This window comes from Salvelinus alpinus, chromosome 32 (assembly GCF_045679555.1).
Source record: "Salvelinus alpinus chromosome 32, SLU_Salpinus.1, whole genome shotgun sequence".
NCBI lineage: Eukaryota > Metazoa > Chordata > Actinopteri > Salmoniformes > Salmonidae > Salvelinus > Salvelinus alpinus.
In genome coordinates this window covers 13,344,024-13,488,202 of record NC_092117.1, presented here as the reverse complement: position 1 = coordinate 13,488,202, position 144,179 = coordinate 13,344,024, and the positions used below count along the sequence as shown (strand labels likewise).

At 43.0% G+C, this 144,179-nt stretch overlaps 2 protein-coding genes and 1 long non-coding RNA gene across 4 annotated transcripts in view; all 3 read left to right on the top strand.

Moving 5' to 3' along the window:
- Window positions 1-48,362, top strand: part of LOC139562656 (uncharacterized) — a 49,013-nt gene extending 651 nt beyond the window's left edge. The window contains exons 1-3 of the long non-coding RNA XR_011672422.1: window positions 1-105; window positions 4,596-4,665; window positions 48,317-48,362. The exon at window positions 1-105 is cut by the window's left edge and continues 651 nt beyond it. This is a non-coding gene — a long non-coding RNA (uncharacterized lncRNA). The remainder of the gene's footprint in view (window positions 106-4,595; window positions 4,666-48,316) is intronic.
- Window positions 48,363-56,462: 8,100 nt separating this feature from the next.
- Window positions 56,463-110,012, top strand: LOC139562655 (collagen alpha-1(XIII) chain-like). The gene is made up of 39 exons (XM_071380530.1): window positions 56,463-56,496; window positions 60,156-60,191; window positions 63,076-63,102; window positions 66,896-66,946; window positions 71,610-71,645; window positions 72,403-72,429; window positions 72,721-72,747; window positions 74,510-74,536; window positions 74,675-74,701; window positions 74,865-74,891; window positions 76,973-77,038; window positions 78,796-78,888; window positions 79,042-79,083; window positions 79,162-79,179; window positions 79,803-79,829; window positions 80,311-80,346; window positions 81,781-81,807; window positions 82,454-82,480; window positions 92,198-92,233; window positions 92,324-92,377; window positions 93,201-93,287; window positions 93,391-93,417; window positions 93,603-93,638; window positions 93,736-93,792; window positions 93,891-93,914; window positions 94,144-94,242; window positions 94,396-94,530; window positions 95,418-95,489; window positions 95,677-95,721; window positions 95,880-95,930; window positions 96,057-96,083; window positions 96,242-96,328; window positions 97,759-97,794; window positions 98,871-98,924; window positions 99,064-99,117; window positions 99,587-99,622; window positions 102,132-102,218; window positions 108,204-108,242; window positions 108,476-110,012. Exons 2-39 carry the CDS (start codon window positions 60,171-60,173, stop codon window positions 108,476-108,478), a joined length of 1,752 nt encoding a protein of 583 aa, XP_071236631.1. The 5' UTR covers window positions 56,463-56,496; window positions 60,156-60,170; the 3' UTR covers window positions 108,479-110,012.
- Window positions 110,013-116,399: 6,387 nt separating this feature from the next.
- LOC139562082 (cGMP-dependent protein kinase 2-like) lies at window positions 116,400-138,267 on the top strand. 2 transcript variants are annotated; one of them, XM_071379402.1, is made up of 19 exons: window positions 116,400-116,620; window positions 117,323-117,866; window positions 119,202-119,368; window positions 119,819-119,932; window positions 120,787-120,892; window positions 122,273-122,336; window positions 122,433-122,510; window positions 122,702-122,796; window positions 123,182-123,250; window positions 126,343-126,441; window positions 126,626-126,776; window positions 128,729-128,865; window positions 130,265-130,354; window positions 130,475-130,616; window positions 130,712-130,875; window positions 131,171-131,293; window positions 131,928-131,990; window positions 135,037-135,103; window positions 135,212-138,267. In XM_071379402.1, exons 2-19 carry the CDS (start codon window positions 117,397-117,399, stop codon window positions 135,305-135,307), a joined length of 2,295 nt encoding a protein of 764 aa, XP_071235503.1. In that variant the 5' UTR covers window positions 116,400-116,620; window positions 117,323-117,396; the 3' UTR covers window positions 135,308-138,267. The 2 variants fall into 2 exon arrangements, with proteins under 2 accessions (XP_071235503.1, XP_071235504.1); XM_071379403.1 differs by having other exon boundaries at window positions 116,400-116,639.
- Window positions 138,268-144,179: the final 5,912 nt, after the last annotated feature.

The window sequence follows — 144,179 nt, the reverse complement described above, 5'->3', positions numbered from 1 at the left end:
ATCCTAAACTTGGAAAAACAGAGAGATACGCAGCTCTCCGCGTGGATCTCACTCGAGCAGGTGGAACCAGTTATCTTTGGCCGAATAGATCAGATTCTGGAAGAGGTAAGGGTTATGGCCAGATTATTCCACATTAAACATGTATTTATCCACATTTTGTACTTTTGTAGGCTTACTTACTGTAGCATTGTTCAAATTATTAGGCTATAGGTTATGCAAATGTTTTTACACACCTGTGGGGAAACATATTTTAAATGACTATTTATCCATTCCGTTAGTCATGCTACTGAAAATATTGATGAGCCTACTTTCTAAAAATCATATTGTGTATTTTGTTTACATATCTTATTTTAAAGGGCATGGATAGGATGCGTAGCCTACCCCGCATATCGATGTCTCTCACTCATTCCATAAGTGGTTGAAGCAGCGGCAGTTCCGATTGGTATTAGACCAGCTGCTCATGTTAACATGCACGAGAATGTAATGTCCAAAGTTCAAATAAGTTTGTTTTTAATACTTTTTTTAGCAAGAAAGATATTCATTTTCGGATACATATATTTAATATTGCATTAAATCACATGCACTCTCATTGGCTACCTCTAGACTCCGATGGAATAACACATGCATGGAAAAGCGCGTCACATCCATAGCGCGCTGGCTTTAGTTCAAAGTCTAGTTTATCCCTAAATTGAAACCGAATGGGAGGAGAATTTGCGTACGTCTTTGGGAAATCACCATGGTTTAGATAACAGGACTGTGAATGACCCTGGGACCCCGTCTGTTGTTTTAAAATCTGCTTTTCAACGCGCCCTTGCGCTGGCCTTTAATTGACCACTTCCACAGCTATACCAACAACCCCGTATCTTGTGATTGAAGTCCCGCAGTGCCCCTGTTTTCCCTTCCCTTGTTTACTTTAGCCTACCTTTGTTTGTTATGTTCCCCTCCACTTTTACTCGGGACATCATTGTAAATACACTTATTGTAGAGACAGCAGTGCACCTCAAGGGTACTAAATTGCATAAGAATGCAATTTATGCATAAGAAGATACTTTTTTTCCACTGCAATCATGGTCACCACACTATTTTTAGGATACAAATGTATGTGTTCCTATAGAAAATTAACAACACAGATTGTATCCTTGAAATCCAAGATGAATAAGAGAGAAACCTCTCACGGTGCATTAGACGAGATGAAAGTGAAAGTGAATATCAGCTTTTGGAATCTGCCGACTTGACATTGTGCATGTCACAAATACCCAATGATCTTGTAGGTTTGATACATTGCTTATCATTATTGTAGTTAGTGAATATCTGCTATGTAGCAATGAGCTGGTGGGGCCCATAGCCATAATCTTCCTCCAGTCTTTCTGTTTAGATCTGTTTATGTAAATTCACATTATTAATGTGAAGGAACAGCAGATGTGAACGCTTTTAGCTGACAGCTTTTGCCTGTTTCACACAACACATTCCAGAGCCTCCAACTGTTTTTTATTAATTTAGTACAAGTTGAAATCCTCTCTGGAAAATGTAGCTGCACAGGCCTAAATTATTACTCACTATTCACATTCAGATTTTTGAGGTAATATTGCATACATTATTGGATAATGTATGTGGTTCATGTTTTTGTACTCTAATTTTTGTAGCTCAAATAATATACATATTTCCTGCTCTGTATCTCTGTATTGCACTGAAAAAGCACAGCTGTATGGTAAAAATGAATTGTGAGCTTCTTTTCTATGCAGTTTAAGCCACTCCTGTAGAAATATAACATTTATTCCACTGATTGAAACACAAATCAAGAGTCTTGAGAGACACTCATTCCAAAAATTCTCTGACACCCCCTGAACACATCATTATGTCACCCTAAAACTGGCCTGTTCAACATTAAAATTGACCACAAAGTGTTCTCCGTAGGCTTGACAGAGGCCTAGCGCACATTTCTCCCTCTTCAAGCTCGTGTGAGTTTCAGTCCAGATTCCGAGGTGTAGAAAAGTGAGAAATACGTCTCCCCTTGCCTTGGTTTCCTCGCTCTGTTCCCTGCTGGTCTGTCACCCCACAGTGTGTAAACTAGATGTGGTGTTGAGGTGCTCTGGGCAGCCCGACCATTGCTGAGCACTGAGCAGACAACCACCTGCCATCTCTCTGCATGCAATCTACTGCTGCAGTTCGATAGAGCAGAATGCGCGAGCAGAGTAGTGGGGATAAATGCTCCATGTACTAATAAGACAAGGTAATAAAAACAACACACTCTGTGCTTTCTCAGAGTAAAGTTGCATGATAGAGTCAAAGCCATATACTGTAGGGCTGAGGCCGAGACCGGAGCTCAACCTCTCACGGTGATTTAGCAGTAAGAGGGTTCGGGTCTAAGTGAAGGATCGGGGCTGAGACTTCTGTAGAAGTGGATAAGAAGGAACTCTCTACCTTTCTGCATTATGGAATCACTTGACAATTCTCTTCTTGTATATCAATATTTTGGATACCAAGCCATTTCCAAACAACCACAGGCTCCAAGGAAAATGTTGTGTATTGTAGATGTGTACTCTTAGGGGGGGAAAAGGTGCTATCTAGAACCAAAAAGGGTTATTCAGCTGTCGCCATAGGAGAACCCTTTCCACAGAGGGTTCGACATGGAACCCTAAACAGTTCTACCTGGAACCAAAACGGGTTCTCCTATGGGGACAGCTGCATAACTCTTTTGGAACCCTTTTTTCTAAGTGTGTATGGTAGAGTTAGGGTCCTTCAGCAAGCAAAGAAGTTCCTTTACAGCTCATTTAACAATCTACACCTGTGGATCTTCGGCGTGTCCGTTGTGTCCGTAGGGAGCAGAATTTATAGAGGGCAAACGAGTGTGGAGATTAATCTCTTTATGACACATGGAAACAACGCAACGATTGTTGATTAGAACAAAATGATCAATAATGTACTTTATGTCCTGGTGTTAAATGATTTAAGACCATGTGACTGATGATACCAATGTGTTAATGGCACGTCTGTTAGAGAAATCATTGAGAGTCAAGTGGGGTATCGGTTTCACAGCAGAGCTATGGAGAATACGCCCCAAAGTCCCTCAGTCCAGTAACAGAGATGTAGCCACAGGACAGGGGGACAGCGCTCATTATAGTGCCTCCATAGCAGGGCCCCTGGGCAGCAAAGTCAGAGGGTCTTAATATTAATCTGACTTTGGGATTGTAAAATGTTCTGTCATCCTTTTTAAAATAGAATATTAAAACCAGATCAAAAACTCTGGCATCGGGTTACCATTAAAGTGGGGAGGCAGAGAGGCGGAGAATGTACCTTCCTCTTTACCCTCCCTTTCTCTCTCCCCTTAACCCAAAAGGAGCGAGAGCCTCAGCTGCCATGTCTGCACCATAACACCTCACCATCCGTCTATCCACGTCATGATGCCTGTTATCACTATCAAGTCAGTCAGCTAGTAAAGAGACCACCCTATTCATTCTTAATCTAAATAAAGATATGCCTGTAAATTTGGTTAATATTGGTAATTTGAAGCCCTGTAATTACAAATTTTTCTTCTCCCAGCAGACTTCTCTATTCATTGAGATTTAAAGTGGCTGTGGTTGTCAACTGTGATCCTTGATGTGGTTTCGGAAGCTTTTAGTGTCACGTGACAGATGAGATTCAGGACCATCAGCACTACGTATTGTCTTTTTTTCTTTCCATTATCCAGGTGGGAGAATTCTTTAGAAATGTTGGTATTTCGTTTATTTAAAGTTTTACTTGGCATTTCAGAGATCAGTAGAGAAAATGCCTGGAGAACATGTATCTCTCATTATGGCTGGTCTTTTTTTAAAGAGATCACCAGCTGAGTCTGAGAGAAAGGCTTGCCAGTATCAACTAAATACATTACTGGACCCATTCATGATTAATTTAAAGTCGGTTTAGAGAAATATGTCAAAAGCCAGTTTGAGATTGATTTCGCATGAGAGTTTTGAATGACGGGACCGCTTTACTTCCAACCCTATGCTATCTGGAGCCAGCCAGCCACATTTTAGGAGCATGTCTGGCTGGCTTGACATGACCGTAACAGCGTATTCCCATGCTGACCTGAGTCAGTGATATGTACGGAAGAGCTATAACACATTCATAAATTTTAAGTTGATACCAAGAATGGATTCCCTTTTCCATGACCAGTTTACTCCACTCCAGAGTCTCTAGTGCAGTATCTTGGTTAGAGGCCGGATAGGAACATTGAGGTAACATGCACAGTACATTTACTGTACCCGATGCTTAGAATGACAGAACAGTCATAACTATACCATGTCAACTTCAGCACCTGTTTGAGGCCTCTAAGCAGCACACGTGGCATGCCTCTGATAGTAAGTACTATGAATGGCCCTGACTGCTATGCAGTGGGACAGTACTGGAAGTTCTGTGTTCGTTTAGGGTTGAAAAGCAAACGGTGTTTGTTCATCTAATGAGGTCAATTGTCCAACTTTGATACCTTGATTAAAGATGAGAGGGGTCTTTGTCATTTGATAATTAGGTCGATGTGCTTTTGAACTCTGATTCATCACCATCCACAGGCTAACATTCTCTTCCGTTCCCCCCCCCCCCCCCCCCCCCCCCACGTGCAGAAATTGGCGGCTCGACTTCCCAAAACACGAGAGGCCAGAGAAGCACCCCATAGCTGCGTTTGTCCACCAGGTAAGCCTAAGCCTCTGTCCCGCCAACTCTCATCTCTGATCCCTCACACTTGACTGATTCGAGCACACCTCTACAGCTGTGCTCAGGCGTAATCAAGGGTTTTATCCACCGCGACTAATCTGTGCTGATCAAATCCTGCTTAAATGGGTCACTACCCTGAATATGTAAGCGTGGGAGGGGCGTTTACATTTGGCAAACTGCTGCTGTAGGGTGGAGGGTTGAGTAGGGATAGTGAGATCTGTGTGGCCTGGTGCCAGTCTGCTTCTGCTCTCTTGCCAACTTCTTATGGAATTGTAGACAATGACAATGGAGTAGGCAAAAGCACAAACAGATCTGCGTTCAGGCTACCATACAAGGATCTTTAAACTAATTTCTAAAAGCATACATTTTTTGTGTATAATGGTGTTCAATGTTTTCTTTATTAGTGTGACATAATTGATTGTGGTCATTCACTGCACTTAGGTTGTCAATGGGAACAGTGTGCAACACTCATGCCATAAGCGGAAGATGAGAGAAGGAGTTTAAATGAGATTATCTCAGTTGCCTAATAGCACTCTGTGCATGTAAGGACACTTTTATGATTCACTGCTGATTGATGTTGGATACTGATACCTTGTGTGCATGTTTGTGCATGCTTCTGTTGTTGAACGTGTGTAACTGACAGCCATTAGAGATACGAAGCAAACCATGCAAACACTAAAAACGTCACAGCAAGGTTGGAGGGTGAAAAGACAAACAAGATCAAAGCAAGTAAGGGAAGATTTTATAGATGCAGAAGCTATGGCACTACCGCACAATGCAGGATTCATTGTCTGAGTTTTAGGAGGGGCAACAGATGCAAGGATTCAACAGGTTTTACTGGTATATACTATGTGTACACTTGATACTGTACATGCCAAATCTTGCCATCCTTTTGCACGTGCCCTCAGGCTAGCTTCATTATGACGACAGGTGTATGTGTATTTTGGGCACAGTTGGCAGTGGTTGGCGGCGTAGGCATTTTGTGTCACATTGGGTCATGATGCAAGCTGGTGTGACGAGGGCATTCCTAGGCCGCACGACAGGGCACGGCAGCCCACTGATAACTAGCCACATCCGCTACACAACTAACCCTGTAGTTATGGTATGGGTGGACTGAACGGAACAGCAATGACTGTCAAGAAAAAGCATTCATATGTCTTCCATTGGAAAACCTATGCCACAGAGAGTTGTGCACCTACGGCATATATTCCATTAGTACCAAACATTCTGGAACATCTTAATTGGGGCTGTTAGCAAACATGAAGCATTGTGACTGACAAGGAAAACTTGTTGTTACGTGGAGTGGAACAGGGGAACCCAAGAGCAGACTCAGACGAGGAAACTGGGATGAAGTAACCAAGGTATTTATTGAAACACAGGGGGAAGATGGAGTGCAGGTCAGGGGAAGCTTGGGTGGGTTGCAGGGAACCAGGTGCAGAGGCTGAGGCTGGAACAAGAGGGGTTGGGACAGGGTAAGCAGGTCCGGATGGGAATCCAAGGGAGTAGTAGAGTGGTGAATCCAGGACAGAGTAGCAGGATGACGAGACTTGGAACTGGAGACAGGGACCAGAGTCAGAGTCAGAGCGGGCGGAACTGTAGCGGAGAGGAAAACAGCGTGAGGCAAGGAAAACAGGCACAACAGGATCTAAATAGTAACAAACGGCTAGAATCGTAGACTGACTGAGCAGAGATTACGATCTGGCAGCGTGGAAGTGGCAGAGCTGAGTATTTGTAGAGGTCTTGATTATGGAACAGGTTGCAGCTGGTGGGGATCTGCTCTGACTCCAGCACACCTCTCGCCGCCCACACACAGAGAGAGGAAGAGAGTACTGGGGGAGTGGCGGCAGGTCAAGGAGACACAGGAGGAGCAGTAGAGGGTGTGGCAGGAGCAGATGTAACACTTGTATTGGTAAAGGTTCTTCTGTCACTAAGCCCACCTGCTGTTTCTCTGCTCAAGCCCCCAGGTGTCAGTCATTAAGTAGTAAAGAGTGTGTGTGTATGTGTGTGTTTGTGAATGAGTGGGCCTATGCGGAACAGGCCTGTGAGAACCAGCGGAGGTGAGAGCGTACACACATTAGTGCTAATTGGTCTTGTCAATAGGATGTCAGGGTCTTAACTGACCGGTAAGTGTCTTCGGAGGTTCCGTGAAAACCAGTTAAGGTGGACGTGCTGTCAGAGCTTCTGAGAGCAACCCTTTCTTTTCAGGTGTGAGAGCCTTTTAACTGGAGCCATCCCAGATGGCTTGTGTTTTATGGCCTGGGCAGACTGTTTGGCAGTTTCTGGTCATTCATTTCAAAAACTGCTGTTAAATGTACATCTGAGGCCTTGTTTCCATTTTTATTTTGGAAGTTTTTCAAAATTTTCTCAAAATGTATGTTTTCTAAGTACATTAGGCTAACCATTCCTGAATATACTTAATGTGAAAATGTACTTTTGGTTTGCTGACCTAAGCTGTCAGTGTATGAAGACGACAGTTCCAAACAGTAGCATAGCCAGACATTTGTTGGTGGGTGGGCCTGCAGAGATTTGGCTGCCCCTCCCAAAAATTATAACAAAATAAAGATAATTAAAGCTCAAATATAGGTGTGTTGACTGGGATAAAGGCACTGGATCATGAGCTGTCTTGTTTAATAAATGAACAAATGAAGTAGGCAGTGGCATGTCTAGTGGTTAGGATTCTGCACTCTCATGGCCATGGCCTGGGTTCGATTCCCGGTCAAGGAACTAATCTTTGGGGCGGCAGGTAGCCTAGTGGTTAGAGCGTTGGGCCAGTAACCGAAAGGTTGCTAGATCGAATCTCCGAGCTGACAAGGTAAAAATCTGTCGTTCTGCAGTTAACCCGCTGTTCCTAGGCCGTCATTGTAAATACATTTTTGTTATTAACTGACTTTCCTAGTTAAATAAAGGTTACATTTAAAAAATGTAGCATATAGCCATATAAGCACCATGACATATGCCTCAATACAGTCATATTGGGGGTTTGGCTTTCAGTTAGTTATTTTTGGCCACCCATCCCATGAGACAGAATGTCATTGCAGTTCTGCTGGAACCATGAGGCAAATTCTTTCCTATCCAGGATGAATGTGTCAACCGCTCCACACTTCCTGCCACCTGAGTGCAGATGTCCATAACCTGTAATACATTACGTAGATGGAAGGGACTTCATCACCTACTGGAGAATTGAAGACAGAACCTCACCCAGAGAGCTGTGCGTGTCAGGGTGTTAAACAGACAAATCCTTAGATTTGGGCAAATATACCATAAAAATGGAAATGCCATTCTAGTTCTGGTTAGACAACTGAAGTTGTAATCTACACACAACATATTTTGATTTGTTAAGGTTAAGTGTAGGCAATCAGTCTTTATAAGCACATCAATATGATATTTACATCAGAAAATGTTTTGTCTTTGTAACACGAACACATCCATACATTTTTGTTGTTGATGTATCTACAGTCAAGCTGGACGATGTTTGTGTAATGTCCACATGTAGCCTACACCTATAGGGATATTAGTTATGGGATTTGTCTTCCGGGAAAGATCTAACAGTGGACATAAGGAGAGACGAGACCAGACAAACTAGCCAGCATATTGTGTTGTAGGACAGCTGAGCTGACTGAGGACCGCAGGCATTCAACTCGCTGTAGTTGATATCGTTTCCACACTAACATGTATTTACATGACATGATGAAACGTTGAAACCAAGTTGCTAGCTACTTTAGTAGCAATGCGTTGTAGAACGCGTGTCTTATGAAACACATTCCAGACACCGACTCTCGCTATCTTGCCATAACTCAATTGACAGAGAAATATACGCGAGATAGGATAGCCAGCTGCAGCTATCACCAAGCTATGCTAGCTAGCTGCTGTCAGCTTGGCTAAACACAAGGTCAGCGCAGGCTTTAGCCTACACATGGAACTGAATTAGCTGGCTATCTCGAGATGGTGAGTCTGTCAGGAGGGGAGAAGTCCTCAACTTGAATGGCAAATACACACCCAAGAAACACCCACACCAAACCACACCCCCAAGACCACTCTTGTTTGCCTTCAGTAATGGCTGCTAGCAATTCTTAATGGTCATTGATGAAAAACAAGGCCAAATCAGGAAGTGCAGTCGCCCTTTAACAATAAGAGACGCCCAGGTTCGGTTCATCAGGACAGTGTGGCTGTTGTCCCTTTGCAGCCTGCCACCAGGATTCTGAAGCAATGCATTGTGGGATATGTGTATGTACAGTGCCTTCTGAAAGTATTCATACCCCTTGACTTATTCCACATTTTGTTGTGCTACAGCCTGAATTAAAAAAAAACATTTATGGAAAATTAAATACAGAAATATCTAATTCACATTAACTATTCACACCCCTGAGTCAATTGTTTGTATAATTCCCTTTGGCTGTGATTAAAGCTGTGAGTATTTCTGGGTAAGTCTCTAAGAGCTTTCCACACCTGGATTGTGCAACATTTGCCCATTATTCTTTTCAAAGTTCTTCAAGCTCTGTCAACATGAAGCAGCCACCACTGTGCTTGGAAATATAGAGAGTGGCACTCAGTAATGTGTTGTATTGGATTTTCCTCCAAACATAGCACTTTGTATTCAGGACAAAAAAGTTAATTGCTTTGCCACATTTTTTGCAGTATTACTTTTATTCCTTGTTGCAACAGGATGCATGTTTTAGGATATTTTTTATTCTGTACACGCTTCCTTCTTTTCACTCTGCCAATTAGGTTAGTATTGTAAGTAACTACAATGTTGTTTATCCATCCTCAGTTTTCTCCTATCACGGCCATTAAACTCTGTAACTGTTTTAAAGTCCATTGGCCTTATGGTGAAATCCTTGAGTTGTTTCCTTCCTCTCCGGCAACTGAGTTATGAAGGACGCCTGTATCTTTGTAGTCTGGGTATATTTATACACCATTCATGACTTCACCATGCTCAAAGGGATATTCAATGTCTGCTACCAATAGGTGTCCTTTGCGAGGCACTAGAAAACCTCCCTGGTCTTTGTGGTTGAATCTGTGTTTGTAATTCACTGCTCAACTGAGGGACCTTACAGATAATTGTATGTCTGGGGTACAGAGATGAGGTAGTTGTTCAAAAATCATGTTATACACTTATTGCACACAGAGTGAGTCCATGCAACTTATTATGTGACTTGTTAAGCACATTTTTACTCCTGAACTTATTAAGGCTTACCATAATAAAGGGGTTGAATACAGATATTTCAGCTTTTAATTTTTAAATCAACTTGTAAAAATGTCTGAAAACATGATTCTACTTTGACATTATGGGGTATTGTGTGTAGGTCAGTGACAAAAAAATCTAAATTTAATCCATTTTAAATTCAGGCTCTGGCACAACAAAACGTGTCAAGGGGTGTGAATACTTTCTGAAGACAGTGAAAATATGGCTATACAGTGCTCCCAGTGTCCATCCTGGCCCTGCCAATCAGGGCAGCACACAGTGTCCATCCTGGCCCTGCCAATCAGGGCACCACACAGTGTCCATCCTGGCCCTGCCAATCAGGGCAGCACACAGTGTCCACCCTGGCCCTGCCAATCAGGGCAGCACACAGTGTCCATCCTGGCCCTGCCAATCAGGGCAGCACACAGTGTCCATCCTGGCCCTGCCAATCAGGGCACCACACAGTGTCCATCCTGGCCCTGCCAATCAGGGCACCACACAGTGTCCATCCTGGCCCTGCCAATCAGGGCAGCACACAGTGTCCATCCTGGCCCTGCCAATCAGGGCAGCACACAGTGTCCATCCTGGCCCTGCCAATCAGGGCAGCACACAGTGTCCATCCTGGCCCTGCCAATCAGGGCAGCACACAGTGTCCACCCTGGCCCTGCCAATCAGGGCAGCACACAGTGTCCATCCTGGCCCTGCCAATCAGGGCACCACACAGTGTCCATCCTGGCCCTGCCAATCAGGGCACCACACAGTGTCCATCCTGGCCCTGCCAATCAGGGCACCACACAGTGTCCATCCTGGCCCTGCCAATCAGGGCACCACACAGTGTCCATCCTGGCCCTGCCAATCAGGGCAGCACACAGTGTCCATCCTGGCCCTGCCAATCAGGGCAGCACACAGTGTCCATCCTGGCCCTGCCAATCAGGGCAGCACACAGTGTCCATCCTGGCCCTGCCAATCAGGGCAGCACACAGTGTCCATCCTGGCCCTGCCAATCAGGGCAGCACACAGTGTCCATCCTGGCCCTGCCAATCAGGGCAGCATACAGTGTCTATCCTGGCCCTGCCAATCAGGGCAGCATACAGTGTCCATCCTGGCCCTGCCAATCAGGGCAGCACACAGTGTCCATCCTGGCCCTGCCAATCGGGGCAGCACACAGTGTCCATCCTGGCCCTGTCAATCGGGGCAGAACACAGTGTCCGCATGGCTCCAATTCCTTTGTTTATTTAAGTAGTGGTTGCTGTGTTGACTGAAGAGGAACGCTTTCGTCCTGAAGAGCTCTCCAATTGTCCCTCAAACGTCAACAGATGGAGTATTTGATTGATTGTGACCTTGTTGTCAGCTTCACTTGACTGAAAGGAACTACTGTTGTACAGCTTCACTTGACTGAAAGGAACTACTGTTGTACAGCTTCACTTGACTGAAAGGAACTACTGTTGTACAGCTTCACTTGACTGAAAGGAACTTATCATTGTAAACTCTGCATAGTTGTCCCTTTGGTGCAAAGGTGGTAAATGCAGTATGTACGGTGTGCTGTTGAGTGGAATCTTTTGAACTGTGGTCAGAGTGAGTACTTCACTCGAAGGACACTAGGCATTAATTACGGCTTGACATGTTTGTGAGAAGTTGTAAAAAAAGATCCTCTCGTGGGACATGCTAAACGGAGCTGGGTAGTTAGCATGCTTTAAACATTTCACTTTTCATTTATGCTAAGTATCATGATTATGCTATATTTTTATAACAATTTGTGACTCAACTCCTCATTGCCGTTATAACACTGACGACTCTCTAATGTTGTCTAATACCAAGTTCCTGGTTATAAAAAGTCAGACATGGCCGATGGCTGAATTGTGCCCATGAATCGTCTGGGTATGCGGAGATGTGTACTGTACATCCCTGAGTGTCTAATAAGCATCACATGCTGCCATAGCGAAATATGGCGAGGGGGTCAGTAAGACCCTCCATGTGTCACCTTCCCATTACCTCATGTTAATGGTCACATGTTGACCAACGCCAAATAGAGCGATGGTCGTATTCTTAGCAGCATGGATTAACGTATTTCACAAAGCCTTCGGCTCTGAGACTGTTGTTTTGGTTGGCTGGACATTCACAAATTGTTATTTTTAATGGCTTGGATGTTTGTGGTGTTTATTCTAGATTTTGGAAATGTGTTAGCTGAACTATTTCACATAACTGTGGTGAATTGATTATCACATTAAAGTCCCCAGTTGCATAAATATGATTTTATGAATATGAAAATAAAACATTCGCTAATGTATGTAAATGTATAGGTAATTCAAGGAGAAATGCTCATAAGCATAATGATAATGTGAGATGATCTTGGTAACAGGGACAGCAGGAAGTTTCATGTCACAGTCAGATAAACAGAGAGACAAAGGGAGTGAAGCATTTGTGTTGTTTCATGCGTGGACGATACAGCGTGTGTATGTTAGCCCTCTGATTTATGGGTGTAAAAATGTGTGTGAGTATTTATCGGCTCTGTCGTCAACGGTGTTTACATTGATGTCTATGCCGTCAGAGGAGTCGCACATGGCGATATGGGGACTTTGTGCACATTTGTAGCAAATTAATAACATTCATGTGTATATATACAGTATACATGTATATCAATATTTCAATAATTATAACTATATTGTGTATATATATATTCATATTTTGTACCGAATGAATACAAGTAACTAATAATCTGTCAAAGTGTAGGAAAATGTCTGTGACAGGGAGATTGATCCAGGCCCTTGTTCCAAGAGTTGACTCCAGAGCTGACTTGAATCAACACATTGTTGGCACTTTCTTGGATCTAACGTCCGCAAAAAGAGAAAAGAGAGAGAGCGAGCCCACCCCTCCCCCTCTTGTCATTTGCATTTCCGCTTCATCAAAGAAGCTAACTCCCTGGATTTAGCTGGTTTGTGGCTTGAAATCACAACAGTGACCAACATTGAGCTAGGAGGGATGGGAGGGTGTATGTATGGGTAAAGGGGGGGATTCTATCTTTGGAAGAGCATGTCACTGCCACTGGTTGGACAACATCCTGGGACAGGCAGGCCAGAGTGGATCTATCATCTCCACATTGCTTTGGAAAAGAGCAGGGCGCGAGCTCTTGTCCCATCCATCTGGGAGGATTAATCCGGTGAAAAAGGGGGAATGGGGGATAGCTGGAAGGCGGCAGAGGATAAAGGCCTTTAAAGTCTGCATCCCGAGAGGGAGGAAGCGGGCTTTGACAGTTTACCTGGCCGGGGTCCGAGGGGAATCCATATCCAGAGACAGAAGAGGGTGTAATCAGAACCCCTTGCCACAGGGCGGCAGCCTGGCATGGTTGGCATAGCTGACCCCTGCTCTACCCCCTCACCACCCACGCCACCCACAGAATCCAGGGCAATGAGGGAGCCAGCCAGGCAGGCAGGCGCTGTCACCCACTGTCCCTCACACAGCCACTATCTGGCCTGAGGCTGGGCATGAAGACAAACGCACAGCACTGCACGACACACACAGAACTCTCTCCAACACTACCCCCATATGATACATTAGCATAATGCATATTCTTTATTTCCTTGTATTATTTTGTTTACGATATTAAGAGAGAGTTTATTTGTATTTATATTGTTGTTATTTTAGTCATTCTTTTTCAGATGTTTAAAGTACAGTTTTAAATGCAGATGTTAATCTTGTGTTAATCTTGTGTATCAAAATGAGTCAGCGTTCTGAAAAGACAGTCCATTCCTATTGAGTCTACATTAGCATGCTTGTCCATGAATCTAAATTGGACTTGTTTAGAGGAGGTGAAGGACCACTTGGGGAGATAACGCTATGTACAAACATTGTGACTTTTTTATTGCCCAAGGTACAAACACTTGTCAGTGTTGCTCCAGTGCCAGTTTCTCTGCAGGGTAGTGGCGCTCATTGACTAACTGGCACGCTGGGCACTCAGCGCATGCCTATAGCACGCTCGCTGACAGACCATTGCAGCTCCTGTGTGTGTGTGTGTGTGTGTGTGTGTGTGTGTGTGTGTGTGTGTGTGTGTGTGTGTGTGTGTGTGTGTGTGTGTGTGTGTGTGTGTGTGTGTGTGTGTGTGTGTGTGTGTGTGTGTGTGTGTGTGTGTGTGTGTGTGTGTGTGTGTGTGTGTGTGTGTGGGAGAGATCAGCAGAGAGTGTTCAGCAGAACGAGAGAGAGAGCAGCAGAGAGTGTATGTGTGTGAGAGAGAGATCAGCAGAGAGTGCTCAGCAGAACGGGAGAGTGTGTATGTATGTGTGTGTGTGTGTGTGTGTATGAGAGAGATCAGCAGAGAGTGCTCAGCAGAACGGGAGAGTGTGTGTGTGTGTGTGTGTGTATGTGTGTGTGTGTGTGTGTGAGAGAGATCAGCAGAGAGTGTTCAGCAGAACGAGAGAGTGTGTGTGTGCATGCATGTATGTATGTGTATGTGTGTGTGTATGAGAGAGATCAGCAGAGAGTGCTCAGCAGAACGGGAGAGAGAGAGTGTGTGTGTGTGTGTGTGTGTGTGAAAGAGAGAGAAGCAGAGAGATACAATATGTTTTTTATGTTGTTTTTTTAACTTGCTTTTTGCCTGTGTAACCTCTGGTGGCAGTGCATTCCACAATGACATGGCTCTATACATAACTGAGCGACTCATTAAATCTGTTTTTGGTTTTGGTACCGTGAAGAAACCCATAGTGGCGCATCTGGTGGAGTATGGATGTCTGTTTGAAGTGTATGCAAATAGATTATACAAATGGTTAGGCATTTTCAACACAGAAATGTTTCTTAAAAAGACTAGAAGAGAAGTATTACATTTCTTCTCAACCCTCAACCATGAAAGACTATCAAGAGTAGCGGCCCAAGACAACTGCCCTGAGGGATGCTGCACTGTTCCATTTAAGAATACTTTGAGTTCTATTGGATAAGTAACTCTCCAACCATGTGATGGCCATAACAAGTGAGTTTTAGAGCGAGAGTGAGCAAGTGAGAAAGAGAGCAGCAGAAAGAAAGAGAGCGAGGGCGAAAGAGCGAGACGCTGGGAGTGAGCACACATGGCACCTAAATTAACACGGTGCAGTAAAGCCAATGAATCCAGAGCCTCTTTTTTTTAAAATACTCTCCCTGCAGATGATAATGTAGTTCAACAAGACCCCTGTTTGCCCTGATAAACAAGAGGTTTCCTCTAATCTTTGCGCTGGGGTGGGGGTGAAGAGGTCGTGGGGCTGGTTATTTAAGGAGTCCCCAAGTTCACCTTGATATCCCTGCTGACAGGAAGAGGGGTTGGCGGATCCACTTTCTTCGCCTGTGATTAGTTTTCAGCGCAGCTGCCAGTGTGTGGCCAAACTTGGGGAGGGCTGTCGCCTGCTACAGACAGAGACTAGATGAGGGAGAAAGGTGGACAGAGAGCAGTCAGAGCACAGTAGAGCTAGCTGACCATCTGGTTTCTACATAAGTCTGGTCCTGACCAAAGAGCTTGCTGCCACTCGATCCCCCTCCCACTACTCCATCTCCAACAGAACACTCACATCCTAAACTTGTTAGCATCTTGTTTGTAGAAACATCACAGCCAACCTAATGCTCCAATCAGGTGGACACGCCTTTATGGCTATTTGCCTTCCTACCAGTTATTTCCGTATTGAATTTGAGGAACGATTGAGCAAATAGAGAGAGTATGCTCTCTGCAATATTTGAAGATTGTTTTGCTGATATAAATACCAGTGAATCAGACTCTGAATTAGGGCTGGTGCTATGTACATATAGGCCTACACTGTATGTATCCAATTTCACATTGGCTTTTGGTCTGTATGTTGTGTGAATAGGCTTTAAGAAATGCATGGTCATTCAGCTCGAGTTGGCCACCAAGAAGCGGACAATTCTAGTTGGATAGGAAAGCAGAAATGCACCGTCTTAGCATGGAGAAGTTTAGTAGTGGGTAGAAAACCCAATACAGTACAATGCCATTCTGCTACGATCTGACCCTAGATGATTAATTAAGGAATTGTTTACATGAATGTATCTCTGTATGTTTTGTTTTGTTGGAACATGCCAAGGGCTGTAGACTGTAAATGTAACTGAGCTTGATAGCCAACTCTGCAGCGTGCATATTTTGCATTGACTTTGACAAATAAACAAAGAAATGGAGGTGGCATTAGATATGCAAAAGACCCAGCAGTATACCTAAATAAATCGCCCCTCTCACCGTTTCAATTATCCTTGACCATACAATTTTCAATCTCCTGTCTTGCATTCTCAGAGGAATACTGGAATACCAGGGCTATTTTCCGGTGTTCCGGAGAACATTACAGAAGTTTGGCCTGTGAACATTCATGCACTTATGCATGTGAAGATCTAAAAATGTAAAACTGAGCAAGAGCAAAGAATTTGATCATTTTCTTTGGATGGCGACCAACCAACACAAACATCTATGTTTCAATTTCATTTGAAATGTGGAGCGGGTTCAGTAGCTTTCCAGATGGCACAGAAGTTAGGAAGAACTCCCAATACAATACAATGGGACTCCAGTCTGAACAAAGCACAGATATCCGATAGAAACGCTCCAAGATTACTTCCATTGATTTTGAAGCAGACATCTCAGCCATGTTTGAATGCCAATATCGCAAAATAGCTGGCACTGGTCTGAGCTGAACTTATAAGATCTTTTTGGCTCACCGAACGAGTCACTCAAACTACAGTGTGTGTGTGTGTGTGTGTATATATGTGTTTCTGCTGACACATTGGTCACAACCACAAACCTCCGACATTTGCCACCGATTTTGAGTCCCTGTGTGTCAAACTTGTTTCACTGTAACTATTCTAGCAACAGAAAATCTATAAAATGGAAGCCACATTCGATATGACAATACAGTACTTCTAAAGTCAGGCTCTGCTCGGAAAGGATTTTTATGGGACCATATCTGTTCTATCATCTGTATATGCAGAGGATTTCGTAACTTCATCATTTTGAGTTATGCATGAAATATAATAGCGCCTGAGAACTGCTTAGAACACAGAAAGGCTGCTGTCTTGGAAAGCTAATCATGTCCTAATTGGCGTCACGGCCAGACCCTTTAGGTGTGGTAAGTCTCAATGAAAAGTTATTGGTTGTTTAAACAACCCTGTGTTTTCAGTCATAGTGAGACGTATTTGTCAAGTAATTTTACTCTCCCTGTACGATGGAGATTATCCACATTTATCTAGATTTATAGAGTTCTTGCTGCCTGTTGCATTTGACAGTTTTAATGCTTCTGAGAATTTGCTGTGTCATGAATGGAAAATATCAACTAACCACCTCAACAGTTCGCTACTTCAACGTGACATATATCTTTCAACAATAACAACAAAATATTCCCCTTGTGGCTGTGCAGATAGGTTGATTATACCTACCTCATTTTATGAAGATACTTTATTCAATAATGGGCCAAAACGTGATACCATGTGTAATGTGAGTGCGTGGCCCCAGGCCCTAAGGGGCCCCCCTCTGTATGTTGGCACCGTTCACAGTGGCCCCTTCGCTCGCTCCAGACATCCTGTGGGTATCAGAGCAGACCACAGCCAGAGTACCACAGGGAGCACGCTCTTATGTTAACAGAGCTGGGACGCCTGCCAACAGCAACATATTTCATTGAAATTTAGGGAAAACTGTATTTCCCTATTTCTCTCGTCGGCTACGGAGGGCAACGGTAGTTGGAATTGCAGTAGCTCATTTGCTAAAGGTCATGTATTACCTTTAGGAGTTCAGGCATAATTAGGGAGTTGAAAGTTTGGGCAAGAGGGGACACCGTACACTGGCGCCCCTCAGAATGGCTTCCTGCCACCTCCTGCAGATGGATCGCGTGAATTGACGTCTTTAACTGGGACAGCAGATTGGCCAAATGAAAGCGCTTGAGTGTTGATTGTTAATAAGGGCTATTAGGAGCGTGGATGAGTCTTCCTCTTGTCTAATGGGGCTGAAGAAGTGGGACATCTGCTTCCCATCACACTCTGATTGGGCGAGGGACTGGAACCTTGAATAATATTATATTCTGGTGGAAAAAGTCTCTCTAGAACTATCCTCCAATACCTCTGTTTGCCAGTATCCCTTCAGCTGAAACATCAACATCCAATAGGGGGGAGAGGGTGGTTTATTTACCATTTTGACTATGATGGATGTTGCCCTTCTCCTGAGGCCTGGAGAAGTTTCACATACGACTTTCTGTTTTACACTCTCTTGTCTGACACGTCTTGGTAATGATGATAGGATAATATACAGGATGAGAAGGCTGTGTCAGTGAATTTATTTCAGTGGTTGTTACCGTATTAGGTTCTGTTGACATGTGTAAACCTATCGTTCATTACCCATTCACCTCAAACCAAAAGTGCTGTGCTTTGAGTTCTGGAAAACCTGTGGAATGTTGAAACACAACTTCTGGAGTACTGCATATAGTGTACAGGATATGATGCTAGATCTGGGCCAAAAGTACACTGTTGTCTGTAATGCTTTCCCCTCAACAAACAAGAGATTTAATGGTTGCTAAGTTGCACCATACAGTCAATACGAACAGACTTTGTGTACTCTCTCCACTTTTCAGCCCATGGAACAGGAGGCCCTCAGAAAGCTAGCAGCACTGGGAGTTCTTTATTTTCATATCCCGAAGAATAAGGCTTTTGGGAGGAGCTTGCTCTTATGTTAGAGGTGGAGCTCTGTGGAAATGTAACTCTTCAATGAATGTGACGTGACACCCTGATACCCTGTGTTGAAAATAGGATTTGAATGATCGACTGCATATTAAAGGGATCCGAATCAGCGTGATCCCTCTAATTTTAGGATTATGTTTCTTTTGACTGACTTATTCCAGTGCCTGGTGCTGCATATGCTGCATTTAAGCATACAGGCGAATGGTTTTCGAAATATATAAATGGCTAAAAGTATAGATAATGGTGGTCACATCAGAGAGAGCTATTTACGTTTCTGAAATTTCAGGCGTTTCAAAGTAAGGTCAAATCAATGACAGCACAAACATTGGCATAGACGCACACACACACACACACACACACACACACACACACACACACACACACACACACACACACACACACACACACACACACACACACACACACACACACACACACACACACACACACACACACACACACACACACACACACACACACACACACACACACACTATACATACACATGGATTAAGTACTGTAGATATGTGGTAGTGGTGGAGTAGGGGCCTGAGGGCACACAGTGTGTTGTGAAATCTGTGAATGTATTGTAATGTTTTTAAAATTGTATAGACTGTCTTCATTTTGCTGGACCCCAGGAAGAGTAGCTGCTGCTTTGGCAGCCTTGGTGCTTGGCTTATAGCTATTTCCCCTTATGTTCAATTACCTTTCGATATGAAACCATAACCCACACATCCACTTCATATGGGTGACTTTAAAAAAAAGTGATATTGCCTGGTAAAAATGTGGCCTTCTTCTTCTTTTAATTGCAGGACTGTAAACTTAGACAAGTTAGAGAAACGATTGTCAATGTTACCTGCTACAGGGAGGAGTACTCTCTCTCCCTCGAATAATGTCTATCTACGTGTCTACAGTATGCAGAGTATATTAAAAAATGTTTGAATCAGACAGATATCAGATAGTGGTTCACTCACGCACTCACTCACTCACACAACTGTCATCATTAATCTACTGTTGGTGTCTCATCCCCCTCATAAGAACATTTGGTCTGAAGAGAATAATATGTCGATAAAATAACTCAAATCTGATCTGGACAACAGTGGATCTGTTGTCTGCAAATCATGATGCTTTTGTACGTGTACCTTATGGATGTTAGTAACTACAAGTACAAAAATATACCTGCAGAATTCAGTCAAGTAGCTTTGTTTTGTTGGTGATCTGAATTGTGTGTGAAGTCGGTACAACTTGTTACTGTGTTCGAGCTGTTTTGTGTAAAATGTTCACATTTATCTAAATTCAGGAAAATGCTTTGGGTGAACGGTAGCTATCAGTTGGCCTATCCATGGACTTCCGAGAGGCACAATATTAGCGTTTCCTCTTTGGAGTCAAGGAGATTGAAGGAAAAGGTCAGGTCTTCATATTTCTCTCGAATTTAGTTTACTCTGCAGGTCTGTCACCCTTGCTCTTGACATTCTAGCCTTTTCTGGGTTCCTTATCGCTGAATCAGTGGAAGGAATAGAACATGTTTTACATTTCTCCTGCAATCATAATACAAAGATATTTGGTTTCATTCTGAGTTACACCTATGAGGTGTCATGCTGGATCCAACTGAAGTGCACTTATTGGAGTACTCTCAGTAGAGAGGTCAAGTTTGTGTGACGACTTCAATTCAAATAAATGATTGTAAGTTCATTGGTTTTATTCACAACACTCAATTATCTTCAAAGGTAAATATCGGAAGGTTCGTTTACAAAAAAGGAGTTCATCTCAATCCGTCTTAATCCATCCCTTTCTCATCCAGCTATTATTTTAGTTCCTTAAGGAAACAATCATCTCTCCACCTTCAATGGAAGCTGTGTTGCTGTTTTGACTTGGAAGTAAGTCCAGAGTGCTTTGGATTCCTCTCAGGTCAAAGAATGCTCTTGCTCCCACGTATGAGCTACTTCTCCCCCTTTGTCTTGCAAATACGTTAGAGCCTCAAATCTCTGAGGTGAGGAGAAAAATGTGGAAGAGCTTTATGCGTTTAACAGGGACACTGGATCTCGTCCTGGCTGTTGATCCACCACAAGCACATAGCGGGGACCCTGGTTGACTAATAGGGTTAACTGAGAAACGCTATTGCATTGCTGGGATTCCATTGTTACATGAGATACCAGTTACCTCAGAATTCTGCTCAGGCACAATTGGAGACAAAAACTGTATCCAGGCCTCATATTTTGAGTATAGACTATCATTGTGACTGCATTATCAGAGGACCTGTTAAGGCCATCCCTAGCGGGGTCTGGCTATCTGTCCGTCCATCCATCCGTTTGTCTTATAGTGGTGTAGTGCTTTTTTTTTTTTGGTGTGGGAGCGCAAAAAAATATGTCGACGACGTCATCATTTCCTCAATCAAAGTTTGTACCAACAGATGTAGCCCATTGAATAGCCTATCTTTACAGGGCACTCCAACCCTGTTCCTGGAGCGCTACCGTCCTGTAGGGTTTCACTCCAACCTACAGGCTAGGCTGGTAGCTATCCAGGAACAGGGTTGGAGTGCCCTGTTATAGAATATGCATAAAATGCATCCTCCAATTGCAACATCTGCCTATGCCCACACATATTGTCTCAAGAACATGTTCTATTTTTAACACCCTCAAACACCAAGTTAGGTATACCTACTTTTAAAATAGGCCACCATCACTGTCCATCGTGAATGATAATTCTTCACGTTTTACCAGTGAAACTGCATCTGCGTGTCAATCATCTGATTGATCTCCATCAGTTTCATGGGAATAGCCTATTCATTTCCATCTACTTGAATTACTGTTTTGTGAGCAAATTAGAGCATATGGTGTTCACAAACCTATTAGCCTTTCTTTGTTTAGTGGCTCTGTTGAGTTTTAGTGCATGATAATATTTTGACTATTCAGCTTCAGCTAACCATCCTATAATCTCATTAGAAATGAGGAGGTGTTTTTGGTGTAAAAACTTTATAGGCCTACTATGCTATGCTATTATATCCTGTTCTGTTATGAGAACTAGACGTTTATCCATGTTTCTCAAATGTCAAATTTAGACGTTTTTAAGGATAAGTTTAAGCATTAACTGCAGAATCTTAAGGTTAGGCATTAACTCCGAATGGTTAAGGTAAGGGGTAAGGTTTGAGATAGGCTTAAAACAATACTCTCAAACAACTTTCTATCGCTGGATTCGAACTTGCAACCTTTTGGAATCAGAGGTAGATACCCTAGCAACACAGTAGCATAACCAAAACCTACTTGAAGGTAACAGCGATTACTGTTGCCCCTAGTGGCCAGTTTCCACGTCATCTCCCGACGTCCTCAGGCATTGCTCAGACGTGGATGGACGTCGAATACTGACTTCTATCACAGGTGACCTGGCTGCTAACTTTACTAAAGGAACCCGATTATGAGAAATCTTCTATTTGTAATAATAATAAGGGATGGGTAGGACTATTAGTCATAGCCAACAGATCTTGATGACTGTTTATTTATTGGAGTGCTAAATAAACTTTGATTTGATTAGCTTGAACTCATGTTTACAATATACCCTATTACAGAATACAATTAAAAAGATAGGTGAACTATCAATTCATGTAATTTATTTACGTGGATTAAGTGATCAAATCAATTGACAAGTAGAGAACATAAATTATTAATATGTAGAATGGCAGGAAATTTGTTTTAAAACAGCCATAAAATCAAGCTTTTGGTGTGGTGTATTAATGCATTCCCAATCTAAATTCCCAATCTGGCCCTCAACCATCACGGTCACCTAATAATCCCCAGTTTACAATTGGCTCATTCATCCCCCTCCTCTCCCCTGTAACTATTCCCCAGGTCGTTGCTGCAAATGAGAACGTGTTCTCAGTCAACTTACCTGGTAAAATAACGGATAAATAAAAATAAAAAATTAAAAAATTAAAAAAATTAATGCATTGCAATAAACTATAACCTAAAGGCATTATTACCTCCAACTTGGCCCAATTCACATTTCCAATTTCCCACCCTCACATACCAAACTAGAAGGGCTCTAACAGGCCTCTGCAGTGCGCACACAGCCTACAGTTCTTCATCATTCTCGCCACCGCCAGAGAGAAGACAGGGACGAAACCACAATTTACCTATCTCTAGGCTGCTGTAGCCTATATATTGGATTGATTTGTCATTCTATCTTTTTTCATGGAATTTTTGTGGTAATTAAATAAAATGAATTTAAAATTGATGAGAATACATTTTCTGTGTTTTTTCAAATTGAAAAAAGGGAGGTAGCGCCGCTCTCTCGTGCTCCCCCAGCACTACACACCTGATCTGCTAACAAACTCAAAAGGGAACTATTTGGAAACAGGACAGGACAGGCTATGTGGCGGAGGGCTGGGAAAGCGTAGCGCGGGAGATGAGGGTAGAGGTCAGAAACGTAAAGCGAGGTTAATCATTTCCCCAGTCCGTCTTACACACAGCAGAACATATAACGGGCTCTTATCAATTATAGGACCTAGAAGCCCTAACCAGGGAAAGAGTTGTTCTGTCAGGGCTGCAGGCCTGTCAACAGAGCTAAGGCTTCCCAGATACCTGCCATCAAACCCACATCAAAAGACGGAGAAAATGCCTGGTTCGACTGTTAAAGGCTCCATGCTCCTTGTTGGAAAATTACATGAAACAATTTGTGAGATCGGGAGGTCACAATTGACTTGGCGATTACAGAAAAAGTAACTCAATAGTTATGTTGACTGATCTCATATAATTTGTCAATTTTCCAATTCAAAGTAATTGGATAGATATTGGCCTGCTTTTTAGCATGGCAGTAGTATTTTATAACTGCAATATGTACATTTTGACATCTTGTTACCTATGTTTTTTTTATTGTGTTTGAAACCTCCCCTGCTTAGATAAATGGGTATGGGAAGGTGGAACGAGACAACAACGACAAAGAGACAAATTGACTTCCTAGAGGGTCTTCACACTTACTAGACTTTTCTCAATAATACCCTCAGCTACACATCCAGTACCTTTAGTATGTATTCACACCCCTTGAATTTTTCCACATTTTGTTGTGTCACAGCCCGCATTAAAAATGTATTAAATTTTGATTTTTTTTGCCACTGGGCTAAACACAATACCCCATAATGTCAAAGTGGAAATATGTTTTTCAAAAATAAAGAAAATGTATTACAAATTAAAAGCTGTCTTGAGTCAATAAGTATTCAACCTCTTTGCTATGGCAAGTCTACAGTGCATTCGGAAAGTATTCAGACAACTTGACTTTTTCCACATTTTGTTACGTTACAGCTTTATTCTAAAATGGATTACATGTATTTTTTTCCTCATCAATCTACACACAATACAACATAATGACAAAGTGAAAACAGGTTTTAGATTTTAATGTAAATAAGAAATACCTTATTTACATTACTATTCAGACCATTTGCTATGAGACTTGAAATTGAGCTCAGGTGCTTCTTGTTTCCATTGATCATCCTTGAGATGTTCTACAACTTGATTGGAGTCCACCTGTGGTACATTCAACTGATTGGACATGATTTGGAAGGGCATACACCTGTCTATATAAGGTCCCACAGTTAACAGTGCATGTCTGAGCAAAAACCAAGCCCTGAGGTCGAAGGAATTGTCCGAAGAGCTTCGAGACAGTATTGTGTTGAGGCACATATCTGGAGAAGGGTTCAACATTTTTTGCAGCATTGGAGGTCACCAAGAACATAGAGGCCTCCATCATTTTTAAATGGAAGAAGTTTGGAACCACAAGGACCCTTCCTAGAGCTGGCCGCCCGGTCAAACTGAGCAATCGGGGGAGAAGTACCTTGGTCAGGGAGGTGACCAAGAACACAATGGTCCATCTGACAGAGCTCCAAAGTTCCTCTGTGGAGATGGGAGAACCTTTCAGAAGGACAACCATCTCTGCAGCACTCCACCAATCAGGCCTTTATGGTAGAGTGGCCAGCCGGAAGCCACTCCTCAGTAAAAAGCACATGACAGCCCGCTTTGAGTTTACCAAAAGGCACCTAAAGACTCTCGGATGATGAGAAACAAGATTCTCTGGTCTGATGAAACCAAGATGGAACTCTTTGGCCTGAATGCCAAGCACCACCTCTACGGTGAAGCATGGTGGTGGCAGCATCATGCTGTGGGGATGTTTTTCAGCGGCAGGGAATGGGAGAGTAGTCAGGATTGAGGCAAAGATGAACAGAGCAACGTACAGAGAGATCCTTGATGAAAAGCGTTCAGGACCTCAGACTGGGGCGAAGGCTCACCTTCCAACAGGACAACGACCCAAAGCACACAGCCAAGACAACGCAGGAGTGGCTTCCGGACAAGTCTCTGAATGTCCCTGAGTGGCCCAGCCAGAGCCCAGAATTGAACCAGATCGACCATCTATGGAGAGGCCTGAAAATAGCTGTGCAGCGACGCTCCCCACCCAACCTGACAAAGCTTGAGAAGATCTGCAGAGAAGAACGAGAGAAACTCCCCAAATACAGATGTGCCAAGCTTGTAGCATCATACCCAAGAAGACTCGAGGCTGTAATCGCTGCCAAAGGTGCTTCAACAAAGTACTGAGTAAAGGGTCTGAGTAAAGTTTTTACCTGCTTTGTCATTATGGGATATTGTCTGTAGATTGATGAGGGGACATTTTTGAAAGTCCATTTTAGAATAAGGCTGTAATGTGGAAAAAGTCAATGGGTCTGAATACTTTCCGAATACACTGTAAATAAGTTCAGGAGTAGAAATGTGTCACATAATAAGTTGCATGGACTCACTCTGTGTGCAATAATAGTGTCTACCATGACTACCTCATCTCTGTACCCCACACACACACAATTATCTGTAAGGTCCCTCAGTCGAGCGGTGAATTTCAAACACAGATTCCACCACAGTGCCTCTATTGATAGATGGGTAAAATGTAAAAAGCAGACATTTAATATCCCTTTGAGCATGGTGAAGTTATTACAAACACTTTGGATGTTGTATCAATATACCCAGTCACTACAAAGATACAGCTGTCCTTCCTAAATCAGTTGCCGGAGAGGAAGAATTGGTGACTTTAAGGCCAATGGTGACTTTAAAACAGTTACAGAGTTTAATGGCTGTGATAGGAGAACTGAGAATGGATCAACAACATTGTAGTTGCAATACTAACCTAATTGACAGAGTGAAAAGAAGGAAGCTTGTACAGAATACAAATATTCCAAAACATGCATCCTGTTTGCAACAAGGCACTAAAGTAACACTTTGAAAAATGTGGCAAAGCAATTCACTTTTCATTCTGAATACAAAGTGTTATGTTTGGGGCAAATCCAACACAACACATTACTGAGTACCACTCTCCATATTTTCAAGCATAGTGGGTTTGCTTTTAATAGTTACGGATAAAAAAAGAAATGGAATGGAGGTTATACTTTTGAATCATCTGTCCATAGAACATTCTTCCAAGAGTCTTGATGATCATCCAGGTGCTTCCAGGTGCTTTTTGGCAAACTTGAGTGAACTTTTTGGATAAGATGAGTCCCAATATGTCTAAAATAAGGTGTTTTCTGCATACAGTACATCCACGGATGAGCCAGTCACAATTCATATGCATTGTGGGATGGGATGGTAGCTAGCTAAGTGCACAGACGCAATGCACACAACACTAAATGCTTCCTCCAAATTAGTTAACCACTGTAGCTAGTATTGACATTATGATTAAATCACAATGTATTAGCTCATTTCCATGAAACAGTTACATTGGCAGTATGGGATTATGAAGCATAAATTCAATTGTTTTTTTGTCATCTTCAAAAACACTGAAATATTTACTACACAACAAACATAAGAGGATAAAAAATGAAAGAATAACAATAAAAATGAAACTACTAAAAAGCATCCTAAGGAAAAGCAAAGCTGAAAAGGTGTGTTTTACGATCTCTTTTAAGTACAGTCAAAAGTTTGGACACACCTACTCATTCAAGGGTTTTTCTTTATTTTTACTATTTTCTACATTGTAGAATAATAGTGAAGACATCAAAACTATGAAATAAAATGTGGAATCATGTAGTAACCAAAAGTGTTAAACAAATCTAAATATGTTTTATATTTGAGATTCTTCAAAGTAGCCACCCTTTGCCTTGATGACAGCTTTGCACACTCTTGACATTACATTTTACATTTTTTTTACATTTTAGTCATTTAGCAGACGCTCTTATCCAGAGCGACTTACAGTAGAGTGCATACATTTTATTACATTTTTACATACTGAGACAAGGATATCCCTACCGGCCAAGAGCAGACGCTCTTATCCAGAGCGACTTACAGTAGAGTGCATACATTTTATTACATTTTTACATACTGAGACAAGGATATCCCTACCGGCCAAACCCTCCCTACCGGCCAAACCCTCCCTAACCCGGACGACGCTATGCCAATTGTGCGTCGCCCCACGGATCTCCCGGTTGCGGCCGGCTGCGACAGAGCCTGGGTGCGAACCCAGCCCAGCCTGGGTGCGAACCCAGAGACTCTGGTGGCGCAGCTAGCACTGCGATGCAGTGCCCTAGACCACTGGAGACCCGGGAGACCGGGTGGCGCATTCTCTCAACCCGCTTCATGAAGTAGAAGTAGTTGATTTGTTTTACACTTTTTTGTTTACTTCATGATTCCCTACGAGTTATTTCATAGTTTTGATGTCTTCACTATTATTTTACAATGTAGAAAATAGTAAAAATAAAGAAAAACCCTTCAATGTGTAGGTGTGTCCAAACTTTTGACTAGTATTGTATGTCCACAGTTTCGGCCCCCCTCAGGTTCTCTGGCAGGCTATTCCAGTGGCTGGGGCCTAATAACTAAAGGCTGCCTCTCCATGCCTCTTGGTCCTAGGCTTTGGGATAGTTAAAAGGCCAGTTGCACAGAACTTGAGGGATCTACTGGGTACATAACCCAAAAGCATGTCTGACATGTATTGGGGTGCACAGTTGTGGATTGATTTAAAAACCAATAGAATAATCTTAAAATGAATTCTAAAACTCACAGGCAGCCAGTGCAGATACCTTAAAACTGTTGTAATGTGTGCTCTTTGTCTGGTCTTGGTCAGTACCCGTGCTGCAGCATTCTGTATGTTTTGCAGTTGACCAATGGTGTTTTTTCTTGCTAGCTAGTTATCTAGCTGTGACAATCTGGGTAGTATCAACAACGGCTTTCTACAAATAGCAACTTTAGTGCAGAGAGCTTTGAATCTAGACCATAAGCAATATAAACAGAAGTGTTGCCAAACAAAACATTCACTGCCACCTTCTGGTTAGGAGTATTTTAAAGCTGATTGGCTAATGACTTCCAAGGTCTTTGCTGTGTGAACAGAAAAGAGATTCACTGCCGGCATTCTGTTCAGAGGTGATAAGTTCTGTCGGCACATGCTTGTGGATTGTTGCATTATTCAAGAGTGTAATATGGTTTGGTTGCAATATTCAATATTTTTTACATGTTTTAGAAGAAAAGTTGCTCGAATTGTGAAATAGTTTGTGCTTACTGGCTATACTTATGGTCAATTTGAACTGCGGACCAAAAATGTTGCCTTGCCAGCCACAACGAAAGGTAAGGTAAGGATGTCATGTGAATTGAAAGTAGAAATGTCTTTCGCCACTCTGCTCCTATCTTTCATCTCTCATAGTGGAAATAGGGCCCTAGTTCCTAGCAGTTATAATGACACATTCCCTCAGATATCAGAGGGCATTGTCAGTTGTTGTGAATAGAGGTTATCTGGCTCTGTATCTCTGGTACCTGGCGGCCCTTATCAAGGGGTCAGAGGTCATCCCTGCTGCTGTGTCCCCTGGGGCTGTGAGAGAGGGGAGATGATGACACCAATCCGTCACAATGACTTCCCCAGCTGTGAAATGAGAGAGCCTGTGCACCGAAAGCAGGGAGGAGGGGAGGAGGGTGAGAGAGGGGTGAGAAGGGCGACCTAACAGAGGCTTGCCAGTCGTTGGGAGAAAAAGGCCCCCGTCCAGACAGTTGGTTTGCTCATCTATCCATTAAACAGCCATTTGATGTCCCGAAGATAAACAAGGATATTTACAGTGCTGGAGACCTGTGACGAGCCAGCATCGGTGGTCCATCTTTACAGAACAGCTCCCCGGGTTGTTGTCTGGCAGATGTGTGTTTAAAATGTTTGTATTAGCAGTGTGTGTGTGTGTGTGTGTGTGTGTGTGTGTGTGTGTGTGTGTGTGTGTGTGTGTGTGTGTGTGTGTGTGTGTGCCTGCGAGACAAAAGGAGAGTTGGTGTTCTCGGTCATGGTGTGTCTTCAGATCTGAGGGTTAGTGTACATGTCACATACGCTGTGTACATTAGTGTCCCACAACTGCTGTGACCCGAGTCTGCCCTTTTGACCTCACGAGGCTCTGTTCCACTGTACTTTAAACTGGCCACTCTCCCACACACCACGTTCACAGTAATGAATAAGATGGTAGCTAACTGCTTAATTGTTAGAAGTCCCTTTTAATCAGAGTGATAAAGACGTTTCTGGAGGTTTGAATCTCTTCTCTCTTCTCAGATGGAGACCTTCTAATTGCCTAAAAGGAATCTGTGACCAGGGGAATAAAAGCAACAACGTTACTTCAAAGCATACTCAGTCATAGCCTTTTAAATGTATTTTTGAGAGCGGAAGTCTTTGTTGCTGTTACATAATGAACCAAGGCAGATATTGTTCTGAATATAAACTATACTAAAATTCTTCAAAGACCTGTTTTGCTTGTTTAAGGTCCACCTTGGGCCTCCTCTCTCTTTGTGGGATTTTTTCTGACACGGAAGTGCCAGCGTGATGGCTAGCTAGTTGATATGGTCGGTGGTTTCCCCCTCCATGTTTTGGTGCCAAGAGCTGGGCCTCACAGTGAAATGTAAAACACCCTCCGGATAAAGCACCCCCTCTGCTCTCCCAGGCACAGACCCACCAAACCTGATATCATAATTTACTGTAGTTCACTACATCCCCCAGCTCAGAGCCAGGCCAGGGGGGCAGACAGGCTTTCACAGCCAGGTCGAGGTGGTGATGTTGGGGACGGGGGCTGCGGGGTAGGGGGGCAAGTAGTGTTCTCAGCCTGTCAAGGCCCTTCATAGTAATCCAGGATTAGATCCCCCGCTGTGTGTGTGTGTGTGTGTGTGTGTGGAGGTTTTGTTTGTGTGGGTTGCATCCCCCCCTGTTTACCCGTCATCAATATCAGCTCGACAGGGAACTTATGTTAGAGTCTAATCCACTGGGGGTTGGTCGAAGAGGGGAGATGCGTTTCGCTCCCCCATGGTAACAGTGGCCATCTAGAATACAGCCAACAATGTATGGGTCATTCAATTACCGAAGATGCTTAGATGGTAGAGACATGCCAAAGACAGACATACTGTGTTAAGTTTTGTGTTAGAAATTGTGAACTATCCATAAATTATAGAAAGGAAAGGCTGTGGATCTGACTTTTCTGGACCCCTCTTCCCGACAGCTAAAGGTCCCGAAGCTTCTGTGCATGTGTGGGATTCTCTACTTTACGCACATTCTCTGCTCTACTTGTAGAGAACAGGCTACTCTGGCAAATTATGTTTGTTTAATAAAGTTTGAACAAAGCTGAATCAATGTCTGCAAGGTCACATAATGATAGTATTCTACATAACAGAACCGAATATAATAGCATAGTATAACGTTACTGTAAGACAAAAAATACCACCTATTTTCTTATTCGATTTTAGGGTGATTGTGCAAATGGTCAAATTGTTTAGTCATGTGGCCAAAACTCAACAGTGTGCGCCACTATACAAAATACAGTTGAAGTCGGAAGTTTACATACACTCAGGTTGGAGTCATTAAAATTAGTTTATCAAGCACTCCACAAATTTCTGGTTAACAAACTATAGTTTTGGCAAGTCGGTTAGGACATCTACTTTGTGCATGACACAAATCAAATCAAATCTAATTTTATTTATATATATCTAAGATTATTTCACTTATAATTCACTGTATCACAATTCCAGTGTGTCAGAAGTTTAAATACATTAAGTTGACTGTGCCTTTGAACAGCTTGGAAAATTCCAGAAAATTATGTCATGGCTTTAGAAGCTTCTGATAGGCTTTAGGCTTTGACATAATTTGAGTCAATTGGAGGTGTACCTGTGGATGTATTTCAAGGCCTACCTTCAAACTCAGTGTATCTGCTTGACATCATGGGAAAATCAAAAGAAATCAGCCAAGACCTCAGAAAAAAATTGTAGACTTCTACAAGTCTGGTTCATCCTTAGGAACAATTTCCAAATTCCTGAAGGTACCATGTTCAGCTGTACAAACAATAGTACGCACGTATAAACACCATGGGACCACGCAGCTGTCATACCGCTCAGGAAGGAGACGCGTTCTGTGTCCTAGAGATGAACGTACTTTGGTGTGAAATGTGCAAATCAATCCCAGAACAACAGCAAAGGACCTTGTGACGATGCTGGAGGAAACGGGTACAAAATATCTATATCCACAGTAAAACAAGTCATATATCGACGTAACCTGAAAGGCCGCTCAGCAAGGAAGAAGCCACTGCTCCAAAACCGCCATAAAAAGCCAGACTACAATTTGCAACTGCACATGCGGACAAAGATCGTACTTTTTGGAGAAATGTCCTCTGGTCTGATGAAACAAAAATAGAACTGTTTGGCCATAATGACCATCGTTATGTTTGGAGGAAAAAGGGGGAGGCTTGCAAGCCAAAGAACACCATCCCAACCGTGAAGCACGGGGGTGGCAGCATCATGTTGTGGGGATGCTTTGCTGCAGGAGGGACTGGTGCACTTCAAAAATAGATGGCATCATGAGGATGGAAAATAATGTGAATAGTTTGAAGCAACATCTCAAGACATCAGACAGGAAGTTAAAGCTTGGTCGCAAATGGGTCTTCCAAATGGACAATGACCCCAAGCATACTTCCAAAGTATGGCAAAATGGCGTAAGGACAACAAAGTCAAGGTATTGGAGTGGCCATCACAAAGCCCTGACCTCAATCCTATAGAAAATTTGTGGACAGAACTGAAAAAGCGTGTGCGAGCAAGGATGCCTACAAACCTGACTCAGTTACACCAGCTCTGTTAGGAGCTGTGGGAAGCTTGTGAAAGGCTACCTGAAACGTTTGACCCAAGTTCAACAATTTAAAGGGAATGCTACCAAATACTAATTGAGTGTATGTAAACTTCTGACCCACTGGGAATGGGATGAAAGAAATAAAAGCTGAAATAAATCATTCTCTACTTTTATTCTGACATTTCACATTCTTCAAATAAAGGTGTGATCCTAACTGACCTAAGACAGAGAATTTTCACTAGGATTAAATGTCAGGAATTGTGAAAAACGGAGTTGAAATGTATTTGGCTAGGGTGTATGTAAACTTCCGACTTCAACTGTATGTGCTTCAATTGAAACTACACACAGGCAGGCTATGCTACAATTTGTTAACACCGTCTACTTTAAAATTTGCTCGCTGTACATATTCAAAACAACACTGTAGGCTACTTCGAAACAACACTGTAGACTACTTCAAAACAACAACATCTCTACGAGTAGAGCAGAGACGTGTGTAAAGTAGAGAATCCCACACATGCGCAGAAGCTTCGGGACCTTTAGCTGTCGGGAAGAGGGGTCCAGAAAAGTTGGATCTGCAGCCTCGGCTAGTCCTGGATAGACTATTTTAGCTCGTTTTGACGGCAAGGAAATATAGCCAATTTTCAGTGTGGCCTTGAAGACCAAATGCGGCCCTCAGGAATGAGCCATGTGGGATATTTCATCAGAGAACACTGGACGCAGCATTTGTCCTAGGAAGCCTGGGTAATATGCAGCCTGTCGGAAATGTTTGGCTGTGGGTCATGGGTGTCCATGCCTCCGATATGGAATGGACTCAGGAGATGCAAACACCTGTGTTCGGCAACAGGTTGAATCTCCCTGGCCCAGCGTGTGATGTGTGTCAGTTCTGACCTAGTTACCAAAGTTTGTTTCCTTTTGTGAAACAGGCCTACACTACCACCATAATATTGACTGTATAAGAGAGAACTTCAAAAGGCTAGTTATTTCAGTAGGCTTGGGTACAACCTCAGTGAATTGGAAGCTTAAAGATAGGCCTCTTTATCAGTATTTGCCGTCACGCTTGAGCCTCCTGTGATTACTGGTGCGTGGTGACATGGATATCCCAGATTATGAGGGCTAACAGAGAGCTGTGTTGGACACCACTGTGTAGCCATGGTGGACTGGTCTCACTCCAGCGAGCCAAAATGGATTCCATGACTCCCTAGCTTGCAGCACCATATCTATGTGGTTGTAGTTTGTAGTGGAGGTGGGCACTGCAGTAGTGATGGGGGAGTTTGGTCAGGGGTTCTGCTTGGCTAATCTGAGATGCAGGGCTGAAGAATGGCAGGCGTTGCGCAGGGGAACCCGTTTTGTTCTGGGGATAATAATCAAACAGCAGATGGTTTGGGGGGCCAATGTGGTCACTAGCACCAGCAATATCAGAGAAAGGCCCACTTCTATATCCTGGAGCTTCCTTTGTCCGGAAATGTCCAGATTTGAATTATCACCCTAAGGAATCCGGTGCAATTCGGTATTGTTTTATTAGAGTCCATTTCTGGCCTGGGGTCCATATTTCATGTTTTGAAGTCTATAATTCCTGGTGCATGACCAGAGATCACCCCAATGTCATACACCCCCACTCTTTTCACATTGGGAGGTTTTACATTAAAAGGCCTTATTTTACACAGTCATGGATGATGACTGTGGCCAGATGAATGGTAGCCATGGATACGCCAGACAATCGTCATAATTGGATCTGGTGAAGTAGGGAGAAGTAGTTGGAGACTGATTGGACAGGCTTGATGCACATGTGAATGATGTAATACTTCTATAACATGTCTCGAACGTGGGAAGGCTGTTCTTGAGCGTAATCAAACACCCATGCATTTTGATGTTAAGCAGAGAATTAAATCATCCTCATTGTCCTCATAATATACAATAGGTAATATTGTAAAAAAAACTCAACATCTAGCATCTAGATGTTCTCAGCGCAATTCATTTTCTGACTGATCAATTCAGAATTCCCTGAGCTTTTCTTCCTCTTTTCAGAAAGCCTGAGGCTGTACCTACCTGAAGTCTTCTCCTTTGGCCTGTGAGTGGAGCCTGTTGAGCCCCTAGAGTAGAGCGTGAGATGGAGGCTGGACATGTTTTCTCTGAAGAGCTGACTTCCCCGTGTTTTGGAATGCCCCGGAGCAAGTGTTCCTTATGGGAGTTCTCTGAAATGAGACATGCCTAATTTCTGCTGTGGACTGTGAGAGAGTCCACATGCTCCAGTTAAATGGGATATGGAGACAAACAAGGCCTGTTCCCTGTTTATTGATGTTGTATAATGTGTTTTGAGTGTGCGTGTGTACATGGAGGGGGTCACTACGCCACAGAGGTTTATTATGCTGTGTGTAACGTGACGGGTCTCTTCAGACTGTCGTGTATGTGCTTTACGCAGCTATTCAAACCTATTAGTTAGACAGTGTTTGGACATCCATTTCGTAGATCCACTTTAGAACATCACAACACGCTTTTGATTGAATCAATACACAAATCATTTATGCTTTGTGGAGCCGTGAACTTTGTTGTGTGTGTGTGTGTGTGTGTGTTTAAACAGAGCCATTTCAGTCCCTTTCTCATTCTCTGGCCTTTTTTCCCACTTTGCATGCATCCTACAATGGAATAGGTTCCCAGGTGGAAACAGATCTCGGTCCTGTCTCCCAAAGGGAGGGTGAGCTGGAATCTATGCACCTTGATTGACTCTCCTGGAATGCAAAATCTGATTCAAACCTATCCACCTCTTTGTCCATGTCACCCGTATCCATGGAGAACAACTGCTGTTGGCAGGGCAGGCCCAAAGGCCCATAGCAGTCCTACCTGCCAGTCTGAGACCAGCGCCAGCAGTGTTTTTGAGAGAGACCAGTAGGCAGGTTTAGGGCTTGTTTGGTCTATGGGAGAGATCCAGTCTCAGGGGGACTCTTGGAATAGACCAAGTTTGGGTTTCAGGGGTTCACAGCTGGGGTGGCATGTGCGGGGTATAGGGGGGAGTTGAGGTTTGCAGAGGTTAATGCCTGAGCATTCAGTGGATATGAGAGGCAGATGAAGATCACAGCAGGTCTGTCTTCTGTGTAGCAGCGGAAGACATCTGGAAAGAGAGAGAGAGAGGTGGATGTTTGTATTGACAGAGCAGGTTCTGGGAACTGACTCTGGTCAGTGTTGTCTGTAGTTACGGCCAGACAGGGACAGATGAGACTGACGAGAAATTCAGCTTTTAAAAATCTCTACCGATTTAGAATGAATGGCGCCTCCCCTTTGACATCCCCATGACGATGTGACGCAAATATATAACAAACCCAGAGATACTCAAAAAGATTCTGCCGTTCTCAGAAATATGAACACGCTACCGTCCCATTTTCATTATGGAGTCCTCAAACTTTTTTAACCTAAAATATTGAATCCAATAATAACCTGATAATACCCCCCCCCCCACCCAAACACACCACCTTCAAGTAGACATGGTCACCAACCATATTACTCACTGAAAAGGTTAAGTTTTATTTGGTGCCACACAGCTTATCTTTATTGTGGTCCTTTACTCCAGTGTGGTTGTACAGGATTTTATTTAGAGATGCAACCCAGAGGGGTGAAGAAAATGTTATCATGTCCCTGGCAACAGTCCTCAACTAAGCAACAGGGATCGGTGCTAATAGCGGTAACACTTTACAAGCAGCATTAGGCATGGTTCATGTTTGATCCTTTTTGTTTTATGAGACAAATCTCAGAACCTCTGTTCCAGCTGAAAGGGGGCGAGGGAGGAGTGAGGAGGGGGGAGATGGGGTTCAGGGGGGTTGTGGTTGAAGGAATGTAAGAATGTCTTGTCAGTCATAACTCCACTCAGCTGAACGTACGCTTGTGTTTGCGGCCAAGTCTGTTTTTCCCATTTAGGCTTCCACCTTCTCGAGGACGAAACCTGATGCTTTCGTGTGATTTGGGTTTTCACTTTGTTTGTCTTTGCAGTTGACATGTCATCCTTCATCAGGCCTGTGTTTATTTTGATATTCTGTTTGGGGGGACAGAAATAGACAATTGATTGGGCACAGTCTTGATATTTCTCAGGGGAAGTGCAGTGATATCCTGTGGTCTGAAGTCCTCCATCTTGGTCTGAATGTGCTTGGTCATAATTCGTGGAAATTATATAGCAGCACCAATAAACATTCTTTATGGGAAAGTACAGAGTGACTGACCCTAGCTTCGTAGACAGACAGGACATAATTCTTTATTTCTCAGAAGCCACTCTAGACCACTTTTCTTTGCGCAGTTCTTATTTTCATTCCCTCACAGGTATGTCTCAAACTCAGCATCACTTCACAACGAGATTAATGGAAAACTCCACCCAAAAACTATCTTTTGGTATTTGTTTCATTAGTCCATTGTTGACATAGTCCCAAAATGTTTTGCTTGTCAGCAATCAAGTTTTCAAAATACAGAAATCATCCCCGTAAGGATGTATTTTGCATCACATGCTGCTGCGTTTTGCATCATATAATGAAAAATGCATCATATGGGGAGGATTTCTGTATGTCTTGAAAACTTGATTGGGAATATGTCAACAATGGACTAATGAAACAAATAGCAAAACATTGTTTTTGGGTGGAAATTTCCTTTAAGCGATGAAGTTAAGTGTTGCTGCATTGTTTTGAAATGTTCGTAGATTGTTTACAGCCATCACAGCTCAGTGTGTTTGATTCATTTGTTTGGCCACAGGATCCACTGCTTTGACTAATGAGCCCGGTGACAGTTTCAACACATTTCCAACACATGAGCCTCAACTTGTGACATTGCGGTGTCCACGCTAATGACAAACAGCAGACTTAGTGCAATGGACCTTTTCTCAGCTCCTGACATTGTAACATACTGTAGATGTGGCTGCATACCTGTGGTTGGAACACTGGATGCTTTCCTAATTCTAGCTCTTTTCTGACTTTCAGGGTCCTCAGATAGTGAGGCAGGGGACATGAGGGACCATTAGGGAGGGAGAGAGACGGGGCAGTTTGTAGACAGGGTATTATTTCAGAGTATCTGAAGGCCAAGTTTTGCAGCCATTTTTCTGTGAGGCAAAATAGGCCCGGCAGGAGCTTAGATAGAATCCCAAGCTCATCTTACTGTTCTCCGAGCTGCAGGAACACTTCAAGGACTCGGTGCACATTGGTGTCCAACTGGTAATAACTCTAGCAGCGGGGCTGGATACATTCTGGTGTACATGGAGATTACCCCAGGCACTGGCAGTTAGCTTTATTACCTCTGACAGTCTTTACTGCTCAAATATCAAACACATAGAGATACAAATCTTTTAAGACATGGTCAAATATTTTTGCTCGTACACTGTTTTTCCTTTCTAGATTTGTAGGCCTACAATTCGGGGTTGTTCCTCTTATAATCAAACTCAGGCCGTGTTTTGGTCCCTTTAAGCAGGTAAGATTTGGTTTGTTTATACCACTGCTGGCTCTGTTTTTCTAATTATCCAACAGCCAATACTCATTTAAAGCCCCTTTTAACACTCTGCTCGGTGTGTAGTGTAAAGCTGGCCAAATGCCAACCCTTCGGCACACATGGTAAAGACATTGAGTTCTTCCCCATTTATTTCAGCAATGCAACCAATGTCTGCTCTCGGAGCTTCTGTTTTAATAACTTCAAGCACGGCAACCCTATAGGAAGAGGCATTGGCTCCTAAAATCCACATTGGACCTCATTTTTGCTCTTGGCAGCAGAGTCGTTGGTTATGAATTGAAGTGGGGATTGAGCCTCCAACCCGGTGGTCCTAGGAGAGTTCTGATGTCTGTGCTATGTCACATTACCAGTGAGTCTTAGCTGGGTGAATGCATGTGTCTAACTCAGCACTGAAAGATGAGAGAAGTCGTTATGGAAGTGGAACCTCAGGGAACCTAACAAGCTTGTTTTGGTTGTTTAAGAGCTGGAGAGATTATGAATAAGACTAATTGTCATGTAGAAGTCAAGCTGTGATTTGGACCAAATTATGATTTATGTCAGCAGCACACTGAGATATATGGCGCACTGATGTCATATATAATATGCTAACTGCAGCAACCCTTGGTGGTCACAGCCAAGAAAAGGTTCTTAGCAGTAAATCCATAATGTCAGCTTGAAAAAAAGGATTATAAGAGTAAACAACCAAACTGGAAGGTCTTACATATTCATAACTCTTGAAACACTAGAATTGTATGCATAACACCCATTTGCAGACATGACAAAATATTCCATAGATATGTCTTGGCGACCTGTTGATATGGTTTATGGACCTTACCCTGTTTGTTTTCGTAGGTCTGTATTTACAGGGGTCAACTGTTGATTCATTCATCAGATTTTGAAAACAATAACACACGCCTAGATCATGTCGCAGATCCATCTCTCAGCAAAGCCGGCAGTGGATATGCATATACATTAGCCCTGAAAGGATGAATGGAGGAATGCTAGCTTGCATAATGCATTTACTGTTGGAAGCATAAAACATTCCAAAGTGCTCAAATGTTTTGTCCCCCGTTGTAGAGATGTTGTTTTAACCTGACCCACGTTGCCATTTTTCTTGGGTAAATAATGTGTTCGTGGGTCAAGAAGTGCTGGGGTTTCCTCTCATTGACGCCTCCTGCCTGTGTGGACAAGGGGAAGAGCATGGCGCCTTGTTGCCGCTAGCTACGTACTGTAGCTAACAGTCGTATGCTCTATGGCCCACCATGCACATGTGCCAGGCCTATTATTAAAAGGCTGTAAGAGAGGAAGTACTGTAAATTGATGTTGTTGTTCCTAATCCAAATCTAGGTACTAGCATCGAGGTAACCTTTCGGCGGCAAACTATTTGGACAGATTGACGTAAGCTTTCCCGAGGTAATATCAAGACCTAAGCATTTTATTTGGGGAAGTAGTAAATAATCGCAATTGCTCCATCAGACGAGAGGAAATCAAGAGAGCCCTAACACATAGATTCCCTATCATCTATCATGGGCTGTTTGCTCCAGTAATGTTTTGCTAAGCATTGTATTTCGCTGTACAGTACCATACCAAATCCCTCCCAATAAACCCTAGCAAACAGAGCACTGGGTCTGCCCTTAAACCTCTCCACCTCTGACAAAACTAAACTCACCCACTTTGGGCCCCGGTCCAAAAACCACAGGATAATGTCCAAATAACTCCTGATGTTTTTAAACATCAGCAAATGAAATGTAGCTGCCACGTGCTCTCCCAGCCACGCATTCAAATCACTCCAATGGGTTGTTTCCTTTGGCCGATAACAAACAGCTTAGGAAGTGCGCAGTGCATGACATATTGGTTTTCATGACAGGCCCGTGGACTTGTGAAGGTTATTTAACAGCTACATTAAGGCCTTCTAGGGTTACAGTGGGAGCATCCTTGAGAAGGCGTTGAGGAGTTCGCTGGTAAAACCTCCTGAAACACAGCACGTATTTGCTCGGTGGACTTTCCCTTTTCCCGCGGTCCCTCCCTGTTTTAAAGTAAGTAATAGCCTCATTTCTTTAGCATCTGCCAGATTATGCAGGTGTTAGTACAATCCTCTCCCTTTTGATCATAGCTTTATTTGTGTGAGCCTGAACTGCAGACCAGTAGCTGTGGTGTTTTAAGAAGGTGAGGTTGCCCTCCATTTCACATTGCTGTCTTTTCAAAGGCCTCCTCTGGCAATGAAGTCAAATTGTTTTTTTCCCCCCTGTGCCACTTTTATGTCCTGTTAATTCATGGCCTTAAGGTCCAACAACAGCTCAGTCTGTACAAAAGAAAATCATGTCAGCTTGAATGAAACTTCAGTGCAATTTGAATGCAAACCCGCTATTAAGTCAATGAAAGAGGAGACAGGGTGAACCCTCATTAAAACCAATGCTCAGTTGCAAAAGCCTGATGGTGTATTTCCAATGATTATGTGAATTAGCAAGTCAGGGAATTGTAACCTTGTATCCTGCAGCACTGCTGTTTAATCTAATTGTCTAATGACATAGTTTATGCTTTAAATGTATGTTTCAAATGCTCTGGGTACAGTGTTAGTTACATAGTGTGGCAGCCAGTGGGGAGTTGTACTGCCACTGACTAGAGTGGTATACTACGAAGCAAGCTAGATCTACTCAGGCCTTTATAAAGCTAGCCAGCTTCAGTTAGCTTCACATTCCAGGTCAGGCTTCATCCATACTACGGTGATGGATATTGCTCGTCCTCTTGCTGCCAACTCTAGCAGGCTTGCATTGTCGCACATGGCTAATTGAATGGCACCCTCTTAATTGAGACAATGCTGGAACATCAATCCATGGGCGAGTCAGTGCCACGTTTTCGTTTGTGGTGAATGAAAGAAAGATTATCTTGCAAATTCAGAAGGCAATGGTGTGAAATAGGCTTTTAGAAGTGCCATTGTTAATGCCGTCTTTGGTGTGCTTATCACACTCCTATTGCACCTTCTGTGGAACAGCTTGTTGCGTTGTGTCCAGACATACAGTAGAATCAATAAAAGGGTTTGGAACCTCTTATCCTGGCAATTTGACTGTTAAACTCATGTGTATACTAACAATGGCTGCCAGTCTTGACTTGAATGGGAACTGCCATCTATGGATTATGTTTCTACTATGGTTGGTTGCGTGACGCTACAGAAGGTAGTGCGTATGGCCCACTACATCACTGGGGCCGAGCTCCCTGCCATCCAGGACCTCTATACCAGGCGGTGTCAGAGGAAGGTTTTAAAAATGATCAAAGACTCCAGCCACCCAAGTCATAGACTCTTAATTAAATATTTAATAAATCATATTGCTCAAATTAAGGAGATGTTGACATTCTTTGCATGAGGGAGGGTATCTGATTACTTCGGTCCCCAACTCGTGGTTTAGAAACTTCTTTCAGGATAAATGTATTAGCCTACTCCAGAGCAGGTTAGTTCTGAAGGATTCGTTGCCATATAAATGTGCCTGGCTAAAAAGTGAGCTACTTTCGTGGTACCGTGAACTCAGTTGACCAAAGTTACCTCGCTAACTCCTCAAACCTGATTTGTAGGATTGGACTCAGAACAAGGTTTATAGTACAGAGGCTCATGATAGGCAATAAAAGCTCTGTTTTGAATTTACCCTATAAAAAGGTTACAACCTAAATTAACTTAAAATGTTCAGCAAATAACTTTCAAACAGAGCTACCTGCTCTCTCAGGCCTCACTCTCATGCGAAACCAGCAGCTGATAAGTGTGGTGGCTGATCGAGTAGCAAGCCACACCCTTAATGAGCCTTTTGAAGTTAGCTGTGCCTGTGTTCTCATGCCAGTGGGTGCATACCAGGCTGACTAAATGGCTTGTGGTGCTGGTGCCCCTCACGGCGCCACACTTCCTTCTCATGAGGAAGGCTCGCAGATGACCCATCCCAAGGCTTCAAGCTGATGGGCGCATTCCAGGCTGACCACATGGCTTGTAGTGGCGCCCCAGTAGTAGGGTAGAGGATTTGTTCTGTGGCAGCCCCAGTGGCACAGGACTTCTTTAGGACATGAGGGCAGTGATTGTGCAGGCGCTTCTGGTTGACACTGAACAGGCCAGCAGCGAGTCAGTTCCAGCAGGCCACCATGGAAGGAAAGTCTTCTTCTGCAGAGTGAGTCTGATAGAACTTGCGCCACGTCCTTAACGATGTTTTGGTGTGGCCACAACTATTGTAGCAGCGTCAATCATCTTCAGTAAGACCGCATGGGCCTCAGGATCCATGGGATGTGGGCATAATTTTCACTGTTGTCAATCCATTTCACAGCTGCCACACCAGTCATCACGACAGTAAGGGCACAGAGTCAAATGGTGTGTGGTTTCTCCACACCATTCCCACCATTCATACAGACCAGGGAGGTCTTCAGGGACACTAGTAGACTTATTGTGAAAAGGGGGAGATCAAAAGTGCTTTGCTGTTCATCTTCAGCCCACCAATTCTTCTCCTAAGGTAGAAGCGCATGACATCAACAGCCTTGAGTGACCTTTTCATCTTACATGAAGTCCAGAAGGTACCTTGCACCATTTTCTTCCAGCCACTCACACACCCCTAGGTACAGGCACCATACTTGCAGTTATCTTGTCTTTGCCATCTAAACCCCAAAACAACTCACCATGCCTCCAGGGAGCGATGTACCAGAAACACAACCTAGCTCAAAGTCATCCAGTAGGCCTCTGCCAGCATTTTCCACCAAATGTGGAAGCCAGTGGGGAGGTGTGGTGCCACTGACCAGAACTAGGCTAGGTTTCAAATAGAGGGTAAATTCAAAACAAAAGCACTTTTATTGCCAAGAATTTTACAACCTAAATGTTCAGCAAACAGAGCTACCCACGCTCTCAGGCCTCTCACTCTCTCTAGTGAGGGAACCAAGCAGCTGATAAGTGTGGTGGCTGATTGAGTAGCCAGCCACACCCTTAATGAGCCTATTGAAGTCAGCTGTGCCTGCATTCGTTTTTCAAGCCAGTGGGTGCGTTCCAGGCTGACTACATGGCTTGTCATGCTGGTGAGGGCATGGACACTAGTGGCTGCCATTCATAGGAACACCAAAAATAAATACTAATGTACAGCAGCCTACATTTATAGTATCTTTCATCACTAGACATGCAAAACCATTAATATACTGCAAGTACATACAGTACTCACAAGTCAAAAGTGGACGGGAACAGCTATCCGAGGGTGTTCAAATAGATTACATGTGTCAAACTCATTCCACAGAGGGCCGAGTGTCTGCGGGTTTTCGCTCCTCCCTTGTACTTGATTGATGAATTAAGGTCACTAATTAGTAAAGAACTCCCCTCACTTGGTTGTCTAGGTCTTAATTGGAAGGATAAACCAAAAACCCACAAACACTAGGCCCTCCATGGAATGAGTTTGACACCCCTGAACAGATCCTGCTCTTGGAATTTATCCAGAACCTGTAATTGGAACTAGATTCCACTGGAGCCACAATTCATTTGTTGCTGTTTCAAGTCCATGATTTAAATAGAGGAAAATATGGCGGTTGTAGAAACAAAGGCAGATTTATGCACCTCTCCATTAAACCACTCACTTCAATGGAGTGGAGGAAGCCTTTCTGCCCAGTCTGGAGGGCTGTTCAACTTTTAAATGTATTGCTCTCCCTCCCAAGAGCAATTTGGGAGAATAATGGTAAAGTCAGATTAATGGTGGCTTTTCTGGCACAAACACAATGGCGTCTTTGTGGTGATCTGCTTTAAGAGGCACTGTGTAATTATTTAATCTCAGGCTTAGTGACGTTCTCTGGTCCAACAGTTGTTTGGGAAAATATTTCAGTCTCAACCAAGCCATTCGGCATAGGTGCGCTCCCATTTTCTCTCTTTCAGACATTCCAGGAATGGTGATGGACTGAATCAAGCTGTTTTATTTGTGTGCAGAAAGTAACAAAGCTACCCATGCTCTGATCAAGGGGTTTTCAAACTTTTCAAACTTGCAACCAGGGACTCCCATCATATGTTAGTAAACAAATGAGGTCACGTCTTGTCAGCAGGTGAATAATAATTGCAAAGAGAAGTAATCAACATTTTAAAATCAATAGATTTGTTAGACAGTTTCATTATTTTGACCTCTACATTTAATTGGACAATTATGTGTAAACATAGTATATTAGCTAGAAAGGTATCTTGGCGGTGTAGAGACATTCTTTGCTGTAAAGCTCATTTCCAGCAATTCTACACAGTTTGGCATGGAGCTGAGAGACAATTTTGCAGTTTTAAAGCTAATTTATTGAAATTCTATACATTTTGCCATGGCTATTGTTGTGTTCCTCTGCTCAAACACAAAATAAATGGTCATGTGTCCTGAATGCCCTTTTTATGCTTGATTCTACCAGACTGTCTAGCTTTTATTTGATTGTTACTTCTCAACGATGGTATTATTTAACGTATATATATATTTATAGTTCAATATATTTTCTGCATGCTTTCTATCTGGTCGTTTAAGTTGACACTGAAACTGTTTTTCCATCCACTTAGATGGCCAGTGGTAATTTAGACAGGCCTACTGTGATTGGTGTTACCCTGCTTTGATAACCAACAACAGAAAGTCATTCTTATTACAATGGTAATTTACTTCACAGCATTTGAAGATTTTCTCATGGTCTGATATTGCAGTGCTTATACATGTATCTATCAATCTGGTCACTTCTCTCTGCACATTGCCTCTGAAGCCAGTACAGTATGTAAACCATTGAAGGAGGCAGTGGAGGGGGTGGGGCATTTAAATGGGGTACACCATTTGGTTCCCCCACTCCCCCTTAGCTTATTGACTCTTTATCTAAAGTTATTTTCCAATGACTTCCATGTTCCATGGTAACTAATGGAACCATTCCACCATGCATCTACACCCACCTCTTCGCCATGAACAAGCTTATACACTAAATGCCACATAGAAAATGTGTCTGGATGTGTATGTTTGTGTTCCATTGAAATGTGTACACAATATTCTGCTTTTGTTGGACGGCCAAAGCAATATCACTCGTGGGGTTTAAAAGTAATTTCTCAGTAGTAGTATAGAGCATCTTTTCATGAACATTGGCCTCCCCTCTTTTCACTGTGACATTTTCTCATAACATGACGTCAGCGAAGCATGAGCCAAAAAAATTGCTAGCGCCTTTAAAACTATGAGCCGTGTTTAACGAGACAACAAACCTACAAGGGCTCCTTGTGAACGGGTCTGTGAACTGTCACCTTTGGATACACTGAGAGGATGGCGGGACCTCTGTCTGTATTGGATCTCTCTGCTTAACATTGGCTCCCTCTGGCTTGCTGTCTACTGTTCTAGACATGCTGTCTTTTCACAAGGACTCTCTCCCCAGGACCAGCTGAAATGAGCAGAGGAAGGGATGTGTGATGAACTGTTGATTTGTCTAAACGTGATATTTTTGTGGAGCGCTGGGAACCTGATAGGGCCGTTGTTAGCGTTTATTGGTTCCCTGTGGATGGCAGGAAGGCAGAGGTGCAGAGGTGCAGGGAGAGGCCAATCCCATTCTTTAAAAGAAGTCAACTAATCTCCCTCGCCTTTTGGACCAGCCGCATATCCATATTTTTATTTGGAAGCCGAGAAAGTTTATATATATATGACAAGGTTATATATAACCATAGTGAAGAAGCATGAATTTTGCAGAATGATTTTTCCAGATTTCAATAAGAGGTGGAGGTTTTTCTCTCAATGACAGAGGTGCAAAAGTTCAGTCCCTTTTTATTCTTCAACAGTTACAAACCCCTGAGTAAATCCTGTCCTCTGTTTGCATAATTGTAACTGAAAATGTGTAAAAGTACATTTGCAGAGAGCAAAATCAATTGACTGTTACTGCAAACTATTAGTTTCCCCTAAAAAATCAGGAAATGTGAATGTTTCGTGGCTTGAGCATTATGCGATTTATGATAGCCCCTTCGGTGTGTGGTAGAGCAAGTTCTGTTGATAATGAAATTTGACCCTTTTTCTGCCTAAAATAGCATCGTTAAATGATCACCTGGCTGTGGCACACACCCTGTTGTACTTTTGGCTATTGAAAGCAGTGCCCCCTACTGGTCCCTCCGACACCACTTCATCAACCTGTCCTGGATGATCTTTAATAAAAGTGCCGACCAACCGTACCCAACCCTGCTGTAAGATGCAACAGGATGAGAGCAGCGTGTTCTATTTCAGCATTAGCACTGCCACGCTCCATTCAATAGCATGGCTCCAGACTTTCCACTTTTTCGAATGCTGTAAGGTTCTCACCCTAAAAATGTCCAATGAGACTGACCCCTTGGTATTGGCTATATCTTACATAAGGCTAAAACACACAGTGTCCTTACACTGTAGCCTATTCCATATCACCCAGTGGTTTCTCCGGTCTGGTCTAGTGTATTGGAAACTTTCTACTACCCTTACAGTACATTTCACATTTGTGCCGGCCACTTGTTTACAAGGGCAATTGGAGAAGCAGGGAATCCAGGAGATTGGCTCAGGAAGAGGGGGTTGGGAGGGTATTTTCAGCACCGGAATTCCGTGGGTTATTCCTGGATATATATCGCAGGACACGGATCGTCTCAAGATGGTAACCCACCTGCCCATAGGCCTCTGATCCAGTGTACTCAACCGACACGAAAGGTCATGTGAATTTAGCCTCAAGCTAGGGATATGACAGCCTTTTTGAAGTTTTGAGTTATTGTGGATGGATATGAAAATGTCCCCCACCCCTAAAAAAAAGTATGTGTTTTGGTTATTAGTTTTGTAGGAGGAGGTGACGCTGAAACTCTCATTGTGCAGAGAGAACAATCTTTGTGTCTGTCGTGGAGTTGAAGACAGACATAACTATCACTCAAACCAAAGCTCATTGTCGCCTGGCGGTCGGTGCTGTTTAAGATGAGGGAGGACATTTATTATTTCATTTGCATGGCCTTTTTTCTATTACAGCATATTGGATGGCTGTCATTCACATTCCATTCACCCAGTTCAACGTAACAGTGATAGGTTAAGGCTACATGATATTCAAATTTTCCCTATACTCATCATGAGGTTGCTACAACCTAGCCTATGAATGAAAGTTTACAATGTAGGTCGAGACAGACAGTGACACATTCAATTCCGCCTTGCACACTTTTGCCTGCATCTAGCTGATCTAGGATGTAATCATCATTCCAACAGTTGCAAACAAGAGTTTATATTGGACAAATTCAGGTATGTTTATCCCTTTTTCGTTCCATTTGCTTCCATTTAAGAAACGTTTTTCAACAGAATTGGTGGAATGAATACACCCCTGATTACACGTAAACACAGTTCACTTTCATAGCAGCCGCGCTGTATTCCTTCTCGCATCTGTGCACTCTCCTCCTCTCACCTTTTCCCTTCGCGTGTGGACTTTAATGCACAATACATCCACTTTATTTGAGCAGGCTAAAAACACTTTCCAAGCCGAATCATATCATAACCGCTACACACAGCCTACATCGTCGTCAATATATACACTAAAGTAACGTCATAGTCAACATAGTTAATAGAATTAACTCGTTAGTAAACCCGCAACAATCATGCAGTAACGTTACAGTGTACAGTCAGTAAGGAGTGACAATAAATTAGTAAAACCAAAAGCTTACCGTGACTTGGAAGTGTTCCAGTGTTGTGTCTGATAGTCATAGCCAGCAAGCTAACATAGCATCCCTCTGTTTGAGCAGGGTGTTTGAGTAGGCTAAACTAGCTAGCTGCATTTGCTAGCTAAGTAAGTGAAACTGAAAGTGAACAAAAAGGACAATCTCTCTATCTCTCTTGCTTCTCCTTCATTTTGGAAGAAATTAATTTGCTCAAAACTGTTCAACTATTGTCTTTCTCTCTTTTTGAATGAACTACTCACCACATTTTATGTGCTACGGTGCTAGCTAGCTGTAGCTTATGCTTTCAGTACTAGATTCCTTCTGTGATTCGGATGGACATCATTTCAGTTAATTCCGCAAGAGATCTGATAGGTTGGAGGACGTCCTCCGGAAGTTGTCTTAGTTACTGTGTAAGGGGGTGGGAACCATAAGCCTCCTAGGTTTTTTATTGAAGTCAATGTATGCAGAGGAGAACGGAAGCTAGCTGTCCTCCGGCTGCACCATGGTGCTACCCTACAGAGTACTGTAGACCTTCATTGCAAAAAGTGTGTTTTAATCAATTATTTGGTGCCATTTGAATATATTTAGTATAGTTTTATCTAAAAAGGCTAACTTTTTAAATGTTTTACTATTCTTATTTTTATGAAAGTCACTGAGGAGGATGGGCCTCCCATTCCTCCTCCGAGGAGCCTCCACTGCTCAGTGTTGGGTAGATGCTTGCCCTCGAACTATGTATTATAAGTGGTGACGGACGGGGACACGCCCAAGAGATTGCATGTAAACATGCAACATTAGACATCCATTTCCTTACATAAGCAGGACAACAGGTGTCAGTGGTAGTTTGACAGCATTTAGCTCGACTGAAGAGAAGCTTGGTGCTTGGCTTGCTCGATATCATTTCATCGAAACAACTTCCTCTTTTATGTGTGTGTCTGTCTCTCTGTGTTGCATGTGTCGCCTTTGGCCCGTAGCGTGTAAAGCTTTGACCTCAGCACCCCTGCATTGTATTACTGGAGTTGTGTGGGCACCATCACATGGGCTATATTTGCAGTGCCATGCCTTTGTACCAATGTTGTCTATAGATGTCCCAGACCTGGCCAACGGGATGTGATGGTGAGCCCAGAATGCTGCTTTAATCAGAGTCCATGCTTGCTTCCCCCCGCGCAGATGGTTTAGGCTTTTGCGTCTGGGGCTGCTCACCCCCACAATAATTATCGGAGCACCCCAAAATGTTTGCTCCGCCCATCAGTGACTCCGCCTTTGCTGGATGGGCGTGCTTTGGCGAGCATCCCGTCTCTTAGCGTTGTGCATGAGCTTGCAACGCAATGCTTAATTTCTGGCTTTTTTAATTGAATTATTCCTGTTTTTGGCTGCATGTTGAAGACTGGCCAGCACTTCCACACACAGTTCAGCACAGTTTCTGTAGTTTCTAGTTTCATAAGCTGCCACTATCCCTTTCCAGGACATTCAGAGCTGCATATACACAGTCAGTACAGATCTAGAATGACTGTGCAATATGTGAAGATGTTGGCTTGGTATGAGTAGGCCCAGCCTGGGTAAAGGGATATTGCTTTAGTGGGTATGGAGTGTAACCGGTGACTAACTGCCGGTTGTTTCTCAACCAGGGCGTCCTGGGTCGAGGGGAAAGAGAGGTCGCAATGGGGATCCAGGTAGGTTTACAGTACTGTACCTGCCCTCCACTGTCCATTAGACACCTATAGGCCTGTAACACAAAACAGGTGAAGAAACATCATAAACACACTAAATTCAATGAAATCAGCAATCTCCTCTCACATGTTTATGCTGACAATGACCTTATTTGAGAAAGCAATATAATAAGTGTGTGTATGTGTTTTCTGAGGAATATATTGTGGCGAGGATATTGGTGAATGTTCCACCAGATTGAGTTTAGTGTGAAAGCAAAACGTGTCAGCCAGGAACGCGATCACCGCCCATTCTGGTGTAACCAAACATCTCCTGTGGGTCTTACCCACTCAGGTTTGAAATTCCTTGCACCTAGGTTTACTATAGCCGAGGGTAGCGTCCAAAATAGTCAGCAGAAGTTGAGAAAGAATCCTCCTCAAATACTAGAAAAAAAGCCTCACAAAAAACAGGAAAGGATAATGCAGCCCCCAAAGGGAAAGTTTTGTCACCCCTGACCAGATCATCTGTTATTTCTGGATGTTATTGCTCATGTCAGACTGATCTCAGGCCTGTAGGAGAGGCCAGACAGTCTCCACTCCCTCTGTCCGTTTGGAGAGTCATTTGGGTAAGGGCGGCTACCTCTTTTAGAGCTGTTTGTCTTATGTCTGTGACAGCTTCTTGCAGTATAATAAGTCAGGTTTAAGAGTGACCTTTAGACTCTGGCCTCCTTCATTACAGTGTGGCTCCATGTCAGGGTTCTCAGGATCCTGAGCCCCAGGATTCTGTCTCCTCCTCACTGAACAGAATACTTGTCGGGCTCCAGACCATTTAACAGACAAACCATCATGTGCCTACTTCCATTCCCATTTTTCACAGTGTTTTTAATGCAAACAGTCTGGAAAACCCTCATTGTCCTATTTTCTTTCTTCCAGTTCAGGCATTTATTTTACTCATACAATCCTTAACTAGGACCAGACAAATATGCCATTGAGAAGATAATGCTGGTGATTTGATGTGACGTTAAAGGGAAGGGATTTGTCATCAGTGATTTTCCTCACTGTTCTGTGATTGATGTGACGCCATCTTTTGTGACCCTGTCTTGATTTTGCAGTAATTGATTCTGTCTGGTGACTGAGGTCTTTCTGATTAGCCTTCTGAAAGGTCAGAGAGGGGGCGTGGTCACAATGTAAGACATATACCTGCTCCTAGGCTGTGATTACTAGTGGAACATTGCCTCTGTACCTACCATGTTTTTCTGATGAGAGTTTTAAAGGTTTATGTAACCGATCAGGCGGGGCTCATGGAGTACAACGTAGGAGTAAAATAAAATGTTAATTCAGGGAAGTATTTTCAAAGAGCCAGTTTCTAGGATTTCGAGTAAGCATGGTGAGAAGAGAAACTCCATTGAAAGTGCTTTTTATTCCAGGAGAAAGGATGTCTCTCCGCAATGGAAAAAGTCAATGCAATGAGTAGTGCATTAATCTTAACTGGGTGTGGAGGAAGCTCTTGAGGAGCGACGCCGGTTTGGCGTTGGGCTCAGGCTACAGGCTGTGTAGTGTCATCTGGCATCTTCCTGGCACCAGTTTCCCTTTCTCCATCCCTGTTCTCATCAATCCAGGAATTGGTCGGCAGACTATTTCCAACACTGCCAGGGAGGGGAAACGTCTCAAGGCTAGGAATGACCATCTTATGGGAGGGCTGAGAGCGATTTTGGAGTCGGGCTCCCAAAATGAATATTTCGATTTATGCACCAATTTTCTTGATGTGACACATGGAAAATATGACCTGCCTATATGTGCACAGGTCCCGTATCCACAAAGAGTCTCAGAGTAGGAGTGCTGATCTAGGATCAGTTTTGCATATTAGATCATAATGAATAAGATTGTACTACGCTGCTTCTACTCTGAGACGCTTTGTGGATACAGTACTCCCTTCTATGCCTTTTTAAAGGTGGTTAGACAAAGAGTTTGGAAGAGCTCGTTTTCTCACTGGTCTAATGAAGTCTTCCTTACCTTCACGGGGCTGGATGAGACGTCCACCTTTTGTTATTTGTGTTTTGTAGATGGAATTGGCGAAAACACCTTCTCATAATTGAATAGGCATGTTTGAGTCATGATATTTACTATTCTATAAATCAGTCAATGGCAGGAAGGCTTTTAGGGTGAGGCATTGTACCGCACCAGAACAAATCCTAAAGCAGACAGCCACTGTAAACTGAACTTCGGAACACTTGAAAAACTTTCCAATTCACATTGACTTAACTCAATTTGATCAATGTTTTTCTACACTGTATGACTAATTGAATCTTTCTCCCCCTCTTTTGCAGGACCTCCTGTAAGTAGACCTGATGCCTTGTGTGACCATGCAGAGAGTGGTAAAGTGACTGTGTTTTTGTGTTTGGGAGTGTTTGTACCATGGATAAGTCCTTGAACGTCAAGTGAAATCTCTGTTTCATAGCACCCCCCCCCCCCCCCCCCCCCCCTCCCATCTTACATGGATGCACCCTTTTGGTGTTGCTGTGCGGTGTGTTTGCAGAGAGCTTGTAGAGTGGTGACATGATGATTTTCAAAGCATATCATTGAGCATATCAAGGCAACTATTTACTATTTAAACGTGGTCATTATAGTTGCTCCTTCTTGCAATGTTTGTGGGGTGGAAAAACTTTGCGTTCGTAAGTTAATCAGTTATCCTTATTCAAATATACCTGTGAAGTATCTCTCCCTTTAGTGCACGGTAATTACATTATCAGGACTGCTAAGCATTTCACTGGTTCGGCTCAGTGAAATATCAAGTGGACTTGACATTATGAATAGCATTGGGGATGTTATTAGGCCTTTAACTATGTCACTCCTTGGAAAATATGAATCATAGGACCACTGAGGAGTCTTTAACGGTGCTTATGAAGTCAGGAGCCCAGGCGTGTTTTCCACTCCCAAACTCCTCCATCATGCATCTATTTGAAAAACTCAAAGAAGCTTTCCGATGTCTGAGAGCACGTCTTCCCTGTCTCCCCTGTATCCTGCCAATACTCAGGGATCCTTAGCCATGTCAGCCTTAGCATAGCATCTCAGAGCTAACCTTCTGGTTCTGTGGGAGGGCAGTATGGAACACCTTGGGCAGGGCGTTAAAATTGGGCACAGCTGCGACCTGGTGCTAAGAGAGGGTGAAGGTCGTGGCCTAGCTTCGGGCCATGGCAGTGATTGATCAGTCAGCAGCAGCCAGGCAGGGATGGGCATCCAGACCAGGGCCAGGTATAGCCAGAGACAGCCAGGCAGGGATGGACATCCAGACCAGGGCCAGGTATAGCCAGAGACAGCCAGGCAGGGATGGACATCCAGACCAGGGCCAGGTATAGCCAGAGACAGCCAGGCAGGGATGGACATCCAGACCAGGGCCAGGTATAGCCAGAGACAGCCAGGCAGGGATGGACATCCAGACCAGGGCCAGGTATAGCCAGAGACAGCCAGGCAGGGATGGACATCCAGACCAGGGCCAGGTATAGCCAGAGACAGCCAGGCAGGGATGGACATCCAGACCAGGGCCAGGTATAGCCAGAGACAGCCAGGCAGGGATGGACATCCAGACCAGGGCCAGGTATAGCCAGAGACAGCCAGGCAGGGATGGACATCCAGACCAGGGCCAGGTATAGCCAGAGACAGCCAGGCAGGCCAGGGAGGAGTGGGTTTGTGGGTTGCGGAAGAAGACACTCCTATCAGGTTGGCTGCGTTGCACACTTGATGAAAAGTTAATGGTTAGCTATTACATAATGACAAAGTTGATAGCATGAGGATATACAGTAGATGCACATTTCACTGGGTAGGCATTGCTGTCACTTATACTTTCATTACGTGAACAAAGGAAGGACCCTTTCCAAATTATTTAGTGGAAGTTTGAGTTCTGGTTGGAATCGTTTTGGAAGTTAAGTGCCATTATGTACTTTTGTGTTAAACCTTTCCACTTGAAATGCATTAGCTATTCATACTATTACATAAAGAAGCACTTACACTACATGACCAAAAGTATGTGGACACCTGCTTGTCGAACATCTCATTCCAAAATCATGGGCATTATTATGGAGTTGGTCCCCCCTTTGCTGCTACAACAGCCTCCACTCTTCTGTGAAGGCTTTCCACTAGATGTTGGAACATTGCTGTGTGGATTTGCTTCCATTCAGCCATGAGCATTAGTGAGGTCGGGCGCTGATGCTGGGTGATTAGGCTTAGCTCGCAGTCTGCGTTCCAATTCATCCCAAAGCTGTTCAATGGGGTTGAGGTTAGGGCTCTGTGCAGTCGAGTCAAGTTCTTCCACACCAATCTCAACAAACCATTTGTGTATGGTCCTCACTTTGTGCACAGGGGCATTGTCATGCTGAAACAGGAAAGGGCCTTCCCCAAACTGTTTCCACAAAGTTGGAAGCACAGAATTGTCTAGAATCCTGTAGTGTTAAATTTTCCCTTCACTGGATCTAACGGGGAGTGGAAGGGGGATGAATGAGCCAATTGGAAGCTGGGGATGATTAGGTGGACATGATGGTATGAGGGCCATATTGGGAATTTAGCCAGGACACCAGGGTTAACACCCCTACTCTTATGATAAGTGCCATGGGATCTTCTAGAGAACACAGAGAGTCTGGACACCCGTTTAACATTCCATCCGATAGACGGCACCGTACACAGGGCAATGTCCCCAATCATTGCCCTGGGGCAATGGGATATTTTTTTTAGACCAGAGGAAAGAGTACCTCCTGTCTGGCCCCCCAACACCACTTCCAGCAGCATCTGGTCTCCCATCCAGGGACCAACCAGGACTAACCCTGCTTAGCTTCAGAGGAAAGCAAGCATCATGATGCAGGGTGGTATGCTGCTGGCCTAGTTCAAACCATGAAAAACAGCCCCAGACCATTATTCCTCCTCCACCAAAATGCACTGTTGGCACTATGCATTCGGGCAGGTAGCGTTCTTCGGGCGTCCGAAAAACCCCAGATTAATCCGTTGGACTGCCAGATGGTGAAGCGTGATTCATCACTCCAGTGAACGCTTTTCCACGGCTCCAGAGTCCAATGGCGGCGTGCTTTACACCACTCCAGCCGACGCTTGCCATTGTGCATGGTGATCTTAGGCTTGTGTGTGGCTTCTCGGCCATGGAAACCCATTTCATGAAGCTCCCGACGAACAGTTCTTGTGCAACTCGATAGTTGAGTGTTGCAACTGAGGACAGATGATTTTTACATACTACGTGCTTCAGCACTCGGCGGTCCCATTCTGTGAGCTTGTGTGGCCTACCACTTCGCGGCTGAGCCACTGTTGCTCCTAGATGTTTCCACTTCACAATAACATCACTTACAGTTGACCGGGACAGCTATAGCAGGGCAGAAATTTGATGAACTGACTTGTTGGAAAGGTGGCATCCTATGACGGCGCCACATTGAAAGCCGAATCCACTAATTTGAAGGGGTGTCCTCATACTTTTGTATATATAGTGTAGCTATACACGAGAGCCAGAATTGCGCAGGTCTCCCGGAACTTACCCTGCGAGTGAACTTTCACATAAGGAATAACACTGTGATTTTTTTTAAAATCAAGTTAAGTTTTATATCACTGCTTAGATATGAAAAGGGTATTTTAAGAAATGTCCTCTGTGTTTGATTAATCGCCTCAGCTTTTCTTAATTAACACGCTCATCCATATTGTGGCCTTTGACAATTGAGTGAGGAGTTGAGGACAGACGATTTGTATAAATAATCTTAGCCTCTATTCAAATTGGGATGTTATGCTAACACAATTACCCATGTGATTGCAACTGTAAAACGACATGAAATTGGTGCTTTCCTGTTCCCCGAAACCGAGGGCTTTGGTCCTTTTAAAAACGTAATAGTCTATAATTTTTCATAGGTCACATCACAGGGGCTTGGCCTCCTGCCCTCCCTGTGGCCGTGTGTGTTTAACACACTCTAAAACAATCAGCGTTGATGGGAAACACCGTTAGACTTAAATGAAACTAAACAGCTTAAAAGCTCTCCAAGCTCCACCGTTCTCAAGCTCAGATTCAGGTTCAGCATTGCTCAACACACACAGTTGACCACTATAAAGTGTACATTTGTCTGAGAATAACATATTGTTGAAATTGAATTGCTAACAGACCTGTTTTTCAGACCCGTTTTTTAGCCTTTTCTGGCAGCCTTATGGTTAGATAACAATCAGCTTCAGATCGACAGTAAATCCTGCTGCTGCCAGTGTCTGAGGGAACTAATGAAGTCCAAACCTCTCTCCCACACCTCAACCCTCACTACTAAGGTTACAGAGAGGCCCCAGGGGCCACGGAAGCCCCTAGCGGAGGCCCTCTCATTCGTCCACTAGCTCCCGGCCCAAATGGGAGCCACATGTGCCAGGTTACAGCATAATTCCAATGAGGGGTTTCTTCCGGAGGTAGGGCACCCCTGACCCCTGCAGACGGCCCCTAGAGGCCCTGTAGCAGGCAAGCAGACAGACACCCATGTGCAGTGTGTTCTCACTCAGTACCTGGCCCTGCACCTCACCTCACCTCAGCTCTGCCCCAGACCTCCAGGACCATGCAAGGTGCTCCACAGAAGCACCAATCATTAGGCTTTCTAACAGCAGCCACTTGATTCACTCCCCAGATCTATAAAATGTTGCTTAACTAAAGAAGATTAAATAACATTCTGAGAGGAGATGGGGCGTGTGATAGCATGTCTTCCCTTTAGGATTTTCGATGGATTGTTGATGCAAGATGAATGACTTCCTGTCTGGAACGGTTGGCCAATAGTGGCCCACACACTCAGTATAGGAAGCAGACACAGCTGCTGTGAAGAATAGAGTCAAAATGTCAGTCTGTATGCCCTAGAACTCCTCCATAGAGATGACATACTCCTCTGTGGACAAACAATGGCCAGTGGCTTTGGGAAATGTCAAGGGTTCCTGTTCCGTCCGACCAGTAATTAGTGCTGTGTCCTTTGCTGAAACAACACAGACATAAGGGCTATTGATTTATGTTTCCGTAGCTCACTGAAAACAAAACACACAATATTGGAGGAAATGTTCCTTTGGCAACATTGAACGCTGTATCGGACATCCTTATGGCTTTTGTTGGTTGTTCAAGACGCTAAGCCTAAGGGGATTTTTTTTTTTTTCGTTCAACTTAGCCACCAGCTGAATAAAGAACGTACATAGATGAATCCATGGCATGCCTTCTTACAAGACCTGTCTTTGCATGCATTTACATGCTGATTGAAATGCATTGATTTTATGGTATGTTCTTTAATGTTGATGAGAATCTACAGTATATTATAGATAAGGAATACCTTAAACTTCAACTGCTATGGTTTATGATTCATTCTCAACTTAAATAAGCATGTTATCTGCTCTTTAACCTGTTCAACTCTGACGCCCTCTGGTGGCATTTTTTAAATGATGCATAATATTGTATACTACCCTCATAAAGTACAATTCAGTTAAACAAGTCCTACAAACACATGCTTAGTACTGTTAGAAAGTTAAGAAATGTGGGATTCTGATAACGGTGTCAGACACAATGTGACTATTACAGAGCCTGAGATATAGCAGCCTCAATTGTTACATTTTGGAGAATAAGAGATTTGAAAATCTAGGTTTGACATAAAATATGTCACCAATTACTGTTCGAAAAGGATGTAGCTTTCAAATGATATGTCACTTTCTATTTTCTGACTATCTTTTTGGGGGGGCGGGGGTTTAACTCACCGTACCCGATACTTTGAACAAAACAACTGCTCAGAGTTAAACGGGTTCAAATCAATTAGGTCTATCAAACCAAATGAAATGATGTATTGTTTGATTTGTTTCTTCTTTTGTGGTGGAATGGTGTGTTTTGTTTTATTTTATGGCTGCTTGTTATAACTGAACCTGCCAAAATACAATGAGCACTGAAAAACACATTTTTTAAATAGAGTATTAGATCAAATCCAAATACTCTGCAATGAGAAAGTTAAATAATGACATAATACTGTAGAAAACTGTCCAAAAACAATTGTCTTTTTTGACCATTTTATTCTGGCCTGGATCAGTGTGATGTGAACTTTTTCTGTAATAATGTCAAGTTCACTTTCTATTTTGTATCCATTTCTCTCACCCCTTTTCAGGGTCCACCCGGACGATCAGGCTTTCCGGTAACTGTCTTTTAACTGTCTGTCTTTCGTTCTGTCTGTGTGTTTTGAGATCTCTCTGATCGCTCTAGTGAGAAGTTGTTTTTGTCCCAGGATAATATCCAAATTCAATGTATGATCATTGGAAAACACACATAGAGTACAATCAACCCAGGAGTTTGATGACTTCAAATGAATCCATCTGTATTTACTGTGATTGACAACTTCTCAGCTAAGATACCTCGGAGATATCTGCTCAACAGAGGGACTGAGTGCATTATATGCACAGTTTATACACTCCTTTGTGTGAGTTTGAATACCTTTGTAGACATACAATGCATTCAATAAGATTTGCAGTTGTCTTTACTTTTACTACATTTAGATTGGACAATTTGCATTGAAAAGGTTATGCCCCTTTTCATGAACAGCCCATTAGAAACCCAATTGTATAAGAATGAGAGACCTCCACAGAGCGTCCCAGACATAAGTACTGTAGTTTTGGTATCACCTCAGACCCTCTTTTGCCTAGCTCTTTGCTTACTGTGTCCCTGTCAGCTTCCTGGTTACCCAGCTCTAACATGACTAACTCCCAACCAGCCAAATCCACATGGTCTCCATCATAGCATGGCAACAGGAGGCCATCTTAGATCTGACCTTTGACCCAGCTACCAGCTCCAACCTGTGAACCCTTCTCAGTCCTTTCAGGCTCACTGGTGAAACAGGCCCATAAAACAGTCTGAAGTTGAATTGACGGCTCACAGGACGAGCTTTTCAAGGGAGATTAGCTGACAGGTTTTGTCAAAGTTCAGATGTGATCCCTTCCAGGTTTTTTGATTGATGATGCTGTCAAAGAACTGGTCATTATATCAGAAGTGCTCTCTCCTCTTCTTGGGAAGGATGTGGTTTTGGAGGGGGAACTTGTCTGCATTCGAATCAGTCATTTCTCCCCTTTTTCCATAGTGTTGTATGTCAGATTTGAGCTTTGAACAAAAGCGCAAAACCACCTTGTGTGATGTATGAACTCTAAGCGCTTTTTCCTTTTGTGATTAATCAAAGGACGTGAGCTCCATACAGTCCTGTCACAATTACACTTCACTTTTTTTTCTACTTGGAGCCTGCTGTATATTCATGTGATCTATTAGCACATTTCACAATATCTTCACATAATTATCACATTAAGATGCTTGTTTACTATCATAATACTTTGAAACCCTATACATCCTCCTTCAGTCACGCCTCATCTAAAGTAATGCAGGGGTCTGAGTTGTGTGCATGTTGAAGCAGAAGCCGTGCTAGCGGTGGTGAGGGGAGCCGTTATGACTGCGGTCAGTCTGGAGACTGAGAGTGTGCTGGTCCCTAGGCTATAGTCCAGCTGAGTCTCATTACTCTTGCTAAAGGAAAAGTCCACACAAAAACTATCTTTTGGTATTTATTTCATTAGTCCATTGTTGGTATAGTTCCAGAATGTTTTGCTTGTCAGAAATCAAGTTTTCAAGATATATGATTTTCAAAATACAGAAATCCCCCCGTATGTTGCATTTTGCATCATCTGATGCTGCGTTTTGCGTCATATGATGCAAAATACATCATACGGGGATGATTTCTGTATTTTGAAAGTTACATACTGTATCTTGAAAACTTGATTGCTGACAAGCAAAAAAAATTGGGACTATGTCAACAATGGACTAATGAAACAAATACCAAAAGATAGTTTTTGGGTGGATTTTTCCTTTAATACACCTGAGAGGCCTCCACACTGCACCACTGAGGCCCTGTGTAAATCCTCCTGTCCTGCATTCTGACTGTACTGTGTGGGTGGGTGTAGGGGGAGGTGTGTGTGTGTTCGGAGGGGGTTCAGCAGTCAGGGACCACTGAATTTGAGACTGCCGCAGCCCCAGCAACTCTATATCCCAAACTGGGAGTGACAGGCGCTGCAGAGGGAGAGAGAGATAGGGAACAGGGGGTGGTGTGTGGAGAGAAAGTGGTCGTTTCAACTCTTATCTTTTTTTAGGGCAAAAGACTTCAACAATAGAAGGAACACACATTGAGTAATAGAGTGGGGAGCGTTCAGATTTCTGTCTGAGATTTCTCGGAATGCTGCCTAGCACAATAACAGACTTGGCCCTGTGCGGGATAGAGGTTAGAGAACCGGCTGTTCCTCTGATGCTCGGAAATCAACAGTTTGAGGGAAAGCACCGTTAAGTGACCATAGGAAATGGTTTGTCTCACTTTTGCTCGTTCTGATCCTTATAAAGGCATTATACTGAATATGGGGGAATTTTGAGCAGTTATGATATTGCACGGCCGTGTCTTGAATCAGGACCTTGGACAGGGCATGTAGAGCACTGCCTTAAACCAGCATATCTCTAGAGACCTGATAGCAATGCTCCAGTATGGGGATCATTGTTTTTAATCACAGCGAGCTGTAGCTGTTTGTTTTTGTGTAATTAGGCCACCCTCTTTATTTCCTCAAAATAGCCATCACCTTTTTAAGGAGTGGGACACACTGAAAGATAGCTTGATATTGATGAACACCCATGTTAGGTTATTAATTAGGTCCATACTATATTGGGGGGGGGGAGTTCAACCCAGGCCTCTCCACCCAACACCCCTCACAGATTCAGGTATCCAGCACATGTTGCGTTGTGATGACTTATGGGGCTGGCCCCAACCTGGAACTTGTTTCCGTAACACGTCATCGGAGTGAGTCGTCAAAAAGCTGTCATCGCCAGCCTACTCCAGGATGCCTGTCATGGGAGTGAGAGGGCGAGTTGCTCCTATTAAGAGGCTTTAGGAATGAACACCTTTGCATAATAAATCATTTCAGCGCGTCCAGAGTTTATGGTAATTTAGAAGAGTGTGAACAAAGGTTATGCGCGGCAGATGGACAAGGGCATGACCTGGGGGAGGAAGGTCATTATGGACTGTCACGTCCACTGGTGATGTTTACAGTGTTGCAAACAAAACAAATTGCTGTTAAACCCAATGTGTCCCAAATTAGACATGATACAGTATTAATGACTTCCACCCAGATGTCTTATAACCCTCTATGGGCGAAATAAGAAAACGGGGCAATATGTTCCAGCAATTTATTTAATTATACATGAGGAACTAGAGTTCTTTAGTTGTCACATAGGGAATGTCACTGTTAGTTGTGGTCAGCTGGCAAATCTAATCTCTGACAAGTATCTGATGTGTAAGTATTAAGTGAAACTAATACAGTATATTAGGTAGTTATGACATAATGTTTACCTTTTTGAAACATTTGTTTCAAATAATCCCTGATGAGGCTTGTTCTCTGACCACCATTGGTTCTCTGCTGCACTGACTTCTTTCAAGGCCTGGCATACTGTAGCTAGCCATGGGCCTTGAGGGAACCTACACTTCTGGGCATGGCTGCATCAAAACTGCTCATCCTACCATCATGTTTAGGAATAGTTCCACAGCTCCACAGAGGCTTGACTTTATCAGAGTTGACCTACAGAGCCCGACGGTCTGCCATCAACTTCAACACAAATACATACTGTAATCTGTGTTTGCTGGAAACAGCATAATATTACATTTTGAGGGCATGACAGAATGAAAGCTCATTATAAGTTAACCTGTTGGCTGTGATTGTAGTAGTGCTGGAGCGTCTCATAATTGTTTACCCCTTTTCCTCTTGACTTTGCGTTGCTTATTAGGGTGACAAAGGAACAATGGGAATTCCTGGAAGATTGGTGAGTGACATGAGAATGTGCAACCGAGTAGTGTGTAGAAACAAAGGGACTTTGACCAAATAGAGGACACTTGAGTAATCACTTGAGTAGCATGTCTTCAACATTTTAAAGAAAAGACTGAAGAGAAATGGCACCAATGTTCAGGTTATGACCAGATAAAGATTTTTCAGAAAATGTTTTCTGACATTCTTTGTTAATTAATATATTGTTTAATATATGCATATGCAATTATTGTGAAGTTTAGTACGGCCCATTGCAGAATGCAACCTTTGGTGCCCCTTCATAAATGATAAAAACTGATAAATGAGGAATGGGTTTGGTATAGTTTGACATAGCTAAAGATACAGTGCATTCGGAAAGTATTCTCCTGTAACGTTGTTACGTGTTGTTACGTTGTTACGTTGTTACGTTGTTACGTTGTTACGTTACAGCCTTATTCTAAAAATAATTTAATCATTTCTCCCCCTCATCAATCTACACACAATACCCCATAATGACAAAGCAAAAACAGTTTTTTAGAATTTTTTGCAAAACTGAAATATCACATTTACGTAAGTATTTAGACCCTTTACTCAGTACTTTGTTGAAGCACCTTTGGCAGAGATTACAGCCTCGAGTGTTCTTGGGTATGACGCTACAAGCTTGGCACATCTGTATTTGGGGAGTTTCTCCCATTCTTCTCTGCAGATCTTCTCAAGCTCTGTCAGGTTGGATGGGGAGCGTTGCTGCAAGGATCTCTCTGTACTTTGCTCCATTCATCTTTGCCTCGATCCTGACTAGTCTCCCAGTCCCTGCAGCTGAAAAACATCCCCACAGCATGATGCTGCCACCAACATGCTTCACCGTAGGGATAGTGCCAGGTTTCCTCCAGACGTGACGCTTGGCATTCAGGCCAAAGAGTTCAATCTTGGTTTCATCAGACCAGAGAATCTTTTTTTCTCATGATCTGAGAGTCCTTTAAGTGCCTTTTGGCAAACTCCAAGTGGGATGTCATGTGTCTTTTACTGAGGAGTGGCATCCGTCTGGCCACTCTACCATAAAGGCCTGATTGGTGGAGTGCTGCAGAGATGGTTGTCCTCCCATCTCCTCAGAGGAACTTTGGAGTTCTATCAGAGTGACCATTGAGTTGTTGTTCACCTCCCTGACCAAGGCCCTTCTCCCCCGACTGCTCAGTTTGGCCGGGCGGCCAGCTCTAGGAAGAGTGTTGGTGGTTCCAAACTTCTTCCATTTAAGAATGATGGAGGACGCTGTGTTCTTGGGGACCATTAATGCTGCAGAACTTTTTTGGTACCCTTCCCCAGGTCTGTGCCTCGACACAATCCTGTCTCAGCACTCAATTTCGGGTCTCATAGCAAAGGGTTTGAACACATATGTAAAAAAGGTATTTCTGTTTAAAAAATATATATAAATATGCCAAAAATGTCTGAAACCTGATTTTGCTTTGTCATTATGGTTTATTGTGTGTAGATTGAGGATGAATTTTTTTGTGTTTAATCCATTTTAGAATAAGGCTTAAAGGTAACAAAATATGTAAAAAGGGAAGGGGTCAGAATACTTTCCAAATGCACTGCATGTACAGTAGTTGTACTGTAACTTGGCATGTTTGCATGATGCTGACAATTCAACTTCACAAACAAGGCTCTTATATACAGTAATGGCATTTATAAGTTGCTCATATCACCTAATATTTGCACTTATAGTGTGTGTGGACGTGACCTGCTTTTAAAGCGTCATGTCATAAATGCCTATGACTGCTTATAAAGCCATTTAACAGACATTGTATCATGTTAATGGAGCTGATATTGTTACAGTAGTTGCATACAAACATGCCAAATCACTGAAAAGTCTTAGAAATATCAAAAAGGCCCCGATCGGAAAATCATCCATTATCCCATTACTCGCCCCTCCCCTCCCACCCTCTTTCACACTTGTAGCTTTCAATTTTTTCATTAATTTATTAGAACACAATGATTTTGTTTTAGGCCAATTGTTTATCAGACATTTTTTTTATTTTTTTATTTTAGAAACACAACTTCCCCATATTTCAAATCTGTTTCTTTTTTTGGCTTGATACTGAATATATTCACATGTTTTTGTGATTCCATGTGTATTTTGTAGTTTTCAGAACGCCTTTAGGGAAATGTTCAAATCAAATGCTACTTGTTTACCGGATTTGGAATTGCCTGGAGACTTTACATGCACACATTATTTATTTTAAAGATGAGGAAAACAGGTTGCGCTGACATGTTGCACGCACACTTTTAGTTTTCTCATTTATTTAGATGTGTGTATTTTGGATATGGCCATATTTCAAGGCAATTCTACCACCGCAACATATAGATAGATACCAGCACCTCGGCTCTCTCTGTTTTGCTCAGTCATCATACTGGAAGTGAATTTTCACAAATCCGACTCCGGTTTGTGGGCTTGAAATTCTGGCTTTAAAATCACTCCCTCCTTCCCCAACCTGGGGCGTTCTACAGTGTCGCTCCAACTGTGAGGCCCATGCAGAGTACACAATATTTCACACAGTGTAGAGGAGTTAAACTACTTTGTGGTCCTCAAGCGCCTCCTCAAAGGAAGTCCTTTTTTCTGGCCTATCCCTCGCTCCCAGGCTCACTGCCTCTCCCCTCCCTTCACTCACTACTACTTCTGTGAGAATGTACGTCTCGACACCAGACAGCTCCCCGTGGCCCTAGACTTCAGCCCAGCCCAGCCTCCTCTCCCCACCCCCCATTCCCTTCCCTTCCTCTCCCTGTGACCACTTCTGAGGCTGATGCATGCCCTGTGTCTCTCTGTGCCTGTCTAACCCCGGTTCCTCTCTCTCTGTGTCTCTCTCCTCCTTCACACTTTGCATGCGACTGTGTCGGCTGTGACTGACCAGGGGTTAAAAGGATACGCAGGGGAGAAGGTAAGTCTATAGGGACATCTGTTGGAACAGCCACCCTCCAAAGCCTGCAGGAGAGAAGGCAGGGAGAGAGGCTTCAGCAGTCTTAGTGGGTGGTGGTGCTGGTGGTGGTTAAAAGCACACACTTGTTCACTGTACAGTAGTGTATGGAGGTTGTAGTTGATTTATTTCAAGGGCCCTAGGTCTGTATTTTTAAAGGGCGTTAGGGTCACATTCTGAAAACCATTTCCCACCCTGGTTGGATTACCTGTGTTTTTTTCTTTCAATGAAACAGAATAGCAAAGAATTGTCACATAAGAGTCTCAGAGTTCTAACTTAAGGCTCCCTCTAGAACGTTTATGACTTTTATGGAGATCATGGTATAAGCAGATTCCACTATAGGTTTCAGAACCTGACGACTTGGAATTATATACAATGATGACAAATCTGCGTTGGTGGTGGTGCATTGCATCACCATGTCATCTTATTTCCATCTCGAAGATCTCAATATGTGTTCACTCCCTCGGATGGCCAATAGTAATCTGACCTTGCGGACGTTTCCAGTCCACTAAATGGCCACAGTTGCAAAAGCGATCAGATTTATCCACAAAGCAACCGCTTTGATTCACTTTCATCAAACTTGAGGTGATTTGTGATGTGCAGAGTTGAGTGTGCGGCTAGAGGAGAAACATGCGCTGCATTCTTAACTGTCGTGCTGTAGAGAGTAGCAAGCTAGCCAAACAACTCCAATATGGCTCAGCCAGTCTGCCTGCCGGCGGAGAGCCTCAGGAGTTATGGGTAGACTAATGTGACCACCAAGACGTTAAACGGAGAACCAGACAACGGCACTGGCTTTGGGAGGTCTCAACAGATCTGGGTCCAAAACAATCCAATGGCTTTCCTCATATTTCTCTGCACCAATTGTTTTAGGAGTGTAATATTGTGGTCCATTTCCCTCTGTGTGTGGTTAACTCTGAGTGCCTGGAGAGAGGATGAGGAAGCACAGGGGTTAGACAGGGAGGCTTGGCTGAAGAGCTTAATTAAATATGAAAACATCCTCTCCAGAACAGACAGAGCCAATACAAGGGGAACTGGCAAAGTCCAGCTCCGGCTGGGCAGCTTTTATATTCTTCTCTTAAAACTTTAAAACAAATGAGTTCTGTGGGTTTGGTGGTGGGTCGTAATGTATGAGGCAAGTGACTGGCAGAAATACCAGAGAAAAGGAAAACAATGATGAATTGGTTAAGCAGAGAGAGAACCACTTGGCCACTTGCGGCTGACTTTATGGGTATGGGAGGATTTCATATTGGAGGAAATTAAATCTCAAAGGCAGTCTCTGTCCTTGGTGTTTCATAGGCCTTGGCTGTAAATGTATGTATTTTTTGGGGGTGGTTTCTGGTCTTAGTCGTGATTTTGGGGCTCTTGAGGTTGACCCTTTCCAACACCAGTAATCTGACCGTTCTAGAAGGGCATACATGTTGTTACATTACAGCCGTATTCTAAAAAGGATTCAATGTTTTTTTCCCCTCATCAATCTACACACTATACCCCATAATGACAAAGCAAAAACAGGTTTGTAGAAATAAACAAACTGAAATAAGTATTCAGACCCTTTACTCAGTACTTTGTTGAAGCACCTTTGGCAGCGATTACAGCCTTGAGTCTTCTTGGCTATGATGCTATAAGCTTGGCACACCTGAATTTGGGGAGTTTCTCCCATTCTTCTGCAAATCCTCTCAAGCTCTGTCAGGTTGGATTTGGAGCGTCGCTGCACAGCGATTTTTCAGGTCTCTCCAGAGATGTTTGATTGGGTTCAAATCCAGGCTCTGGCTGGGCCACACAAGGACATTGAGACTTGTCCCGAAGCCACTCCTGCGTTGTCTTGGCTGTGTGCTTAGGGTCGTTGTCCTGTTGGAGGGTGAACATTCACCCCAGTCTGAGGTCCTTAGCGCTCTGGAGCAGGTTTTCATCAATGATCTCTCTGTACTTTGCTCCGTTCATCTTTGCCTCGATCCTGACTAGTCTCCCAGTCCCTGCAGCTGAAAAACATCCCCACAGCATGATGCTGCCACCACCATGCTTCACCGTAGGGATGGTGTCAGGTTTCTTCCAGACGTGACGCTTGGCATTCAGGTCAAAGAGTTCAATCTTGGTTTCATCAGACCAGAGAATTTTTTTTCTCATGATCTGAGAGTCCTTTAAGTGCCTTTTGGCAAACTCCAAGTGGGATGTCATGTGTCTTTTACTGAGGAGTGGCATCCATCTGGCCACTCTACCATAAATGCCTGATTGGTGGAGTGCTGCAGATTGGTGGAGTGCTGCAGAGATGGTTGTCGTTCTGGAAGGTTCCCCCATCTCCACAGAGGAACTCGGAAGCTCACCTCCCTGACCAAGGCCCTTCTCCCCCGATTGCTCAGTTTGGCCGGGCGACCAGCTCTAGGAAGAGTCTTGGTGGTTCCAAACTTCTTCCATTTAAGAATGATGGAGGCCACTGTGTTCATGGGGACCATTAATGCTGCAGAACTTTTTTGGTACCCTTCCCCAGATCTGTGCCTCGACACAATCCTGTCTCAGAGCTCTACGGAGAATTCCTTCAACCTCATGGCTTGGTTTTTGCCCTGACATGCACTGTCAACTGTTGGACCTTATATAGACAGGTGTGTGCCTTTCCAAATAATGTCCAATCAATTGAATTTACCACAGGTGGACTCCAATCAAGTTGTAGAAACATCTCAAGGCTGATCAATGGAAACAGGACGCACCTGAGCTCAATTTCAAGTGTCATAGCAAAGGGTCTGAATAATTATGTAAATAAGGTATTTCAGTTTTTTATTTGTTATAAATTTGCAAACATTTCACTTTTTTTTCCTTCAGTTTGTCATTATGGGGTATTGTGTGTAGATTGATGAGGAACAAAATGTATTTAATAAATAATAATGCTGTAACGTAACAAAATGTGGAAAAAGTCAAGGGGTCTAAATCCTTTCCGAATGCACTGTATGTAGATGTTAATTTGTCCAGTTTGGTGAATCTCTGTACGATGGGAGTAACTGTAGACCTCTGCACTGTAGCAAACCATTTTTCTTAGTAGTTTGCCTTTTGGCCACTGTGAGGCACAGGCACCATCAATCCATCCTCTCCAGTAGCGCTGCGAGGCGACAAACCCACCTAACCAGAGTGTGAAAACAAATTCCTCCCCTCCCCAGTAGGCATTTGTTGAGAAACGTTAAAATCACCTGCGTTTATGACGGCTGGTTGGGCTATCAAAGATGTCCCAGTGATAAGGTTTCTAGGGAGAATGCTAATTAGGGAAAGTGCTGGAAACCCGAGCAGGCCCTGTCTGGCCCCAATGGGTTCTGAGATTTTGCTGGAAGGGTCCGTAGGTCTGTATGGATGGGGCTGACACTGTGCAAATCACCCACTTTGTGCCAAAGGAGCCCAGAGGGTTTCCCCATGTTTTTACAGCAGTGCTGCTGACCCACTGAGCACTGCTGTCAAGGTTTAAAGTATGGCTCTGAAATGAGAACTTTTGACTTTGCTGAAAATGTATAGAAATAAGAACACTTTTGCTCTTAGGCTTGTTTGCTTAAAATGTGGGAAAGATTAAGTGTGTGTAGGAACTAGACTTGCTATATGTGTTACAATTTATATTTTTGAAATCATTTTCCTAATTTACCATTGTATTCATGTGGAGTGTTGTACATATTATACAGAATTTCTAAGGAGAACGTCTGGTGAGCTGGCTAAGACTTTGAGAGAGGTATTATTTTGTTCCACTGTTGGTGCATCTTCTCACTGTCTGTCTATCTGTCCATAGGGAGTGCCAGGGGAGCCAGGCCTGTCCATCATTGGGCCACGAGGACCTCCTGTAAGTGTCATCACTTCTTCCTACAACTAATAATACTGTGCATGACCTGTACTGTTCACTGCTGCTTTAAGTCTTCACTTCAATGACTCATGACCTGCCACTCTGAATAAGCCTGGCATGATTGTAATGCATTGAATTTGTCAACATCAAGAGTTCTAGAAGAATATATATTGTGAGCCCCATACTCATGACCACATACTGTAGCACAAATACCAGAGATTCTACGTTTGCCTGTCAGGACTTTCCAGAACAAGTTCTTGAGCTTGTCCACCACGGAGCTAATGGAGATTGAAGACTGATAATTACAGGTTGTTTGAGAGTACTTTGGCATTTTCTGAGGAAGCCAGAGCTTCGATTTGGCTGTAATCTGGATCATTCCGTGTTTCCTCAGCATGAGAAGTGAAAACATTCCTATACCTTTTAAAGTATTCCAGACACCAGAACCCAATGGTCCCTATTGTATTAAATAATTGATGTTCGTGAGATAAAATAAGACTTTATCCTGATTCAACTCCTTTCTTCTCCATTTCTCTTATTTTTTATTAGTAGACAGACAAAAGGGTTACTGTGTTGGACCTCAGTTGTGCAATTTCCTTTTTGATTATGCTGTGAAGAATTGGACATGTTTTATTTTGAGGTTTTCTTGTTCCGCCCTGGTTTCTGGACTGCGGGGTTACAGTACCTTGTTGTAGAGCCAATAAACTGGCTACTCAGGAGGACCAGACATCTGTTTTCCCAATTGACAATTAGCTACATACCTGTGTGCCCACTACCCTGGCCGGTAATAAGGCATTTCTAATGAACACCAGGCTACAGAGGAAGTAAAGCACAGCAGGAGAGTGAAGGAGTACACAGAGAACCAGTCAAGCAAGGGTACTTAAAGGGTGATTTCCCATAGCAGGTGAGGTCGATATGAGAGACTCACTCTTGACCTTAGGAAAGGGAGAGGGAGTGGATTTGGTGGCGAAGTCTGAAACTACTGAAACTTCAGTCTGAAACTGCCATCCTAGAAGTTGATTTTGTGACTTCCAAATGTGCGGCATTGTACAAAACAAACTCATTCGCGATTGGTTCGTCTGTAACCAATCGGAGTATCAAAGTTGATAACATCGTCACGTAGGCTGGTTCTGGCCCAACTCATTGGTTTCTGGGACCAATCAGAATGGTCAGAATGTGTTCGCATTCTAGAAATCGTCAGGGAGGGAGGCAAATACAGACTCATCGGGGAGAAGAAACATTAGTTGGCCAGAGCGATGTGGATGGGTAGCCAGGCAGCCTGTTATCTGCCCGTGTCCTGCACACTGTCATTTCACAGATGACTAGACAAGACCTTGTTCTACTGCAACCTGACCATAGGGAAACAAAGGGAAAGGACCCATGCAGTTGTATCAGATTCATTCTCTATGTTAATGGAATACATACAATTGTCATATTGACTGGTCTACCGTAGCGTATGTTAAGATATGTTGTCCACATGTGGAATTAGCCCTCAAAGTTAAATCAAATGTGTAATCTCAGTAGCTGTATCCTTACTAAATCAAATAAAATCAAAGTTTATTTGTCGCGTACACAGATGAGCAGATGTTAAAGGCGCAGCAAAAGGCTTGCATTTCTAGCTCCAATAGTGCAGGAAATGTCTAACAGTACAATACTGAAACACAAATAATCCCAAGAAAGTTTTAAAAGAAGAAAAAATTAAGCAGGAACAAAAAATTAAGAAATATCAGAGTCCTGAATATAAATATGTGGTGTGTATAGACAGTATGGACAATAAATAAGTAAGAAAAAGGTATGCACAGCAGTAGATATGTAGGATGAGCTATGTCGAGAATACAAAATGTACAGTGAGCTACAAAGTATTGGAACAGTGACATATTTGTATTGGCTCTGTACTCCAGCACGTTTGATTGGGATGCAATGATGATAAGGTTAAAGTGCAAACTGTCAGCTTTATTTTGAGGGTATTTCCACCCATATTGGTTGAGCCGTTTAGAAATTACATTGCTTTTTGTACATAGTCCCCCCATTTTTAGTTTACTGTGGATGCCACCATGATTACGGATAGTCCTGAATTAATTGTGAATAATGACGAATCAGAAACTTACAGACGCACATATGTCATACCCCAAAGACATGCTAACCTCTCAGCATTACAATAACATACTTTTTTGGTGGGAATGAAATTTGTGCGTCTAACTTTCTGACTCATCATTATTCACGATTCATTCAGGACTATCCTTAGTCATGGTGGCATCCACATTAATGTAGAATGGTTTAAAAACATATTATATTCTTATTTACAATAAAGGTGACTCCAAAATGACACAATACATTATTTACCATTCATTTCTATTGGACACAAAATAATCTGAAACACAACCAAAACAAACAGCATCCAACAAATGTATAGAATCACAAGTTGTCATTGTGTGCAAGGAATATGGGACCAAATACATAACTTTTTACTACTTTATACACATATAACTGAATTTGTCCCAATACTTTTGCTCACCTAAAATGGGGGGACTATGTGCAAAAAGTGCTGTAATTTCTAAACGGTTCACATGATATGGTTCAAAATACACGCAAATAAAAGTTGACAGTCCGCACTTTAACCTCATAGTCATTGCTTGATTTCAAATCCAAAGTTTTGAAGCATAGAGCCAAAAGAATAGAAAATTCTTCGCTGTCCCAATAATTACGGAGGGCACTGTATACAGTATATAAAGTGAGTAATCAATTAGCTTAAATTTTCAGAGATCAAAATAATGTTGTAGGACTGCTAATTTTATCTGTTTCTAACTACAGAAATGATTTCAGAACAATAAATGTTATGAAACATTTTTAAAGTGAGCAGTGTTCAATGACTCTATGTACGTAGGACAGCAGTCTCTAAGGTGCAGAGTAGAGTACCGGGTGGTAGACGGGTAGTGATGACTGTTTAACTTAACAGTCTGATGGTCTAGAGATGGAAGCTATTTTTCAGTCTCTCGGTACCAGCTTTGATGAACCTTCTAGATGGTAGCATGGGGAACAGGCCGTGGATCGGGTAGCTGAGGTCCTTGATGATCTTCAAATCAAATTGTATTTTCTTGGCCTTCATGTGATGCCAGGTGCCTTAGATGTCCTAGAGGGCAGGCAGTGTGCCCCCGGTGATGCGTTAGGCTAACTGCATCACCCTCTGGAGAGCCCTGCGGTTGTGGCCGATGCAGTTGCCGTACCAGGCGGTGATACAACCCAACAGAATGCTCTCGATGGTGCAGCTGTAGAAGTTTGTGAGAGTTTGCTTGTGCGCCTTCTTCACCACAGTGTGGAGGGACCATTTCAGGTCCTCAGTGAAGTTGAATCTTTTGACCCTCTCCCCTGCGGCCCCATCAATGTGGATGGGGGCGTGCTCTCTCTGCTGTTTCCTGTAGTCCAAAAGCAGCTCTTTCGTTTTGTTGATGTTGAGGGAGATGTTATTTTCCTCTGCCAGGGCTCTCATGTCCTCCCTGTAGGCTGTCTCGTCGTTGTTGGTAATCAGGCCCACCACTGTTGTGTCGTCTGCAAACTTGATGATTGAGCTGGAGAAGTGCATAGCCACGCAGTCATGGGTGAACAGGGAGTACAGGAGGGAGCTGAGCACATACACTTGTGGGGCCCTGTGTTGAGGATCAGCGTAGCGGAGGTGTTGTTGCCTACCTTCACCACCTGGAGTCGGCCCATCAGATAGTCTAGGACCCAGTTGCACAGGGAGGGGTTCAGAACCGGGCCCCTGAGCTTATTGATGAGCTTGGAGGGTACTGTGGTGTTGAAGGCTGAGCTGTAGTCAATGAAAAGCACCAGGATGAATAAATAAAACTAGATGTGATAGGTTACTCTTGATAAACCAATGATGAAGTCAGTTGAGCATACATACAGCTCAACACTTTTTGCAAGTTCAAGCACAGAACAACAGCAAGATTGCAAAAAAATTGTTCCATATTGTGAATAGTTTTTTTATCAGTGTTCTAGATTGTCTGTAAGGTTCATGTGCAAAGCATGTAATAAGCCATGTCCTTCAATGTCTTTCCAAAACAGACAATCCCTTTCGGAGGAAAAACATGCATAGCCTCATATAACTAGTCTGGTCTCAGACATATAGTCTGTTTCATTAGGAAAGTTCACCTCTTCTTTGTAATTTTCTCCCAGTTTGTCTTTACTGCCCCCCTCTCTTTTTCTTGGGATATTGAATGGCTTCCTCTAGTCCCACAGGCCGGGTAGCATATCCACACCTAGTGCAGAATGTCTTCAACCAAGCATTTTCATGAATCATTATTGACATTTACTGATTCAGTTTGTTTGGCTTTTTCTCTTTCGCAGTCGGTCTTGATTCGATCAGAAAGCGCCATCCTTTGTTTCTTTCATTATTCTAAGACTTTTCAGTGTTGGGTTTCTTCCTCTTATTTCCTTTTGTTTTGAGAGTCAGTTGGTTTTCCTTCCACAACTCCCACAGGAGGCTCTCTCGGTAGTCTGCGGTAGCACTCCCCCTGTCAAGGTCAATTACAGCTCTGCCCAAATGTATTACTATGGAAGAGAAAAATGGCACCCTCTCACGCTGACCCTCTTTCACCAGATTTTCACCTCAATCTTCCAGCAGAAAAAGAATCCCTCTAACTCAACATCTATTTCTGATTCACTTTAGGGACAGCCAGGAACAAGAGGCTTCCCAGGCTTCCCGGTAAGACTTTGCAGCTTCCCCAGTCTTTAAGTCTTTAAAATCTGTGTTTTAATGTTAGGTTACTATTTTGCAAGTGGAGCTTTATTATATAGTCGAAGCTCCCAAATGTCAAAACGTTAGAAGTAAGATGTTTCCTGGCTGGTAATCTCCTGTGAGCAGATTCTGCGTAAACACGAAGTTGACCAAATTACTTGAGATTTTACTTTTGGGTTAACCGAGATTCCCTGGCTGGTTAAGTGCATAAGTGCCTTGATTATTGGTCTTGTTTTATTCAAATCTACAGCCAGTCTACTGTCTCCTTTATGCCTCCTAATCAGGAATAGCACCATGTCCAATAGCAAAGCTTGCTCTTTATGTCGAGAGTTTAGGACTATAAGGTTCTATCTGCAATAAGGTTTGAATGGTGTCAGCAATTTTTCTGTTGTGTTATTTTGAACTTATCCACATGAATTGGGGTATTTAGAGGACTATATAGGTAGAGAATATTGAACAGGACAAGGCTATGTCAATAACTCTATTTTGACAAAAATGCAGAACCTTGTAGTTCCAAGCTCTCTACGTTTTAACGTGCTTGTTTTTAATTTTGTGTCAAGTTTGAAAACAAAACATGCTCTATTGTCCATTTTGTCTTGACCTGGAAATACCTCTCTTCCCTTCCATAAGTAGGTTCATGTCAGTGCCATGGTCTGTGTAGCCATGTGCGTTATAACTGCTTATAACCTGCGTTGAAATGTCTTCCCCTCTTTTTTGATCCTAGGGTCCGATTGGGTTGGACGGCAAGCCCGTGAGTTTCGCCCCATTTCTGACAAATGTTGAATAATTGAGTAATTGAAGTACTTTAAGAGCCTAGAATCCACCACCTTATGATGATGATGATGAGGATAATTAAGTTAATAATGATTAGGGTCATTATTGTAATAAAATCTCTATTAGTATCATTATTGTTATTATAGGACGGAGGTAATAGTGTTATTTATATTTCAAAAAAGTTTCCCCGAGAAATTCAAAGAGACGGCGCTGTAGAAATCGATTTGATTCTTTTACCACATGCATTCACTCTTTTATGCTCACACAGGGACAGAATGGCTTGAAAGGAGACTTGGTAAGCATCATTTTACAACACAGTTCTGCAGTTGATGTGAAACAGTGTAGGCCTTTTGCAGTTTGTGGTGTAGAGATACACTCCTGTACTCCCAAAGGACACAAACACGGTCTTTATGCGTTTTGAATGCCTTACGAATGTGATCACCATAAACGTGCACGTCGGTAAATTCTGCTTAAGCACCATTTGTTATCCAGGTGAACCTCATAGCAGGTTGTTTACCTTGTGCCCTAAGTGTAGCCACTAAATCCATTGGGAAAACACTGTTGTGGTCTGATATTTTGGGGGGAGAGTAATGGGATAGCAGTGGGCTGCCTGTTTTAAGTGACAGGGAGAATGTCTGGCCGTATTTAACTAGATGGGGTTTTCAGCTGTAATCCACTCTCGGGTTCTCAATCAGACTGGAGGTAAAACTGACCGAGATAAAGCACAAAGGAGCAAAGGCAAACAATCGTTTGACTTGTGCATTTCATGCATATGGTGATTCCAATTCTTCAAGAGTCAAATTCTTGGGAATCACTTAAATGCACCTCTAAATATACAGTATAAAAGAACCACAAATAAAACAGGCAGACCACAGAAACCATCAATTGGCGCATAAAAGGCTAACCATAAAAATCTCCTCTCCAAAAGGATCACTCAAAAATGACTTATTTAGACTTCAGAGACATACACATTTCTCCACTGAGGTGTCAGGGGATACAGAAGATTTATCCCATTACTCTGACATCGTTATAGGCCCACATGAATCCTGTGGAGCTCTCTGTGAGGCTTCTGAATGAGACACAATGACTGTTGAACGTCCCGTACCCCTTCACCTCCAGCCCTGTGACCGCTGGACACATCTCCTCTTGGAGGTTGAATCACACTTTTATTGATCACCTTTCTCTCCAATCTCATTTTTAAATGGAGGTAAAAACCAGTTCACCTAAAGACTATATTCTTCTTGGACGATGGTTGTGGTGCCCTTGGAAGCTGTTTCTACGTCTGGTCCTCCAGGCCAGCGGTCTGGCTTTTATCAGGCCAGCTGCCGGTTTTAGGGGCCTTTGTGTCTCTGTTAGAAATCCATTACTCTTTGTTGGACTTGGAGAGTTATCATGAGGGGGCTTTGTTTTATTAGGGGTTATTCACGTCGGCTGTCTTTCGCTCGGAGCGTGTTTGGAGTGCTGCCTTCCTACAGAAGCTCACATGCAGGGAGCCGGCCTAGGCCAACACAAATGGCATGCCTGTCCGGTTCCAAGTGGTTGGTTAATGTTCAATGTTGATTAATGTTAATTTAATTAGCTACTTTTCCTCTCCTCCCACACTCCCAAAAACTGTCAAACAATATTTTAAAGGGTACCGAAGGCCAGTCTGTTAAATGCATAAATTATGTCTTTCCAGTCTCCACAATGGCTTTATGGAACTCCTATGCGCCAGGGTCACGGTCATGGAGTGTGCTTGATGTGTCCAACTGTGCACTTTCCCTGGGTTCATTTATCAACTAGTCCTGCGCCACTGACAGATGTTAGACAGCTCTCCCCAGGCCTTGATGTGTAGTCAAACGGAGCAGAGCAGGCTATGACAAGTGGTTGGTGCAGCCCTTTGGTTGGTGTGCCTGTTGGATCTCGTTGAATTCTCCTCGTGTCCATTTATCCTCTTTTATCACATGCATTGTACAGTGAAATGAAAGGTTGCACTTATAAAATGTTGACAGTTTGATAACATTATGTTTTTACATGGTTTTAATCTGTTGATTGACATACTGTTTATTACTTTTTAGGGTCAACGTGGTCCCAAAGGAGTTCCAGTAAGTTTTTTTTCCTTTCAGGTTTTGACAGCTTCTCTGTTATTTGACATTAGTTGATGAATGTGTCTGTCTCTCTTCACAATGATCTGTTCTCTTCACTCATTCCTCTCTCCTTCTTCACCTCTGTTTACCTACTAGGGTGAATCTGGTCAGAAAGGGGAAAAGGTGAGTTTTTCAGTGACATTTTCTGAAGCTGCGAGAGCTATATTCACCCATAATGTTAGTGGTATAAATGAATGTCAGCCAACATAAAAGTGTTTATTACAGAATGACAAGGTTTTTCGTTTGAATGGGGAGTCTCTAACTCAGTATCCATCTCTCTCTCTAGGGCGTATGTGGAGACTACAGTCACAGGGTAAATGAATCATCTCATATTAATTAATGTATACCATGGAATGTTTATAGAGTGACTCTAGATGACCATACTAAACTGTAATCATTTTGTTGCTGGAAGAATTGCCCCTCAGCGATCGCTTACCGTAGCGCCGCAGTGGATGGTGCTAAAATGTAATTGTATGCAGAGTTGGAGTCTCTGTGATGTGTTCTCTGTAGCAAATAACATTGTTCTCTTCACAGGTACAGACATAAACAGAGTTAATTGTGGGGTCTGCACTGTAATGGCAGAGTGTGTACAAAAAAAGAGGCAAGACAAATGAGTCTGATGGGCAGCACATACTGTTAGAGGAAGGCAGCCCCATTATGCAAATCAGGCCTTCTCTCAGGGGCTTGGCTGTTTGAGTGAAAACAAGGCAATTACTGGTAGCCTGCTGGAGCACACACTACGTGATAAAGGTCTATGTGTGGGGGTGCCAAGAAAAATACTCTCCTGTGTGCTCAGGGATTGTTCAGATAGCTAAGTCCATTTCCAATGTAATTCAACCTCCCATTATGTAATGCCTTCTGTAAAGTCTCTTGTTTCCCCAGTAAAGCATACTGTAAGAATCAAAGAGCTCATGACAACAACTCAAAGCATGTGGAAAATAATGCTTATTTGATATACGCTGCAATGTGTTTAGGCTAAATAAACAAGTATAGCAGAGAATGTGTAGTTGAGAGGGAGAAGGTCAGAGCATTTGGGGTTGTTTAAGACCTTCAACCTGTGCTGGTGCCCCGCCATACTGTGCGTGCATTGGATTGTTTTCATAAACGTCTCGGGGGCCCCCGGCACACACACTGCATGGGAGGTCCCTGCCAGCGGGTGGTTCCACTTAGGTCCTCCTTGTCCTACAGGGGGACCTGGGGGGGGGGGGGGGTTTAGGAGTGAGACGTAGATATCAACAGTTATTATATGTGGGTGTGTGCCCCATGTGGGTGTAAGGCCTCTTTGTACAGGATCTTCGGGTGAATACCCGGGCTGCTGTAATTTCCAGTCAGGCTCTGACGTTTGTGGGTGACCCCAAAACTGTGTCCCAGTCGTGCCGCCATTTTACATCTATTTTGGGGGGAAATTTAAGGTGGTGCAACTTACGGCATGTGGGTGTGTATGGTGGATAGCTCCTGCAATGGTCCCTGTCTCTACTTATCAATAATCACATATTGTACATATTTCCTCATTGATACCTCAGCATATCATTTTTCTTGATCAATGTTAAATTTAGTTTCAAACGTCTTTGACACGGAAACATTGCTTTGGCAACTTCAGATAATATGGTGATTTTGATATTAAAAAGGTGGGGACAACTTAAAAAAAAAAAAACGAAATATGCCTTCCATCAAGTTGGAAATATATACTCTGTTAAAAGTAGTCAAGTTGTACAGATCAGGTTCTGCTATATTTGAATGGAGAAAGCAATGGGACCGCACGTATTGTATCCCTCTTTAAAGCTGTACTTGATAATGCTGGTGAATCTCAACAGAAGCGACGTATTGTACAGCCCTGTGTTGGAGGATTGGCCACAGTAAGTCTGTACTCTCTTTGTGGCAAGACTGAATCCTACCTGATCTCCACTCAGCTACAACATGACAGGGGGCAGGAGTACAGTTGATCTGGGAGATTGATGTCTAAATAACTAAACTGCTGCTCTTATACAAACACCCAATGGGGCTGCTTATTGCTTAAACTGGCAGCATTTTATCTGATCAATTACCATGTTGTACAGTATTTGACCTGAAGTAAGGTAGTGTATATCGTGGTATCAGTATCCAATCTGACCATCGAGGCACATCAACACTCCCTTTTGACACCAACTCCTGGCCCCTAATTTGCACTGTTGTTACTTCGTTACTTCTCTCTTTCACTTCCAGCTCCTCTCTCCCCGCCTTGCCATTTTCTTGCTGTTCACGCTCATGTTTTGTTTCTATTTCTCTCCTTCTTCTTCCCTTCCCAAACCCCCCTCCCCTTCTCATTCTGCCCTGTTTCCTTTCCCTGGCCTCCCGGTGAACTTGTTGCCCTGTGACTTTCTTACACCGCTGGCCACCTGTGCTTTGTGACCTCAGCAGATGTTGCCCATCACCGTGCGCAACATGCCCCAAATAAACCCTCTAATCCTAAAGCGCCTCAAGGTACATTTCTCTCTGTCTCTACCGGCCCCTTTCTGCCTTTCTCTGGATGCCAACCGCCGTCGACCTCCGCCAAACCCCCTGTAATCCTCTGTTAACCCTCTATGGCACCTGGTTGTCTCAAACCTGAATTCTGTGATAAGAGGACAAGGATAGTGTCCGAGATACACTTGGTAGATACAGTTGGAATCCCCAAAATAAACAAATCAATACTATTTACTTTGAGCATATTCGTGACCATAGAGGGTATATGAAGTGGATTATGTAAATGCCCCAGGCTTCAAGGCCAATTTAAATTCCATTAAGGTGAATGAAATGTTTAAAAAAATCCCAACTTGGCTAGTTACTTGGTCCAACGAATCCTGCTTTTCTGTGGGGGAAATTATTTTTTTTAGGCAAACATAAAAAGCCTAGCTTCTATGATCTCCCTAACCTTATCAAAAATATGAAAAGAACAGGAAAGAAAAGTCATTTTTCTGGCAGGAAGTGAGTCTCCAATCCTCTGAAAGGACCTCAGTGTCCCTTCCTGTGCCCAGGGCCCAGCCTGCTCTGTTAGAAAGAGGGCTCCTGGCACAGGTGGACCTCTGTTGGCATCTCTCCTCCATCTTGTTTCCCCCGGTGTGCAGTCTCTCTGTGCCAGGATGGAATACCTTGTTTGGAGACAATGCTACACACTGTGGTAGATCCAACACTAAAGACGTAGAGGGGAAATACCACTCAGACCCAGGCAGAATTGGCTCTGCTTTTTAAAACGAGCCCCTGGAATCAGCCTAACGGAATGTGTTAATTTAATGGAAGTACACCTGGATCATAAATCATAGCTAGACACATCCGTCCTGCATGGAATTGATCAAATATGGATGTATTGTTGATGGATGTGTTCTGGGTTATCTGAGCCTTGATGTCATGCCTGGTCACAGAAGCTCAGCTTGAGCCAAAGATGTGCTCCTTGTAAACACGGTGTAGACTACTCCACAGTGATTAGGAAGTGTTTAAATTCAAGGCCAATATAGTGTATTATGAAGTTTCTAAAGTTAAACCACATGTACAGTAATAAATAATATGTTTGCGTATTTTTTTAATGTCATATCTAGACAGTCCTTTGTATAAAACGTAAATGACCTTGGAGATATTGAGAGATATGGTCTTAGTGTGTAAGACAATAAATACATTTCTAAAAAAGTATATTTTCTGAGTTTGGTCAAATAAAGAAAGTAGATGTTTGAGACATAATCAATGGGATCGTAAAACCATGTCTAGACATTGGAATATCAAGACATGGTTAGTTGAGGTGTAGACCTCTTTCCTCTTCGTATGTGTTCATCTTGATTTTGTTTAGTCTTCTATTTTGTGTTAGTTAATTCCCCCTGGCTCACAGTTGAGTTTCCTCAGAGTGACACTAAAGAGAGATCAGTTGGCGCTTTTGGTGCCTTGAAGTTAACACGTCACTTAGAGATCGTAAGATGCTACAGAAAAGACAGCTTGTGCCTTTTTTATTTCAATGCGTTGGTACTGTTGAAAACACAAACTGGTTTTGACAGGATAAACGATTTGAAGCACACAAAAACACAAATATATCCTAATTTGATTTCAAAGTGGTATTCTCTCCAAACATGGCGCCTAATGAAAAGAAACACCCTATAAGTCTAGATTCTTGCTAATATTGCCCGCCATAAAACTCCCAGTATGTGGAGTGCTTTGATGTGTTGTGTTGGCATGGCCTAGCATCACGTAGCAGATGGTAACTGTAGGTCTCTCAGCAGGGTGAGCCTGGAGCTCAGGGCCCACCAGGACCTCCCGGCCCCCCAGGGACCTCAGGGACCCCCGGACTGAACGGTGCAAGTGGACCACCGGTGAGTCCCCTCAGCCAGCTGACCACCACCATCAGGACTGGACCAGTGACTGTATTGAGGCAAAGGCTATGGCCATGGAAGTGGAAATGCTATGAGTGTTTGGCCAGAAAATGATTGTATCGGTGATGTATATTTTTGCTTAATCTGATGTAGGGTAAACCCGGTGAACCAGGAAAACCTGGAAAAGATCCAAGGGTGAGTTTGGTTTATGCCTCTTGCTATGTATTTTCCTAATGGAAATTTGGTATTGACATCCTTTCCCATTTTCTCCAGCTCCTACCAGGGATGAAGGTAAACGTCATTTTTATTCTCCATAATCAACACCCTTATACATAAACTACATACAAATGGACACGTATTACCACTACATATAGCTGCACGTATGAAACGCAAATGGTCCGTGATTGGCCCATATCTCTCGATTGTCACGTGTAGCTTCCAGTCATTCTGTATCTGATGTTCATGTTGGGAAGCCTACAGGGTGTGTATTCGTGTTCTCTGTGTTGCTATTGGACTAGAGGACTATATTTCTCCTGTTTATTGCCATGGATTATTAAGAATGGGGAATTTAGATTGTGAAGCATGGAAACAGACAGGAAGGGCTTTTTTTAAAGCAGCTCGCCCAACCAATTTCTCCATAAAAAAACTAAACCAAGTTCATATCACAGCCAGAAGTTGAAAGAAGTATGCACTGTATCTTTTGATTGGCTTTCACAACAAGGAATACTTTCCCTCAACTGGACTGTGGCAAGATATGGCCATCTGGTTGTAAACCAGTCTTTGAACTCCCCAAATTGAATTAGAGTAGTGCTTACTCTTTTGTTGACCCATCCATGTAATGAAAGAGGAGGCGTGTCTAGTATACATGTGCTGTTTGTTACAGTGACTTTATATGAACCTTTTTGTCATTTTAGGGTGAGCCAGGCATGCCAGGAATAAAGGTAGGTTTTGGATCTCAATTTTAGCTTAAACACATAGTTCAATTGGAATTTGTGGTCTCTAGAAACTCACAAATTGTGCCTTGCATGAAGAAAAGTAAAAAAAGTAAGGACTGTCTATTTTTCCTTTAGTAGTGGAATTATTTTGTATTTATTATCAAGCACCTGCTGGGATTAAGGCACAACCAGAAGGAAGATATTTCCTTTAATCATCCTACGACTTGATTAAAAAACACTCTGTTTGCTGCTTGTCAGAATGGCTACATTCATACAATGAATGTGCCGATCGCCAATGGGCTGTGTTCTCTAGCAGAAGTCACAGGAAATCCAGTTGCTGAAAGGTGGATTGTACAAATCATTGTGGCCTATCTGTCTTGCTGTCGTCTGCAGTTCTGCATCTGGTTACCTCTTCATTCATTCATTTTCACCCTCTTCTTTCTCATTCTGTGTCTCTCTGTTTGACCTCTGTGTCTTTCTTCCATAGGGTGATGTTGGCACTGCTGGTCCTGAAGGCCCCAAGGTATTTTTATGAACATTATTACCTGTTGATCAGTCTCATTTCACGTGTTCCACTGACCACACTATCAGCAGGACCAGAAATCAGCATGCCACCATTCCTGTACCTCAGTGTACTTCCTGCATCACTGAAATAGCCCAGGTTTTGTATTAAGCGCTTACACTACTCACAGTTAATTCTATTTATATACCCAGGCCCAACTGTAGCCTTTCTCCCCACTAAACATGGGCTCTTTCTCCCTCTGCTCTCACAATTTCCTTTAGTATTATACTGTACTGTATAGGAAATCCAGGGATGGACACAGTCTCATACCATCATTGGTAAAGGGAGCATTCTTCTCACACAAACACACACACACTCTCTCCCACTGGGCTGCTGTCGTAGCTACCCTTGGCTTTGAAGTACTGTGGGGGTCAGAGAGAGCCGTGCCTCTTAAACTCTCCACGTGCCTGTCCTTCTCCACTTTTCCATGGCTTAATGGACTTCCTCTGGAGGGCTCACTCTCACAGCCTCTGCCCTTCACTGAGCTGTGCTCAGCCAGCACACAGTGTGACTGCACAGAGAGAGAGAGGGGGGGGGGAAAGAAAAAAAGAGGGATTGAGGGAGAGAGACCGCAACAGCCTGCATGGCTCTCACATCCACCAACAAAACGGGGTCACATCCACACGAGCCTCTAGAGCAGGTTAAACGTCTTAGCCATCTGGGCAATGTCAAACTGTTTGGCTGTCAGCAAACCACAGCCCCTCTATGATCCATGCTCAAAGTCATTAGTACACTACCTCAAGTGAGATATTGAAAGTTTGATTCAAACTGGGTGAGTTTGTAAAATAGATATTTCTGTATGACAATTGCCATTTAAGGACTTGTGTTTGACCCCTATTTTGGGGAACTCTGGAAGAACCTACAGCTCCAAGCTCCTGGTTATGTTATAGCCTTGTAAACTCCAGCTTTCCTCAGTCTCACTGTTTTCCCATGACAGAGCCTCAAAAAGCTCGGTCCGGGGTATGAGGAGGTTGGTCAACCCTACAGTAGGTTACCCGGAGGACGACCAAGACTAAGGTCATGTCCATGTTCTTATGAGGAGAATTTCACCCCTTTTGAAAGTTAGTATTGCACTTTAGATGTTGCGAGTTGTTTGAGGTAGTGAAATGTGAAGGCATTGAAATACAAACTCTCCCATGTCCCCACTGCACCCTGTTCTTACGTAGGTCCAATACCTTTCTGTGGCTGCAACAAACGTTTGTTCACAAGTCCACTGCTTTCAGAGTGTATTGCACCATCTGGTGGTATTCTACAGGAGTGCAACTACATTTACAGAGGCAGAAGGAGAGGGTCTTCCTCTCTACTTCGACTAGCTGTATTTTCATGTATTGAAGAATAAATCAAAGGAATCATTTATAATATGTAACAGTTTTGTGTTTATCTCTCCTTCCGTAGGGACTGAAGGGAGACCTCGGGCTGAAGGTAAGAGCCTTATTATATCTCACCCTCTCTCTCTGTGTGTTGTTGGTTAGATAGGTAGTATGAGCAATGGTGTCTCACAGGCTCAGTGTGAATTTCTCTGACTGTCAAAAACACAATGTGGGAGTTCTGGCAGCTTATTGTTTAGCCGACACCTGCTGAAGCACAAATGCACCCCAGAGACCACACACCACTGGCTTTGGTCCGTTAATATATTTTCATGAATGGGTTGAATTATCTCACGAAAAGCCTCATAGGAGAGGAACCTCCCAGTGAAAACATGTGGTAATGGGTGTGCAGCAGACAAGTTGTTAATATCTAATGTAAACCGGGAGTCTTTATCTGTAGACATAGACAAATCCTGGGCTGGTTCCTGAGTCTGGTCGAGATATCATCCCAGTTCAAAAAGCCCAAGTGGCGCGGCCTTGTCCTGTGTAATTCCCTCCTGGTTAGTCGGGTGGAATATTCACCTCCCCCTTCAGTCAAGGGACCACCATGACAGGCCTCAGATCCCAGAGGATTAGATGCTGATGAGTGGAATACTTATTTCCCTTGGTACCATTGGTTGTCTTTTGATTTCCTCTATTTGAAATAGCATGATTGCTTTGCCCATGTCTTCCTTCTGATGATGTCACCATCCACACTGTAGGGAGATGAAGGGAAGACAGGAGGAAAGGTACAGTATAATGGAAGCCATATGTGGAGTGTGGCATCTTGAGAAGTTATTTTCGTCAATATCACCTCGCATGGCAAGATATCGAATGCAAGCACTTTAAAGAGAATTTGATCACTGTGGATGTCTGACTTGAGTTTGTTATTGCTTGTTTAAGATACTTACCCTAATAGAGTTTGTGCTGTTGAAATTGCAAATCGTCTTTAAATTATCTTACCATTGATGCTTTCTTAAATCAGAAGGCAAACGTTTATTTCAGTCATCACAATATGTGGGCAAATGTGCATCGGATGATTGATCTTATACATCATGTCGTGCAATCAAAGAAACAGACCAAACAATCCTAGAATGAAAAACGCCTTGTCAGAGAAGGCGCCACATGTTGGGTGGAAGGAGCCTTCCAGAAGAAATGCGTCTGTTTTGCCCATTGCTACAGACCTCAATGCTTCAAAAACAAAAACTGGGCTGCTCTCATCCAGCCATTCCCCTATGGGATTTGAACACATGTGGCCCCCAGGCCTTCTCAGTCCTTTGACTCAGTCTCTCATAGACACTGGCCTCTATGTGACGTGACCGACTGATGTAGTACGGCCACTTGTTTTCTTACCTATCAGCTCCCTGCCGTACTTTAAGTCCGACCCGTTTCCATGGTGAACATTCCCGCTTCCTCGTCCCGAGATGCCCGACATAGCAGTAGCAGACGGCGTGTGTTTCCCCCATTAGACTCCACAGATGGAGAGATTGGGAAAGAGAGGGAAAAACACTTCAAGGAAGGGTGCTTTTAGCAGAGACACGGTATCCACAGCAACAGTGGGGTTGTGAGAGGAATGGCTTGATTTGTTTTATACTAAAGAGAAAGTGCTTTTGCAGGCAAACACTTCAAAGCTGCACTAGATTCACCTTAGGATATGGGGTTTGCCTCTGCCCAGGGGAACTTTGTTCTATATTTGTACTCACAATGTTGGATCAGGCTTACTGTATTGTACAACCAGATTGTAATAAAAAGAACAGGTAAAGGTTTGTGGCATGGGCCATCGTCGTTAATGTCCACATGGTGCCGACCACAAGTCTGACCGAGCTATATATCTCTCAAGGCCCTCACTCAGCAGGCTACAGACGCCAGGCTACACGCCAGGCTACAGACGCCAGGCTGCAGACGCCAGGCTACAGACGCCAGGCTACAGACGCCAGGCTAGACATAGAGGAAGTAGACGGGACAGCCATAGACCTCCTCCTCTGCTCTCCTCTGCTCCGCCTTCATAATGGCTAGCTCACCATTACTGTACAGTGGTTCGCCATTAGCCCTGTAATGACGGATGTCTCTCATTTACATTACATTTAAGTCATTTAGCAGACGCTCTTATCCAGAGCGACTTACAAATTGGTGCATTCACCTTATGACATCCAGTGGAACAACCACTTTACAATAGTGCATCTAAATCTTTTAAGGGGGGGGGGGGGGTTCAGAAGGATTACTTTATCCTATCCTAGGTATTCCTTGAAGAGGTGGGGTTTCAGGTGTCTCCGGAAGGTGGTGATTGACTCCGCTGTCCTGGCGTCGTGAGGGAGTTTGTTCCACCATTGGGGTGCCAGAGCAGCGAACAGTTTTGACTGGGCTGAGCGGGAACTGTACTTCCTCAGTGGTAGGGAGGCGAGCAGGCCAGAGGTGGATGAACGCAGTGCCCTTGTTTGGGTGTAGGGCCTGATCAGAGCCTGAAGGTACTGAGGTGCCGTTCCCCTCACAGCTCCGTAGGCAAGCACCATGGTCTTGTAGCGGATGCGAGCTTCAACTGGAAGCCAGTGGAGAGAGCGGAGGAGCGGGGTGACGTGAGAGAACTTGGGAAGGTTGAACACCAGACGGGCTGCGGCGTTCTGGATGAGTTGTAGGGGTTTAATGGCACAGGCAGGGAGCCCAGCCAACAGCGAGTTGCAGTAATCCAGACGGGAGATGACAAGTGCCTGGATTAGGACCTGCGCCGCTTCCTGTGTGAGGCAGGGTCGTACTCTGCGGATGTTGTAGAGCATGAACCTACAGGAACGGGCCACCGCCTTGATGTTAGTTGAGAACGACAGGGTGTTGTCCAGGATCACGCCAAGGTTCTTAGCGCTCTGGGAGGAGGACACAATGGAGTTGTCAACCGTGATGGCGAGATCATGGAACGGGCAGTCCTTCCCCGGGAGGAAGAGCAGCTCCGTCTTGCCGAGGTTCAGCTTGAGGTGGTGGTCCGTCATCCACACTGATATGTCTGCCAGACATGCAGAGATGCGATTCGCCACCTGGTCATCAGAAGGGGGAAAGGAGAAGATTAATTGTGTGTCGTCTGCATAGCAATGATAGGAGAGACCATGTGAGGTTATGACAGAGCCAAGTGACTTGGTGTATAGCGAGAATAGGAGAGGGCCTAGAACAGAGCCCTGGGGGACACCAGTGGTGAGAGCACGTGGTGAGGAGACAGATTCTCGCCACGCCACCTGGTAGGAGCGACCTGTCAGGTAGGACGCAATCCAAGCGTGGGCCGCGCCGGAGATGCCCAACTCGGAGAGGGTGGAGAGGAGGATCTGATGGTTCACAGTATCGAAGGCAGCCGATAGGTCTAGGAGGATGAGAGCAGAGGAGAGAGAGTTAGCTTTAGCAGTGCGGAGCGCCTCCGTGATACAGAGAAGAGCAGTCTCAGTTGAATGACTAGTCTTGAAACCTGACTGATTTGGATCAAGAAGGTCATTCTGAGAGAGATAGCGGGAGAGCTGGCCAAGGACGGCACGTTCGAGAGTTTTGGAGAGAAAAGAAAGAAGGGATACTGGTCTGTAGTTGTTGACATCGGAGGGATCGAGTGTAGGTTTTTTCAGCAGGGGTGCAACTCTCGCTCTCTTGATGACGGAAGGGACGTAGCCAGCGGTCAAGGATGAGTTGATGAGCGAGGTGAGGTAAGGGAGAAGGTCTCCAGAAATGGTCTGGAGAAGAGAGGAGGGGATAGGGTCAAGCGGGCAGGTTGTTGGGCGGCCGGCCGTCACAAGACGCGAGATTTCATCTGGAGAGAGAGGGGAGAAAGAGGTCAGAGCACAGGGTAGGGCAGTGTGAGCAGAACCAGCGGTGTCGTTTGACTTAGCAAACGAGGATCGGATGTCGTCGACCTTCTTTTCAAAATGGTTGACGAAGTCATCTGCAGAGAGGGAGGAGGGGGGAGGAGGGGGAGGAGGATTCAGGAGGGAGGAGAAGGTGGCAAAGAGCTTCCTAGGGTTAGAGGCAGATGCTTGGAATTTAGAGTGGTAGAAAGTGGCTTTAGCAGCAGAGACAGAAGAGGAAAATGTAGAGAGGAGGGAGTGAAAGGATGCCAGGTCCGCAGGGAGGCGAGTTTTCCTCCATTTCCGCTCGGCTGCCCGGAGCCCTGTTCTGTGAGCTCGCAATGAGTCGTCGAGCCACGGAGCAGGAGGGGAGGACCGAGCCGGCCTGGAGGATAGGGGACATAGAGAGTCAAAGGATGCAGAAAGGGAGGAGAGGAGGGTTGAGGAGGCAGAATCAGGAGATAGGTTGGAGAAGGTTTGAGCAGAGGGAAGAGATGATAGGATGGAAGAGGAGAGAGTAGCGGGGGAGAGAGAGCGAAGGTTGGGACGGCGCGATACCATCCGAGTAGGGGCAGTGTGGGAAGTGATGGATGAGAGCGAGAGGGAAAAGGATACAAGGTAGTGGTCGGAGACTTGGAGGGGAGTTGCAATGAGGTTAGTGGAAGAACAGCATCTAGTAAAGATGAGGTCGAGCGTATTGCCTGCCTTGTGAGTAGGGGGGGAAGGTGAGAGGGTGAGGTCAAAAGAGGAGAGGAGTGGAAAGAAGGAGGCAGAGAGGAATGAGTCAAAGGTAGACGTGGGGAGGTTAAAGTCACCCAGAACTGTGAGAGGTGAGCCGTCCTCAGGAAAGGAGCTTATCAGGGCATCAAGCTCATTGATGAACTCTCCAAGGGAACCTGGAGGGCGATAAATGATAAGGATGTTAAGCTTGAAAGGGCTGGTAACTGTGACAGCATGGAATTCAAAGGAGGCGATAGACAGATGGGTAAGGGGAGAAAGGGAGAAAGACCACTTGGGAGAGATGAGGATCCCGGTGCCGCCACCCCGCTGACCAGAAGCTCTCGGGGTGTGCGAGAACACGTGGGCAGACGAGGAGAGAGCAGTAGGAGTAGCAGTGTTATCTGTGGTGGTCCATGTTTCCGTCAGTGCCAAGAAGTCGAGGGACTGGAGGGAAGCATAGGCTGAGATGAACTCTGCCTTGTTGGCCGCAGATCGGCAGTTCCAGAGGCTGCCGGAGACCTGGGACTCCACGTGGGTGGTGCGCGCTGGGACCACCAGGTTAGGGTGGCCGCGGCCACGCGGTGTGAAGCGTTTGTATGGTCTGTGCAGAGAGGAGAGAACAGGGATAGACAGACACATAGTTGACAGGCTACAGAAGAGGCTACGCTAATGCAAAGGAGATTGGAATGACACGTGAACTACACGTCTCGAATGTTCAGAAAGTTAAGCTTGCGTTGCAGAAATCTTATTGACCAAAATTATTAAAATGATACAGTACTGCGGAAGTGGGCTAGCTAGCAGTGGCTGCGTTGTTGACTTTGTTTGAGAGTGTCGCTGGCTAGGTAACCTCGGTAGCTAGCTATGTAACCTCGGTAACTGGCTCGTTAATTAGTATAAACTACACAATTGTCTTAGATACAAGGACAGCAAAGACAACTATGTAGCTAGCTAACACTACACTAATCAATCGTTCCGTTGATCCGTTGAATGTAATAGTTTCTACAGTGTTGCTATTCGGTGGCTAGCTGGCTAGCGAGCAGTGTTGACTACGTTACGTTACGTTAAAAGGACGAAAAATAGCTGGCTAGCTAACCGAATTAGTCTAAACTACGCAGTTATCTTAGAAACAAAGACAGCAAAGACAACTATGTAGCTAGCTAACACTACACTAATCGAGTCGTTCCGTTGAATGTAATAGTTACTACAGTGTTGCTGTTCGGTGGCTAGCTGGCTAGGTAGCAGTGTTGACTACGTTACGTTAAAAGTTACGTTAAAAGAACGAAGAATAGCTGGCTAGCTACGCAATTATCTTTGATACAAAGACGGCTAAGTAGCTAGCTAAGATTAAACAAATCAAACCGTTGTACTGTAATGAAATGAAATGAGAATGTGAAAATGTGATACTACCTGAGGAGCGAAGCGGAAGGTAGCGAAGCTGGCTAGGTAGCAGTGTTGACTACGTTACGTTAAAAGTTACGTTAAAAGAACGAAGAATAGCTGGCTAGCTACGCAATTATCTTTGATACAAAGACGGCTAAGTAGCTAGCTAAGATTAAACAAATCAAACCGTTGTACTGTAATGAAATGAAATGAGAATGTGAAAATGTGATACTACCTGAGGAGCGAAGCGGTCTGGAGGGCCGGTTGATTTAATGAGCCTGTTAGACTGTTAGAAAAGCCGGCTTTTCATTTCTCCCTTGGGTCAGAGCTGTGTGGGCACTCTGAGCCGCTCCTGTCAGGGTAAGCAGACGACAGAGACCCAGAGACAGGATAAGGTGACAGTGGTGCTAAGAACACAGAGGGGGAAGAGGTGTTAGGGGATGTAGGCTTTGCCAAGCCTAGCGTTTCAGACACAGACTGTCTGTCTGATTGACTGAATGGGGCTCTTCCCTTCCTCTACCCTCACGCTCCCTCGAAATCAGAGAGCCCTAGACCAACACAGCTGGAAAGCACATTAGAACTGAGAGGAAGACAGAAAGTAGGCCTCTCTATTCACCTACCTAGTGCTATTATTCCTTTCACTTGCCTCAGATCCACTCTGGCAGTGCTTGTAGCTGCGGTGGCCATTTTAAGGCCATCTTACAGTATCTCACACTGTTTATGCCCTCTTTACTGGTGTATCAGAGGGATCATTACATTTTGTTTTGAACAGATGATGAATCTATTCCCCTGTTACCCTCAGGGCATTTCCTCTGAACTGGAAAGGCCATGTCCGCGTCGTTTCAATGAAGAGATTAGCGTATTGATAAATCAAGCAGCAGGCATGTCAGTCGACAGATTACGCCCATAGAGTATCATACACACACACCGGTGTGAAAATAGAACCAGGGGGTGGGGAGTGACGGTGACGGGAAGGGATAGCTAAGTAGATAGGACGAATGGTGTGAGCTGATTGGAGAAGCAGGAGATCAAAGCTTCCTGTTTCTGTGCTGTGTTTGCTGGGGGCCCCTGAGGGCCCCTCCATGTGATTAGAGCCGTCACCGCTCACCTGCCCTGATCCCACCCTGGTCAGGCTTCTGGACAGGAGGCCCGCCCGGCGCTTTCATCTTCCCAGAAACGGACGGACACTCTATCCCCATGTTTCGATCCCCTGACAGGTTGGTGTGAAAGCATTCATGGGGCAGCTGGGCAGGCTGTGGCTGCGGGGCCGGGCTCTGGCTCCAGTACAGTCAGCAGTCTACAACGTACTACCCTCACCCTCCCTCCATGGTGAGCCCTAACCACAGCACCTGTCAGAGGCTCCAGCAGAAATGCACTTGCTGTGTGTCTGTCGGTCAGGAGGGGGAGAGGAGTTTAGGGGTTGCCAAGTTGGGCGATGCCACCTGCCCCTTTGTCAGACCCTTAGGAGTCAGACTGCCGCCTTTGCTGTCTCCGCCAGGGACGTTCTATCACTCCTCCCTGTGTCTCTGTTCTTATTTGTTTATGTAATCCGGTTTATTCTTAAGGATCTTGGTCATGGACATTGATAATTTGTTTTCATTACTTTAAAACATGACATGGCAAACAAATAAGTATGTTTTGTTTGGTTGATGTGCTTCCAATTAGTATGTTTCATTTGAGCTTCAGTGTGTTTCGTCAACCCTAACACATGCACTACTTTTGTGTGTTGTCCCGCATCTCGTTTGACTGCTGTGACTGTAGTTATTGATAATCAATGTGATCTCTTAGAAGGACTTTGGTATGCCAGGAATGCCTGGGAAACAAGTGTTGAAGGTAGTCCACCATGTGAAAGTAGCCCCTGACCTTTGACCCTTGTCCTAAACCAGACAGTGTATCTGAGATGAAATAATTGGGGCACTCCAGTATCTTCCTCCCTCCAGACTGTTCCTCCCCAGACTGGTTGATCTATAAATACTTTTGAGAATACCTTATATACAGTTGAAGTCGGAAGTTTACATACACTTAGGTTGAAGTCATTCAAACTCGTTTTTCAACCACTCCACAAATGTCTTGTTAACAAACTATAGTTTTGGCAAGTCGGTTAGGACATCTACTTTGTGCAAGACACAAATCATTTTCCCAACAATTGTTTACAGACAGATTATTTCACTTATAATTCACTGTATCACAATTCCAGTGGGTCAGAAATTTACAGAAAATTATGTCATGGCTTTAGAAGCTTCTGATAGGCTAATTGACATAATTTGAGTCAATTGGAAGTGTACCTGTGGATGTATTTCAAGGCCTACCTTCAAACTCAGTGCCTCTTTGCTTGACATCATGGGAAAATCTAAAGAAATCAGCCAAGACCTCCGAAAAATTATTGTAGACCTCCACAAGTCTGGTTCATCCTTGGGAGCCATTTCCAAACGCCTGAAGGTACCACGTTCATCTGTACAAACAAAAGCATGCAAGTATAAACACCATGGGACCACGCAGCCGGCATACCGCTCAGGAAGGAGACGCATTCTGTCTCCTAGAGATGAACGAACCTTGGTACGAAAGGTGCAAATCAATCCCAGAACAATAGCAAAGGACCTTGTGAAGATGCTGGAGGAAACAAGTACAAAAGTGTCTATATCCACAGTAAAACGAGTCCTATATTGACATAACCTGAAAAGCCGCTCAGCAAGGAAGAAGCCACTGCTCCAAAACCGCCATAAAAAAGCCAGACTACGGTTTGCAACTGCACATGGAGACAAAGATCGTACTTTTTGGAGAAATGTCCTTTGGTCTGATGAAACAAAAATGGAGCTGTTTGGCCATAATGACCATCGTTATGTTTGGAGGAAAACGGGGAAGGCTTGCAAGCCGAAGAACACCATCCCAACCGTGAAGCACGGGGGTGGCAGCATCATGTTGTGTGGGTGCTTTGCTGCAGGAGGGACTGGTGCACTTCACAAAATAGATGGCATCATGAGGCAGGAAAATTATGTGGATATATTGAAGCAACATCTCAAGACATCAGTCAGGAAGTTAAAGCTTGGTCGCAAATGGGTCTTCCAAATGTACAATGACCCCAAGCATACTTCCAAAGTTGTGGCAAAATGGCTTAAGGACAACAAAGTCAAAGTATTGGAGTGGCCATCACAAAGCCCTGACCTCAATCCTATAGAAAATGTGTGGGCAGAACTGAAAAAGCGTGTGCAAGCAAGGAGGCCTACAAACCTGACTCAGTTACACCAGCTCTGTTAGGAGGAATGGGCCAAAATTCACTCAACTTATTGTGGGAAGCTTGTGGAAGGCAACCCAAAACGTTTGACCCATATTAAACAATTTAAAGGCAATGCTACCGAATACTAATTGAGTGTATGTAAACTTCTGATCCACTGGGAATGTGATGAAAGAAATAAAAGCTGAAATAAATCATTCTCTCTACAATTTTTCTGACATTTCACATTCTTAAAATAAAGTGGTGATCCTAACTGACCTAAGACAGGGAATTTTTACTAGGATTAAATGTCAGGGATTGTGAAAAACTGAGTTTAAATGTATTTGGCTAAGGTGTATGTAATCTTCCCGACTTCAACTGTATGTTACCTGCCACTAAACTGTATGCTTAAAGAACTACCAGCCTTCTTTCTCAGTATTCTGTTGGATTGTATTGTTGCCTGACAAAGCATTTCCTAATCCAAATGTTCCCTAAAATACATGTCAAACCAATGATGAATAGTGCATGTTTTTTTTGGCTCTGAATTATTCTCCCAGGTCCAATAGTTGTTCTGCATCTGGATTTAAGAACCATATCTTGACATTGATGATTGGTAATTTGAAATGGGGCATAAATATTACGAGAGTTACAAGTCACCCTCGTAACTCTCTGTCTAAGACATGGCTTTTGAGTCTCAGCAAGCCAAGTAGAGATAGTAAAAGCAAGCGAGAGAGACGGACTGTGTCCCAAATGGCACCCTATTCTCTATATAGCCCAGGTCGAAAGTAGTGCACTTCTTAGGAAATAGGGTGCCATTTTGGACGCACCCACAACCTTCCATAAGCGCCTGCTATAAACCCATGTGGGTCCTGTGGTCACAGCTGTGACCGTACATCATCCGCCGTGCGTCCGCTCGTTAAGCTGGCCAATTGAAGACGGGAGCAAACACAGAGATGAATTAAATAACTATCATGTGTTCCTTTACTATTTATAACAACCAATTTCTAGGGTTAATTGGCTTGCGGTGGGCTAGAAGCTCTTGACGAATGACAAACCTAGACCGGCTATATGCGTGCATAGAATGCACAAACTCCAACATGCCTTTCCAAATATTGATCCCAGTGCATTTGGTACTGAGGCAATTCTGTTCTTCCAAGAAAACTGACAAACACATGGATGTGAACAGGCCCTATGCTGTATCAAACTATTACAAAATGAATGAAAAATGCTTGGAAGATGTAGCATGGCTACTGATTAAAAGAGCTTTACTGAATAACAACTTTCACTATTTCTGTCTTCTCTCATTTCCCCCACCTTTGACCTTTGTGCCATCTTGGCCACCGTAGGGAGAGACAGGTTTTCCAGGCACTCCTGGAAGAAAGGTAATTTCCTTGAAATGGTGTGGCTAACACAGATTGTAAAGGCCGATATTTATCCGGGTACTAAAACTCTGTCTTCCTTCCACTGTAAAGGGTCAAGCTGGTACCCCTGGAACACCTGGTATTCCTGGGAAGAGGGGCTACAGGGTAGGCCTGGAATGGGCATTGTGTTTGTGCTCTGTGTCTGTCAATCATCAGTGTTCCCATAACAACCAGAGCTCCATCAAGTCAATTGTCTATTATCTTCTCATTGTTTGTCTTTGTGACCCACTAAAGCTGCGATTAGTCTTGAGTTGCTTCTTTAGCTTTCTCCTCTGTTAGTCTGCCCAATTGGTTTCTGTAGAAGTACTTTGATCTTTGCATTACTTATGGACTGAAGCATCTGGGCCTTTTTATGGCTTTCTTACTATAGCTGCTTGTAGTGCAGTGATGTGGCGTCATCATAACATGTCCCATGTGACAGTGGAACATTTCAGAGAAGTCATTAACTAACATGACCCACACATTGCTGTTTCCAGAGAGTTTCCAAACGTGTGAAAACATTCTCTTGTTGGAGAATGCCGTGATCTTTTGCAGATTTGAGTTTGTGCCTGTGTTGAAGGGTTGAGATCTAAAGCTGTGGACAAGGGGCTGTGCTGTTGGATGTTTTCATGTCATTCACTTTGTGATTTAGATCCATGTAGATCCGTTGTGTCTTCTGTGAGACCAACCAGTGCTGCACTCAATGGCACAGTCAATGGGGCAGTGTCAGTGTTACACACTAGAGAATGTGTTGTCCTGCACAGTCACTTATGACACTGTCAAAATCAAATCAAAGTTTATTGGTTATGTACACAGTTTAGCAGATGTTATAGCGGGTGCAGTGAAACGCTTATGTTACTAGCTAGCTCCTAACAATGCAGTAAAATGTCAAACAGGTACACAAATAATCCATTCATAACAACTCTGTCCATGTTCTGTTCTGTGGCAGGGTGACAAGGGTGAACCCAGTGCAGCAGGGACTGGCATCAAAGGAGAACCAGGGACACCAGGACTTCCAGGCCTATCAGGATTCAAGGTACTATAGCTACCCAAATGGAGGCTGTAGAATAGTTAGAAAAAGACACCTTGGTTTAATAATATCACGGGGGCCCCTTAAAATGATGTGTTCTCTTTACCAGGGTGACAAAGGCGACCAAGGTCTCAAGGTAAGATGGGAACTTTCCATAACTTCAGTTGACATTTTTGCACAACAGGAAATGTATGATCACTAAACATGGTCCTCTAATTTGCTACAGTAACGTTCGATCCCATCCTTTTAGTGTTGAACACTGTATTGAGGTTAATAATTGAAAGGAAAGAGGCTAACTGTCATACCTTTCCTCACCTCCAGGGGGAAGAAGGATCTGATGGCCCAGCTGGACCAAGAGTAAGTGCAGGCTCTGTCCTAACGCATGCATTAATGTCAAAAGGAGATTTGGGAGATTTGCACCAATAAAGTATACATTTTTTTCCCTTAACTTTAGGGTCCTCCAGGTGCAGCAGGGGAGCCAGGAAAATCAGAAATCGTCAACAATGAAAATGTATATCACCAATTATTTACTGCCTTATGTAAATTGTTTGATTCATGAAGTATTATAAATTGTTACAGGACTTCTAACATTGGGTTTTTTCTCCTTAGGATATTCGGAATGTACCTTTGATGGTGAGTGGACATCTCTAAAGTCTGTTAATGATGCATTAGAAATGTATAGGCCTTCTTTATGCAGGTCGTTGTAGCAGAAAGACAGCCATGTTGTCCGAAAGACCATTTAAAGGCTGACTGTATTTTGTCACTGTAATTCCAATACAACGTTTGCTAATATGAATACAGTACTAGACATACAGCATATGTTTTCAATAAGTCATTCTGATCTGTTTCTTTATCGATCCAGGGCCCACCTGGACTACCTGGCCCTCAAGGGGTCCCCGGAACACCAGGAACAAAGGGTGAAGTTGGCCTTCCAGGCCCTTCAGGTCTTGACGGAGAGAAGGTTAGATCACCCTCTTATTGTCTATTCTTCAGTATAATTGTGCATTGTTAACCTGTCATGTATGATAAAACACAGCATCAACAACAACATGGCGATGACAATAATGATAAAAGTAAAGACAATAACGGCAACAATGTCTAATTTGTGTGTCAGGGTCCTCGGGGGAAGCCTGGAGAGGCAGGTCCTGTTGGCCCAGCCGGCCCTGAAGGTCCCAGAGGGGAGGGGGGCCTGATGGGTTTCTCCGGAACCAAAGGAGATAAGGGGGACATGGGCCCATCTGGATCACATGTGAGTAACTGGGGAACCCCAGATCCACCCCACTACACACACTCCCACACCAAAGCCAAAACACTACAGTAGCATCTGGCCTCCCGAGTGGAGGTCTAAGGCACCGCATCTCAGTGAAAGAGGCATCACTACAGTCCCTGGTTCGTATCCAGGCTGTATCACATCTGGCCGTGATTGGGAGTCCCATATGGCGGCGCACAATTGACCTTGCCTCGTCCGGGTGTGGCCAGGGTAGGCCAAATAAGAATTTGTCCTTAACTGACTTGCCTAGTTAAATAAAGGTTAAATAAAAATAATAATTCCCAGAGGAAAGGGACTGGAGCTAGCTCTTTGTTCCACCCTCGTGTTATCTAATTAGAAACCTTCTTTAGGCTTCAGTAATATACCTACTCCAGTTCTGACAGTGGAGTGGGCTACACTCATACCATACAGCCAAAACACATCCCAAATACTGCAGCGTCTACGAGACTTTTCCTTCACCATTCTTGTATGATTATTTGTGTTAGTCATATCAACACACTCTATGTGTGGGTTTATTAACAATTAAATAACTGCTTGTGAGAAATTGTGTGATTGTCTAGCATCGTCTGTGTGTGTAGACACTGAGAAAGGATGGGCAGCATTGCGTCCCTCATTACGGGCAGTTTCATGCCCTTACAGCCAGAATCTGGAGGTAACCAGACAAAAGTAAAAAACTGTATGTGATATATTTGGTCAGCGGTTTTGGCACATTCAAGATTAATGTTAACTTTTAACATCTGATTTAAAAAATGTAATCGTCTATTTTGTATTAATTGACACTGATATGGAAATTAACCAAAACCAATCCCTGATTTGAACACACTGACAACATTTTAATCACTATCACCCCTTTCCTTGTTCTGTAGGGTTTAGATGGCCCTACTGGTGAAAAGGGGGTTTCTGGGCCTCCTGGTCCCATTGGATTACCAAGCGCAATGGTACGCAATGGTGCCCCTCAGACTGCATCTGGATATACAGTATGCATTGTCTGACCTGGCATTGGGTAGCAGTGAAATACTGTTCGCAATACTATCCATCTGTACAGTGCTGATTGGGTGTACAGCAGGGTTTTATTCATGCGAGTAGCCTATGTTAACCTTGTATTCATGTGACTTGATGCTTCAGGGTCAGAAGGGTGAGTCCGGAGATAAGGGAGGAATGTCAGAGATGGTAAGGGCTCCCCTCCACTGTGTATCTCATTGTTTTTAATGACCCGTGCGTGTTTGAGTGAACTTGAGAGGGTTCAGATTCAGAGGACGTGATGTTAGAGTGAACCCACTAATGAGGAAGTGTATGCATTGATGATGTTACCTGATGTTTGTCTTTAGGTATATGGGCCTCCAGGTCCTCCAGGGCCACAAGGACCAGTTGGCCCTGCGGTGAGTACACTACAGTTAGCATGCTATTAGGCAATATAAGCCCTCAGAAAGATCTATTAAACCTCCTGATAATATGTCATATTTACTTGACATATCCTGACTGGAATTGTTTCTTTTACCCCTCAGGGAACTGAAGGACTGGGAGGGCCAAAGGTAAGAGTTGATTGTGGTAGCCTCTGTAATGTCTTACTGTACCTCCAGAATCCTTTGAAACTGTAGTTGTCAGTACTCTCTCAAAATGGTGGTTTTAGTAAGTTGGTGTAATGCCTATGTAGTAAACGTGAATAATGTATTTTCTGTGCCTCTTTTAGGGGGAGCCAGGCATAGGCATACGGGGAGAGAAGGGAGCATCGGGTTTGAAAGGCGATAAAGGGGACAGGGGTCATCTTGGGCTTCCTGTAAGTACACCAATTTGACCATCCCTTTGACCATTTTGCCATTATAAGTTGTATTTTGACTCCTGGAAACCAAAGTAGAGTGGGTGTACTCTTTGTTCAGGCTTTTGTGTCTTAGAACCAGGCAGCATGACTGTTCTGATGTTGTCATGTCACTTTATAACTAGGCCTAACCAATGATGGTGTAACGGTGGTCCTCCTCCTCTTCAATCGAAAAGGAGGAGTAGTGATGGAACCAAGGCGCAGCGGGTTGTGAACACATAATTTATTAAAGAAAACACGAAAACACGAACTTGACTAAAACTAACAAAACAACAAACGGTGTAGACAGACCTGGACGACGAACTCACATAAACACGAAGAACGCACGAACAGGGAAAATAGCCTACACATAAATGACATGAACAAACAAACCGAACAGTCCCGTAATGGTGCGACAAAACACTGACACGGAAGACAACCACCCACAACGAACACTGTGAAACAACCTACCTAAATATGACTCTCAATTAGAGGAACGCCAAACACCTGCCTCTAATTGAGAGCCATACCAGGCAACCCTTAAACCAACATAGAAACAGACAACATAGAATGCCCACCCAAACTCACGTCCTGACCAACTAACACATACAACAAACTAACAGAAATAGGTCAGGAACGTGACAGATGGTTTGATTGCTCAATGGTTGCATTAATGTTTTCAAAGTGCATGGATGGATGGTTGCTGCAATCCAATACATAAGGGCAATAAAATCACTAATATGAAAACTAAAACATGTAATCTACAATAAACATTACCACTGTCATATTTTTTTTAGATAACTCAATAATTATCATTATTAGATGGAAAGAGTTAATGATCATTTTCTTCATTATGCCAACTTTTGTTTAGTTTTCTGATAATCTCTCTGAAATTCTGTAAATGTAGTCTCTTTTAGTTCTATATTTAGTGGCATGTTAAGGAATAGGTTTGATATGAATCACTGGGGGTCTCTTCCTTACTTCTGGTTTACTTCTTGGGAGTCAAAGGTCATTGTTGATATTCAGTACATGTTCTAGTCACATCGTCAATGGCACAGTAACTCCTTTTATATGGAAATGATGAGGGATATTATGTATATGCTAATCAATGTTGGTACAAGACATGAAATTTGCAAATCATCATAGACACTTAAATCTTAAAGGTCAGGACTCTTAAAGGTCAGGACTTAATTATTTGACAGTGATAATCAACTGCACCTATAAAAGGAGTAACTGTTTCTCACATAATCACAACACAATCACCCTTCATCAACAACTGGATGTGTTTTTGAGTCACGAATCACTGCTTCACTCACTCACCCCTTACCCTCTCCCCCCTCCACACCTCCTCCTCCCCTTCTCCCACCACCTACCTTCCATCTCTGCTCTCTAAATGTTTACACACTGTCCAGGGGGCTCATGGTTTAGACGGCAGGCCTGGTCCAGTGGTGAGTGGCGCTAGTCCTGTACCCACCCAACACACATTCCTCCCCTACCCCACCTCCCCTCCTCTATTCTGCTCCCCCCATGGCTTACTTGCATGTCTGTCTGCGCTGGTGTCTTGTCTGTCTGCTTGCCTTTCCTACATGCTTGTCCTGTCTGCCCTGTCTTGTAGTCTGTCTGGTTGTCTGCAGAGAGAACAGTTCTGTTTTTAGGCATTTTTTGAGGATTGCTCTGGCATAGGGACGATGTTCACATGACTGTGTCCCATGTCTGTCTGGCATTGGAACGTGCCATGGTCCTAAAATGGGCCCTTTGATGTTTCTCCTCTCAGTGCGTATATGCTTTGAAGTAGTAAATGGCAAGAATTAGTCCCACTTGTTCATTACAGCCTGAATCCTAACTTGAGATTTGCATGGGTAACGTCAATGGAAGATCTATAAGGACATTTGAGTTACGAGATCAGATCTCAAGATTCAGCCTACTTGCATAAAGTCATGACAAACTGAGTGTCCGAGTCCATGCCATTGCAAATCTTCAAAACATACCGTTGTAATTCTCCTATGATCATATGCAAGCAGTGAAAAGCTTTGAACTGGCGTTGTGATGTCATACCAGGAGAGCATGCTGGGATGCTCATGCTGCATGTTGATATGTATACAGGACAGTATGGCTCTGTCATGCAATATGCTGTACTATCTGTACATGCTGTACTATCTGCCTGAGATGCAAGGTCCTCCTGTCGTGATCCTGACTTCTCCAGGGAGAGAGAGCTACAGCTGACCTCTTTTACTAATCATTCATATTTTTCTCCTTTTTTGTTACTGTTCATTCTTTAGCTCAACAAGCTTGGTGTAACATGCACAGTGGGGTAACCTAGAGAACACCACTACCTAATCAATCAATAGGCTATTATTTAATCATGATTAACATAAACAGAATTGGGTAACTCCTCTTTTGGCACGTAAGGGCTCCAGAAAGCTTGTTGATCTATTGACGGAAATTAAATAATCTCTTTCCTTTGGATATCCTCCCATTGTAATGTCTGCATTCACTGATTGTCGTCTTGTCCTTAAACTTAAAGGGCCTGATAGGACCAGTTGGTGTGGCAGGGCCAGCAGGACTGAAGGGAGATAGAGTGAGTACTTACAACACACACACTAAAGTAGCACACACACACACACACACACACCACATAAGGGCTATCTGTCAAAACAGAGCTTGTTTATCTATTTGAGATGAATGATTTATATTGTAATTTTTTTTGATCAATTCAGGGTTACAAGGGAGATTCAGGAGTCCCAGGACCAATTGGGCCTCACGGCATCCCTGTAAGTAGTTTGTCCAATTACCTAAGTATCAAGAACATCAAATAAATACAGTATTGCATTTACAATCAACATTGAATGAGCAATAGCACCATTAGCACCTTAAATCATCTCTTAATTAAGTCTGAGGGAATCGATAGATCAAATTGATTGACAGCACAAAGCTATTACCAAATCAGTGGCTTTGTGGTTAGCATGTCCGCCCTGAGATTGGAGGGTTGGGAGTCCGATCCCTGGGCGAGTCACACCAAATACTGTAAAAATGGGATCCGATGTGTCACTAAGGAGATAGATTGGGGTTAAGGCCCTGTGATAGCATTCTGTCCGGGGGGTGTACTTGTACATCAAGCTTCCTCACACGAGAGATAGGCTCCTGCAAGGCTACTTACTTCACTTACAAAGCTATTACTCAAGGCAATGTCTCTCAATGCTTGCACAGGAAATCATATTGTGTTTAATTTCCTCTTCTCAGGGTTTAGTAGGACCACAAGGATTCAAAGGGAACCGGGTAAGATAACAGCTGATAATTATGTGCTTGTAATGCTCTCTTGGAGTACAATGTGCTTCTAACCAGAGGACAATAACATGTTCTCTGCTAATTAAGTACATTTAGTACTTCTGATAAACTATGGGATTTAAAATGGCTTCTGATCCTCCATGCTCCTACTTCCCTCAACACTAGATATACTCCCAACCAAAATGAGCGAAGGTATTCTTCATTGAAAAGTACTAATCAAAAAGACTATTGTCATTTTTCATTTGTCTTTTTGGTAATAATTCATCATCAATCAATCATTTGCAAGCCCATTGGGATGTCAAGTTTGTTATTCTTAAAAGCATGGTGGGCCTGTATTAGGTAATATGAGCAGGACCATGGTGGATTCAAAGGCTCTCTTAAGTAGGCGAATCTGAATCAAAATGTTATTTAAATATCAATAACCTCATCTTCTGACAAATGTGTCCAAAATAGCCAATGATGAGTGACCTTCAATTGTGTTTTTAGTGATGTTTGAAAAAATGATATTCATATGTCCTTTGCCTTTCTGAGGTGAATGTATTTGTTTTGCAGTGGCCTTTTTACCTCAGAGTTCAATTCATCTTGTTAAAACATGCAAATATGACTGAGGTAGTATAAATTGAGACAGGGGATCAAAAGAGATTGAAGATGTTTGTACCTGATAATGAGAGGACTGGAACATGTGAATGGACACATCAAAGACCTTAGAAAATGACATGCTGTTTACTTTGAAGACAAGTCAAAAGGGTGTTCTCTTTTACATTGTCCGACCTAAGTTTACCTTGTACTGTCGTATCTGAACATGTTGTTCTTAAAGTAATCACATAATGCCACACTCCCATTTTGTAAAATAGCCACTGCAACAACAAAAAATCTACCAATGTATTAGAGATTATTTGGTTCATATACCCATGTCCCCCCTTCCCCTTGGAGAATGTTTCCTTCCTTCCTATTAACATCTGACTTAATATTCTGACTCCCACCTTAAAAGTCACAACATGTCATTGACCCTCTCAGCACTTCCAACTGGGTTCATGTCAGCAGGAAATATCTTACATTGACAGTTATGGCTACTTCCTATCTGTGGATCAAATGTATTTGGTGCTCAAATGGGGTGTAAAGAAGGGGAAAGAGATTGATATTATGAGGTATTTTGCTACACCAGTTGGAGGTGCTGTGGCCGGTTGTGGGATCGTGGTGCTGTTTTTACTCTTGTCCTGTCTTCCTTTGTTTCCGCAGGTCTTCCTATCCCCTTTTCCTCCCCTCCACCCTGCTCTGTTTCCCGTGGCTCTTTTTGCCGGGTCGTGTTGCCCTCTCTCTCCCTCTCACACACCCTGGCAACCTGCTCCTCCTGCATTCTAATGTCGTAGTCCCGGGTTAATCTTCTTCCTACTCCTCCTCCTCTTACCACTTACCTTCCCTGCAAGCCTGCCTGTCATTTCCTTTCACTTGGCTGTCAAGTAATGTTCTCACAACGTTGCCACAACGTTAGCCAAGGTTGATGGTTTTCAGGCAATGTTGAGGCAACGTTGTGAGAGCATTATATGTTAGCCAGGATTTATTATCCTTCCAATTCCAATTCCTTCTTGATAAACTCGTCTAGCCCCTAATCCAACCCCTTAAAAGGCCTTGATCTTGGTGAGCGGATGTTTGAATAATAATGTGGTCAGGTTTTATACATATATCCACATATATCTATAATATTTTACAAGGTTCGCTTTGGTTGGAAATATGATACAATAAGTACTAGCCTCTGAATTTATTGCCTCTCATGGAGGCACGATCCAATAGATCAACCTAATATAGGCTGTAGGTGCATAATGTAACAATTCCGCGTGTAAATACTGTAGCCCTTCACGTCCATTATATAACTGCAACTTCAGCAGTAAAGGAATGCCATTTCTTGAGAGAAAAATATTTGCTTTTGAAGATACTGTAAGTGGCTTGTTTACTTGTAGCCAGCTAGTAGCCAGTCCAGCCACCTTTAGTGTACACAAACAACAGCATACTTTTGCATGTATGGCTCATGAATGTTATGTTGTGTTAGGTAGGGCTAGTGATACCCTTGTAATATCCTGTAGTAGTTGATGAATCAAAATAAGATTTTGTTCTTAACTGACTTGCCTAGTTAAATAAAGGTAAAATAAATATATATATTTTTTAATGAATCAATGAAGTGTTTCTATCCCTGCAACAAGTCTGTGAAGGTTATCTCAGGCACTAAAGGAACCCGCTCACCAATAGCATTGGCCTGTATCCCTACTCCCTAACTTCCTCCACTTACTTTCCCCACCACTACATTCTTAAACTTCAGTACTCTTCTTCGTAAACCCAAAAAAGCACATCATCCTTACTTTTATGGTCTTCAATTATCTGTAAAATGTCTAAATTCCTTATGTAAGAATACAAACTTCAAAAAGCAAACATATTTGCTTACTGTGTGGGCGAGCCAGCCAGGAGGAACTAAAGCCTGTCTCTTGTAATGCACTGTTGTTTGCAGGGAGAGAGAGGCAAGAAAGGCAACAGGGGAACTAAAGGGGATAAGGGGGACCAAGGAGCACCCGGATTAGATGCCCCCTGTCCATTGGTATGTCCTGCGTTCAATGTGCAAGCCAGGTGGCAAAAAGAAGGAGCGACCCTCAGAATACCACATAAACTGCACTGACAATCAGGAGTCTCTGTGTTCTGATCCTGACTTCCTTTTGCCTCTTAACCGACTCTAATAGACCCTAAAGTGGTTTTGGTCCAAGCGTCTACTACAGTATTAGTCCAGAGATACAAACTGCAGTCGTGATAATGATTTGGTATTCATTGAATGACTGGATGATAATTGGTTAAGAATGAATAATCACCCCAGGACCAGCGACCATGAACCATCTGAGGGGGTTTTCTATTCAAGGGTGAGACTAACAGAAACATGGCCCACTTACTCCAGTGAGTCTGTTCCTGTCAGTCCCAGGCCGCCTGCATGTTTAGGTGTGTCTGTAGCTACAGCCTTTGGTCTGCGAACGGAGCAGCAGCAGGTCCTCTCATCGGCCAGCAGGGTATAATGCTGCTAAAGGAGGGGCAATGTGCAGATGTTTACAAGGTTGATTTCACAAACAGGGTTTCCGAGGCTTTAAAGGAGAAAAGGGTGAACCGGGCCTACCTGGCCTGGACGGGCTGGATGCCCCTTGTCCTGTGGTATGCTTCCTCTCTCCCTTCCCTATCCAGCATGCCTTGGCTTTTCTAACCACCCCTTAACAATTCCATACATTTTCTTATTCACTTTACTTTAGGCATAAGTAATAGCTAATATAATAGGGCTGCCTGAGCATTACATTGAACTAACACAATAGTACCGTTAGTTATGTAAAAATATTTTTACAAATAAAGGCTGTTTTACGGGTTGCTGACCAATTCTGCTATTTTGTGGGGGGGTTTTTTGCGCTGATCTTAACTTTTTTTGTACACAATGTTTCCACCATCGTCTCCTATGACCGAAAAAAGCTTCTGGACATCAGAACCGTTAACCTGGATTTAGATGAAGATTTCTACTTCAACGAGTCGGCAGGACATACTGCTGACCCCGGACCAGGCCCTAATCCCCGACACCTGGAAGAGAAAGAGACGGCGATATAGAGGCCGACGTGTGGGCAACCAAATGAAACTACGACGGCGAGTAAATAAACCTCTGTTCTATTGGCGAATGTACAATCACTGGACAAACTGGACATGCTCCATTCGAGACTATCCTATCAACAAGACCTGAAGAACTGGAATATCCTATGCTCCTCTGAAATTTGGCTGAACAAGGACATGGATAATACACATCTAGCTGGTTTTTCTATGCATCGGCAGGACAGAACAGCTGTTGCTTTGTTGACGACAGCTGAAGCTCGATCTCTAATATTAAGGAAATCTCGAGATTCTGCTCGCATGAATTAGAATACCTCATGATAAACTGTAGACTTTATTATTCACCAAGATATTTTTAATCTACAATTTCCATAGCTGTCTATTTACCACCAGAAACCGATGCTGGCACTAAGACCGCACTCAACGAGCTGTATGGTGCCTTAAGCAAACAATAAAATGCTCATCCAGAGGTGGCGCTCCTAGTGGCTGTGATTTTAATGCAGGAATACTGAAATCTGTCGTACCTAATTTCTGCCAGCAAGTCACCTTTGCAACTACAGGGTGAAAAAACTATTGATCACCTTTACTCCACACACTTAGATGCATACAAAGCTCTCCCTCACCCCCCATTTGGCAAATCTGATCATAACTCTATCCTCCTTCGTGCTTACAAGCAAAAACTCAAACAGGAAGTACCAGTGATGCACTAAATACGGAAGTGGTCAGATGAAGGGGATGCTAAGCTACAAGACTGTTTCTCTAGCATAGACTGGAATATGTTCCGGGATTCATTCATATGCATTCAGGAGTTTACAACATCAGTCACCGGCTTCGTTAATAAGTGCATCGACGACATCGTCCCTACAGTGACCATATGTACATATCCCAACCAGAAGCCATGGATTACAGGCAACATCCGTACTGAGCTAAAGGTTAGAGCTGCCGCTTTCAAGGTGCGGGACACTAACCCGGACGCTTATAAGAAATCCCACTACGCCCTCCGACGAACCATCAAACGGGCATAGCATCAATGCAGGACTAAGATCAATCCTACACATAGGCTCTGGCGCTTGTTCGAATGTGGCAAGGCTTGCAAACTATCACGGATTACAAAGGGAAATCTAGCCGTGAGCTGCCCAGTGATGCCAACCTACAATAGGAGCTAGACGGACCAGCTGGCAAGTGTCTTCACTGACATTTTCCCTTCTTCCTGACTCAGTCTGTAATGCCTTCATGTTTCAAGCAGACCACCATAGTCCCTGTGCCCAAGAACGCCAAGGTAACCTGTCTAAATGACTATCGCCCCGTAGCACTCTTATCTATAGCCATGAACTGATTTGAAAGGCTGGTCATGGCTCACATCAACACCCAGACACCTTGGACCCACTCCAATTCACGTACTGCCCCAACAGATCAACATATGACACAATCTCTATTGCACTCCACACTGCCCTTTCCCACTTGCACAAATGAAAAACACCTACATGAGAATGCTGTTCATTGACTACAGCTCAGTGTTCAACACCATAGAGCCCTCAAAGCTCATCACCACGGTAAGGACCCTGGGACTGAACACCTCCATCTGCAACCGGATCCTGGACTTCCTGACAAGACGCCCCCAAGTGGTGAGGGTAGGCAACAACACATCCGCCAAGCTGACCCTTAACACGGGGGCCCCTCAGGGGTGCGTGCTTAGTCCCGTCCTGTACTCTCTGTTCACTCACGACTGCGTGGCGTGCACTACTCCAACACCATTAAGTTTGCCGACGATGGTGGTAGGCCTGATCACCAATGACGATGAGACAGCCTATAGCTGGGGTGGGCAATTCCAGTCCTCAGGGCCCTGATTGGTGTCACAGTTTTTCCCTAGCACCAGCTAACACACCTGACTCCAATAATAACCCAATTATGATCTTCAGTTTAGAATGCAATTCGATTCATCTGCTGTGTTTGCTAGGGATGGAGAAAAAGTGTGACACCAATCAGGCCCCCGAGGATTGAAGTTGCCCACCCCTGGCCTATAGGGACGACGTCAGAGAGTGTGGTGGAAACGGAGAGCTGAGCACGCCCCATTCACATCGACAGGGCTGTAATGGAGTGGGTTGAGAGCTTCAAGTTCCTCGTTGTCCACATCACTAAGGATCTATTATGGTCCAAAAACAAAAGAGGGCACGACAATGCTTCTTCCTCCTTAGGACTCTGAAAAGAGTTGGTATGGGTCCTCAGATCGTCAAAAAGTTATACAGCTGCACCATTGAGAGCTTCTTGACTGGCTGCATCACCGCTTGGTATGGCAACTGCTTGGCATCCTACCGCAAGGCGCTACAGAAGGTGTGGCGTAAGGCCCAGTACATCACTGGGGCTGAGCTCCCTGACATCCAGGACCTCTATACCAGGCGTTGTTAGAGGAAGGCCCTAAAAAAAGTCTGGAACCAACCCTGGTAGAACCCTGAACAGCCTCTACCCCCAAGACATAATAGTTAACATTGACCCTTTTTGCACTAACTATTTTGATTTTTCACATACTCAAACAAAGCCAGCCACGTAGCGGAGACTATTGCCATGCTCCCGGTCAACCTAAACACCTTCTTCATTACTTCGAGGAAAACCCAGTACCGCCACCGACTGTGAGCTGTCTTCTCCGTGGCCGACGTTATAGCAAGACATTTAAGCATGTTGACCCTCACAAGGCTGCCTGCCCAGACGGCATCCCAAGTCGTATCCTCAGAGTATGTTCAGACCAGCTGGCTGGAGGGTTTATGGACATATTAAATCTCTCCCTATCCCAGTCTGTTGTACCCAATTGCTTCAAGATTTTCACCATTGTTCCTGTACCAAAGAAAACGAAGATAACTGAACTAAATGGCTATCGCCCCATAGCACTCACTTCTGTCATCATGAAATGCTTTGAGAGGATAGTTATTGACCAAATACTTATTTTCCACCATAATTTGCAAATAAATTCATAAAAATCCTACAATGTGATTTTCTGGATTTTATTTCTCATTTTGTCTGTCATAGTTGAAGTGTACCTATGATGAAAATTACAGGCCTCTCATCTTTTTAAGTGGGAGAACTTTCACAATTGGTGGCTGACTAAATACTTTTTTGCCCCACTGTATATACTGTATTCTAGTCAAGGCTCATCCTATATAACTACTGCTGTACATACCTTTTATATTCATATACTGTCCATACTGTCTATACACAGCATCATATGCATATTTATATTCCGGACTCTGACTTTGCTCGTTCTGATATTTCTTTATTCCTTTCTTTTAATGTGTAGGATTTGTGTGTATTGTTTTGTATTGTTAGGTATTAGTGCACTGTTGGAGCTAGAAACATAAGCATTTCACTGCACCTGCAATAACATCTGCAAAATATGTGTACACGACCAATAAAATTAAATGTCATTTGATTATGATTTGCTGCTACTAATAATGTTTACTATCTGCCACTTTATTCGTAGTTATATGTACATATCTACCTCAATTACCTCATACCACTCACTGCACATCGACTCGATACAGGTATACTGTATATAATTACGTGTTTTTCTTTCCTTTATTTCTCTATTTTCTTTCTCTGCATTGTTGGGAAGGGCCTGTAATTAAGCATTTCACTGTTAGTCCACATCTGTTTACGAAGCATGTGACAAATATTTGATTTGATTTGAGAAGAGCAATGTCTTTATTTACAGAGTAGGCATGCACACACTTGAAGCTGTTGATCAAGCTATTCACTACGAATGTACTACTGTTTAGATAAACTAAACTAATAAACTAACTAACTATTTATTTGCTGAGAATTGTATTTTTTCTTGCACCTACAGTAATTAGTGGTGTGCAAAATAATCTTGTTTTAGAAATAATTTTCTTGTTCATATTAACCCAGGACCCATTAAGTGACTTTACATTTTTTTTTTTTTCAAAGACTCTTGAAAGTTAATAGCCTTACTTTTCTTATTTGTATCCCTGTCTCCTCTACTACCACTTGCATGGCACCTTTACCCCCCACCTTACCCTTTACCATTTTGGACAACAGAACTATATTGAGAAAGATTCTCTTGGGGAGAAACACAGGGCCTCCTCAATGATTTCAGTTTAACCCTGTTTTGTTTATGTATTGAAAAAAGAGGTTGAAGGTTTGATTCATTCATAGAAGATGCCAGATGAAAGAAAATAACAGCCCGGTGGCTGTGTTTAAACCCTATTTCTAAAAGTTTGAATGAATTCAGACGATGGAGTTATATTTGTACAAATACACATCTACTACTGTACCACTAGTTGTTTGGCTGGTTGTTGATGCTTTTTAACACAATATGCATAGTACATTGCATAAATATTATACACACACATTTATTCAACAGTAAATTGCATTGTGTTTTGTGTACATGTTTGCGTGTTTGCATGGTTATACTGTACAGAAAGTCACATTCTACAGTTTTAGCAGTTTGAGTAACACTTTATATTAAGTTAGTCTGTGTCAGAACAACTTAAACGGATAGTTCACACAAATTACCAAATGACACATTGGTTTCCTTAACCTGTAAGCTGTCTATGGAGAAGGTATGACAACAATTCATGCGTTGGTTTAGTTTCCCTGGCACTTCCCACATGCTAACGTTTTAGCATTTGTGGCACAAATCTCATTCAAGTCATGGGACCAATATTATCATTTTCCACGCATCTTATCCAAATCCTCCGAAAGTATCTAAAATGGATTGTGAAACTCAACAAAGTCACTTATAGATTTTGAATATGATGTGTGAAAAATGTTAACATCGGTCCCATGACTTAAGGGAGATTTGTGAGGGAAACTAAACCAAAGCATGGATTGCTGTCATACTTTGTCTATAAAATGTAATTTTGTAATTTGGGTGAACTATCCCTTTCATGTAAAGCATTACCTCAGAGTGATTATGACTCACTCCCTCTCTTTCTTTCCTTAGGGGGATGATGGCTTACCAGTATCAGGGTGTTGGAATAAAGTAAGTGAAAGAGTTGATATCCTGCTGTGAATGTACACTATCTGCATCTTGGGCTGATTAAGTGCTTGGTAGCTCTGCCTTTTTAATTATCTCCGTGCCAGTATAACCAACAACATCATCTGTCATTACTTCATTAATACTGTAGAAAAGTGCTTAGTTGTATTCATGTTCATTGTATCCTCAATGAACATTGCATGAACTAATGTGTGTTTTTTTTTGCCTTCTCTTTGCAGTAACGATAACTTCGGGGTGGCATGTGTGATTGTACATAGAATATTTATTTTTGTACTTTTTATGTGCTCTCTTATACTGATGAGAAAAAAAAGAAAATCATAAAAATATGCCAGGTTCTTTGTACAGAGTGTTTATTTGTATTATTTGTTATAATGTTTATGTATTGGATTTAATAGCTATGCATTATGTCAACATGTTTGGATAAGGAAGAAATTATAATGTGGCTACATATGCATGATATTTGTGCATAATGTGAACAGATATTGCCTATTAACTTATTGTATCCTGTTGTTTTGTTTTGTTGTGACCATGCTGCACTGAGTTGTGGGGCTGGAAAGATGAAGTGTTGGCTTTTTAAAATATCTTAGTTGAACCCTCTTTGTAGAGATCAAAATGATGAAAACCTACAGCCCCGCAAATGTTCCTGTCTAAATATGTACACAAGTCACGTCATGGTGACAGAGAGCACTGTATTTAGTCTGCACTGTACAGTATAGCCATTTGAATCACGAGTGCACAGATGCCCATGGTTCTCAACACATCCTCTTTTAACCGTTTAGGGTTCTGATATCATAAACCCATAACGTATCCTGAATATCCAGCATGCCACACAAGCACATTTTGTCATTGTCTCTAAAAGGGAAACATTTTATCTCATGAAGGGGTTTCAACTGAGATGGCCTGACCATTTGAAGCTTTAGTTGTTTCCCCCTAGGCAAAACAGCAATTTTGAAACAGAGAACAAATACTTAGCATTTGCTGCTCTTTCACTGGCTGAGTAGTTTCACAGCCAGAATGACCAACCATTCTAAGCTACAGTATAGCTTCACGTATAACCTGGCCTCAGTTTCTCCAAGTCATCTGTAAATATATATTTTTTGAACCAACTCTAAGGGGCCACCTCATCCTGCTTTTTGACTATCAGGCTCTATTTAACCGTAGTTGTTTGCCTTTTTTGTTAGAACTTTATCAAGTTGATACAAACCCATGTAACAAGCTTTCTCTTGGATGACTGAAATATTGCTGCTGACCCTTAAGGCATCCTGCTGCAACAGCCACATTGCCTCTACGCCCAGTGTAACGCATCCATTTATTTATTTGAAGAAAGCTATTAATGGACAATGAAGATCTTGTTAAGAAATACCAGACTAGTTATTTGCAGCTGTACTTTAAGACCTACGTCGCCCTTGCTAACTGTGTTTATGAATCAGTATTGAAGAGATGGATGAAGGGGACTGGAGTAGAGTTGGTCCATTGCCACTGCTCGTTGTAAAAAAAAAAGCTCTGTTTGTGTTCTGATCTGCCTGGAAATGTATAGCTAGATTAAGAGATCACCACCTTTAATAAAGTCTTCATCAGGTTCTTATACCTCATGCTAACGTGTGCCATGTTCCCCTGCCTTGCTCTTCTTGTTATAGGTTCAACCCAAAGTTCATGAGAAATCATTGAGAATCTGTTCAAATTGACATTTAAATGTTTGTTGACCTTATATGTTCAAAATGACAATCAGAAATAAACCTATTTTTTTTTATAGTACATACAGTACAGTTGTGTGCTTTAAAAATAACATATAGCTTTTTTATGTCATCACTTTGCATTGAAGACCATGCAGAGTTTGGGATCTGGGGATGCATTTTATGAGTGTTGTATCATGCTAATGTTTAATTTCACATGAATTGTGTTAAGTGTGCATTGAAGTCTGTTATTTCCATTGCTCTGCTATGGTTTGTAGTGACCTGAATGTGTGTGTGTGCCAAAAAGCATGAATTGTGCTGTTTGAGGTGAGTTCTTTGAACTGGCATATACAATAAATTACACAGGAATGGTAAAAAGCATATACTATAGATTGCTAGTATGGAAAGAGTTATCCCTTGACACAAACCTCTTTTTCTTTGAAAGGGTCAAAATCCTTTCCAACTGGCCAAGTAGTGGAGGTTCAAGAGATCTGCTCAACAACGTTTTGCTGAAAGCTGCAGAATGGAAACTTGAAGGCATTTGGAGATATCGTTGAGTTTTGACCCCACCTGGGGTAGTCATTTTACTCACAGATTTTCCAGCCGGCTGAACACAGAGCCAGTAACATTGGGGGGGCTCCAGTCGCAGCAGTGAGCAGACTGACTTCAATACGGATTTCAACATTTCAACAAAAGGATTTCAGTTTCCTTTGCAGTTCTTTGCTGAAGGCTCCTCGGGTTGGACTAGCCATCAAAGCCACAAAGCGATAGAGACGCTTTTCTTTGAGATATATGCTTTTCTTTGAGATACAGTGGGGAGAACAAGTATTTGATACACTGACGATTTTGCAGGTTTTCCTACTTACAAAGCATGTAGAGGTCTGTAATTTTTTTCATAGGTACACTTCAACTGTGAGAGAAGGAATCTAAAACAAAAATCCAGAAAATCACATTGTATGATTTTTAAGTAATTAATTTGCATTTTATTGCATGACATAAGTATTTGATACATCAGAAAAGCAGAACTGAATATTTGGTACAGAAACCTTAGTTTGCAATTACAGAGATCATACGTTTCCTGTAGTTCTTGACCAGGTTTGCACACACTGCAGCAGGGATTTTGGCCCACTCCTCCATACAGACCTTCTCCAGATCCTTCAGGTTTCGGGGCTGTCGCTGGGCAATACGGACTTTCGGCTCCCTCCAAAGATTTTCTATTGGGTTCAGGTCTGGAGACTGGCTAGGCCACTCCAGGACCTTGAGATGCTTCTTACGGAGCCACTCCTTAGTTGCCCTGGCTGTGTGTTTCGGGTCGTTGTCATGCTGGAAGACCCAACCACGACCCATCTTCAATGCTCTTACTGAGGGAAGGAGGTTGTTGGTCAAGATCTCGCGATACATGGCCCCATCCATCCTCCCCTCAATACGGTGCAGTCGTCCTGTCCCCTTTGCAGAAAAGCATCCCCAAAGAATGATGTTTCCACCTCCATGCTTCACGGTTGGGATGGTGTTCTTGGGGTTGTACTCATCCTTCTATTCCTCCAAACACGGCGAGTGGAGTTTAGAGCAAAAAGCTCTATTTTTGTCTCATCAGACCACATGACCTTCTCCCATTCCTCCTCTGGATCATCCAGATGGTCATTGGCAAACTTCAGACGGGCCTGGACATGCGCTGGCTTGAGCAGGGGGACCTTGCGTGCGCTGCAGGATTTTAATCCATGACGGCGTAGTGTGTTACTAATGGTTTTCTTTGAGACTGTGGTCCCAGCTCTCTTCAGGTCATTGACCAGGTCCTGCCGTGTAGTTCTGGGCTGATCCCTCACATTCCTCATGATCATTGATGCCCCACGAGGTGAGATCTTGCATGGAGCCCCAGACCGAGGGTGATTGACCGTCATCTTGAACTTCTTCCATTTTCTAATAATTGTGCCAACAGTTGTTGCCTTCTCACCAAGCTGCTTGCCTATTGTCCTGTAGCCCATCCCAGCCTTGTACAGGTCTACAATTTATCCCTGATGTCCTTACACAGCTCTCTGGTCTTGGCCATTGTGGAGAGGTTGGAGTCTGTTTGATTGAGTGTGTGGACAGGTGTCTTTTATACAGGTAACGAGTTCAAACAGGTGCAGTTAATACAGGTAATGAGTGGAGAACAGGAGGGCTTCTTAAAGAAAAACTAACAGGTCTGTGAGAGCCGGAATTCTTACTGGTTGGTAGGTGATCAAATACTTATGTCATGCAATAAAATGCAAATTAATTACTTAAAAATCATACAATGTGATTTTCTGGATTTTTGTTTTAGATTCCGTCTCTCACAGTTGAAGTGTACCTATGATAAAAATGACAGACCTCTACATGCTTTGTAAGTAGGAAAACCTGCAAAATCGGCAGTGTATCAAATACTTGTTCTCCCCACTGTATATATCTTTATTCACTATGTGAAAGTGAGACATTCACTTTTTATAGTGTACAATTTCCTGTGTTTTATTTGACACCAACAACTGTGATTCAAGAATTCAGAGCAGCTCGCAGAACAGACAGATGTAATCTCGCCGTGTTCATGTGTTTCCAAGACAAACCAAAAAACAAAGGGAAATGCTTTTGATGATTCCTGATATCAAACTCACTGCCTTCTCTAATATCCTGGGTGTTGCAGGCACATAACATACTGTTTATGTAGCTATGTGGCCTGACCTGTGCCCAAGGAAGAACTTTATTACCAGCATTTTGTTGGTATACATTTATACATGTCTAATAGACGTATATTACATTTATTCACATTCTTGTACCGAGATGTAAAACTCACCATATATCAATGCTGTAAGAGTAAGTATTGTACAGTAGGAGAGGGTTCACACACTTTTTTAAAGCGCTCACTCCATGTTCTTGTATATATATTATATTGATGTGACATGGGAGCCTCTCATTTTATCCCAAAATGTTTTTACTCAACATAGATACTCTATCGTTTTAGACTGTCTTAGATAATACATGTCTGGAGTCATACTGACAGCTTTTAATGCGTATTTAAGCAATAAGGCCCGATGAGGTGTGGTATATGACCAATATACCATGGCTAAGGACTGTTCTCACGCACGACGCAACACGGAGCGCCTGGACACAGCCCTTAGCTGTGGTATATTGGCCATATACCACAAACCCCCTAGGTGCCTTATTGCTATTATAAAATGGTTACCAATGTCATTAGAGCAGTGAAAATACATGTTTTGTCATGGTATACGGTCTGATATACCACAGCTTTCAGCCAATCAGCTTTCAAACCACCCAGTTTATAATCTGGAATAACCTGATTCATATCAGTTTGTAAGAGCCAGAGTACCATAATCTCTTTACCCTACAATAAGATTCATGAGGAATGCCACACTAAATGCAAGTCATCATGAATCAAATTGGGCAGCTAATTTCAGCAGGAATCATTTCAACACCTTTATCCTGTCTGTATGAATCGGTGGGCTTTAGTGTAACTGTTTGTCACCCTTGAAGTATGATATTAACCATAAAGAAGGCAGATTTTTATTGTGGGCAAATATTTATGTCAAATTCTGACATTAAACAGCTCCTCTAAACATGTTGTGTCATGAAAAATTCTGCTTTCATACTGATGAAAGAAAAACCCAGTTTTTGAAGGTCTTTTATTTAGGATTGTGTGACGTGTCATGGCTGGAGGCACAAGACCAGTTTTGAAGCTATTGGACAGCTGGTAACGGACGTTTAGAACCATTTTAAATCGAATGAATTGCTTATTTAGGTCGCCTATGACATTTTGACCTCGTGAAACTCATTTTGATTTGAGCAGTTGGGGTAAAGGTATTTTATTATTTTCTCTTCCAAAAATGATTTTTTTTCACAATTTCCTTGCATTCTTGTGTGAAAACGAAGTCTGAAGACTGAACTGACAATATGTCCATCTTGTCAACGACTATGATATCTTGTGCCTTTTATTATGTTTAACACAACAGAAGCATTCCTTATGTCATATTGACAACTGTCTTCTAACCCTCCTCACACCTCGAATCAAAATGCACATACAATAATAATTTGAATATTCAAAGTGGTGAATACAACACTTTGCTAGAGTCCATATTCATATCCAAATTGTGTATTGCAAACCAGGGTCAGTTATTGTAGTTGTTCTTTAGATTTGATAAAGGCCACATTGACCTAGGCAGGCAGTGAGGGTGGACGATTGAGACCACTCTAGCATTACTGACACGAATTGGTAACAGAAATGGAGTCTAAAGGCAAAAGGATCTAACCATTTCAGATAACATTCTGATTATTATTTTTTTATAGTTAATTTATCTGAATGGTTTCTCTTCACCCAATTGTTTGGAATGTTTGCCTGAGAACTAGGCTTACTCTGCCCCTGTTGATTCTGAATTTGAATGAACATGTAATTACACATGAACAGCTCCTATAACATGACCTTTATTTAAAAGTGGATCAAGTCAAGTGCTGTTACTGTATTAAAGTAATTACTGTAAATGCAAATGAATGTAAAGTGTTGCCTTATTGTTTTCTTTAACAAAGGTTCCAAACAAGCAGCCTTCCTCCCAAGGATGTAGATCATTCTGTATACATGTTTATTTAGAGGAGCACTTTCGTGCAATGACACATAATAGATGTGTAATTAGGCCATTTGAAGGTTTTCATTTGATTGTAAGATTATTTGGTTCACCTCAAATCTTTCAAACAAGAGAGTCCATCGTCCCCAGGAAATGTGTCACATTACCGCCCACAGTCCTTTATTAAGCTGAATACTCCTATGAAGATAGTAGCTATATTCAAAGAATCATTCATTCTTTTGTAACAATGTATTCAAAACACTATTCACCTTAGTTCATTTACTGTAGGGTCATCTTTGAACGTTTGTGTGAATTTCATTTCTGCTTTTTCTCACTGATATTTTGCACAATGGCAGTACTCTTTAGTTTTACAATATCTTCTCTGGACATTATTATTACATGTTTGCATTATATTTCTTGGTATACATTTCCCAATTGACTTTGTCTTCATCTTTTACTGTATTTATATATTAAGTGTACTCTTCATGTAATTATGCATACTTCAAATATAACTATTTAACACATAATATCTTAGAACATGTCACTCATGAAAAACACTTATTAACTGATGATAGGTCATGTGAAGTTATTTCTGGACCTGAGCACAAAATGTGGTCCTTTGTGAATATTTGTGTTTCTACTGAAAAACACTTCACAAAAACCCTTCAATTAAGTCTTCAATTCATTCTTGATTTTAGTCAAAGCCAATTTACAGTTAATGCCTTCTCATGTGAAGAGTACACAGATTTGTTTGAGGAATGGTGTTGTATCCACTGTAAAGTTATTTGATTCATCACTTTAGTCGACATTACAGATATGTTTATGCCAGTCTTTGATCAATGCATTCTGTTTTGTATTAAGTGGATGTATCAATTTTTGATGTCATCACCATTATGTGTATTTAAAGCAGTTTAGGAGAGAGATAGTTAAGGACATAGAAACTATTTTAGAAGACTGTTATATAGTACTGCGTTATAGTTAACCTGCCGTTGACATTCATTTAGTTTTTTCTTAACTATCTACTATGTAGTGTGCTAGGTAGAAATCCAGATGTATTATATTATAAAACCAGTTTGTGTGATAATCAGTTTCAGTAGCTAACTGAGAACGGATATGAGGGCATTTATTTCAATGCATTTGATGTAAAAACCATCTGCATGCTGATATTTTTGTTTGTAAGCGTTATTTACTATTTGACAGCAACAGTGACATTTTACAAACTTATGTTCTGTTTCAGCAAAATACTTTGGGAATTTATTTGATATGCCATTTCTGCACAAAATGAGGAATTATGTCAGTTAAGTGACCTTTTATAATTTCCTCTGCTGTTACAGACTCTTGAAAATGAATGAAATGTAACATTTGAACATTGAATTGAGGTGTCAACATTTTGTTTCTTGAGAGTCAATGTGAGTCGTCAGTAAAAAAAAAATGTAATACAGAGTTGAGTATGCTGTCAAAGGTGCTGTTTCTTTCTTCCAGAAACGGTTTTTATAAACCATAAATGGCAGCTTTCGTCACTGATTGCCAATCATTATTTCACTGTTCAATACATTTTGAGAACATTGTCAATAATAAAAAAATAAAAAAGTGAATTGTTATCATTTTAACCCTTGTCCCTTGTTGCTAGAGGCATCTCTCAATTAAACCTTGTGGAAATAATCTCCAGTAGCCAGACTTTATATGGTATAGAGCATCCATTCTGATAAACCTGGTCAAAGGTAGGCTAATCAGCTGAGTTTTGAGAGAGGTAATCAAGACATTCGCCTATATTTAAACTTACAGTATCAATGCAAAGTGCGAATATGGCCAGTATTTAATAACTGTTTCTACGTTGATAAACACCATGCAACCACCAGGGGTAGCCACCAGGAGTAGCCAAATTCAAAACAGATGTTCGCTTTTTTGCCGTCATTGGACTGAGTAGAAGTACTATTATTACCACATCAGTACTCAACATTACGAGAAAAAGCTTTTGAGGAGGATGTCACAGATTCCAGTCCATTCGAAGGAGATGACCTTTGTTTATACAGGTGTTTGAATACCTGGAGAGGCTCGTTCATAGCTTTTATGAAAAAGCCTACGGTATTACATTTCGAGAAGTCGGGTACGTATTCCACGATATTGTAAGTAAAATAGCAGCTTGCTTTCTAAAATTCGATAGATATGGTATTATTTTGGGAAATTGTGGTGCAATTACATTTAGGCTATGATAGGAAACATGATGTGACTGTGTGACGTGAACTTATCTAATGATTTACTTACATATATGACTGTGATGTGGTTGTCTCACCTAGCTATCTTCAGATGAATGCACTAACTGTAAATCGCTCGGGAGGATAAGAGCATTTGCTAAATGACAAAAACAATTGACACGTGGCATTTTTATTCAGTATTATTGTTGTGTTGCTGCAGCAAATGCATGTCAGTGTTTCAATATCATAGAAATAGAATAACATTCTCTGTCTATTATTATAGAATATCATTCTCAAGATATATTGATACATTGTATCTCAGTTATGGCAACATGTATGTTATAGGATAATGTATCAGTTCTGTGCAATGAAGGCAGAAATCTAGGCTTCCTTATTTTCACAGTCATGTACACAATTTTTTCCAAGTTTCATTCCTTGGAGGTTAAACCGAATTCCATTTATGCTATTATCTTCTTTAGAGATAGTTAGTTGTTGAAATATGATCGTAGGGATGTGTCTCCTGTGGATTCAAGATTCTCTGTTGCACATCACATCTATTTGTATTCCTAAAGGCATTATAGCAGAAAGTATAACATAAATAAATTCCTCCTCAGGGAGAAAATACTTTTCACCGGCCACCGGACGGAGACATATCAGTGACTAGACGAGGGTGACCAAGAGCTTTCCTATGGTGGCCAGCCAACAGCTGGCCATGGGCAACGGTTCAATCAAAGCCCCACGGCCAGAGGACAGCTTCCTGGCCTCCAGCCTCAAGGTGTGTGACACGGAGCCCTTGAGGCTCAGGATAGCCCACCTGGAAGAAGAGCTGGCCCAGAGGGACCAGGAGTTAAAATCCCAGGAGCTGCAGCTGCAGAGCCTGCAGAGAGAGCTGGAGGCTAAAGTCTCCCAGATAGAAAAGCTTCAGGATGCCATCGGCTACAACAGCCTAGGCCGCTCCCCTCTGACTCCCAACTGCCACCGCCTGCTCAGTGTCATCAACCAGGGTCCCACCCGCTTCCACAGAGTGGCTGTGGAGGTCCACCGTAGGCTCAAGGCCAAGGAGGGCGTGTCGGCCGAGCCCACCTCAGGGCACTTCTGTGGGGGTTTCAGAGCCCACCATGTGTCCATAGAGAGGGCACGTGTTCGCAAGGACTCCAGGTGGGTGTCAGAGATCAACAGAACCACACAATGTTGTTGAGGTTATTGGAGGGTTAATAACTCCAAAACAGTTCCATGTAGTGGTGGACAGCCCAGACTACTTGTTCCTATTCTCTTGTTTACTCACAAAGGCCTGTTCTTTACACATATAAACCCAGTTGCATTGTAACATATGTGATAATTGGACACATGTCATGACATGCAAGCAGAAATGTTCGCCAAAGTTTAAAAGCAATCAGCTGGATCTGTGATAATAAAGCCTACCTTGAATCATTATTTGTGCTCAGCGGAGTCTGGTGTAGGCTACTGTGCATGCACAGTTTTCAATCCGATCACGCTTTGTCCGCAATGCACGTTTTAAAAGCAATGTCCCCGCGTTTGCGGAGAACACATTCAGGGTAAACACTGCCGGCTTAATCGTAAATGACCTTTAAATGGCACATTGTCCAAATCGGATTGAATCGGATTGAATCCCGGCCCAATCCTCCTCTTGAAAGGATAAGACGGTATGGAGCTCTGTCCAAGCCTTTGTAGTGTCTGCCACTCCAAGGAGATTTGAAAGCCTGTATTAGCATTGGGGAGAATAGGAAGGCACACGGGGAAACAAAGGCCTGAGCATCTATATGCAATATGCATGGGCTGGATCATTATGGCTTTAATTAAGCAGACCTCGGTTGCCTGCCCCCTACTCTCCTGCTTTAGTCCATTCACCAGGTCCATTTTAGGTTAATGGACTGGCCCTCGGCTGTCTGATGTAATAATTAGAGGCCTTATAGTTAAGAGGGATGCAGGGGGAAACTGACACGCCTAATGGTACTACATCATCCGTTTGTCTCCTTCTATGTGACTGGTTTAGAGACTAGGGAAAATATAGTGCTTTGTCCATCTATGAAAATCAAACATGAATGCGGTAGTAAAAATACAGTAGTAATGGCCTGATTGAAAGTCTCTTGTGATTAACTTAAGCTCTTACTCATGGTGGTGCAAACTCAACCACCAGTTAGCGGCCCCTACTGTATGTTTGGTTTAGGGGGCTGTTTAAGGTGAAATAATGTGAAATCTGCTTTTGAGGGTGCTATCCAGGACACTGCATGCATTGTTAATGTACGTGTGTAATATATTGAATCATTTAGTTCAGAACAGTTAGCCAGAGGCAATAAAACTACATTATTCAAAATATAATTCTGATATTTGATATCTGATATTTGGCGTACAACTTAAACGTTGGATGAATATTGATTTGTAGGTGAAGTGAACCTTTGACCTCTAAAAGTAGAGAGTGTCTACTTGGAGGTGTTTCTCTGTGCCTCTTAACTGTGCTCCTCCTGCTCCCAGCACCAAGAAGCTGATCAATGATGCCATCATGAACAATGACTTCCTGAAGAAGTTGGATCCACAGCACATGAGGGAGATGGTAGACTGCATGTATGAAAGGATCTACACTGAGGGCCAACTGGTCATCCAGGAGGGAGAACCAGGGAACTACCTCTATGTGCTGGCAGGTCATATCAACTTTATTAATCTCAGTTAACCCAGAAGTAAAATCTTGCGTAATTTGGTCTGCTGCGTGATTGACTTCTGTGTCCATATGCGTTTGAAATTGAAAGTTCCGGCAAAAAAGTCTCCACTCCACCCACAAACTCTCAGCCCCCCAAAAAACACCTTCCGATCTATGCAAAGTTTTTGAGGCAAAGCAGTTTAAGAACCTCCTTCGCCCAATCTTGTCCAAATAACATGACGAAAACCCGCAAACCAGAACTAATGCTGCTCATTATCTCATGCATCCCATTCAGTCCCGGCAGAATCTTCGGTCTACATGCAGAATCTTCCCATAGGAGATTACAGCTTTAATAACTTCTTCACAACGGGGTTGTCTGTGGGTTGTAGCACGTACACAGCACATACCGTATTTAGCTGTTTGTCTATACTCATGCTAAGTTTTTTGTCTTCAGATGGCCTGCTAGAGGTCATGCAGAACGGCAAATTGCTCGGAGAGATGCGTCCCAGGACCGCCTTTGGAGAGTTGGCTATATTGTACAACTGTAAGAGAACTGCAACAGTGAAAGGTGGGTTTTATTTTAGTCCCCTTTGAGATACAGTACTTCTCCACACACATCATAAACTAAGTGTTCATACTCAAGTGCAATCATGCAACAAACCATGCATATGACATACAAGTATCCATGTATGACACAAAGCAGCATAATTTTCTGAGAAGTCACCAAGGGACTATTACATCCTCATTAGAATATGCAAACCATATCTCACACAGTTTCCTACTCAACAGCTGCTTCCTCTAATCTTGCATAGAATAGTATTTGTATTTGTGTGTTTATTAAGGATCCCCATTAGCTGTTGCCAAGGCAGCAGCTACTCTTCCTGGGGTCCAGCAACGTTAAGGCAGTTATACAATTAAAAATATTACATGACGTTACGTTTCATTACACTTTACCCAATACATGAGTGTGTTCCCTCAGGCCACTACTTCACTATCACATATTTACAATACAACATCCATGTGTACGTGTGTGTAGTACTGTGCACCTCCCATAGTCTGTTCTGGACTTGAGGATTGTGAAGAGACCTTTGGTGGCATGTCTTGTGGGGTGCGCATGGGTGTCTGAGCTGTGTGCTAGTAGTTTAAACAGATAGCTCGGTGTGTTCAGCTTGTCAACACTTCTTACAAAAACAAGTATTGATGATGTCAATCTCTCCTCTACTTTGAGCCATGAGAGATATATACGTTTACAATCCAGGGTTACTCCAAGCAGTTTAGTCACTATACCTCTTTCAGATATTAAAATGAGTAAATGTTCATGGAATGTTTGGCCAACTCCTATAACATTATAAGAGTATCCGGCCCTGTGAATGTCTGATCTTATATGGTGTGTTGATTGGACTTGTAATTTCCCATGCCCAGCTGTATCCCAGGCTCATATCTGGGCTCTGGACCGCCAGACCTTCCAGAGTATTATGATGAAATCTACACAGGCTACGCAAGAAGAGTACTTCAGCTTCCTACGCAGGTACATGTAGGAGCTTGGTCCTCAAGCCTGAAACGGGCATTGATGTAAATGGAAGATTGAAGAACAGTTTGATTTGCGAACGCATATACAGTCGGGTCCAACATTTTTTGCACCCTTGATAAAGATGAGCAAAAAAAGACTGTATAAAATAAATAATGCAAATAGTAACCTATATTGTATCCTCAAAGAAATTGGAAAATTATATTATTTTATCCTTATACAATTTCTCAGAGAAAGAGATTTTGTTAAACAAGTTCAATATCTCATCTCATCATATTGGCACCTTTTTCTAAAATGTTCTATGAGATTGGAGAAGACACTGGGAGGGATCTTCGACCATCCCTCCATACAGAATATTTCCAGATCCTTGATATCCTTTGTCTGCCCTCTTCAATTCAAACCACAGTCCAAAGACCGAGATGGCCATTGATTTTTATTTAACCTTTATTTAACTCGGCAAGTCAGTTAAGAACAAATTCTTATTTACAATGACGGCCTAGGAACAGTGGGTTAACCGCCTTGTTCAGGGGCAGAACGACAGATTATTTTTACCTTGTCAGCTCAGGGATTTGATCTAGCAACCTTTCGGTTACTGGCCCAACACGCTAACCACTAGGTTACCTGCCGCCCACATTTTGATGTGTGCTTGGGGTTATTGTCGTTCTGGAAGATCCACTTGCTGCCAAGTGTCAGCCTCCTGGCAGAGGCAACTAGGTTTTTTGGCTAAAATGTCCTCGTACTGGGTAATGTTCATGATACCGTTAACCTAAACAAGGGCCCCAGGACCAGTGGAAGCAAAATAGCCCCATAACATCAAAGATCCACCACCATATTTTACAGTAGGTATGGGGTTCTTTCCTCATATGCATCCCTCTTTTGAAGCGAAACCCACCACTGGTTTGCATGGCCAAAGAGCTATACTTTCATACAATCTGACCATAGCAATGGTTCCAATCCAAGTGCCAATGAGGTTTAGCAAACTCCATGTGTTTACATTTGTTGGATGACATGAAAATAGAGCTCGTTGGCCATGCTCACCAGTGGTGGGTTTTGTGTCGTAAAGTATTTAAAACAGGAGTGCAAATTATTTTGACCCCTATCTTTTAGAGAAAAAATCTCTTTCTCTGAGCAATTGTATTAGGATAAAATAATATAGTTTCCCAATTTTGGGGTGTATACGATATAGCTCACTATTTGTAATATTTATTTTATACAGTATTTTTTTGCTCATCTTTATCAAGGGTGCCAATCATTTTTGACCTGACTGTATCCTATTAACAAGGTTATCTTTGAAGTTGTTGGCGCTATGTCACAATGCTAAATCCACATTATTAGCTGCATGTTTTCCCCAATAACTCTCTGTGTACTTATCTTGTACAGTGTATCTCTGCTGAGAGACCTGCCAGAAGAGAAGCTTGCCAAAATCGTTGACTGTCTGGAAATTGTGAGCCTTTACTGTTTTTCTAACCAGACTTTTTCATAACTGGTGATTTGGGAAGATTTGTTGATGTAAAAAGGTAATATTCTGTCTCATTTCTAGGACTATTTTGATAAAGGAGAGTATATCATTCGGGAGGGCGAGGAAGGGAACACTTTCTTCATTATAGCTAAAGGAGAGGTAAGAGAAAGGACACAAATGTCATTGTTCATCTTTGTTGCTGAAAAGAGTCACATTCCTCTCTGGCATTACAGAGCAGTTAAAGCTCTTATCAAACCATGATAGATCATGCAATCTTATTGCAGACAAGTCAGCCATTTTGGATCGAGGGAAAAAGAGGTAGCACTTAACATGCTGTGTTTTCTGCCCAGGTGTGTGTCACCCAGACCACAGAGGGCTGTACTGAGCCTCAGGAGATAAAGACTCTGGGTGTGGGCGACTACTTTGGAGAAAAAGCGCTCATAAGGTAAGATCTGTTTACTGATCTCTTTAACCATCTCAAAATGTTCAATGGGTAAAATCGCTCTGGCCTGGTTTGTCTTGAGCACCAAGTTCAAACACACTTGTAACATAGTACTTCGGGTTCCCTCTTTCTCCCATGTTAAAATGTATTTGTCCTGCAGTATATCAATCAATTCTTAAGGCTAGCCCCCTGACTGACAACCCACACATTTTACCACCGCAGTTTCAATCAAATCCTTTCACAATATTGTAGAGTAGTGGGTCATGGAATGTTAGTCTGGTGACAAAGACATGCATTATCAAACAGCTATTGTATAATTATGTGGTGAATTTCAATTGGTTTCAGTTCTGTGTAGTTCTGCTGATTAAATGTGTCTGTCTCTTTCCAGTGAGGATGTGCGTTCAGCAAACATAATCTCCACTGAGAATGACACACAGTGCTTGGTGGTGGACAGAGAGTGAGTAGCTTCATTGCACACACACAGACGCATACACACACACCTAAACATTCGTACACAAATACTAACATGAAACAACAGTCATGTGTTGAAAACATTTGTATCGCTTTGGTACAATTTTCACAAGAACGTGTTGAATTTTCAAAACGTAGTACAAAACTCCAAACTGGTAACACTTGCAAGGCAGCCAGTCTTTCAAAACCTTTCACTGTGCATTCATTTTGTTTGGAGACATCTTTCACCACATAACCACTGATCCAAAATATCAGTTTACTGTGAAATATAATGAGTACATTGGTTTAATCATCAAAGCAACATAATGATATCATCTCAATTTAGCTGTTTTAACAACCATTATATCCAATAGGGAAAAAATGCAAGATACATGTTTCAAAATTGCCCTTTGAAGTGCTGAAAGTAATATGCTATAGTACTGTAAATTGTAGTACATTACACTGTTTTCACATTAGGCAATACACTTGCACTACCCCATTCAAATTGACTGAATATCACATTTCCATAATTTCTATCCCATGTGTGAGCAAAGGTTTGATAATTGAGGACACCTTTAACAATGTAATCAAATGAAAGAAACATAATGTTTAGCAGGCACTGGTTTGCATCAAGCCTGTCTTGAGCATTTGGCCATTCGGCTCTCATCCACATTGCAGTGTATGTCCTCATTGTTCATGCACCTGGGGAAAAACCTTTTGGCATGGCGAATCCAAGTCTGACATTGATCAGGGTTGATGTCATCGCATGCCTCATCCATGGCCTGAAGGAGGGTGGCAGGCTCATGTGGCTGACAATCATACAGCTTCCACCTCCATGATGATCATAATTCCTCGATAGGGTTGAGGAAAGGAGAAAACGGGAGCAGGTAAAGGGTCAGGAGTCGAGGATGGGCCCAAAACCATGCCTGAACCACCTCTGCATGGTGGAACCTGACATTATCCCACACAATGACATACATGACCCCTTCACCTTGACAGGCCTGTTTAATCTCATTGAGGAAGTCAATGAGGTGTGCAGCATTGTAAGACCCAAGTAGAGGCCTACGCCCTACCACACCATCTTCAGATATGGCTGCACAAATGGAGATGTTTCCCCCACGTAGTCCAGGCACTTGAACGGTACAAGTAGTCATTATCTATGATAATCAGGTATTGCATTTTACAGAATTGTATTGTAGGGGTCTTGTGTTTTGTTTTTTAATTGTGTGTTCTCTGTCATATCCTCACATGGTCTCTCCTATCATTGCTATGCAGACGACACACAATTAATCTTCTCCTTTCCCCCCTCTGATAACCAGGTGGTGAATCGCATCTCTGCATGTCTGGCAGACATATCAGTGTGGATGACGGATCACCACCTCAAGCTGAACCTCGGCAAGACGGAGCTGCTCTTCCTCCCGGGGAAGGACTGCCCGTTCCATGATCTCGCCATCACGGTTGACAACTCCATTGTGTCCTCCTCCCAGAGTGCTAAGAACCTTGGCGTGATCCTGGACAACACCCTGTCGTTCTCAACTAACATCAAGGCGGTGACCCGTTCCTGTAGGTTCATGCTCTACAACATTCGCAGAGTACGACCCTGCCTCACGCAGGAAGCGGCGCAGGTCCTAATCCAGGCACTTGTCATCTCCCGTCTGGATTACTGCAACTCGCTGTTGGCTGGGCTCCCTGCCTGTGCCATTAAACCCCTACAACTCATCCAGAACGCCGCAGCCCGTCTGGTGTTCAACTTTCCCAAGTTCTCTCACGTCACCCCGCTCCTCCGCTCTCTCCACTGGCTTCCAGTTGAAGCTCGCATCCGCTACAAGACCATGGTGCTTGCCTACGGAGCTGTGAGGGGAACGGCACCTCCGTACCTTCAGGCTCTGATCAGGCCCTACACCCAAACAAGGGCACTGCGTTCATCCACCTCTGGCCTGCTCGCCTCCCTACCTCTGAGGAAGTACAGTTCCCGCTCAGCCCAGTCAAAACTGTTTGCTGCTCTGGCACCCCAATGGTGGAACAAACTCCCTCACGACGCCAGGTCAGCGGAGTCAATCACCACCTTCCGGAGACACCTGAAACCCCACCTCTTTAAGGAATACCTAGGATAGGATAAAGTAATCCTTCTAACCCCCCCCCCCCCCCCTTAAAAGAGTTAGATGTACTATTGTAAAGTGGTTGTTCCACTGGATATCATAAGGTGAATGCACCAATTTGTAAGTCGCTCTGGATAAGAGCGTCTGCTAAATGACTTAAATGTAATGTAAATGTTGTGTGGCTCAGTTGGTTAGAGCATGGCACTAGCAAGACCAGGATTGTGGGTTAAATTCATACTGGGGTTAAATACAAAAATGTAGGGACTTACTCATGTAACTTTGAATAAAAGCGTCTGCTGTGTAAATGGCATGTATTACAGTACTCTGTTGGCCAATACAATTTGACTAAATCAGTGTAAAGAACCCTCAGCAGAAGACCCCGGCAACTTAATGTATACTGTATAGGGGATGTATTTGTTACATACAGTACATCTCTGTTCTTGTCAATATCAGATTTTGTTTAAAATTCGTTTAGAGTCAAATCATATTAGTCATGATCATAATTGTACATTACAGTATATATCATAATTTATATGTTTATACTTTACAAACATATATTTTAGTTCTGGAGTTCTTAAAATCTGTATATAGTAGACAAACCCGTTTAAAATCTATAGGTTTACCCAACGGTTAAGTGATTATCAATTAAGAGCAGTTGGATTAAGTAATAGTAAAAGCTATTTTGAGAAATGAGAAGACAGTCGAAGCAAAAGTGATATGAGAATTAAATTGTGCGAGGCAAGTACTTTATATGAACATGTGTTGCAATGCGAAACATGTATTTCTAGATGAAACACTGATTAAGTTTGGTCAGAAAGTGACTGTATGATTTTGTGTGTTGTACTCAGTCAATTGATAATGTGTTTAGAGTTTTGACACAACTGCTTTTTTGATGATCTGTTTAGAGTTTTGTACTAGGAGTTGTGAAAAAGTACGACGTTATTTGTGAAAATTGCACCAAAGCGATTTGAGAAGAAAAAAAACTGTGCTACCTCTCCAGCAACTTCAACCAGATGGTGGGCACTTATGAGGAACTGCAGGCATACCTGAAGGAATACGTTGAAGAGCTCTCCCGATGCGACGAGAGAAGAAATGCACTGTGAGTAGTGGAGGCCACAAAATTACTGTTACCACACATAATTCAAATAACAAATGGCAGCTACATTTACAAATACCCACCCACCCCAGAAACTTTAGGGCCTCACTGTCTGCAGAAACAGATATTTAGGAGTGCACCATTAAACCCAAATGATGCCCCCTCCCTTCTCCCCTTCCTTCCACAGACCCATTTCCCCCCTTATCGACTCGTCCCCAGAGGCCCAGGAGGTGTGTCGGCTCAGGGAGAGGATCGCCGTCATCCCTACCCATGACCCCTTCCAGGACTTGGAGGTCATAGCAACACTGGGCATGGGCGGCTTCGGCCGAGTAGAGCTGGTGAGTGGCCTGATGTTTGGGTCACACCACCCGAAGCAATGTCCAAAACAACAGCATAGGGCATAGGCCTACAGTTGCTATAAAAACAATTTAACATATTCTGAGTGTACAAAACATTAAGAACACCTGCTTTTTCAATGAAAGCAATGATCCCTTATTGATGTCACTTGTTAAATCCACTTCAATCAGTGTAGATAAAGTGGAGGCGACCGGTTAAAGAAGGATTTTAAAGCCTTGAGACAATTGAGACATGAATTTTGTACGGGTGCCATTCTGAGGGTGAATGGGCAAGACAAAGATATAAGTGTCTTTGAACAGGGTTCAATTCTCAGGCCGACTCTTTTCTCTGTATACATCAATGATGTCGCTCTTGCTGCTGGTGATTCTCTGATCCACCTCTACGCAGACGACACCATTTTGTATACTTCTGGCCCTTCTTTGGACACTGTGTTAACAAAGCTCTAGACAAGCTTCAATGCCATACAACTCTCCTTCCGTGGCCTCCAACTGCTCTTAAATGCAAGCAAACCTAATGCATGCTCTTCAACCGATCGCTGCCCGCACCTGCCCGCCCGTCTAGCATCACTACTCTGGACGGTTCTGACTTAGAATATGTGGACAACTACAAATACCTGTGTCTGGTTAGACTGTAAACTCTCCTTCCAGTCTCACATTAAGCATCTCCAATCCAAAATCAAATCTAGAATCGGTTTCCTTATTTCGCAACAAAGCATCCTTCACTCATGCTGCCAAACATACCCTCGTAAAACTGACTATCTTACCGATCCTTGACTTCTGCGATGTCATTTACAAAATAGCCTCCAACACTCAACTCAGCAAGTTGGATGTAGTCTATCACAGTGCCATCTGTTTTGTCACCAAAGCCCCATATACTACCCACCACTGCGACCTGTATGCTCTCATTGGCTGGCCCTCGCTACATATTCGTCGCCAAACCCACTGGCTCCAGGTCATCTATAAGTCTTTTCTAGGTAAAGCCCCGCCTTATCTCAGCTCACTGGTCACCATAGCAGCACCCACCCGTAGCACGCGCTCCAGCAGGTATATTTCACTGGCCACCCCAAAGCCAACTCTTCCTTTGGCCGCCTTTCCTTCCAGTTCTCTGCTGCCAATGACTGGAACGAATTGCAAAAATCACTGAAGCTGGAGATTCATATCTCCCTCTCTAACTTTAAGCATCAGCTGTCAGAGCAGTTTACCGATCATTGCACCTGTACATAGCCCATCTGTAAATAGCCCACCCAACTACCTCATCCCCATGTTGTTATTAATTTTTTTGCTCCTTTGCACCCCAGTATCTCTTCTAGCACATGCATCTTCTGCACATCTATCACTCCAGTGTTTAATTGCTAACTTGTAATTATTTTGCCACTATAGCCTATTTATTGCCTTACCTCCCTAATCTTACTACATTTGCACAAACTGTATATAGATTTTTCTATTGTGTTATTGACTGTACGTTTGTTTATCCCATGTGTAACTCTGTGTTGTTTGTGTCGCACTGCTTTGCTCTATCTTGGCCAGGTTGCAGTTGTAAATGAGAACTTGTTCTGAACTGGCCTACCTGGTTAAATAAAGGTGAAATATTTATGTTTTTTAAAAATGGGGTATGGTAGTAGGTGCCAGGCTTACCGGTTTGGGTCAAGAACTGCAACGCTGCTGGCTTTTTCACACTCAACTATTTCCCGTCTGTATAAAGAATGGTCCACCACCCAAAGGACATCCAGTCAACTTGACACAACAGCATTGGAGCCAACATTTGCCAGCATCCCTGTGGAACGCTTTCGACACCTTATAGAGGCCTTGCCCCAACGAATTGAAGATGTTCTGAGGGCAAAAGGGGGAGGTGCAACACAGTATTAGGAAGGTTTTCTTATTGTTTGGTATACTCAGTGTATATGTAAACAATATGAGTAATTGTTTTATTGCAGGTGAAACTGAGAGATGAAGACACCACATTTGCTCTGAAGTGTATTAAAAAGAAGCACATTGTGGACACAAGACAACAGGAGCACATCTACTCTGAGAAGAACATCCTTCAGCAGACCAACTCACACTTCATAGTCAGGTCAGCGTCATGTGCTCATGCTGCTCTCTGATCCTCAAGGTTTATCCTCAGACAACAATGCCCATTACAGAGTCCCCAAAGCATTGTAAACATTCAAAGTGTTTTATTCATGCTTTTCTTCAAGCTTTGACATGGTTTTCCTAGAGTACTTTACATGGTACCTGTTTGTAGCAGTGTCAAGGATCTCCAATATACCCATTCATCCAGACTGCTGTCACCTGGAATGAAACAGTGAAATGAACCTTGTGACAATCACGTTCACCCCAAGAGCAAGAGGTAGACAACCCATATTGATGTTTACAAGGCCTCCCATGTAAAACATCTCATAGGTTTTGTACTCTATTTTCTATCACCAATTGCTTTTTGAAAGATGCTCTTCTACTGTTTGAGGAAAGCGACATATATACAATATCATGCAATCGCAGTAGGTCGGTTTATGCAAAGTAGGACCTCGTGTGTCCGCTGAATGCATAAATGAACAGTTGAGTGAAGGACAAATTCATTGTCCTATGAAACAGAGAAGAGAGTGTTTGTTTTTAGTCACAATGGAAATTAATAAAGCGTGTATTGTATTCATCTAGTATATGAATAATGCATGTTTAGAGTGTGGTTTCAAACAGAAAGTCAAATGTGTAATATAAATGAGGCAGTAGTCTTCCCTACATACTTTTGATTATTTTAAGATTTGTACGATTTTTTACAAATATGCTCATGATCTTCTACAGTTTTCGACAAAGGGACGTTTATTTTTTCCCAAGTGATATGGTTCCATTGCCATGACTCCCATGACTTGAAAGTGAAAGGTCTCATTTCACTGAATAGCCTATACAGACAAGCCTTTGTATCTTAGGTCAGCTCTCAGATTGATAGGGGACTGTGGAAGTGAAGGGTGTTGACCTTGAGACAAGAAGTGGTTCATGAAAGAAAAGTTTGAACTTTTTCCTCTTGAGAGAGAGAGATGTTCTATGGTCCGGGAGGAGTTGCTAAGGAGTCCCTTTAAACAATGTCAGTTTGTCTGGTGTCTCAATGCTGAGTGTAGACTGAGGTTTGATTTATTTGCCCTCTGACATTCAAGGACAAAAGTCCTGGGCAAACACAGCTTCCAACTGCCACCCAAAAAAGGAAAGTTCCATTCCATCCTCACACGTCTCTCTTTTCCCTCTCTCAAAATGGTCCTTTCTCTCCATCTGCATTCATAGAGTTGTTCTTTGGGCCTCAATTGACAAACAGATCCAATGCGAAACAAATGGCAGCTTAACTGCTTGAAAGTACATCATCCAAAGAAATATACTGCAGAGCAGAAGACCTCATGTCTTTAAGAACTCCAGAACAGTAACGTTAGTATTGTTCAGATGGTCCTTGTGCACTAAGTCCTCTTAAATGTCACTTTGTGTTCTAGGTTGTTTCGGACATTCCGAGATGACAAATATGTGTACATGCTACTGGAGGTCTGCCTGGGTGGGGAGCTGTGGAGTGTACTACGGGACATGTGAGTGTAGGTTGTTTTACATCTGCGAAAACACCCAAAACCCTGGAATCAATAATGCCAATCAATCATCAGTATTAAGTCCTAGTATGTGTCTGAATGTTGGTCTTGACTGTGATGCAGGAGTTCCTTTGAGGAGCAGACAGCCCGCTTCTGCATTGCCTGTGTCCTGGAAGCCTTTGACTACCTCCACGCCAGAGGAATCATCTACAGAGACCTGAAACCTGAGAACCTACTACTGGATGCAGAAGGCTATGTCAAAATGGTAATAGACCTTAATTTGATCACTGCTCATTTTCAGTTGTTTGTACATAGTCATATACAGTATGTTCATGTTACAGTATCTGTCTGTTTCCTTAGGCAGACTTTGGTTTTGCTAAGAGGATAGGCCTGGGGAAGAAGACATGGACGTTCTGTGGGACCCCAGAGTATGTGGCTCCAGAGGTCATCATGAACAAGGGCCATGACTTTGGAGCTGACTGTTGGTCTCTGGGGATCCTCATCTTTGAGCTACTGACTGGCAGGTCACTATGACAGTCTGACATGTGGCTCACAGTACTAGTAAAAATGGTGCTGCTCTTCAATTTGTCTCTACGAACACTTCACTTTGAGAGGAACCATTAGGCATTAGGGCCCCATTCCGCAACCATGGTAACCAGCTTGACATGGAGAGGTTGAGTGTATGAGAGACTATTTGAGATAGCTTTTTGGGCTGCATTGGGCTGTCTAAGTGTTTCCAGCATGTCCATGAAACCATGATTTTTTTTCTATAGTCACCATTAACAGGAACCCTAAGTTTCTGTTTTGTACCTCTTTTAGTCCACCCTTTTCCGGAACCGACCCCATTAAGATCTACACCATGGTCCTCCATGGGATTGAAAAGGTTGACTTCCCCAAGAGGATCAGCAAGCGCCCCGATGACCTTATCAGGAGACTCTGCAAGTATGTGGTTGTAGCATCACAAACTGCTGCTTTGCTTGCCAATAGAAGTGTTGTCAGGGACAGCTTACTATTAGTCATTTTTATTAATCACACACATACAAACACACACTTTTAGATTTTAGATTTTAGGCTATGCCTATTAACCCAGTAGGGGTTTGTGCCTCTGATGATAAGAGGCTGTAGTTGAATGAACTAAGCAGTGTATCTGTCTACTTTGTTTGAGGTAAAGCCAACACAAAAACAATACTATGTAGTGCAACCCTTATTTGCATCACCATTTCAGATGACAAAATAACATGTTTATATTGTACCGATAGGCTACTGGATAATGCTAGTGAGCACCATGTTTCAAACCCTTTGGCCAGCTCAGTCACACAGCAATTGGGCCTGTAGTAATTGACCAGACAAAAACCATTGCGAGTAATTGGTCCGTGAGTGACCTGCATTGATGTCATCAGGAAATCACATGTCAAACCAGACCAGCTCTGAATCAAACAGACTGCGTCATATCTACTGTACAATATCAATCTGCTTTCATGTGTATAGGGTATTAGTTGCAATCACATTATCAGCATTCTGTTTGTCCAGATGGTTGTCAACAATAACAGACCCATGCATCATTTCCTTCTCCTAGGCTTAACCCTGTGGACAGGCTTGGTAATAAGAAGAACGGCATCATCGACATTAAGAAACACAAGTTGGTCCACTTCTTGTTAATGAAGCATCATCAACACCACTCTACACCTAGACAGATCCAATATCCTAGACACTCATCAGCTATTGTGATACTAATTATGCACCATACAAGGATACAAGCACAATTGAAATATACAATTTGTAATTGGTGTTCTTTAACGGATTAATCCATTGATGGATTTCTGGTCCAATGCAATACGAATCCAGCTCAGGTTTAACAGCTTGCTCAGTGGTGCCTTCAATAACCAGTAGGCTACCCAGCTAGCACATTCGGTTCCTTGGAAGTTGTAGGTGGGTACGTATGTTTTTGGTTTCCGATTGGTTCTCGGAACGAAGTCATGTGTTTCCTGACCGGTAAAAAAAGAACGGAAGAAAATGTTGCTTGTCCTGGGAACAAAAGTTTTAGGTTGCAGGGAGGTTCTGAGAACATTTTACTATGGTTCCCTGAAAGTTTTCCTGGGAGATTTTATGTTTTATTAACCTTCTGAGAACAGAAAAAGTAAGGTTATTTGAAGGTAGTAAATAACCTTTCAAAAACATTCTCAACTTTTTGTGAATGTTTTGAACAAATTCTTTAAATAACTCCCTTAAAATGTTCCATTAACACTGCTATCTCAGTTTAGCTGTTTTGAACTCCAAGCAGAGAGAGAAATTAATTTGTAATGCAAACACATTTATTTTGTATTGTGACACAGCGTCAGTGAGATTCAAACTTATGATCTTCCGTTTTCTATCCATGGAATTAGTCCACTACGCCACCAGGATGGAGCTAACATACTATGTTTTTTTTATTCATACAAAGCTGTTCATTTTAGTCTATTCAAACAGACCCGATTTCAAAGGAAACAAGCACTCATTAAGATCAGGTGTGGCCAATTAGGGGCGCAGCCAACACACCTGAACACCCTTAACAAGAGTGAGGATAGAGAGTTTTGCTGAGAGGGGATCTAAGAATGCTATGTTTTTAGCATTCTTAGAACATTCTTTAGAATGTTACTGTTTTCTTGTGGTTTTTATTGAAAGTTTTCATAAAGTTCTGAGAACACAATTACTGTTTTTAAATAACATTCTTAGAATGTTCTCTGAACTAGAGATGTGCACGGTTATTTGAATAATCAAATACTCGTGTGAGCATTCATTTTTGGGCCCAAAAATGTATAGGCCTATTTTAACACTGTAAAGGCTTTTTCTAAATTAAATTAATATATGCATGTGATATTGTTACATACAAGGATATATAATGGCATTTCAAATAATTCATTTAATCAAACACCAAACTTTTCAATGTAGTTTTTATGACATGCGCCCCATTAAAAAGGACCGGTAGCCATCCGGTAGCATTCACGTGTGTAGCTAGTTGTTTATCTTGGCCAATCAAAGCATAGCAAATGTAGTTAGAGTTCACTAATGCAATGCAAGATGGAATAAAATTAGGTAATTAAAAGTTAGCGAATTGAGAAGGAGTAGGCTACAACGAGCAACCAACTGTTGGCTGTTGTTTTTATATGAATGGGGTTGGGGAGAAAGTGCTAAATGTAGCTTCAATCAATCAGTCTGGCTAGGCTACTCCAGTCAATACAGGCACTATTATATGGGATGATAACTTGTAGCAGCCACACTGTTTTCTATCTAGTCTTGGCTGTAGCCGAGTAGCGTCTCTCTCTATCTGCCGCTGTCTGCTCGCTCCCATTTTACCGGCACTAGAGCGCCAGCCTCTCCTGGGCGCTCTCCTGCGCGCAGTATTGCATCAGGTTAAAAACAAAGTTTGTTAAAACAAGTGTGTTTCGAATATCCAGATATCCCCAAAAATGTATGATGCACTGAAACGTTCTTTGGACAATTTGAGAACATGACTTTATATAGAACTGGGAGGAAACCTGTAGGAAATGTTATGCTGAAGTACTGAAATTCCCAAGGAAGAATGTTGTTTCTTAACATATTCTGAACTATTTGAGAACATTCCCAATGTCAAACTAGTTGGAGAACGTTCCTAGAACATTACCAAATATTAATTTAAATGTAACCATGTTTGAACTTTTAGAAACGTTCTGATAAATTCATGAACTTGTAAGTCGCTCTGGATAAGAGCGTCTGCTAAATGACTTAAATGTAAATGTAATGAAGTACCAAGAAAATTACTTTTTTTGTTGTTGCAAAGTTCCTTAAATTTGCTGAGAATGTTCCAAAGCCAAGCAACTGTCCTGCACCATTCCCAGAACGTTGTGGTGTGTGCAAATAACCATAGGACAACCACACTCTCTAAGAAACATATGGTTCTCAGAACGTTATGTGCTAGCTGGTAATGGATCATTCAGTCACTTAGAGACATTGGGCTAAATATATCAGAAGCGTATTAAAACTTCCATTGGTGTAAAATTCTCCCTGCACTGTGCAAATAATTGTGTGATGAGCACCTTTCCCTCCCTCCTCTTCAGTATCATGTCACAACAGGCAGTATTGCATAACAAACAGCACTTTCACCTGGGAGCAATTAGCTGTGAGAATGGGGGGTGCAGTTGTCCCCCTACTCAGCAGAGTAGAGCCTTAATAGACCATAGGACTGGCAGAGCTGGCTTCTTCTCAAATCATCAGAGCACTAATGTTTGAAGCCGGAGGAATATGGTTTTGTTTTCAACTCACTGAGCAAATTATAAAATGGCGAGTGCCATTTTGACTTATGTTTGGTATTTGGACAGATGTTCTGTGTAGGCGAATGATGTTTGTTAGAAATGGTATGAAAACATTAGTGACCCTATTAGCAGACGGACGTCATTCTGTTTTTGGTGTTGCTATGATTGCATTCTCCTGTGTGTGTGTGTGTGTGTGGCTTCCTGTAGAAGAATTGTATTTTTTCCCCACTGCTTGAAATGGGGTCCTGTAGGGTGAGAGCTGTCTTTGTGGAGTAACTTGTGCATGTATGCAATATCTACAGTATACAGACTGTGCTGTATTGTATTGGTTCTGGTGTAGTGTGTGGGCACTGGGGGATGGTGGGATCTGTAGTTCTGACAGAAAATGAACAGCTGCCTCTTTGTGACATCCTGCAGGTGGTTCCAGGGCTTTAACTGGGAGGGGCTGAGACGCCAGAAGCTCATATCGCCACTGAAGAGAGAGGTGATGTGTAATATTACATTTACCACAAAAAAAAGACTACATGACCGCTAAAGAAGTGCTTGGATGTGACTGTATCTGACCGGTGTTCTTTGATGTTCCTCTTCCCAGCTGAAGGGGCCGATGGACCACAGCCACTTTGACATCTTTCCCCCAGAGCTGGAGGAGACACCAGACGAACTGTCAGGCTGGGACAAGGACTTCTGAGGTGCCCCTGGAGCCTCTACACCCTAAAGCTTTGTGTCCATATAGGTGGTGTAACTCTACTACCTGACGCTAGTGTTCCGCTAGTGCAGTGAACTGTGCTATCTGCCTTAAAAACAATCAACTCCACAGAAGCAGCCATGACTGAATACTGTAATCCCATCTCTTCCCTGTGGTTGCCGTACTTGCCATAGATTTGACATCATGACTGCCTGCCTGTTACTGCCTTTCTGGCCTGTAGACGGAGAAGATTGCCTCTTAAGAATTGTGTTTTAGGCTTTTGGCCGGAAGAACAGTGTGTGAAGTGCCACATGAAACTCTCATGAGACAACAAGGACATTCATCAAGTGATTGAAAGACTGAGTGCCAAAAACCCTAATCTCAGTCCATTGGGTTATTTCCCTCAGACAGCAACTGATGGAGGACAAATAAATAGAAAAGCTTATTTATTGTTACAATTAAAACCAATGCATTTTTGCTTTTGGCTTTCTTCAATGTTTTTACAGAAGTGAACCAAAATTAGGTTTTATACATTTCAAAAAAGCCTCTTATGGACTCGGGGACCAATCACAATGAGAAAAGCTAAACAAAATATCATGTGATTAAATAAGTAGCAGAAATCAGACCAATTGTCCTTGCCATATTACACTCAATACATACCACACACAATACTTCTGTAAAAACCCTGAAGAAGGCCAAAAGGCAAAACACGTTGGTTTGACAATAAAAAAGCTATTTTGTTTACTTCACCAACCAAGAGTTGCTGAATCTCCTTTCAACTTCAGTTTGCACCTCAATTCATGCACCTTAGTTGGCGAGAGAGGTAGCGGCAGTGTTCCCTTCCCTTCTTTCCCTCAGACAGAGTGCTGTGCCTAATTTGTGTCCTAAACAATAACAACAACCTTCGAGGATGTTCTCAGCCTTCCAAAATGTAGATACACTACATGGCCAAATGTATGTGGACACCTGTTCATCGAAATATCTAATTCCAAAATCATTGGCATTAATATGGAGTTGGTCCCTCCTTTGCTGCTATAACAGCCTTCACCCTTCTTGGAAGACTTTCCACTAGATGTTGGAACATTACTGCAGGGACTTGCTTCCATTCAGCCACAAGAGCATTCGTGAGGTCGGGCACTGATTTTGGGCGATTAGGCCTGGCTCGCAGGCGGTGTTCCAGTTCATCCCAAAGGTGTTCGATGAGGTTGAGGTCGGGTCTCTGTGCAGGCCAGGCAAGTTCTTCCACACCGATCTCAACATACCATTTCTGTATGGACCTCGCTTTGTGCACAGGGGCTTTGTCCTGCTGAAACCGGAAAGGGCCTTCCCCAAACTGTTGCCACAAAGTTGGAAGCACAGAATCGTCTATAATGTTCCCTTCACTGGAACTAAGGGGCCTAGCCCGAACCTGCCCTGGGACTGCGGTTGAAAATTAGCCAGCTGGCTAAAACCGGCACTTTTACTGAAACGTTGATTAATGTGCACTGTCCCTGTAAAAATAAAATAAACTCAAATTCAAAAAATGAAAAACAGCCCCAGACCACTATGCATTAGGTCAGCTGGCATCCGCCAAACCCAGATTCATCCGTCGGACTGCCAGATGGTGAAGCGTGATTCATCACTCCAGAGAACGGGTTTCCACTGCTCCAGAGTCCAATGGCGGCGAGCTTTACACCACTCCAGCCGACGCTTTGCATTGCGCATGCTGATCTTAGGCTTGTGTGCGGCTGCTCAGCCATGGAAACCCATTTAATGAAGCTCCCGACGTTGCTTCCAGAGGAAGTTTGGAACTCGGTAGTGAGTGATGCAACCGAGGACAGATTTTTTTTATGCACTACGCGCTTCAGCACTCGGCGGTCCCGTTCTGTGAGATTGTGTGGCCTACCACTTCACGGCTGAACCGTTGTTGCTCCTAGATGTTTCCACTTCACAATAACAACACTTACAGTTGCCCGGGGCAGCTCTAGCAGGGCAGAATTTTACGAACTGACTTATTGGAAAAGTGATGGTGCCACATTGAAAGTTACTGAGCTTTTCAGTAAGGCCATTCTACTGCCAATGTTTGTCTATGGAGATTTAATGGCTGTGTGCTCGATTTTTATACACATGTCAGCAACGGGTGTGACTGAATTTGCTGAATCCTCTAATTTGAAGGGGTGTCCACATACTTTTGTCCATGTAGTGTATGTTCATATAAAAAAAAAAATTGTGCTCTAAATGTTGATCAAATGTATAATCAGACTTCTACACATGCTTTGTCCTTCGATCATGCCTTATCTGCCTGGTGTGGTCTTATCAGAAGACGTAATATAATTTTTCTCACAAATCCTCAGGACAGCCATTATTATGTTGTTATATAATAGGTTTGATCCAGCTTGTTTGGGAAAACAGCGCATTAAGTCATGAATCCACTTTATTCCCAAAGGGGCCGGTTTAGGGAATTAGTTGAGTTAAATTTCACAAAATACAGTATGGCATCTGTACAATTGTATCACTAACTGAAGGAAGTCATTATGGTTGTAAATGATCTGTAAATGAAAATGCATTGTACTGTAGATACAAAACAGAAAGATGGGCCGAGACAATTTAACCGAGACAATAATTAGGGTCACATTGCATTGAATGTACTGGAAATTTGTGAGGAAGGATATATTTCCCTTCCATTCATGCTAAACAGTTGTTGGTACTAATGCAGCCATTACTGTATTTTACATAACTCCTAAACTAATGTGCACTCTTAACTTATTGAGCAAAGCTCTATTGCAGTATATGGGTTTGTAGATGTTACCAAAATGAACCCAATATTTATTCTGTTTATAATAAAACATATTTTAAATACCTGATACCTCTTTAAATTTTACAAGGTTGTTGTTGCTCTTGGATGTAGTCACATAGCCATGGCAATGACATCATAATCAATTGAAAAAACAATAAATATTTCAGATGCATGACAGAATGAGAACCTTTTACAGCAATATCATTTCATGTCATTTTGGGGCGGGAAATTACTTGTAATATCGTCATTGAATTGGCATTATTTGAAAATGTGGCTTTGAAGAGATATCTGTTGTTTTGTAAACCACTCAAATTGTACTTTACAAAGATTTTAGGGAAGCAATGACACCCTCATCTGACCAGCTTCATGAATCGCAGCCATCAGAGGTCCAGAGCCAAGAGAACAATGCCTCTAAACAGGTAGTCAAAAATAAAGATGTCAACCTTTCTTTGGGAGAAAAGATATCTGTGTAAAATTGTAACATCTAAAATGTAAGAGAAATCAGGGATCCACAAATAGAAAACGGTGACCCGTGATTGATGTTGTTTTGTGTTGCTTTGGAGGGTCCCAGAGACAGGCCTGTGGTGCAAGCTCTATGGCACATGGCCCTGAGGGGAACTGAGGCTCTCTGCAAGACTCTGATTGGCTCAGAAAGAGAAGGTATTGTATACAAGTCAAGTCCTAATACCTTTAGGAATGTAAGGAAGATGTGAATTCTCAGGTAGTGTGGTCCTTCCCAATACATACAGGTTCAGATGAGGGGATGCCCCAGCAAGACTCAATCTCAGAGGAGATGTATTTCCCTTGCTATGAGGTACGAGGAGTCAGAGTTGGCCCATAGACACGTTATACTGGATTTATTCAGGGGATGTACTGTTGTGACCTTGTTAAACGACTGTACCTCCAGAGCAGTGGGTGCTTGGAGAGAAGCTTCTCTTTGGGCGACACAGATGTGAGAATGTACCCAAACTCCTGGAGGTGAGCGTTCTGCCAAGAATTTAATCAATAGAGCTCATTATGTCCAAAGATGATATACTACCTTGTCTCTTTGACAACCAAGCTGACAAGCCAAGCATGACTCAGGAACATTTACACTTGGTGAAACGTCCCGTTGTACTCTTATCACAGACCCTACCTTCCAGAAAGTGAGGATGATGCCTTCATCAACATCAAGCTCAGTGCGATCCGTCAAGCATTTGAGGTAAGCAATCCCCTGACTGGTCATTTGTCAGCCAGAGACACATAGAGCTGAACAGAGCGTCGCTCATCCATGTCTGTTTCCTGTACCAAAGCTCATTCTCAGAGACCCAGAGGCCAAACACTTCCTGAAGGAGACAGGAAAGAGCCTGATAGGAGGGCTACTATCTTTAGCAGGGAAGGTATGTAGCTTGTAGTATACCCACCACACCCTCTGGAAATATACTGAACAAAAATATAAATGCAACATCCAACAATTTCAACGAGTTACAGTTCATATAAGGAAATCAGTTAATTGAAAAAAATTAAATGGGCCCTAATCTCTGGATTTCACATGACTGGGCAGGGGCGCAGCTATGGGTGGGCCTGGAAGGGCATAGGCCCACCCACTTTGGAGCCAGGCCTAACCAATCAGAATAAGTTTTTCCCCACAAACAGGCTTTATTACAAACAGAAGTACTCCTCAGTTTCATCAGCTGTCTGGGTGACTGGTCTCAGACGATCCCGCAGGTAAAGAAGCCGGATGTGGAGGTCCTGGGCTGGTGTGGTTACACATGGTCTGTGGTTGTGAGGCCTGTTGGACGTACTGCCAAATTCTCTAAAATGACGTTGGAGGCGGCTTATGGTAGAGAAATTAACATTCAATTCTCTGGCAACAGCTCTGGTGGACATTCCTGCAGTCAGCATGCCAATTGTGCGCTACCTCAAAACTTGACCCATCTGTGTCATTGTGTTGTGTGACAAAACAGCACATTTTAGAGTGGCCTTTTATTGTCCCTAGCACAAGGGGCACCTGTGTAATGATCATGCTGTTTAATCAGCTTCTTGATATGCCACACCTGTCAGGTGGATGGATTATCTTGGCAAAGGAGAAATGCTCACTAATAGGGATATAAACTAATTTGTGCACAATCGTGTAGAGAGAAGCTTTTTGTGCATATCTAAAATTTATGGGATATTTTATTTCAGCTCATGAAACATGGGACCAACACTTATTGTGTTTACATGTGGTGTTTATATTTTTGTTCAGTATAGATGTTCCTGGAGAATAAATGCTTCAGTAGGTATTCGATACTTGCATCCATTATATTAGCTGCCATCTACTGTAAGAGCTTGGCATTTATCGAGACAAGCCCTGCAGTGTTTGGACAGTAGTTGTAACTCTCCCTGCTATGTGACCTTGTGGGTTTAATAGGCCTGTATGTCTCTCAGTGGGTTTGTACATAATTCTCTATGCATCGCACATTTGTTCCTGAATTCTTCTGGAGGTGGACTTTGGAAAACAGCCTATTTTCCTCAGAAACCCCACACAGTGAACATCAGATCTGTCCCATGTTGGAATAATGCCATTAGAAGCCTCTGAGTGTTTGTTTGTTTGGTTGTGTGTTGATCTCTGTAGAGCTCAGAGGGCTTTGGTCTGGTATGGGAAAAGCTCATGGCATTCACTGAAAATCCAACAAACTGGCCAGACATCGTTGACGAGTGCCAAGAGGCAGGGGTGAGCTGCTGCCATGGAGACACATTATATCAGTACCATCCAAGCTCTCACTTTTATAGGACCATATGCTATTGTAATCATGTTATAACATGAATACCCACTTTCAAGTCTTCTCTTTTTAATATTACTGTTAAGTTCTATTTTGTTGTCCATCCCCCACATAGCAATACATCTGGCTGTATGTCTGTTAAATATTGTTCATCACAGCACCATGTGAACTAGCATAATACTAAAGCTATTTGACCTACCTGTACTGTTGAAAGAGTCTGTGGAAACCTGATTTAGACGTGAAGGGAACAGTACGGTTTTCCCTGCTGTATATCATAGATACCAGAGAAAATGTCCCTCCATATTTCACTGAACAATGGCTCTGCTCCCTGCTTGCTATCTCTAGATGCACACCGTTGGCTTTTATGACATATTTTACGAGTCCATTGTGCTGAAGGTGCTGGAATGCCAGGAGTACATTCCAGCCATCTTAAAGCCAACTCTACGCACCCCATGGATCTCAGAGGGCACTAAGAAAACAGTACGCTTTTTTTATTCTCATAATCAATAGCAAATAAATGTTGTAAATGATACGTGTACTCAGCATTGATTTATAATGAGATTACTAAAGACGATTTACCATACTATCACAATGATATACCGTATGTGTGAAGGTAAAACCTTTTGATATGTTCACATTCAACATTTAATAAGGTGAACCCACCCCTACAGTCACTGTCTGTTTTAAAATGTCTTCACAGACTGTGATGTTCTATGCCTGGTCACAAATTAAGAAGAAGAGGGAGCGTTTAATGGTAGGATGAAAAAAAAACTGTTGCATGGCTGTTATCTTTATTTTTATTATCAACACCGGGAAGGTGTGGGCAAAATAAATTCAAGTAGTATTCATATTTTTCATTTATCGTGCATGCATTACCACATATTACCAGGAGATGTCAGCTTGGTTCTGATGTAATGTATCCATGTGTGTCCGTAGAGGCCTGATGCGCTGTACCACCATCTGTATGAGGTGTTTGACTACACAGACCCAGAGATCATGTGGGCAGCCTATGGATCACAGAGCAAGACCAAAGATTTCTACATCCTTCTTAGGGTATGTGACTTGTCATGTGGTATTTTATTAGGATCCCCATTAGCTATTGCGAAAGCAGCAGCTACTATGGAGTCCACACAGAACAAGACATAATACAGAACAGTAACAGATCAGAACAGCTCAAGGACAGAACTACATACATTTAAAATAAGAATATAGAAATAAAAAAGGTCCTGTACTGACAAAATACTGAGAAGACCGAGAGACCCTATAGGACAGTGGTTCCCAAACTTTTTATAGTCCCGTACCCCTTCAAACATTCAACCTCCAGCTGCATACCCCCTCTAGCACCAGGGTCAGCGCACTCTCAAATGTTGTTTTTTGCCATCATTGTAAGCCTGCCACACACTACACAATACATTTATTAAACATAAGAATGAGTGTGAGTTTTTGTCATAACCCTACTCGCGGGAAGTGACAAAGAGCTCTTATAGGACCAGGGCACAAATAATAATATAATAACAATCAATCATTTTGCTCTTTATTTAACCATCTTACATATAAAACCTTATATGTTCATCGAAAATTGTGAATAACTCACCTGAAAAAACTTCATTTGACTCTATGCAAACTGGAAACCACATATCCTGAGGGTGCATTTATTGTAGCTGGGGATTTTAACAAGGCTAATCTGAAAACAAGGCTCCCTAAATTTTATCAGCATATCGAATGCGTGACCCGGGCTGGCAAAACCCTGGATCATTGTTATTCTAACTTCCGCGACGCATATAAAGCCCTCCCCCGCCCTCCTTTCGGAAAATCTGACCACGACTCCATTTTGTTGCTCCCAGCCTATAGACAGAAACTAAAACAGGAAGCGCCCGTGCTAACTATGATGAATACTCAGATTCGGTGAGCGATTTTATTAGCAAGTGCATCGGTGATGTTGTACCCACAGCGTCTATTAAAACATTCCCCACCCAGAAACCGTGGATTGATGGCCGCATTCGCGCAAAACTGAAAGCGCAAACCACTGCTTTTAATCAGGGCAAGGTGACCGGAAACATGACCGAATACAAACAGTGTAGCTATTCCCTCCGCAAGGCAATCAAAAAAGCTAAGCGTCAGTATAGAGACAAAGTAGAGTCGCAATTCAATGGCTCAGACACGAGAGGTATGTGGCAGGGTCTACAGTCAATCACGGACTACAAAAGGAAAACCAGCCCTGTCGCGGACCACGATGTCTTGCTCCCAGACAAACTAAACAACTTCTTTGCTCGCTTTGAGGACAACACAGTGTCACTGACACGGCCTGCTACCAAAACCTGCGGGCTCTCCTTCACTGCAGCCAACGTGAGTAAAACATTTAAATGTGTTAACCCTCACAAGGCTGCCGGCCCAGACGGCATCCCCAGCCACGTCCTCAGAGCATGCGCAGACCAGCTGGCTGGTGTGTTTACGAACATATACAATCAATCCTTATCCCAGTCTGCTGTTCCCACATGCTTCAAGAGGGCCACCATTGTTCCTGTTCCCAAGAAAGCGAAGGTAACTGAGCTAAATGACTATCGCCCGGTAGCACTCACTTCCGCCATAATTTTTATTTTATTTTATTTCACTTTTATTTAACCAGGTAAGCTAGTTGAGAACAAGTTCTCATTTACAACTGCGACCTGGCCAAGATAAAGCAAAGCAGTGCGACAGAAACAACAACACAGAGTTACATGGAATAAACAAGCGTACAGTCTAAGCCAGGATTCAGACACGGCAAGGACATCGGGGTTGGCGGAGTGTGCTAAAGCAGTGAGTAAAACAAACTTAGGGAGGAGGCTTCTGATGTTAACATGCATGCAACCAAGGCTTTTTCGATTACAGAAGTCAACAAATGAGAGTGCCTGGGGACACGCAGGGTCTGGGTTAGCCTCCACATCACCCGAGGAACAGAGGAGGAATAGGATGAGGGTACGGCTAAAGGCTAGCAAAACTGGTCGTCTGGTGCGTTGGGGACAGAGAATAAAAGGAGCAGATTTCTGGGCGTGGTAGAATAGATTCAGGGCATAATGTGCAGACAGGGGTATGGTGGGGTGCGGGGCGGGTACAGTGGAGGTAAGCCCAGGCACTGAGTGATGATAAGAGAGGTTGCATCTCTGGACATGCTGGTTATACTGGGTGAGGTCACCGCATGTGTGGGAGGTGGGACAAAGGAGGTATCTAAGGCATGTACAGTGGGACTAGGGGCTCCGCAGTAAACTAAAACAATGATAATTATCCTAAACAACAGTATACAAGGCATATTGACATTTGAGAGAGACATAAAGCGAGGCATAAAGCAGTCACGTGTTGATTGGGAGAGCTAGCTAAG

Bases quoted from the DNA above. Each gene is read 5' to 3' on its own strand.
- LOC139562655 (XM_071380530.1), top strand. From the start codon at position 60,171: ATGGGAATTCCTGGAAGATTG. The intron at 95,931-96,056 runs GTGAGTACACTA...TTTACCCCTCAG, and splicing joins AAGGACCAGTTGGCCCTGCG to GGAACTGAAGGACTGGGAGG. The intron at 99,623-102,131 runs GTAAGATAACAG...TGTTGTTTGCAG, and splicing joins AAGGATTCAAAGGGAACCGG to GGAGAGAGAGGCAAGAAAGG.
- LOC139562082 (XM_071379402.1), top strand. From the start codon at position 117,397: ATGGTGGCCAGCCAACAGCTGGCCATGGGCAACGGTTCAATCAAAGCC. The intron at 122,511-122,701 runs GTAAGAGAAAGG...TTTTCTGCCCAG, and splicing joins TCATTATAGCTAAAGGAGAG to GTGTGTGTCACCCAGACCAC. The intron at 128,866-130,264 runs GTCAGCGTCATG...TTTGTGTTCTAG, and splicing joins AACTCACACTTCATAGTCAG to GTTGTTTCGGACATTCCGAG.